Source organism: Pseudophryne corroboree, chromosome 2 (genome assembly GCF_028390025.1).
Source record: "Pseudophryne corroboree isolate aPseCor3 chromosome 2, aPseCor3.hap2, whole genome shotgun sequence".
In the NCBI taxonomy this organism is placed as follows: Eukaryota; Metazoa; Chordata; class Amphibia; order Anura; family Myobatrachidae; genus Pseudophryne; species Pseudophryne corroboree.
This window is the reverse complement of record NC_086445.1, coordinates 560005056-560149234: the sequence shown is the minus strand read 5'-3', so window position 1 is coordinate 560149234 and position 144179 is coordinate 560005056. Positions and strand designations below refer to the sequence as shown.

The following is a 144179-nucleotide window of genomic DNA, read 5'->3' as shown; positions in this document are numbered from 1 at the left end:
TGGACCTCGCCTTTATTAGGAGATCGTCCAAGTACGGGATAATTAAAACTCCCTTTTTTCGAAGGAGTATCATCATTTCCGCCATAACCTTGGTAAATACCCTCGGTGCCGTGGACAGTCCAAACGGCAGCGTCTGGAATTGGTAATGGCAATCCTGTACCACAAATCTGAGGTACTCCTGGTGAGGATTGTCTGAGGGAGCAATCGGCAAGGCAGATTTCTTGAACCGGTGGGGTGGAGACGCCTCGAATTCCAGTTTGTACCCCTGAGATACTATTTGAAGGATCCAGGGATCCACCTGTGAGCGAGCCCACTGATCGCTGAAATTTTAGAGGCGGCCCCCCACCGTACCTGGCTCCGCCTGTGGAGCCCCACCGTCATGCGGCGGACTTGGAAGAAGAAGCGGGGGAGGACTTTTGCTCCTGGGAACCTGCTGTTTGTTGCAGCCTTTTTCCCCTACCTCTGCCTCTGGACAGAAAAGACCCGCCTTTTCCACGCCTGTTTTTCTGGGTCCGAAAGGACTGAACCTGATAAAACGGCGCCTTCTTAGGCTGTGAGGGGACATGGGGTAAAAATGCTGACTTCCCAGACGTTGCTGTGGAAACTAGGTCCGAGAGACCATCCCCAAATAATTCCTCACCCTTATATGGCAAAACTTCCATGTGCCTTTTAGAATCTGCATCTCCTGTCCACTGGCGAGTCCATAAGCCTCTCCTAGCAGAAATGGACAATGCACTTACTTTTGATGCCAGTCGGCAGATTTCCCTCTGTGCATCTCTCATATATAAGACTGAGTCTTTGATATGGTCTATGGTTAGCAGGATCGTGTCTCTGTCTAATGTGTCAATATTTTCTGACAGTTTATCTGACCACGCAGCGGCAGCACTGCACATCCATGCTGACGCAATAGCTGGCCTAAGTATAATGCCTGAGTGCGTGTATACAGACTTCAGGATTGCCTCCTGCTTTCTATCAGCAGGTTCCTTGAGGGCGGCCGTATCCGGAGACGGTAGTGCCACCTTCTTAGACAAACGTGTGAGCGCTTTATCCACCCTAGGAGGTGTTTCCCAACGTGACCTATCCTCTGGCGGGAAAGGGAACGCCATTAGTACCTTCTTGGGAATTACCAATTTTTTATCAGGGAAAGCCCACGCTTCTTCACACACTTCATTTAATTCATCTGATGGGGGAAAAACTACGGGTAGTTTTTTCTCCCCAAACATAATACCCTTTTTAGTGGTACCTGTATTTATATCAGAAATGTGTAACACCTCTTTCATTGCCTCAATCATGCAGTGAATGGCCTTAGTGGGCATCAGGTTAGACTCATCGTCGTCGACACTGGTGTCAGTATCAGTGTCGACATCTGGGTCTGCGGTCTGAGGTAGCGGGCGTTTTAGAGCCCCTGATGACCTGTCAGACACCTGGACAGGCACGAGCTGAGAAGTCGGCTGTCCCACATTTGGCATGTCGTCAAATTTCTTATGTAAGGAGTCTATACGTGCACTCATTTCTTTCCATAAGCTCAACCACTCAGGTGTCTGCCCCGCAGGGGGTGACATCCCTTCTAAAGGCATCTGCTCCGTCTCCACATCATTATCCTCATCAAACATGTCGACACAGCCGTACCGACACACCGCACACACACAGGGAATGCTCCAACAGAGGACGGGACCCACAAAAGCCCTTTGGGGGGACAGAGTGAGAGTATGCCAGCACACACCAGAGCGCTACATAATGCTGGGACTAACTGAGTTATGTCCCCTATAGCTGCTTTTTTTATATAATTGTATACTGCGCCTAAATTTAGTGCCCCCCCTCTCTTTTTTACCCTTTTCTGTAGTGTAGACTGCAGGGGAGAGCCAGGGAGCTTCCTTCCAGCGGATCTGTGAAGGAGAAATGGCGCCAGTGTGCTGAGGGAGATAGCTCCGCCCCTTTTCCGCTGACTATTCTCCCGCTTTTTCCTATATTCTGGCAGGGGTATTTTCCACATATATAGCCTCTGGGGCTATATATTGTGGTATTTTTGCCAGCCAAGGTGTTATTATTGCTTCTCAGGGCGCCCCCCCCCAGCGCCCTGCACCCTCAGTGACCGGAGTGTGAAGTGTGTGTGAGGAGCAATGGCGCACAGCTGCAGTGCTGTGCGCTACCTTGGTGAAGACTGATGTCTTCTGCCGCCAATTTTCCGGACCTCTTCTTGCTTCTGGCTCTGTAAGGGGGACGGCGGCGCGGCTCCGGGACCGAACACCAAGGCTGGGCCTGCGGTCGATCCCTCTGGAGCTAATGGTGTCCAGTAGCCTAAGAAGCCCAAGCTGGCTGCAAGCAGGCAGGTTCGCTTCTTCTCCCGTTAGTCCCTCGCTGCAGTGAGCCTGTTGCCAGCTGGTCTCACTGAAAATAAAAAACCTAATTTCTATCTTTCTTTCTAAAGGCTCAGGAGAGCCCCTAGTGTGCATCCAACCTCGGCCGGGCACAAAATCTAACTGAGGCTTGGAGGAGGGTCATAGTGGGAGGAGCCAGTGCACACCAGGTAGTCATAAATCTTTCTAGAGTGCCCAGCCTCCTTCGGAGCCCGCTATTCCCCATGGTCCTTACGGAGTTCCCAGCATCCACTAGGACGTCAGAGAAAAGTCCGTATTTCGGAATATTCCGTATTTCGGAATATTTGGATATGGGATACTCAACCTGTATAACTGAAATGAAGAGTCATATCTTAATTGATAGGTGCTCTTACTAGGATTTTGCTTTGTTGTGAAAATACTTCAATTAAATGTAGTAGAAACAAAATGTACTGAAAATAATGGCAATCCTTCCAAACCTGCAAGAGTTATATAAACCTGAATATCCTGAAAACCTGCACCAGTGTCCCAACAGTGAACACCCTGAAAAACAGCACCAGTTGGCCGCACATACTTTCCGAGCACGCGCTGCCATACATTCCCTGCACCTCTGTGCCCTGCCAATGTCCTAGTGGAAACACTAAGTAATGTGTCACCGCTAACAATGGCCATTAAAAAAGAAGTCTCTAGAGATTAAGTTTATTTTATATTACACAGAAATCAAACCAACTGACAATTATGACCCAGCCTTTAAAAAATGTGAAATATAAAAAGATAATTTAGGCATGCAGCTCACACACACAAAAAAATAAATAAATATTCTATATATAAAATATTTTTATTTTTTTTGTGTGTGTGAGCTGCATGCCTAAATTATCTTTTTATATTTCACATACATATATATATATATATATAGCAAATGGTATTGGCAGCAGTGCCAGTGGTGCAAGTGGGCGGGTACGGGTGGGTACGGCGTACCCGTAAGAATTTAGCCGTGGGTATGCCGTACCCACACCGACGGGCCGCCGCTCCTCGCACCGCCGCTGATGTGAGGGAAGGAGAGCGCAGCCTGTGCCTCTCCTTCCCCTCAGTCTCCGGCGGGTGTCATAGTTTAATTCAGCGCCGATCCGTGAGCCAATCAGAGCTCGCGATGCGAGCTCTGATTGGCTCACGGATCGGCGCTGAATTAAACTGTGAGACACCCGCCGGAGACTGAGGGGAAGGAGAGGCACAGGCTGCGCTCTCCTTCCCTCACACAGGACGGCAGCGGCCAGCGGCAGCGGTGAGCAGGGGAGGGGGGAGGGAGGCATGTTATACCTGGCACTGGGGGATAACTGGCACTGGGGGGGGCATTTCTATCTGGCACTGGGGGATATCTGGCACTGGGGGGGCATTTCTATCTGGCACTGGGGGATATCTGGCACTGGGGGGCATATATACCTGGCACTGGGGGATATCTGGCACTGGGGGGGCATTTCTATCTGGCACTGGGGGATATCTGGCACTGGGGGGCATATATACCTGGCACTGGGGGATATCTGGCACTGGGGGGCATATATACCTGGCACTGGGGGATATCTGGCACAGGGGGGCATGTATACCTGGCACTGGGGGATATCTGGCACAGGGGGGCATGTATACCTGGCACTGGGGATATCTGGCACTGGGGGGGCATGTATACCTGGCACTGGGGGATATCTGGCACTGGGGGCATATCTGGCACTGTAGGGGCATTTGTGTATCTGGCACGGGGGGCAATGTATATCTGACACAGTGGGAGCATTTGTGTATCTGGCACTGTGGGGCAATGTGTATCTGGCACTGTGGGGCACTATATATCTGGCACTGTGGGGCAACGTGTATCTGACACTGCGAGGCAATGTATATCTGGCACTCTGGGGGCATTTCTGTATCTGGCACTGTGGGGCAATGTGTATCTGGCACTGTTAGTCAATGTGTATCTGGCACTGTGGGGCAACGTGTATCTGGCACTATTGGGGTCATACGTGTATCTGCCCCTCCCCCATATATGTATCACGCCCCCATTTCCATTGGCCACGCCCCATGTGGCATTTGGCCACACCCATTTTTTTTGCGCGCGCGCCTTCGGCGCGCGCACACAGTACCCGTAAGACATTTTTTCGACTTGCACCACTGGGCAGCACACGGTGAAATAACGACACAAGGAGTCATGATAAACTGCAATGTTTCGATGTGTATTGCATCGTCATCAGGCACAAACAACATTGTTTGTGCCTGATGACGATGTAATACACATCGAAACGTTGCAGTTTATCCTGACTCCTTGTGTCGTTATTTCACCGTGTGCTGCCGATACCATTTGCTGTTCATTTTGGACTCCTGGCTGGGGAGTTTCTACGGCTGGCACCGGGACCATCATTTACAAAAGGTGTGCTGCCCCACAGACTGTGTTATTTATATATATATATATATATATATATATATATATATAGACCATCATTTACAAAAGGTGTGCTGCCCCACAGACTGTGTTATATATATATATAAATAACACAGTCTGTGGGGCAGCACACCTTTTGTAAATGATGGTCCCGGTGCCAGCCGTAGAAACTCCCCAGCCAGGAGTCCAAAATGAACAGCAAATGGTATCGGCAGCACACGGTGAAATAACGACACAAGGAGTGTCAAAGTCGAAAAATATCGTTATTCTCATCGCCATGTACTAACCCAAATGCACATGCCCGCTGCTCGTGCACCCACTCCCCCGTGCGGTGCGTGTGCATCCCCTCAGGTTGCGTAAGGGACGCTCCCACGTCGCCTGCGCGTGGGGATGTGCAATTACGGTAGTTTGTGTGCAACTAGCGAGCGACTGGATCGCTACATATTTAACCAATATAATGTGTTTTGTAGATATTAATCCCCTTAATAATGTCTGCAAGTATGTTTAGTGTAAATGGTTCAGGGACCTGGGAGTTCCTCTTTTCACGATACAAAGGGTCTGACAAAGGTTGAACAGTGGTGTCTGGTACCTAACTGAAGAGTATTTTATTAGAAACAATCCGGTGCTGGTTAGGTAGAGATTAATCGTTCCTGCGTATAGTTATGTCTATGACTAGGTTATGGACATTTACTGTATTTGCGGTTCATTATCCATGCGGCGGGAATCTTGAAGATACCTCCCATCTGAGCAGTTTGAAATAGTCACAGCCCACCTGTTCAAATCCACCTATGACCTTTTGTCATAGTGCAGAGAGACATTCCGGTGTCCAATGAACAATGAGATTGTAGGGCCCATTGTATTGTACAGTATGTTGTGTATATAAAGACCCCCATAGCCAGACCAGCCTCACTTCTCTCCACAAGGTTTTCCCCGTGATGACTGAGAGCTAGTTTCCAGATAGCGCATGCGATTCATTCCCACGTGTGTAAGTTTTTCTCTGTGGCCATTTCGTTACTCTGTATGTATGCAATTGTTCTTTTGTAGCTAACCTATAAGTGTTTGCCATTTATCCTCTTTTTGTTTATTTGTATTTGCAATCGTTTGCTAGTGTTTGTATTTCTGCTTAGTTATTGTGTTTAGGTATTAATGTCAGGTCTGTAGTGTATGAACTGTATCTGTTTTCCCCTTTTTACGTACTAAATATCGTCAGTAAAGGTGTTGGAACCTTAGCAAGGAGTGTGTGTTTCACTAGTTAGTATAAAGGGTTGTTGAGCGTCTCAGTCGCTCAAACAGCTTTCATATCATAAAGGTTAATCAACGTTACATTGTGATAATATTACAGTACTAAGGTTTACAGTATAAGCATACCCTTTTAGTGTGTTGTTAAAAGGTTGTCTGTATGTAAGTCAGTGAGCGTCAGCGCCGCTCGTATCCCTCTCTCGCGGTACAGCTTCTGCTACGCTATTAGCGTATTTTTACGGTACTCGGGCCGCCTATAGCGTGCTCGATACCAAGCGTAAGCTGTGATCGAACGTGCCGCTCGTGCGTCTCGACCACGGCCTAGCGTCTGCTACGCTAAGTGCGTACTATTACGGCACCTCGTGCGCCTATTGCGTATGTTGTCTTTAATAAGTATATTGCTTAGGTTCAAGATATATAATTAGCTTTATCAATTGGGGGCTAGTCCGGTCCACCTCATATCCGCAGTCAGGCGAAGACACGCAGACTTTATCGATCAGCAAAGGGCGAATAGGTAGTATCTCGTAGTGCTGATCAGATGAGCGTCTGCGTCTGATTCTCTTGGTTTGTAGGGATGCTGGTGGAATCCGGAACCGGAAGGTAAGAACGGTAAGCTATTGTATTTTAAATCTGGTTTAAATTTCTGTACTGATACAAATTGCATACTTTTCATTTGTGTATTTTTCACATATCTCCTTCCTGTTTGCCATTTGCATTTGATAACGTGCTGAGAAAGATTTGTTGCTATTTTAGTTAAAAGTAAGATTAAATACTTAAAGGGAGTAATTGTAAGGCACATACATACCCTGGCCTAATTAAAGGTTGATACAGTGGAATACTGTGTGATGTGTAGTAAGCGATTATAGTTAAATATCGTTTACATTTATAGAAGCGTGTTACTTGTGTTACTGCGGACGTATCTAGGCTGTGTACACGTGTCTCTCACCGAGTGCGAGTCAAGCGTACGCGACGCAAAGGCCTACGCAAGTAGCGTGTATTACGCAACAAGCGTACGGATACGCCCGCTAAACACAAATCACACGATAACATTGTTTTAGTAAGGCGATACGGGTGCAACGCGATAATAGCACAAATTAATTTCAGTCTTCTAAAACTAGTTTAAAAAGATCCTTCTCTTGTTGCAACTCCTCTGGGATTAGCCTGTGTTACCTGAGTGAAAGAAAAAATCTTCTGTACAGAAAAGTCAAAGAGTATATGAGGTGAAAGATCGTGTGTATGCAAAAGTTTTTTTTTCTCTTTGGTGAACTTTAGAAGTCGAGTTCTTGTGAGGTACATCCGTGAAAGTGATAGCACGTGGTGGCTTGGGAGGCATCCCTTGTTAATATTGAAATAAGAGCATTAGAAGTACAGCAGACTAGGAAGTCTACTGTAGATACAGAACAGGAGGTCCAGGTACAGCAGACTAGGAAGTCCGCTAGAGATAGAGTCAAGAGGCACAACCCCGGGAGGGTTGGTGCAATACCCATATAGGCCATTACGCTCTGGCTGAAAGGAATTCGCAGCCGCAATTATCGATTCCGCTGGTCGTAAGGCGTATAAATAATAGTTATTTATACATAGTGCGACTGTACCGCACGTAAGTGTGTGCATTAGTTTGTTACCTTGATACCCACTAAGATTTACTGTGGGATCATAAACGCTACTTGTACATTCTAACGTGATTTGTGTAGGTTTTTTTATTTTAAGGGAGGTTCGCTGATCACTCAGGAATTCTCTAGCAACTGATATTTACTGGGAAGGGTAAGTGCTCTGCAGATCACACCCACACGTCCCAGTAAATAGAGGTTCAGGTTGCTTGGGCCCTGGGTTGAGTACGCCAGTGCTAAGGCAGCGTGTGGGCATATTGGTCGACGTGGGCGAGAGTGTGTGAAGGTACTCGGTAAACTTTCACCGTCGCCTTACCTCTGGGAACTTGTTTTTTTGTAAGGGTTCGCTGAGAAGGCAACGCCTGCAAATAATGGGGGCCAGTTGCTCAAGTAAGGGGCGATCAACCAAGGTTCAGGTTGATGATATTCCGCGCCCAACCGGGTCAGCGAGGTACATAATGTGTGAGAAATATGGATCACACGCAGAGGTATTATGCAATGAGTGGGAACAAGTTGATGCATGATGGGAAAAAGTTCCCACGAGTAGGCAGTTTTAGTCCTGAGGTGTTACAAAATTTAAGGAGAAGGATATGTCTAATTAAATCTGGCAAGCAGCGGATCAGACATTATGATTATTTACAATTATGGCAACAAGAAGGAGATATACAAAGAGGATTGGCTCAAGCGGCTGGTACAAATTCTATCAGGAAACTGATAGCCACCACACCCCCACCATACATAACAGGAGAGAAAATGGCTGCAGAGAATAGCACACTGGTATATGATAAACGTGCACTTAATAAATGTATAAATGTTAAGAGTAATGTAGACAATTGTATTGATACTAATACTAACACATGCAAGTTGTACCCTGTTTTAAACTTCCCTCAGGATTGCGAGCAGGAAGATGAACTTACCACAATATCGGCACTCTCTCTAGCAGCCACCATAGCAGAGACTACAGTGGGCACAGCCCAACCAGTAAGAGGAGTAGTAAAGGCCCCTAGTGGAGGGACAGGTGAGGTCGTGTCGGCAGGTAAGTACGGCACAATACACTACGCAGAAACAGTTACACCACATATTGTAGAATCAACCCAGAGGGATGTTATTGAACTTAATCCTGTCAGGGTAATTGCGGTCCCAAATGGGAAAACTGACGCTTCGGGAGTCACTCCCGTCAGAAACATTGCGATGCACTGCCCCTTTTCCCGGATAGAATTAAGAGCAATTATGTCTGAATTCCCTGATCCGAGGAAAGATCTAGTTGCATGTCAAAAGTTCATTAGAGAACTGGGTAACTCCTCAGAACCCAATAACAAAGATTGGCGAACGGTGTTGAGGGCATGTTTGCCCCCCAACATTGACTCTGTGAGATTTGTCACAGATTGTGGGTTAGATGAAGAAATGCCCCTCACTGATGAGTACAATCAGGAGAATGTAAGACGCATAAACCTGCAGTTAGGAGCATATTTCCCAGCTGTTGTCAAGTGGACCAACATTTTCTCCATAAGACAAAAGAAGGGAGAAATAGCTGCTGATTATTTCCATCGGGCACTGCAGGAAATGGCTAAGTATACAGGGATAGAAGACATTAAGACAAATGTGAATCATAGAGAAGTAGCAGTTTCTGTGTTAATGGATGGTTTAAAGGAAGTATTGAGGACGAGGGTACAGACCACCCAACCATGTTGGCGAGGTTTGTCGGTGGCTACTTTGAGAGAGGCCGCTATTGATCATGATCGGAACATCACGAAGCACAGGGAGTCACAGGGCGATAAGCTGATGGCAGTAAGCATACAAGCCCTTACAACAAGGCCACCTCAGCATAAGCCACAGACCCCTGTGGGTAAGTCAAATGTGGTAACTTGTTATTACTGTCACAAAGAGGGACATTTTGCACGAGACTGTAGATTGAAAAATACACAAAAATCATATCAAACCCCTAGGCAACGACATGACACACGAAATTGGGATCAAGGACCGCAGAGACGGAGTTATGAGCCACACGCAGGGGAAACAAGAAGGTATCCCCCAAGAAGAGACTGGCAAGTCTCTGACAATTCCCATTTACCCCCTCCACAGGTAATAGCTGCCAGCGCAATGCAGGGAGGTCACCACACACCATAGGGGTGGGGCCACACCTGTAGTTTGCAGCCAGTGAAATTGATTGCGAGCCTTGGAAGTGAACCCGAGGTCACAATTGATGTAGCTGGTAGATCTCTACCTTTCCTTGTAGATACGGGGGCGGCCAAGTCAGTGATAAATTCGACCGTGGGCATGAGAACCACTGGTAAAACAATTCCAGCCATGGGAGTAACAGGAGTAGTACAGCACTATCCTTTAAGCAAACCTGCAGAGATTACGATAGGGCCTTTGCATACCAAGCATTCTTTTCTGTTGGCTGCATCGGCTCCGACTAATCTACTTGGTAGAGATTTGCTTTGCAAAATGGGATGTGTCATATATTGTACTCCTGAAGGTGTGTTTTTAGATATACCTGAAAATCACGCTCAGGAAGTGCAGGATATGTTAGATACCCCACAAAGGTTAATGACGCATACTGCTGCTACAGATAGATGTCCGTCCAAGGTAGAGGAAATGATTTCCCAGATACCGGAATCACTTTGGACCAAGGATGGACAAGACACTGGATTGATGGCAAATGTAGCTCCTGTAGTAGTTCAAGTAAAAGATGGTAGGATAGCTCCAAAAATCCCACAATATCCTCTGAAGCCAGAGGTGGAGTTAGGAGTTTACCCTGTAATAGAACGCTTGCTACAACAGGGCATTCTGGTAAGGACGTCCAGCACTGCCAATAGTCCCATCTTCCCTGTTAAAAAGAGTGGGGGGAGGGGTTACAGACTAGTGCAGGATCTAAGGGGGATCAACAAAATAGTTGAGAGTCAATTCCCCGTAGTGCCAAATCCAGCTGTCATCCTTATGCAAATCCCTCCCACTGCCAAATTTTTCACTGTGATTGACCTCTGCTCCGCCTTCTTCTCGGTACCTCTGCACCCTGACAGTCAATACTTATTCGCATTCACATACAGAGGAGTTCAGTACACCTGGACTCGTTTACCACAAGGTTTCATTGACAGTCCAAGTATTTTCTCGCAGGCCTTGCATGATTGTTTACAGTCTTTTCAACCTGAGAGCGGATCAGTATTAATACAGTATGTAGATGACTTACTGCTGTGTTCTGATTCACTCGAATCGTCCTTGAGAGATACGAAACAGCTTCTGTTTCATCTTTCAGACACAGGACACAAGATTTCCAAAGATAAGTTACAATTATGCCAGACCAAGGTAAAATATTTGGGACACTGTCTAACACAAGGACTGAGACACCTCACCGCTGATAGAATTCAAGCAATTCATGACATGACTCTGCCACAAACCCAGCAACAGATTAGAACATTTTTAGGAATGTGTGGGTATTGCCGTAACTGGATCCCAGGGTTTTCCATACTAGCCCTACCTTTGCAGGAGATGGTCTCATCAAACAAACCAGATCGGATTTCGCACACAGACGAGTCTGAGATGGCATTTGAAAGACTTAAACAGTGCCTAACGCAGGCACCAGCATTAGGTATGCCAGATTATGGGAAACCCTTTGAGCTGTACGGAACAGAGAGTGCTGGGTGCGCGGCAGGTGTCTTAACCCAGAAGCATGGTGGTGCCAGCTGGCCGGTAGCCTACTATAGCGCTCAGCTAGACACGGTAGCGCGATCCCTCCCCACATGCTTGCGAAGTGTTGCAGCGATAGCATTGCTAGTAAGTAAAAGTGAAGATGTAGTGCTAGGACACAACCTGACCATCCATACACCTCATGCAGTATCAGCCTTACTGAATTCAGCCCAAACCAGACATGTCTCATCAGCACGGTTTACAAGGTGGGAATTAGCACTAATGGCCCCGGTAAACATCACCATAAGGAGATGCAGCGCATTAAATCCTGCAACATATCTCCCAGGTGTGCCTGGACAGGCACAAAGGGTGGGGGATGAGAGTGATGGCGAAGGAGGATTTAGTATAGACACTGACTCACATGATTGTATGGAATATTTGACCCAAAATTTCACGGCAAGGCCTGACATCAGTGACAACCCACTGGAAGATGTAGATTTTACTTTCTACACTGACGGTAGTTGTCACAGACAGACGGACTCGGGAGACTTGTGTCCTGGATATGCAGTTGTAGATGACCAAGGTATCATAGAAGCGGAACCGCTAGGCCCACCACACTCAGCACAAGTTGCTGAGCTGGTGGCCCTAACCAGAGCATGCGAATTGGCTAAAGCTAAAGCGGCCAATATCTACACGGATTCTAGGTATGCCTTTGGAGTAGTCCATGATTTCGGGGCCCTATGGCGCCTCAGAAATTTCATGACGGCAGCTGGCACACCCGTAGCGCATGCAGCCCACATCAAAAGACTCCTAACAGCGATACAGGAACCCGACAGAGTGGCTGTTATCAAGTGTAAAGCTCACACGTATAGCCAAGACCCGATATCACTTGGTAACAGCCGAGCAGACGAAGCTGCTAAATCAGCAGCCAGTACCCCCATACAGACAGACATCACACAACTGATGGTATTCAATACTGTCAACACACAGAAATTGTGTGAAATGCAACATTTGTGTTCACCACAAGAGAAGGCAGTCTGGAGGTCAAAAGGATATGGCCAGGGGTCCTCAGGACAGATGGACAGGGTAAGCCAGTGGCACCCAGAGCATACCTTCCAAGTCTAGCGGAAGCGGCACATGGGCTGACTCATCTAGGCAAAGAAGGGATGTGTAAGTTGGTAAGAGCTTATTGGTGCGCCCCAGGATTTTCTTCCCATGCGGGTAAAAGAGCAATGACATGTCTCACCTGCCTGAGGAAGAATATTGAAAAAGCAATACCAACAGAGCCATCCCATATCCCTCCTACAGATGGTCCTTTCCAGGTAATACAAATTGATTTCATACAATTACCACCTTGTAGAAATTTAAAGTATGTATTGGTCTGTATTGACGTGTTCTCAAATTGGGTTGAAGCATTTCCCGCGGCCACAAATACCGCTGTGTTTACTGCAAAGAAAATAGTGCAGTAATTTGTGTGCAGGTATGGTATCCCTAGAATCATTGAAAGTGATAGGGGTACCCATTTTACAGGTGACGTCTTTCAAGCAATGTGTAGGTTAATGGGAATTAATAGTAAGCTGCATACTCCGTACCGCCCCCAGGCGAGTGCGAAAGTGGAAAGAGTAAACAGCACTATTAAAAAAAGTTAAGCAAAGTGATGGCTGAAACAGGATTGTTATGGTCAGAAGCTTTGCCACTTGTACTATATAGCATCAGAACCACACCCAGGTCCCCTCTTAACCTGTCCCCCTTTGAAATTCTGTTTGGTCGACAACCCCATGTTATGATTAACCCCCAGGATGATTTGAAGTGTAACAATGAAGTAACCGTAAAATATTTGGTTAAGATGAGTAAGCAATTGAGGAATCAGAATGATAATCTAAAGTTGGTGATTCCTGGTCTGCCAGACAGTAATTGTCATGACATTGAACCTGGGGATTATGTAATGATACGGAATTTTCTACGCTCAGGTTGCCTTATTGACAGATGGGAAGGACCATATCAAGTCTTATTAACCAGCACAACAGCATTGAAGGTTGCCGAGAGGGAGACTTGGGTCCATTCGTCTCACTGTAAGAAGGTCGCTGACCCAGAGAGGTCCCGTGACAAAGAACAGACGGTAGAGGAAATTGTATCGTTAGAGTGTCTGTTTCAGGAAGGTTGAGACGGCACCTGAGCACTGAAAGCAATAAGATCGGAGGCGGTTGTCGAGCCAAGATTTCTTTTTTTCCCTTTTGTTATTTTCTCCAGTTCCCATCTCCCTCCTATTCTCCTTCCCCTTTCTTATTTCTCTCCTTTCCCTCCTCTAAGATGGACTTGCCCCAAGAGACTGTGTTCCGGATTTTCCTGTTGACCCTGTTGTTGACCAGAGCAGTCTGTTTCGGTGAGAGTACCATGGAAGTCGAGAAAGGATCTGGAATGGGTTCTGATGACCAGGATGGAGGCGTAGATTTCCAAGAGCAACACAATCACAGAGTAAAGGCGAGTATCAGAAAACGATCTGGTTTCATTGACAATAGAAGAAATTGTGAAGGATTGTTAGCTGAAAAGAACTGCATCTGTCGGCATTGTGACAGTATAGTCGAGGATGGGTGCATCAAGAAATGTCAGTCCGGTTTTAATATCCACATGGACCGGCATCCATTGAGTGACTATCACTCCTTAGTGGGTAAAGTGTTAAACCAGACAGACTGCTGGGTGTGCTCTCAAGTACCTCAAGGTCATAGCAAATCAGGACTAGTACCATTCCCTTTAACGACAGGAGAGGTACTTGAGTTAAGTGGTGGGAGGCCGGTGGACAAGAGGTTTAATATCTCTAGTCCTCCTAGTTTGAAGCTCCACCAATATCATGTAGATAGGTCCTTAGTATGCTTTAACATTTCCAATCCCCGAAAGCCGGGAAATTGGGAAGTGTCATGGAGTAATCAAATCATGACATTTTCACATAGAGCCGATAGAATGCCCATAGATTCAGAGCTTATACGCCAGATAGCCAACAGTGGAAAATATTTCCGGTATAGGTACACTCTAGGAAGTAGGACCATGCGAGTTGGAGAAGTATCACCAGGATACTGTGCACATATCGTACAACCAGATACGTGCACTAGACAGATGGGAGAATTAGGGTTAGGAGATTTCACATGGAAAGTTTGTAATATGGTTATGTCATACTCCGTCCCATATGTTCTCCCCGATGATGCATATTTCATATGCGGGAGGAAGGCGTATAAGTGGCTCGCCCCAAACTCAGAGGGATTGTGTTACATTGGAAAGGTACTGCCTGAAGTAATGACTGTATCCCATAACAAAATGAAAGACATTCACCGCGGTGCCCAAGCTCCTTATACTCACACTCATTACGAGCACGTTGTTAAAAGGCACCTGATAAGAGAGGACAGAGCATCCGGCCTCTGATCTGATCCATGAATCCACCGGGATTCAATTCCTACTCGCGTTAGATATCACTCGTACCGCCAGACGAGTGATAAACTTTAGGTATATAAATGCACTTGCGAACCTGATAGACAATATCACCGAAATGTATGACGACACGTTGAGGTATACTGGGAGAGAGCTACAAGCCTTCAAAACAGAGCTGGTTCAGCATAGGATGATTCTCAATTACCTCACAGCAATGACAGGCGGGTATTGTGTTACCCTAGCAACTCAGTATGGTGTAAAGTGCTGCACGTATATTACAAACAGCACTGAGGACCCGGCCGAGGTCATAGACCAAAAGATGGATGACATTTTGCAATTAAAGTGGGAGTTTCGAAGGAGGCATAATCTTACTCTCGCTGCTGTGGGTAATGAACTGACCAGCTGGGTGTCATGGTTGAACCCACGAAATTGGTTCTCTGGTTTAGGAGAATGGGCCCAAAGCATTATCATGGATGTAGGGAAATTTCTCTTGTGTATTCTGGGAGTCGTCATATTGATTGGTCTGATATTTAGATGCGTTCGGACTTTAATGAAGTGTAAACGTAGTACCAGAGTGAGGAGTCTGAGGAGCGAGGACACTGTAATACCAATTGGTTTAATTTACAACCCAACGATAGAGACAATGTTGTGATGAAAATGTGATTCCACGGTCCGTTTCTTTCACCCGTTTCTCCTTTGTTTTCCTCCAAGGTACAAGGACATCCACTTGGAAGAAGAATATGACAACCTCTTTTATACAGACCACTGATGAACTATGTCACAGACACCCAATACTTTTAGTGACTTTAACTATCTACTGGAAACCCAATACTTTAGAGACTGTAATTTTATGAACACTGGAAAAGCTTTTGTTCACCACTTACAGCAAAAGCACAGCGAGACATCAGACAACACGTACATCAGACAAGACATCAACAAGACCTCAATCGGCGACTGTATACTAAAACTCACATAGTTATATGACTGCATTTATAACGCTTGTTTCTTATCTTCATCTCTACAACCTCCAGGTAGTATCCCACATAGTCGACAGGTGATTCTCACATATTAGCATCCACATACTCTTCCCCCCTCATGTATCATCAACTAATGTGCACCCCATTTGTTGCAACCAAAAGCCGAAAAGAGCTCGGTAGAGTTTGACAGCCCATCCACAGACCCTTAATACGGGATAAGAAGGATTCAAATGTATACTTCGCAATACCTTGAAGCTTGCTTTAAAACACGTACGGCACGATGATACATGACCCCTCAGACATGGATTCATACACACATGCTTTACTATCTCAATAGGACATATCTTTCCCACCTTCTCCTCTCCTCCCTTTACCCAATCATAAAAAGGTATTTACATGATGACATATATTTTTCTGTTTGAATTGTTTAGGAAGTGGCAGTTATTGGTGACTGCCAAAGGGTGGACTGTCAAAGTCGAAAAATATCGTTATTCTCATCGCCATGTACTAACCCAAATGCACATGCCCGCTGCTCGTGCACCCACTCCCCCGTGCGGTGCGTGTGCATCCCCTCAGGTTGCGTAAGGGACGCTCCCACGTCGCCTGCGCGTGGGGATGTGCAATTACGGTAGTTTGTGTGCAACTAGCGAGCGACTCGATCGCTACATATTTAACCAATGTAATGTGTTTTGTAGATATTAATCCCCTTAATAATGTCTGCAAGTATGTTTAGTGTAAATGGTTCAGGGACCTGGGAGTTCCTCTTTTCACGATACAAAAGGTCTGACAAAGGTTGAACAGTGGTGTCTGGTACCTAACTGAAGAGTATTTTATTAGAAACAATCCGGTGCTGGTTAGGTAGAGATTAATCGCTCCTGCGTATAGTTATGTCTATGAGTAGGTTATGGACATTTACTGTATTTGCGGTTCATTATCCATGCGGCGGGAATCTTGAAGATACCTCCCATCTGAGCAGTTTGAAATAGTCACAGCCCACCTGTTCAAATCCACCTATGACCTTTTGTCATAGTGCAGAGAGACATTCCTGTGTCCAATGAACAATGAGATTGTAGGGCCCATTGTATTGTACAGTATGTTGTGTATATAAAGACCCCCATAGCCAGACCAGCCTCACTTCTCTCCACAAGGTTTTCCCCGTGATGACTGAGAGCTGGTTTCCAGATAGCGCATGCGATTCATTCCCACGTGTGTAAGTTTTTCTCTGTGGCCATTTCGTTACTCTGTATGTATGCAATTGTTCTTTTGTAGCTAACCTATAAGTGTTTGCCATTTATCCTCTTTCTGTTTATTATTGCAATCGTTTGCTAGTGTTTGTATTTCTGCTTAGTTATTGTGTTTAGGTATTAATGTCAGGTCTGTAGTGTATGAACTGTATCTGTTTTCCCCTTTTCTCTAACGTCCTAAGTGGATGCTGGGGACTCCGTAAGGACCATGGGGATTAGCGGCTCCGCTGGAGACTGGGCACAACTATAAAGAAAGCTTTTAGACTACTGGTGTGCACTGGCTCCTCCCACTAAGACCCTCCTCGAGACTTCAGTTAGATTCTTGTGCCCGGCTGAGCTGGATGCACACTAGGGGCTCTCCTGAGCACCTAGAAAGAAAGTATATTTAGGTTTTTTATTTTACAGTGAGATCTGCTGGCAACAGACTCACTGCAACGAGGGACTAAGGGGAGAAGAAGCGAACCTACCTAACAGGTGGTAGTTTGGGCTTCTTAGGCTACTGGACACCGTTAGCTCCAGAGGGATCGACCGCAGGACCCGACCTTGGTGTTCATTCCCGGAGCCGCGCCGCCGTCCCCCTTACAGAGCCAGAAGCAACGAAGAGGTCCGGAAAATCGGCGGCAGAAGACTTCGGTCTTCACTGCAGCTGTGCGCCATTGCTCCTCATGTACACCTCACACTTCGGTCACTGATGGGTGCAGGGCGCTGGGGGGGGGCGCCCTGAGGGCAATATATGACACCTTGGCTGGCAAATATACATCATATATAGTCCTAGAGGCTATATAGATGTAAAATTACCCCTGCCAGTATTCCAGAAAAAGCGGGAGAAAGTCCACCGAAAAGGGGGCAGGGCTTCTCTCTCAGCACACTGGCGCCATTTTTCCCTCATAGCTCCGCTGGAAGGAAGCTCCCTGGCTCTCCCCTGCAGTCTGAACGCTACAGAAGGGTAAAAAAGAGAGAGGGGGCACTAAATTTAGGCGCAGTATAGATAATATATATATCAGATATATATAAAAAAGCAGCTATAAGGGAAAACACTCATTGATAGTGGGATCCCAGTGTTATATAGCGCTCTGGTGTGTGCTGGCATACTCTCTCTGTCTCCCCAAAGGGCTTTGTGGGGTCCTGTCCTCTGTCAGAGCATTCCCTGTGTGTTTGCGGTGTGTCGGTATGGCTGTGTCGACATGTTTGATGAGGAGGCTTATGTGGAGGTGTAGCAGATGCCTGTAAATGTGATGTCACCCCCTGCGGGGTCGACACCTGAGTGGATGGTGCTGTGGAAGGAATTACGTGATAGTGTCGACTCCTTACATAAAAGGTTTGACGACATACCAAATGTGGGACAGCCGGCTTCTCAGCCTGTGTCTGCCCAGGCGTCTCAAAAGCCATCAGGGGCTCTAAAACGCCCGCTACCTCAGATGGTTGACACAGATGTCGACACGGATACTGACTCCAGTGTCGACGACGAGGAGACTAATGTAACTTCCAGTAGGGCCACACGTTACATGATTGAGGCAATGAAAAATGTGTTGCACATTTCTGATGTTACCCCCGGTACCACAAAAAAGGGTATAATGTTTGGAGAGAAAAAACTACCAGTAGCCTTTCCTCCATCTGAAGAGTTAAATGAAGTGTGTGAAGAAGCGTGGGCTTCCCCTGATAAAAAGCTGGTAATTTCTAAGAGGTTACTAATGGCGTACCCTTTCCCGCCAGAGGATAGGTCACGCTGGAAAACATCCCCTAGGATGGATAAAGCGCTCACACGCTTGTCAAAGAAGGTGGCACTACCGTCTCCGGATACGGCCGCCCTGAAGGAATCTGCTGATAGAAAGCAGGAGGCTATCCTGAAATCTATATACACACACACAGGTGTTCTATTGAGACCGGCTATAGCTTCGGCCTGGATGTGCAGTGCTGCTGCGTGGTCAGATTCCCTGTCAGAAAATATAGATACCCTAGACAGGGACACTATTTTGCTAAACGTAGAGCATATAAAAGACGCACTTTTATACATGAGGGATGCACAGAGGGATATTTGCCGGCTGGCATCCAAAATTAGTGCAATGTCCATTTCTGCCAGGAGAGGGTTATGGACTCGGCAGTGGACAGGTGATGCAGATTCCAAACGACACATGGAAGTTCTGCCTTATAAGGGTGAGGAATTGTTAGGGGATGGTCTCTCGGACCTCGTTTCCACAGCAACAGCTGGGAAGTCTACATTTTTACCCCATGTTCCCTCACAACCAAAGAAAGCACCGTATTATCAGGTACAGTCCTTTCGGCCCAATAGGGGCAAGCGGGTTAAAGGCGCGTCCTTTCTGCCCAGAGGCAGGGGAAAGAAGTTGCAGCATACAGCCAGTTCCCAGGAGCAAAAGTCCTCCCCCGCTTCCTCTAAGTCCACAGCATGACACTGGGGCTTCACAGGCGGAGCCAGGTACGGTGGGGGCCCGTCTCAAAAATTTCAGCAATCAGTGGGCTCGCTCACAGGTGGATCCCTGGATCCTTCAAGTAGTATCTCAGGGGTACAAGCTGGAATTCGAGACGTCTCCCCCCCGCCGTTTCCTCAAATCTGCCTTGCCAACCACTCCCTCAGGCAGGGAGGCAGTGTTACAGGCAATTCAAAAGCTGTATTCACAACAAGTGATAGTAAAGGTGCCCCTACTTCAACAAGGAAGGGGTTACTATTCCACAATGTTTGTGGTACCGAAACCGGACGGTTTGGTGAGACCCATTTTAAATTTGAAATCCTTGAACACATATATAAAAAAAATTCAAGTTCAAGATGGAATCGCTCAGGGCGGTTATTGCAAGCCTGGACGAGGGGGATTACATGGTATCGCTGGAGATCAAGGATGCCTACCTACATGTCCCCATTTACCATCCTCACCAGGAGTACCTCAGGTTTGTGGTACAAGATTGTCATTACCAATTCCAGACGTTGCCGTTCGGTCTCTCCACGGCTCCGAGGGTCTTTACCAAGGTAATGGCGGAAATGATGATACTCCTTCGAAAGAAGGGAGTTTTGATTATCCCGTACTTGGACGATCTCCTGATAAAGGCGAGGTCCAGAGAGCAGTTATTGGTAGGGGTAGCACTATCTCGGGAAGTGCTACAATAGCACGGCTGGATTCTAAACATTCCAAAGTCACAGCTGGTCCCTACGTCACGACTGCTGTTCCTAGGGATGGTTCTGGACACAGAACAGAGAAAAGTGTTTCTCCCGGAGGAAAAGGCCAAGGAGCTGTCATCTCTAGTCAGAGGCCTCCTAAAACCAAAACAGGTGTCGGTGCATCACTGCACGCGGATCCTGGGGAAAATGGTAGCTTCCTACGAAGCAATTCCATTCGGCAGGTTTCATGCAAGAACCTTTCAGTGGGACCTGTTGGACAAGTGGTCCGGATCGCATCTTCAGATGCATCGTCTGATAACCCTGTCTCCGAGGACAAGGGTGTCTCTGCTGTGGTGGCTGCAGAGTGCTCATCTTCTAGAGGGCCGCAGATTCAGCATACAGGACTGGGTCCTGGTGACCACGGATGCCAGCCTTCGAGGCTGGGGAGCAGTCACACAGGGAAGAAACTTCCAAGGACTATGGTCAAGTCAGGAGACTTCCCTGCACATAAATATTCTGGAACTAATGGCCATTTACAATGCCCTAAGTCAGGCAAAACCCCTGCTTCAAAACCAGCCGGTACTGATCCAGTCAGACAACATCACGGCGGTCGCCCATGTAAATCGACAGGGCGGCACGAGAAGCAGGACGGCGATGGCAGAAGCCACAAGGATTCTCCGATGGGCGGAAAATCACGTGTTTGCACTGTCAGCAGTGTTCCATCCGGGAGTGGACAACTGGGAAGCAGACTTCCTCAGCAGGCACGACCTCCACCCGGGAGAGTGGGGACTTCATCCAGAAGTCTTTTAAATGATTGTAAACCAGTGGGAAAAGCCACAGGTGGACATGATGGCGTCCTGCCTAAACAAAAAGCTAGAAAAATATTGCGCCAGGTCGAGAGACCCGCAGGCGATAGCTGTGGACGCTCTGGTAACACCGTGGGTGTACCAATCGGTTTATGTGTTCCCTCCTCTTCCTCTCATACCAAAGGTACTGAGGTTAATAAGGAGAAGAGGAGTAAGAACCATACTCCTTGTTCCGGATTGGCCAAGAAGAGCGTGGTATCCGGAACTTCAAGAAATGATGTCAGAAGACCCATGGCCTCTACCGCTCAGACAAGACCTGCTGCAGCAGGGGCCCTCTCTGTTCCAAGACTTACCGCGGCTGCGTTTGACGGCATGGCGGTTGAACACCGGATCCTGAAGGAAAAGGGCATTCCGGAGGAAGTCATTCCTACGCTGATTAAAGCTAGGAAAGAAGTAACCGCAAACCATTATCACCGCATATGGCGAAAATATGTTGCGTGGTGTGAGGCCAGGAAGGCCCCAACGGAAGAATTTCAGCTGGGCCGGTTCCTGCACTTCCTACAGTCAGGGGTGACTATGGGCCTTAATTGGGTTCCATTAAGGTCCAGATTTCAGCTCTATCGATTTTCTTCCAGAGAGAATTGGCTTCACTACCTGAAGTTCAGACTTTTGTTAAGGGAGTGCTGCATATTCAGCCCCCTTTTGTGCCTCCAGTGGCACCTTGGGATCTCAACGTGGTGTTGGATTTCCTAAAGTCACATTGGTTTGAGCCACTGAAAACCGTGGATTTGAAATATCTCACGTGGAAAGTGGTCATGTTGTTGGCCTTGGCCAGGCGTGTTTCAGAATTGGCGGCTTTGTCATGTAAAAGCCCTTATCTGATTTTCCATATGGATAGGGCAGAATTGAGGACTCGTCCCCAGTTTCTCCCCAAAGTGGTATCAGCTTTTCATCTGAACCAACCTATCGTGGTGCCTGCGGCTACAAATGACTTGGAGGCTTCCAAGTTGTTGGATGTAGTCAGGGCCCTAAAAATTTATGTTTCCAGGACAGCTGGAGTCAGAAAGACTGACTCGCTCTTTATCCTGTATGCGCCCAACAAGTTGGGTGCACCTGCTTCAAAGCAGACTATTGCTCGCTGGATCTGTAGTACGATTCAGCTTGCACATTCTGCGGCTGGACTGCCGCATCCTAAATCCGTAAAAGCCCATTCCACGAGGAAGGTGGGCTCTTCTTGGGCGGCTGCCCGAGGGGTCTCGGCTCTTCAACTTTGCCGAGCTGCTACTTGGTCGGGGTCAAACACGTTTGCTAAATTCTACAAATTTGACACCCTGGCTGAGGAGGACCTTGAGTTCTCTCATTCGGTGCTGCAGTCATCCGCACTCTCCCGCCCGTTTGGGAGCTTTGGTATAATCCCCATGGTCTTTACGGAGTCCCCAGCATCCACTTAGGACGTCAGAGAAAATAAGAATTTACTCACCGGTAATTCTATTTCTCATAGACCGTAGTGGATGCTGGGCGCCCATCCCAAGTGCGGATTGTCTGCAATACTTGTATATAGTTATTGCTTAACTTAAGGGTTATTGTTGAGCCATCTGTTGAGAGGCTTAGTTGTTATCATACTGTTAACTGGGTATTGTATCACGAGTTATACGGTGTGATTGGTGTGGCTGGTATGAGTCTTACCCGGGATTCAAAATCCTTCCTATTTGTGTCAGCTCTTCCGGGCACAGTATCCTAACTGAAGTCTGGAGGAGGGTCTTAATGGGAGGAGCCAGTGCACACCAGTAGTCTAAAAGCTTTCTTTATAGTTGTGCCCAGTCTCCTGCGGAGCCGCTAATCCCCATGGTCCTTATGGAGTCCCCAGCATCCACTACAGACTATGAGAAATAGAATTACCGGTGAGTAAATTCTTATTTTTACGTACTAAATATCGTCAGTAAAGGTGTTGGAACCTTAGCAAGGAGTGTGTGTTTCACTAGTTAGTATAAAGGGTTGTTGAGCGTCTCAGTCGCTCAAACAGCTTTCATATCATAAAGGTTAATCAACGTTACATTGTGATAATATTACAGTACTAAGGTTTACAGTATAAGCATACCCTTTTAGTGTGTTGTTAAAAGGTTGTCTGTGTGTAAATCAGTGAGCGTCAGCACCGCTCGTATCCCGCTCTCGCGGTACAGCGTCTGCTACGCTATTAGCGTATCTTTACGGTACTCGGGCCGCCTATAGCGTGCTCGATACCAAGCGTAAGCCGTGAGCGAACGTGCCGCTCGTGCGTCTCGACCACGGCCTAGCGTCTGCTACGTTAAGTGCGTACCATTACAGCACCTCGTGCGCCTATTGCGTATGTTGTCTTTAATAAGTATATTGCTTAGGTTCAAGATAATTAGCTTTATCAGGAGCCAGGATAAACTGCAACGTTTCGATGTGTATTACATCGTCATCAGGCACAAACAATGTTGTTTGTGCCTGATGACGATGTAATACACATCGAAACGTTGCAGTTTATCCTGACTCCTTGTGTCATTATTTCACCGTGTGCTGCCGATACCATTTGAGATATATATATATATATATATATAGATATATATATAGATATATACATATACACACATATATATAGATATATAGATATATATATATATATATATACACACACATACATATATATACATACATATATATACATATATACACACACACAGTAGATAAACTCCGGCACTCCAGTCCTCCCCCTCAGGGTGTACCTTGCTCAGGTGCCTTCCCCAGGGAACCAGTCCCTGACATGTGCAACTTGAAGAAATAAAAGGCGGCACTCAGTGGCTTTGAAATTAGTGTAAAAAGCTTATATTCGTAGTCACCTCACGAATATATGCTTTTTTCACTGATTTCAAAGCCTCTGAGTGCCGCCTTTTATTTCTTCAAGTTAGATAGATAGATATCTATCTCTATATATCTCTCATGCGTGGTCCGGCTCTCCCTGTAGTCAGTTTTACTGGCCCCGGTGCCCTCACAGCATCTGTAGATACAAGGACTTCAAAGTGCGGCACTCGCAGGCTCACAAATTCACGCTGTAGTCGCCATGTATAGTATGACTGTGGGCCTGCGAGGGCCGCACTTTGAAGTCCGTGTGTGTATGTGTATAATATTTTATATATTTATTTATATATTTTTATATATATATATATATATATATATATATATATATATATATATATATATATATATATATATATACACACACACACATATATATATATATACACACATACATATATATATATATATATATATATATATATATATATATATATATATATATACACACACACACACATATATATATATATATACATACACACACACACACAATGATATCAGGCGGCACTCACAGCATTGTAGATACTGATAAATAAACGGTCAGATAAATAAACGGTCAGACTTATGTCAATATGTGAATATTCACACGGAGTCTGACCGTTTATTTATCAGTATCTACAATGCTGTGAGTGCCGCCTGATATCATTGTATATTTGTTTTCATCACGGCTGTGAGGGCACCGGGCGCAGTATAATTGCTTATTGGAGTGCCGGACACTGTTTGTATATCTATCTATCTATATAGATAGATAGAGATAGATATATATATATCTATATCTATCTATCTCTAAATCTAACACATTGTCCTAAATTGGACGCATTCTGGTGAGCCAAAAATGCTTGTCTAGATCCTGTAGATTTGGTTGGAAAAATCACTCATGGTAGCATAATTATTAAGACCATGAAAGTCATCACAACTATTCTTTGGCAGTTAAATATGTTCTATGCAATTATGCTGAATACAGGTTGAGTATCCCTTATCCAAAATGCATGGGACCAGAGGTATTTTGGATATGGGATTTTTCCGTATTGGAATTGCATACCATAATGAGATATCATGGAGATGGGACCTAAGTCTAAGCACAGAATGCATTTATGTTTCATATACATCTAATACATACAGCCTGAAGGTCATTTTAGCGAATATTTTTAATAACTTTGTGCATTAAACAAAGTGTGTGTACATTCACACAATTCATTTAGGTTTCATATACACCTTACACACACAGCCTGAGGGTCTTAGAATACAATATTTTTAATAACTTTGTGTATTAAACAAAGTTTGTGTACATTGAGCCACCAGAAAACATAGGTTTCACTATCTCACTCTCACTCAAAAAATTCCGTATTTCAGAATATTCCGTATTTCGGAATATTTGGATATGGGATACTCAACCTGTATACGTCTTCACATCCATGAGCACCTGACAATTATCACAGCCAAACAAGCACTATTACTAAAGTGTATTTGTTTGGTACCATACTGAGCAAAATCACTTTGTGCGAATTGTAGATATCTGGGCTTTATTACTTCTATTTACAGTAAAATACATTTCAACATACCCATGGCACTGCTTATTCCACGCATACTGTACATACATACACAGGAATATCACAGTAAATAAAAATGCTTAAGTCCATAGCATTTACAACATGTTGTCTATAATACAAACATAAATGGAACACAGTACTATGTACAACTTGCCCCAGCCTATAACACAATGACTTAGAGATACAGCAGTTTAAGGCGCTACCCCTTGTTATCTTGTTTTGTAACAATGAATAATGGATTCTCTACAATAATCTGTCTAATGGTTCATGTATTTTGTATACTATTAAAAGTTTTCAGTATACATTTTTTTTATTTCATTCATTTAAGGTGTGCCTGCTGAATTTTTACTGTACAATTTTTTTTATTCCCATAGTAAACGCAACATGCCTACAGTATATGGGACACTGAACAAAAGTTACAGTATTTATAATTCCCCTTAGGCAGCATTAGTATAAAGAACTATAATTAAGCCAACGTTCTATATTGTAAGACACTTCTGAACATAACTTTTGTAATATATATACAGTATATAAAAGCATATACAAGAATTAAGGATTTTAAAAGACGTGTTTGATTAGTTTGAACAGCAACAATTCTTACAGAAATGCTGTTCAATTACACCTGAGGATTGGAAAAAATAACAATGCCACCAGTTTAACAAAATAACAAGAAATAAAACAAAAAAACAAACAAACGCTGTGTAGTCTTTCTTACAAGCGTATCCTGCCAGTAAAGGAATTGTTTTCAGGCCAGCAACATAGTACACCACATGGAAATGTAATACTGGTCCTTGTGACAAAGGGGTCAAGGGTCACCTTACTACACTGTTTAGACAAGTAGCTTGCTAGCTATCAGTACTCTCATCATCCTCATCTTCCACATCGTCGTCGTCGTCCCGATTCTTCTCAACTTCAGAAGTATCAGATGATTCATGGAGGACCACATATTCCCTGCTGCTGAAACCAAATTTCAGTACATCTTTTTCTTTCAGCTCATAGTACTTTTGTGGTTCAATTCGTTGGTTGTTTAGATACGTGCCATTACCAGACCCAAGGTCAATGATATAAGGTCTGACTCGCCTACCCAGTGTCCCATTGGGACGGGTAAATGGAACCATCCTAAAAAAAAAGCAAAACAAAATACATAAATACAAAAGGGCTTCTGCTAGTCAATACATTAGCCATATGAAACTGGGTTTCTTAACCCACTTAAAAATCATATTGCTTAAGTTTTCTTTATGGTTTCCTTATGACGTACTTAAGAAATTATTAATATTAATATTGTCTTTCTAGGTATGTATTTCTGTTTTCAGAATTCTATTCCATGAATACAACGGTTTCCTAATACTAAGAACAGCTGAGGCAATGAAATAAAACCTCAAACTACTCTGCCTTCTGATAGAAAAACACGTCTGAAAAGCACATAAAAAGATGAAGGAATGTATGAGCCAATGAATTGGTATCTAATGGTGCAAAAAGAGACGAAGCAAGCAGAATCTAATTTTTACTAAACCTGTGTACATTATACAAATTTTACAGCAATTGCTGACTAAAAGTGGTCATGATGCTATGTATAAAAGTTGCAGTGATTTACAGAATGAAAGCAATAAACATCCAATAATATGGTACATGATTTAAACCAAATTTCCCAATTGCAGATAGGTAAAAGACCAATTAGTTATGCAAGAAAGTTAGGAAAGCCTTTCATAGCATTAAATTCCAAACATTGGGGCAGATGTATTAACCTGGAGAAGGCATAAGGAAGTGATAAAGCAGTGAAATGCACCAGCCAATCAGCTCCAATACGTAAATTGACAGACAGGAGCTGACTGGCTGGTTTGTTTGTCACTTTGCACTTACCACTTCCTTATGCCGTCTCCAGGCTTAACACACCTGCCACAGTGACTGTTTGGACATACAAAAAAAGTAAAACAATATAGTTCACCAAGTAATATATTACTGTAACAGTGAAAAAAAAAAAACACAACAACAACAACAACAACAACAACAACAACAACTAAACTATATATATATATATATATATATATATATATATATATATACACACACACACACAAACACTAGTGTGTGTGTGTGTGTATATATTATACATATATATATATATATATATATCAATAACTTACCAACAGGCTCAAAGCTTTGACTGTTCCCAAGATGCACAGCGCCGCCTCCTCTATAACCCCGCCTCCCAGCACAGGAGCTCAGTTTCGTTAACCAGTCCAATGCAGTAGCAGGTACCAGAGACGACAATCGTTAGTAACCACAAACACCACACACTCACTACAGGAGAGGGTGTTAGCGGCTAATGCCATACCAACCCAAAGAAGCCAAGTGCGTCAGGGTGGGCGCCTTGTGGAGTCCAGTCTACATGGCAGATAGATTTAACAATGGTAAGTTCTTACCATAAATCTTGTTTTCTGCTGCGGGGTACACTGGGCTCCACAAGGATTAACATCGGGGATGTCCTAAAGCAGTTCCTTATGGGAGGGGATGCACTGCAGTGGGCACAAGAACCCGGCGTCCAAAGGAGGCATCCTGGGAGGCAGAAGTATCGAAGGCATAGAACCTTATGAACGTGTTCACTGAGGACCACGTAGCCGCCTTGCACAATTGTTCAAGGGTCGCACCACGGCGGGCCGCCCAAGAAGGTCCAACAGACTGAGTAGAATGGGCTTTGATGCTAGCAGGAGCTGGCAGACCAGTCTGTACATAAGCATGTGCAATCACCATTCTAATCCATCTGGCCAACGTCTGCTTGTTAGCAGGCCAGCCACGTTTGTGAAATCCAAACAGCACAAAGAGAGAATCACACTTCCTAACGGAGGGAGTTCTCTTCACAGAGATATGGAGAGCCCGTACCACATCCAAAGACCGCTCTTTGGAAGACAACTCAGGAGAACTAAAGGCCGGAACCACAATCTCCTGATTAAGGTGGAAGGAAGACCCCACCTTGGGTAGATAACCCGGACGTGTTCTAAAAACCGTCCGTCACAGTGAAAAATCAGATAGGGGGACTTACAGGATAAGGCACCCAAGTCCAAGACCCTTCTAGCTGACACGATAGCCAGCAAAAACAAAACCTTAAGGGAAAGCCACTTAAGGTCTGCAGATGCAAGAGGTTCAAACGGAGACTCTTGCAAGGCCTCCAGAACCACCAACAGATCCCAAGGGGCCACGGGTGGTACATAAGGAGGCTGAATCCGCAACACACCCTGAGTGAAAGTATGAACATCCGGTAGGGTAGCAATCTTTCTCTGAATCCAAACCAACAAGGTAGAAATGTGAACCTTGAGGGAGGCCCTGTTGTAGGAAGGCCAACAGTTTGACCGTACTAAACTTGAAAATGTCATGATTATGAGACCCGCACCAAAGTAAAGTAAGAATTCCAAACCCTATGGTAAATACGAGCAGAAGCCGGCTTACGGGCCTTCAACATAGTTTGAATGACCGCCTCAGAAAAACCCTTGGCCCTCAGGACAGAAGCTTCAAGAGCCACGCCGTCAAAACCAGACAGGCCAAGTCCTGGTAAACACAAGGGCCCTGAACGAGGAGGGCTAGTTGTTGTGAAAGTAGAAGGGGATGATCTAGCGAGAGGCACTGTAGATCGGAGAACCAGTGCCGTCTGGGCCACGCTGAAGCGATCAGAAGTAGGACTTCTCCTTTTTGCTTGCAATTCCTTATTACTCTGGGCAGGAGTGACACCGGAGCGAACACGTACGGCAGCCGAAAATTCCATGGAATTTTCAGAGCGTCCATGAACGCTGTTTGCGGATCCCTTGTCCTTGCTCCGAAGACCAGAACCTTGTGATTGTGTTGAGACGCCATCAGGTCCACATCTGGAAGGCCCTACTTGTCGACGAGAAGTTGAAAGACCTTCGGCGTGTACGTCCTGACGACTGAGTAAAGTCCGCTTCCCAGTTGAGGACCCCCGGAATGAACACTGTGGATATGGCCGGCAGATGGTTCCGCCTTGATGACTGATTGTACGCCACCATGGTGGTGTTGTCCGATTGTACTTAAACAGGTCTGTTCTGTATCAAATGCTGGGCCAGGTTCAGTGCATTGAACACCGCCCGCAGTTCCAGAATGTTTAATCGGGAGTAGAGACAACTCCTCGGTCCACCGACCCTGAAGGGAGTGTTGTTCCAACACCGCGCCCCAACCTCTCAGACTGGCATCAGTCGTCAGCAGGACCCAGTTGGATATCCAGAAGGTACAATCCCTTCTCAATCGATGGTCCTGAAGCCACCAGCTCAGTGACAGGCGGACCTCCGGAGACAAGGAGATCATTTTGAGATCTGATCCGGTGAGGCAGACCGTCCCACTTAGCAAGAATTAACTTCTGCAGAGGGAGAGAATGGAATTGAGCAAACTCCACCATGTCGAAAGCCGACACCATGAGACCTAGCACTGGCATTGCCGAATGTATCGACACTTGCAGACAAGATAGGAAGCATCGAATCCTGTCCTGAAGCTTCAGGACTTTCTCCTGAGACAAGAACAACCGCTGGTTGCGAGTGTCCAATAACACTCCCAGGTGCACTATGCTTCGAGCGGGAACCAGGGAAGATTTCTTCCAGTTGACAAGCCACCCGTGGGCTTTCATGAACTGGACAGTCAGATCTAGATGATGCAGGAGAATTTCTGGGAAATTTGCCAGGATCAACAAATCGTCCAGGTACGGCAGGATCCTGCCCCCTTGACGGCGGAGTACAGCCGTCATTACCGCCATTACTTTGGTGAAAACCCGCGGAGCCGTTGTCAAACCAAAAGGTAACGCCCGATATTGGTAATGAAGGTTGCCCACCGCAAACCTCAGGTACTGCTGTGACATTGCAATAGGAATATGCAGGTAGGCATCCTGTATGTCCAGGGAGACCATAGAGGTTCAAACGGAGACTCTTGCAAGGCTCCAAGGCCAGAACAATAGAGCGTAGAGTTTCCATACGAAACTTGGAGACCCTCACATACTTGTTCAAGGACTTTAGATTGAGAAAGGGCTGCGAGGACCAGTTCTGTTTCGGGACTAGAAACAGCGGTGAATAGTACCCCTTGCCTCTCTGAGCCAGAGGCACCTGTACTACCACTCCTGTGGTCAGGAAAGATTGTACTATTGAATGAAGAGTGTTTGCCTTCACCGGGTCCAAAGGGACATCTGTTAGTCAAAATCGATGAGGGGGACATTTCTTGAAGGATATGGCGTAACCTTGAGTGACGACTTCCCTTACCCAGGCATCTGAAGTGGTCTTCAACCATTCCTGGGCAAAACCTAGAAGCCGATCCCCCAGGGGGAGGCCCGCCCCGTCATGCGGCAGGTTTGTCAGTTTTTGAAGCAGGCTGACGGGCAGCCCAGGTTCGCTTTGGTCTGGGGCTTGGCAGGTTTGGAAGTACGAGCTTGTTGCGGGTACGCCTGACCTTTTGCTTTTCCTGGAGGACGAAAGGGCTGAGAGAAAGTACTTTTAGCCTTCTGTGCAGACAAGCTGTTTTAGCAGAGGCCAGGTCAGCCACAATCTTATTGAGGACTTCTCCAAAAAGAATGTCTCCCTTAAAAAGGAAGCACCTCCAGGGTTTTCTTAGAATCCATATCCACCGACCAGGATCTCAACCAAAGGATACGTCGCGCCAAGATGGACGTAGTGGCAGCCTTGGCCGCCAGCACCCCGGCATCGGAAGCCGCCTCCTTAAGGTAAAGAGAAGCCGTGGCAATATATGAGAGACATTGTCTGGCATGATCAGAAGCATTGGAAGGTAGCTCCGTCTCCAGCTCCTGAGCCCATGCTTCAACAGCTTCAGCAGCCCATGTCGCTGCAATGGTTGGTCTATGCACAGCCCCAGTTAGGGTGTAAATCGCTTCCAAACAACCCTCCACATGTCTATCCGTCGGTTCCTTCAGAGAGGTGACTGTAGTCACCGGCAGAGCTGAGGAAACTACCATGCCTGCAACATGAGAATCTACAGGCGGAGGAGTTTCACAATTTTTACATAGCTCTGCAGAGAAAGGATAGCGAGCTAACAGTCTCTTATGCGGTGTGAATTTTGTTCCCGGATTTTCCCAGGATTCCTGATGTATGTCAGCCAGTTGTTGAGAATGAGGTAAAACTTGTTTAACCACCTTCTTACGTTTAAATCTGTCCGGATTCTTAGAGACAGCCGCAGGCTCAGGTTCATCAGAGACTTGAAGAATGAGCCGGATAGCCTCAATCACATCAAGGACATCCACCAGTGACTTCCCTTCCCCATCAGAGAGTCAGTGTCTGTGGGGTCAGTATATGCACCATCCTCCCCAGATGGTGTGTCCGGAACAGCGGTGGATTGTGAGGAAGTAGCGGCCCGTTTAGAAGACGTCAGTCTTAGGTGGACGAGAGTGAGACTTATTTTTAGTCAGCGTTCGGTTCAAGTGCTGTAACTGAGATGAGATTTGATCTGCCCATGGCAGATTGACTGCAGGGACCATAGGAGTAGCAAGCTGAGTGAAATACACGAGATAGAAGCCACGCAGCAGCTACATGCACACACACATATAGTTACAAATGTACAATGTAGAAGTTATACCAAACAATAAAACTGCACTGGACTAGCAATACAAAGTAATACTCAGTGTAGATTATACATACCAAACATCTTTCTACACCTCACTTGCTATATGCTATGATTTTAGGCTTCAGGTGCTATTACAGGTTGAGTATCCCTTATCCAAAATCCCACATTTTTGGGTCCCCTACTGAGATAATGACATATATTATATATTATGTGTATATAAAGATATATTATATAATATATATATATATATATATATATATATATATATATATATATATATATATATATATATATATGTATGTATATGTGTCACTATCTCAGTAGGGGAACCAAAAATGTGTGATGTAATATATTTGTGTCTCAATCAAGTAGACTACAGTCATTTTATATATACATAATTTTTATATTATTTACTCGTTATACTGAAATAATGTATTCAATTAGTTATGTTCCCATTTGTTTTTCCTGGTGCTATTAACCTTGTTAATTTGCTTGAAAAAGACAAAATAGTACCACTGTGCTAAATTATAGTCTTGTGCTTATAAAACACACACATACACACATTTTATATATATACAGGTTGAGTATCCCTTATCCAAAATGCTTGGGACCAGATGTATTTTGGATATCGGATTTTTCCGTATTTTGGAATAATTGCATACCATAATGAGATATCATGGTGATGGGACCTAAATCTAAGCACAGAATGCATTTATGTTTCATATACACCTTATACACAGCCTGAAGGTAATTCTACCCAATATTTTTAATAACTTTGTGCATTAAACATAGTGTGTGTACATTCACACAATTCATTTATGTTTCATATACACCTTATACACACAGCCTGAAGGTCATTTATTACAATATATTTAATTACTTTGTGTATTAAACAAAGTTTGTGTACATTGAGCCATAAGAAAACAAAGGTTTCACTATCTCACTCAAAAAATTCCGTATTTCGGAATATTTGGATATGGGATACTCAACCTGTATAACAAAACACAGTAAATACTGGATGTATATCACAGGGTTTTTGTACCACACAACCCTGACTGTATGCACTCTTTCTTAACAAACACTGTCCACTGACAGGTAGAATACTTAAGTGTCATGTGAAATGAAGCGCTGACGAGCAGGCGACTTTACAGAGGAGGATTTGCCCAAGCAGTCCCAGGAACAGCGCAGCTCCATCTAATGGCGGCTGAGAGGGAGTGAAATGCAGCTCCAGGGCGGGAACATTTACCCAAATGGCGCCCTGGCTGGCTTCCCCACCGGGCTGCAATGAAATGGGTTTTAACAGAGACAAAAACCCCACCTGTGCCCTGGAGGCTAGTGGAGCGGCTGCCCCTTAGTGTCCACGCCAGCACGCGCGGCCGCACCAGATCGCGATTACAGCGGGCCAAAGAGACCCCTTAACCTCCCCTTTGAACGCGACCACGCGATCCAGGAGACAGCCTCTGCTGTAGTTACCCGGCAACCAGGGCGCGGAAGTATACAGCGCCACTGGAGGAGTGATGGAGCTGCAGCAGGGGATGTCTGACTGACATCTAACACTGCTGCAGCCCTTGGAAGTCTTCAATATTCTTTAAAAGCTTCTCTCAGTGCTGCTGGAGCAGCCCCCCTGTTATGTGCCTGCTTACTGCATGGCACCAACTACAAAACTGAGCTCCTGTGCACAGGGCGATATAGGAGGCGGCGCTATGCATCTCGGGAAGGTCAAAGCTTTGAGCCTGTTGGTGCCACAGCCCCCCTGTTGTATGCCTGCTAACTGCATGGCACCAACTTACAAACTGAAAAAAAATAATAATAATAATATATAAATAATAATAAATAAATATATATATATATATATATATATATATATATATATATATTTTTTTTTTTTTTTTTATTTAAAAAAAAAGTGTTTTATTCATAAGAAGGGTCATTCCATGCCAGGTCACCCAGGAATGACACCCACCGATTCAAATTTTCATGAAAAACTTTGTACACTTGATACTACCACAGAGCTACTAAACCATGTCAAATTGTTCCGCTCTAGGCCTCATAGTTTTTGAGATATAGGGGGCCAAAGTTTTGAAAAATTGCTGGGAAAGGCCATTCCTGATGCTCCATTTTTTCTGAGGTGTATCTGTAAAAAAAAATTCACATCTCAGTGCCTGATCCACGTATAACTTTGAAATTTTGACCCTTTGTTAATTGAAATATGAAGATTCTGGAAAAAAAAATGTTTTAGCTATCTTGCTTAACTCCGAGAGTTCATTATACATTTCTTTATGTCATACTTTTTTTTTGCACCAAAAAAATTAAGAGTGGGTTCAATTAGCATTATCAACCTAAAGCAGATAAGTTATGTCCCTTTTTTGTTTAAGTTGAACCTTAAAATATACTTTAAATGGCTATGAAAGAAAAATAATGGGATTTTTCCTGCAAGGTCCACAAGTTATCCACAGGATAACATTGGGGATACTAGGGATAGCTACAGCGAATTGGCACCAAACGATCAAAGCTTTTGGTTGTGCACAGTGTATGCTGCAGCCTGTCCGGTTCCACTCCAGCCGCTTCCTCTGTGTGCAAGTTCTTACCGTGTCCACCAGCTGTGAGGACCGAGCGCCGTGACCTCCAGATCCGGCGAGTCCTCCCGGGACATCCTTGACCGTTGGGTCCAATACCGCTAAGTATCCATGCAGTGCCAGCTTGAAAAATACTAGCAATTTGGTGGAGAAATTTTCGTGACAGCCTGGTCTGGTAATTCCATCTTCTGCATTGTCTGTGTGGTCACACTTTACGGATACTTGAACTGATATAGAGCTCTAATCTAAATTATCATGAAACCATTCTATGTTCACTAATTACTTGCGCACCTGGAGGACACAATTACAGCCTAAAGGCAGTTAAGAGGAATCCTGGATTGCTAATTAAGCTTTGGCCGGCAAAACCATCTGATATCTTTTGTTGTGGTTTACAATTGGAATTTGTCTTTGAACTTTTAAATAGAGTTATGTGCACTTTTATGAGCGTATTGAAGTGTCAGCTTATATAGATACTCAATTGAGTTTTTATTATGCTATATGTGTTTATAAACTGATTTTAAATCTACTAATTGAATTTTAAACCAGCGCTCCTTATCTTTGCTTCTAGTTTACCAAAGATATATATATTTATCTTATCTTGACATCCAGTTGTCTTATAGGAGCTGCGATTGGAAGCTATATATTACATGTATTGACAAAAGAAAAAAAATCATTTTTTTCGTGTTTATACAGGTAGTTGTATCTGTTCTTGTGCGCCTGATAAACTATTCAGATACACTCAAGTAACGTTGAGTGTATATTGAAAAGTAAAACTATATTTGTTAAAGCTTTCGGCCTCCCAGAATGCAACGGGCCCATCCCTATATCTCCGTCTCCTGGCTCAGGCAAAACTATGAGGCATAGAGCAGAAAAATTTGACATGGGTTACTAGCTCTGTGGTAATATCAAGTGTACAAAGTATCATGAAAATCTGAGTTGGTGGGTGTCATGCCTGGATGAACTGGCACGGAATGGCCCAAAATGTACTCAGCAACCCCTGACGTTTCAAAAATCATTGAATTTTTTTCTCACCGGTACTGTAGAACAGCATGTTGTTTGGAGCAAGATGGATGATCTATGGGTATATCAGCTATATGTCTTTGCCGGCCTAGGAGGTAGGCACTTTGCCTATGAATGTACATGACAGGGAGAGCCTCATCATTCTTGAAAGGATACAGACGCCAACGTCTCTTTGGCATGCGTGCTTCTGCTGGCTCACTGTACTTGATTACGACCCCCCTGAAAGTGTTTGTGTCTTCAAGCAATGCCCCAGAAAGTTCAAAGTTGGGCTTCTCTTTATTAACTTGCCCATTGTTATCCGTATTATCAGACTCTGGGTTTTCAGTCTCTGTTTCCTGCTCTTCTCTCTGGCGTCTTTCCCTCCTCCTGTCATTGTGGAATTCTCTTTCTGCTCTCTGCTCTCTTAAATGTGATTCTTCCCGATCTCTCTCTCTGTGCCTTGAGTGGCTGTTGTGGCCTCTGTTATCATCTTCTCTCTGTCTGTTCCTTCTGTGATCATCTTCCCATTTCTCCCTGGGCTGCCTGTCCTCATGTGTTCTGTTAGAGTGCTCTTTTTCCTTAGGAGACATTGAAATCCCAATAAATGAGCGGGACCTCAACATTAATATACATTAAAATAATCAGGTAACTTGTTATCTAAGCCCTCTTTTCGACACATTTCACTCGCAGCTCTCCCCTACTCAGCGACCATCTTTACCCGCTTTTTCTCCTGCTGATAAAGGCTCATCTCCATCTATGGCCACCAGCCCCTAGTAGTACGATGATCACTCCCTCACTACTTACATCTTAGCTGTATTATGCTTGAGAATTGTGGTGCTCTGTTACCTGTACTCTATTTCTGTTATTTATTTACTGTAATGCTATGTTTTGTCTCCCTGTACTGTCCTTTGTACGGCGCTGCGATACACTTGTGGCGCCTTATAAAATAACAACAACAACAACAACAACAACAGAATCCCTGGAATGACAGGTATAAGTCATCCACTCAACTAATACCTGTGTTCCATGCAACTCCATCCTCAACACCATAGAGTTATGGAGGGGAAAACTATGCTCTTCTAGTCACTGCACCATTCAGCACCCCCTCATTTTTCCTAGAAATAAAAATCCATAATTTCTCTACCCCACCACATGCATTTCGCACACCACTTCCCTGTCAATAGCAGCAGCAGTAAGGTTAACCTAATGACAAATGGAATTAATAATAATTATAATACCAAAGTTGTTTTTTATATATATTTTTTGCCAGTGTTGAAAAGAGGAGCACATCTTTTGTTAAGATTTATAATACCAAAGTTTCACAGAGGCAATGTAATCACTACATTATTGTGTTAAACAGAACATTACATGTCTACTTTATTTTTTGATAAACATTAACAAATGCAACATTAGCTTTTCAGTGATAGCTGAATAAAACAAGCCAAAAAAAAATAGGAATTTAATACCTACCAATAATTCCTTTTCTCGTAGTCCGTAGTGGATACTGGGGAATTAGATATTACCATGAGGGGAATTACAGATCTGGTCCACTGGACCCTGGCACTTTAAGAAATGAATAGTGTGTGCTGGCTCCTTCCCTCTATGCCCCTCCTAGCAGACCCAGTCTAGGAAACTGTGCCCGAGGAGACAGACATACTTTGAGAGAAGGATATAAACACATAAAGCGGTGAGGTAACGAACCAACACACAATAACAAAAATAGCAGAGCTAACCATAACAGAGGAAAGCAATGCTTACTATAGAAGGATAGCAACGCTAACCAAACAGGTAAAACAACAGCAAACCCAACCAAGAACACCAGATAAGCAGGAAAATGAAGCACAGAGGTCGGCGCCCAGTATCCACTACGGACTACGAGAAAGGGAATTACCTGTAGGTATTAAATTCCTATTTTCTCTAACGTCCTAGTGAATACTGGGGAATTAGATATTACCATGGGGACCTACCAAAGCTTCCAGAACGGGTGGGAGAGTGATGAGACCCCTGCAAACCACCTGACCAAACTGAAGGACATCTTTGGCCAAGGTGTTGAACCTGTAGAACTTAACAAACGTGTTCACACCAGACCAAGTTGCTGCACGGCACAACCGTAAGGCCGAGACGCCCCGGGCAGCCGCACAGGAAGAACCCCCGGACCTTGTGGAGTGGGCCTGAATTGAACTTGGCAGCGGGAGAGCAGCTGAAGTATAGGCTTGTTGGATAGTCAATTTGAGCCAACGAGCAATTGACTGCTTGGAGGCAGGACAACCAATCTTCATAGCATCATAAAGGATGAAAAGCGAGTCAGACTTCCTGTGACCTTTGATGTAAATTCTCAAAGCCCTCACAACGTCCAGGGACGTTGGAGCAACAGAAGTGTTGGCTATCGCAGGAACCAACAATAGGTTGTTTCACATGAAAGTCCGAGACCACTTTCGGCAAAAACTGCAGGCGAGTTCTGAGCTCTGCACTATCCTCATGGAACACAAAGTATGGGCTCTTACATGACAAGGACCCCAATTCCAACACTCGCCGAGCTGAAAGCAAGGCCAGTAACATAACAATTTTCCACGTTAGGTATTTTAAGTCAACCCTTTGTAAGGGTTCAAACCAATCTGATTGGAGAAAGGTCAATACCACATTGAGGCCCCATGGAGCAGTGGGAGGAAAAAAATAGGGATTTTTGTTTACTTACCGTAAAATCTCTTTCTCCGAGTCCATCTGGGGACGCTGCGCCGTTACTTGTGGGTTAGAGGTGTGTGGTAGTGGAGTTTGGCACAGAATCTATCAAAAAAGCTGCCTCCTCCCCCTTCTAACCCCTCCCATCTCCTTCCTGCTCAGCCATCACTCAGTTAACGTTTAGCCAAGCCAAAGGAGATAGACCCGAACAAAAAAACAACCAAATAAACCAGACAAAACTACGGAAGGGATCGCAGCGTCCCCCAGATGGACTCAGAGAAAGAGATTTTACAGTAAGTAAACAAAAATCCCTATTTCTCTGTCATCCACCTGGGGGACGCTGCGCCATTACTTGTGGGATTTCCCAAAGCAAGCTAATGAGAGGATAGAGACGTTGACGGCATAGCAGTCTGTAAAATATGACGCCCAACAGAGGCAGTCTCCAAACCAAAAGTATGAAAACGGTAAAACTTTGTGAAAGTATGGACTGACGACCAGGTCGCCGCCCTGCACAGCTGTTCAATAGATGCACCACCGCGAACAGCCCAAGATGCTCCAACTGCTCTAGTCGAATGAGCCCTAATTGAGTCAGGAACCGAAACATTTGACGACACGTAAGCCTGTCTGATGGCCGAAGTTACCCAACGGGCCACAGTGTTCTTGGAAGCCGACCAACCTCGTTTGGGAGCATCAATCAATACCAACAAGGTATACGTACGACGGAAAGACTCCGTGCGAGACAAATAAATACGTAAGGCCCGGACAACATCCAGGAGGGCCAAATAGGAATTCTCCCCAGGAGAAGACGACTGAGTAAAAGCTGGAAGGACAATGTCCTGATTTAAATGAAATGCTGAAACAACCTTTGGAAGGAAAGAAGGCTTAGTCCGCAGAACCACCCGTTTCTCATGAAACACTAACAAGGGTGGCCTGCAAGAAAGAGCCGCCAACTCAGACACTCGTCTAGCGGAAGCAATAGCCAAAAGAAAAACAACTTTTTGCGTTAGATAACGTAGTTCCACAGATTCCAAAGGCTCAAATGGAGATTTTTGAAGGGCCGTAAGGACCAAGTTTAAATCCCAGGGAGGAACAAAAGGTGGTTGAATTCGAAGTACTCCCTGAAGGAATGTTTGAACCTCTGGAATGATCACTAGTTTCTTTTGAAAAAGAACCGACAAAGCTGAAACCTGACCCTTCAGTGAAGAAAGCCTCAGGCCCTTATCGAGACCCTCCTGAAGGAAAGAGAGCAGGCGAGGAACCAAGCAATGTAAATACGCCATACCCTATGGTAAATGCCGGAAGTCACTGGCTTCCTAGCCCGAATCATCGTCTGTACAACAGAATGCGAAAGACCTTTTGCTTTTAAAATCTTGGATTCAAGAACCAAGCCGTCAAAGCCAGCCGACTTTAATCTGGGTGGCGACAAGGCCCTTGAAGAAGATCTGGTCGCAGGGGGAGACGAAAGGGGTCTCCGACGACCATGCTGCGCAGAAGAGTGTACCACTGTCGGCGCGGCCAATCTGGAGCCACCAGAATTATTGCAAGACCTTCTCGCCGAATGCGTTGAAGTAGACGTGGAAGCAGTGGAATCGGCGGAAACACGTAACCCAGTTGAAACTGCCACGGAGCTGTTAGAGCATCGATTAGAAATGCTTGAGGATCCTGAGTCCGCGAGCCGCAGTGAGGAAGTTTCTTGTTGAGTCGAGACGCCATTAGGTGTACGTCGGGCAGTCCCCAGCGGTCCACTAGAGAGAGAGAAACACTTCCTGGTGAAGTTCCCATTCTCCCGGATGAATCGTGACACGACTCAAAAAATCTGCTTCCCAGTTCTCGACTCCTGGAATGTGAATTGCGGATATTACGGGAACCCAACGTTCCGCCCACGTGAGAATCTGAGCGACTTCTCTCATTGCGGACCAGCTGCGAGTTCCTCACGGTTTGTTGATGTAAGCCACTGCCGTGGCATTGTCGGACTGCACACGAACCGGATGACCCTGTACCATGGTTTGAATCTGAAGGAGTGCGTACCGGATCGCCCTCAATTCCAGAATGTTGATCTGTAACTTTGACTCCTGACTGGTCCAGCGCTCCTGGAAGTGATGAGTCTGGAACACTGCTCCCCAACCGCTGAGACTTGCGTCCGTGGTGACCATCAACCAAGACCAAACCGTGAACGGTGCTCCTTTTCTCAAATTGTGACTGTGAAGCCACCAGTGAAGCGACTGACGAGTCTTTACCGACAAGCGGATCAACTGCAATTCGAGACGTGGATCCGGCCGAGCCCAACAGCTGAGAATCTGAGCCTGAAGAGGTCGGGCATGAAATCTGGCGTATGGGACTGCCTCGAAGGAGGACACCATCTTGCCCAACACCTGCATGCATCTGAGGACCGACACTACCGGTAAGTGTAACAGGGTCCGGATTCTGGACTGCAGATCCTGAATCTTGTCCGTAGGAAGAAACACCTTCTGGCTGTTGGTATCGAATAAAAGTCCCAGAAAAAACATTTTCTGGGAAGGAAGGAAGTAAAGACTACTTTGGAAAGTTGATTATCCACCCGAACGACTGCAGTGTCTGTCGTTAGACGCAGGTTCTGAGTGAGAATTTCCGCTGACGGGGCCACGACCAACAGATCGTCCAAGTATGGAGTGATGTTGACCCCTTGACAACGGAGAACCGCGACAACATGACCCATGACCTTTGTAAAAAACCGAGGAGCCGTAGAGAGACCAAAGGGAAGAGCCTGAAACTGAAAATGCCACGGCCCGACTGCAAATCTCAGAAGAGGTTGATGACCTATCCAAATCGAGACATGTAAGTAGGCGTCTTTTGTGTCTATTGAAGCCAAATATTCCCCTGGCTCCATGGCGGCGATAATTGAACGAATGGATTCCATCTTGAATTTTTGGGTTGAGAGATACGGGTTGAGGGCTATTAGATACAGAATGGGTCGGAACGAACCATCCGATTTTGACCACGAGAAAAAGACCCGAGTGAAAACCCCGACCCCTCTGAGGAGAGGGAACCGGAAGGATTACTCCATTTTGTAAGAGGGTTGCTGTTGCCTGAAGAAGAGCTTGACGTCTGGAGGGATCGTCTGGGAGAGGTGTGATGAATAGCCGGAATGGGGCTGTCTCTTCGAGATCCAACATATATCCTCTGGATATGACCCCCATTACCCACCGATCTGGTTTCGACAGGAGCCACATTTCCCTGAACTGAAGTAACCGAGCCCCAACCTTCATCGATTTCTCCAGAAGACCTGAAGCGTCATGCATCAGGCTTGTCGGCAGGCTTACTGGCCGGTCTGCGAGTAGCTTGAGATCCTCGACATCTGAATGCCCCTCTTCGTGGAAATCTGGAGAAAGCACGAAAGGACTGGAAACTACCTCTGCCCTGCGTACGAAAGGACCAAAACCTTGTAGGTTTCGGTTTGTGAGGAGCAGATGGAAGAAAGGGGCTCTTTCCTCCAGTAGTATCCGAAATAGTCTTCTTTAACTCCGACCCAAAAAGAAACTCCCCTTCAAAAGGAACTGCCGTCAAGGTCTGCATTGAGTCCGAATCAGCATTCCAAACCCTAAGCCAAAGAGACCGTCTTGCTGATACTGTCAAGGCAGAAACCAGAGACTGTAGCACAACAGAATCTAACAAGGCCTCACCTACATAAGTAAGCGCCTCCGAAATCTGTTCTGCTAATTGAATGGCTTCCGACGGATCGTCCGACTACATTCCAGATACGACCTGTGCTAGCCACGGCCTTAAGGACCCAGGCACCCGCCAGAACTGGACGGAGAGAGACACCTGATAAAGAAAACATAGATTTTAGTAATGCTTCTATTTTCCTATCGGTAGGGTCTTTTAAGGTCACGGACTGTACCGAAGGAATAACCGTAGCTTTTGCCAAATGTGAAATAGGAGCGTCTACTAATTTTGTATCTTCCTCCGTAAAAGGATATAGAAATTTTAATTTCTTAGGAGCCTGGAAACGAGAATCCGGTTTAAGCCAGGGTTCTTTTAAAATATCCGCAAAGTGAGAGTAAGAAGGGAAGGCAATAATCTGTCTCTTCTGTCGTTTGAAGAAGGGAGAGGAAGTCTCCGCCACTGCTGTATCCTGAATATTAAGAGTCTGACGAATGGCTTCTATTAGTAATCTAACACCTGAACTAGTAGATAGCTCCTCATCTTCCCAAGCCGAAACTTCGTCCCATTCAGGATCTTCCTCTAATGGAGATGTCAGAGAATCCAACTCCTCTCCCGGAAACGCTATAGCGGGTAACGGCTGTGGTCGTTTAGTAGCAGCGGAACTGTTGGCAGAATTAACAAACTTATTTAAAGAATGGGTTAAATCAGTAAGACACTTGCCCATATTTTGGGCCCACAGAGGCTCCACCTGAGTTTGAGCAGATTCAGCCTCCGACCTAGACTGACGCAAATCTGAAATGGCATCGACCATGTTCTTGACCCATGGGGGCATAGACTGATCTGTGGAACTTCCCTGCTGATCCGCCACTGATGCACCAGAGCACGAAGTACAGAGGGTACCTGCGTCAGCACTACCCTTAGCCAGCTTTGAGCCACACTGTGAACAGGAAAAATAAACTACTGAGGCCGTTTTGCCCTTTGTAGCCTTGTCCGGTTTACTGGCCATTCTTTATTCTAATTATGTTTAATATATAAAGGCAGTAAACATGTACTATAAATCCCTAAACAAGTGACCTAGCAGTTATCTCTAGTGTCCCCAAGAAGACTAACTGCTATCTCCCACTAGGGCTAGCCCACCATATACTTGCAGTTAGATGTGACTGTAATAAAACAAACCTTTCCCTGGAAACTAGCGCTCCGTGTGTGCTTGCACAGCGTCCCCCAGTCTGCAGCCGGATAAGATGGCGCCCCGGAGTCTTCAGGAAGCTGCCGAACAGTGCTCGCAGAGCAGGGCGGGAAGCCGTCCCTGTACAGCTGACATAACCGCCGCGGCTATTCACTGAGTAATTTCGGAAACCGGAAGTTCGGGCCTCCGCGCGCCGCTACACACAGCGGCTGTCGCGGCAGCTCTGTGCTGGCTCCAGGGAGTGTATAACACTCTCCCGGACCTTCCGCAAGTCCCCTCCTGATCAGTCACTCTCACTGCGGGGGGGGAGGGGGAAGGTGTCCGATTCGACGGGTGGCTGGCCGGCTGACAGGCTGGGGGGGTGGGTGTGAGTGAAGCCATAGAATGAGAAGAATCAACAGAGGGGACAGCCCAATACTGTCAGTGACAGATTGTGGCTGTCCTGTACCTTATTCCTGCCGTCCTGAATTGAATAAAGGCCCCAGTGACCAAAGTGTGGTGACCTCCAGCAGCAGCTCAGAGTGGGATGCTAAACCCACTCCAGTAGTACCCGTCACCTGTAAACAGGGACTAGGTACACCTGAGAATAAACTTTAAAAAAAAAAATCTAAGGAGAAAGAAAAAAACTGTGTCTGTACTCCACAGGCACAAAACTAAAACTGAGTGATGGCTGAGCAGGAAGGAGATGGGAGGAGTTAGAGGGGGGAGGAGGCAGCTTTTTTGATAGATTCTGTGCCAAACTCCACTACCACACACCTCTAACCCACAAGTAACGGCGCAGCGTCCCCCAGATGGATGACAGAGAAAAGGGTGCTTGAATGTGCAACACTCCCTTTAAAAAGGTCTGTACTTCAGGAAGTACCGCCAGTTGTTTCTTGAAGAACAAAGACGGCAGTTTTCAACTTTTTCAGGTCAGAAGATGTTCCGACCTATTCAGTCCCCAGCTTTTTTTTTATTCGACAAGTCAGGCAATTCGACTAGTCGAACAGTACATGAATCGGCGGTATAGCTGCCGATTCACGTGCTTCTGAGGGAAACTTTATTAAGGTTGAATTGAGATGGGCATTGAATAGCCCTTATCGGATCCATTCTGACAAATGCATGTCGGAATGGATCCAACCTCAATTGAATATACCCCATAGAGCCGAAATCTGAACCTTGATGGAGCCTAACTGTAGGTCCTTATCCACTCCTGCTTGCAGGAACAGAAGAAAATGGCAGAGACGAAATTCCACAGGAGGACTTTTTCTACATTCACACCAAGAAACATTTCTTCTAAATCCGGTGGTAATGTTTTGAGGAAACCGCCTTACAGGCCTGAACCATAGTGGCAACCACCTTGGAGGGAAGACCTTTCCTGGTTAAAATCTCCCTCTCAACTTCCAAGCCATCAAACGTAGCTGCTGTAAGTCTGGATAGACGAACGGTCCTTGTTGAAGAAGATCCTTGAGAAGAGGCAGAGGCCAGGGATCCTCCAACAACAGGGTCAGGAGGTCCGCATACCAGGCCCGTCGAGGCCAATCCGGAGAAGTGAGGATTACCTGGACTCTTTCCTTTTTGAGTCATTTGAGAACTCTTGGAATCAGAGGAATTGGAGGAAACAGGTAAACGAACTGGTAAGTCCATGGCGACGTCAGAGCATCCACCGCCACCACCCGCGGGTCCCTCGTTCTGGAGCAGTAACGACGGAGTTTCTTGTTGAGATGAGAAGCCATCAGATCTATCTGTGAACAACCCCACCGGCGAACAAGTTGTTGAAACAACTGAAGGTGGAGGCCCCATTTACCCGGATGGAGGTCATGCCTGCTTAGGAAGTCCGCTTCCCCGTTGTCCACTCCTGGAATGTGCACTGCGGAGATGGCCTTTGCATTGGCTTCCGCCCAGAGGAGTATTCTAGACACCTCTCGTATTGCGGCCCTGCTTCTGGTTCCTCCCTATCGGTTAATGTACGCTACTGCCGTGGCATTGTCCGACTGTACCTGGATGGCCTGATTCTGAAGAAGAGATGAGGCCTGTATTAGAGCATTGTAAATTGCCCTGAGTTCCAGGATGTTGATTGGAAGAGCAAATTCCTGAAAGGACCACGTCCCGTGGAACTGCGTTCCTCGAGTCACAGTCCCCCCCCAGAGGCTGGCATCTGTTGTCAACAGCGTCCATGACTGGGTGTTGAAACGCCGACCCTCCACCAGATGGGGAACTTGTTGCCACCATAGCAGGGATATCCATGCTTTCGGTGATAGGGTTATATGCTGATGCATGTACAGGTGAGATCCAGACCATTTGTCCAACAAATACAGTAGAAACGGTCGCATATGGAACCTGCCATACTGTATCGCCTCGTAGGAGGCCACCATCTTGCCCAGCAAGCGGATGCAAAGGTGAATTGAGACCCTGCAAGGTTTCAGCACCGTCCATTCCGGCTTCGAAACCACAGAGACTCGAGTACAAACCCTTTGTGTGCAGCTGAGGCAGCACTGGAAAAGTAAGTCCTGTAGAAAGCAGTTTTTTCACTGCCTGCTGTAAGTAAACCCTGGCTTCCTGTGAAGCTGGTAAGCCTGACCTGAAGAATCTCAGAGGAGGGAGTTCCTGGAATTCCAGCCAGTATCCTTTAGATATGAGGTCCCTCATCCAATGATCCCAGCAGGACTTTGCCTATATGTGGGTGAAGTGTTCAAGGCGAGCACCTACCTGAAAGTCACCTTGCTGCTGGGGCCAACCGTCACGCGGATGGCTTCGTGGAAGAAGATCCTGAATCCTGGTTCGCAGGTCCAGCAGCTGCTGGTTTATGGGACTTATAACAAGTTCATCTAGCAGCATTGGAGGCACCTCTGGCTTTGCCTATGAATCTGGCCACCCAAAAGGACTGCAGGGAGGGTCCATGATAGGGACGCCTAGCAGGAGGTGGGGCAGATGGCAGATATAAATTGATTTAAGAGTAGTTTCAATTTTGCGATCAGCTGGGTCTTTAAGGGAAACAGCCCCTGGTACATGTAAAACAATCTTACACGACAACATGGACACAGAAGTATCCACAGTTTCCCAGACTTTCCTATCCTCTGTAGGGAAAGAGAATTCATTTAATACCCTTTTGGGGTAATACATTTCTTAATAAAGAGAAGAGAGAAAAAGAAAAAGAGACCCTTGTTGGGAGCACATTTCTTGTCAGGATTTATCCATGCTGCCTTAGCCTGGGAATCTAATTCCTTAGAAACCAGGAAGGTAGCAAAGGACTTTGGTTTCACATTAAAAAACAGTTCCTCAGTGCGTTCTTCTACTCATCATGGATATTAAGTATCTCTCTAATGGCATAAATGAGAGCCTCAACACCCGGGGACAAGAAATTCTTGTCCACCTCAGCCTCTCCTTCATCAAACTCTGGTATTTCAGAGTCAGATTACAATAATTGTGGGAGTGCGTTTGTGAGAGACCAACAGGGAAGCCTGGGGTAGCCTGCCTGTGGTCTTCAGCAGTAACTATAAACGTGTCTATAGTTTGTTTCAGGGTCTGTCTTTCATGCTTAGCTGTGTCTAACTCTGAATTAATATTGGAAATCATAGCCTTAAATGATTCCATCCACTCATGTTCCTGCACATTACTAACTTGTGAAAGAATTGAGCATTGGGTACACATAAGAGACCCCTGTGAGGAAGGTGTAAACCTAGCCTTGCATAAAGAGCACACAGACTTATTTGCAGACATGCTTGAGTAGAAATTACACAGATTAGTATGAAAGCACAGTGCAGTATTCGTGAGATATGCACACTTAACCCAGACTACCCTGAATGGAGTGACAAAAAGATATGGGAACCAGCACACTACATCACAGACTGAGCAGCGCTCTGCTGGGTGTCCTTAATGTGTAATTTTGTACACAGCGATATAATCGCTGTTTATGAGCTTCCCCCCTCACTATAACCCCCGGGTAACAGTGGTGATTCAGTGCGTCTCAGAGGAGCTGTCCCTGCGTGCAGCCTGTATCAGCAGCAGCAGGAAATGGCGTCGTTTTACCTCTGTTCCCGCTATCCTGGCTATCTCCAGAAGTGTGAATACGAGTGCCTGCAACCCCCATTCAGCATGTTGCCAGTCTGGGTATCCAGTGGGCAACATGGCCCGGAGCCAGGTGAACACTGTCCCTTCATGCCGCCATCGTCACCAGGGACTTCGGCAACTGTTATGGGGTAGCGGTATGCTGCCGGCGTGGGCTCACAATCTGGGAGTGTGAGAAACATCACCTCAGGAGCTCAGTGTCCTGTCTGCTGGGATTACGAACCATTAACTCTAAGGAAGTTGGTTCGGTTACCCCCTTAAGTCCCACGACGCAGGCAGACTGGTTGCCAACCAGTGCTGCCTGAAAATAAACTAAAATAAATCTCTGAAGAAAACTCTGGAGAGCAACAGAATTCACCCGGCTCCTTGGGCACATTTTCTAAACTGAGTCTGCTAGGAGGGACATAGAGGGGAGGAGCCAGCACACACTATTAATTTCTTAAAATAAAGTGCCAGGCTCCAGTGAACCCGATCTATACCCCCATGGTAATATCTAATTCCCCAGTATCCACTAGATCGTTAGAGAAAAAATGGTTACTAAATTTTAGATTAATAAACATTACCTGCTTTATTTTTACAGGAAAGCGCTCTGGGCTTCTGCTTTCATTTCTATGTCTTTTGCTTCGTTTGACAGATGACTTTTGTTTTCCTGGTGACCTACAATTAAACAAAAGGCTTATTATATTAAAGTATAGTAGAGAACTAAATAAAAAAAAAATACTAGTTACATTATCAAAATATTAAGTTACAGTAAAATTATAAAAATACAATTCCATGTGCAATTGCAAGAGATAAGTATATAAAAAGTTACAGATCTAAAATAAAATTTTACTTACCGGTAAATCTATTTCTCGTAGTCTGTAGTGGATGCTGGGGACTCCGTAAGGACCATCGGGAATAGACGGGCTCCACAGGAGACAGGGCACTTTAAGAAAGAATTTGGATACTGGTGTGCTCTGGCTCCTCCCTCTATGTCCCTCCTCCAGACCTCAGTTAGAGAAACTGTGCCCGGAAGAGCTGACAGTACAAGGAAAGGATTTTGGAATCCAGGGCAAGACTCATACCAGTCACACCAATCACACCGTATAACTTGTGATAAACTTACCCAGTTAACAGTATGAACAACAACGGAGCATCAGATCAACCCTGATGCAATCATAACATAACCCTTATTTAAGCAATAACTATATACAAGTATTGCAGAAGAAGTCCGCACTTGGGACGGGCACCCAGCATCCACTACGGACTACGAGAAATAGATTTACCGGTAAGTAAAATCTTATTTTCTCTAACGTCCTAGTGGATGCTCGGGACTCCGTAAGGACCATGGGGATTATACCAAAGCTCCCAAACGGGCAGGAGAGTGCGGATGACTCTGCAGCACCGAATGAGCAAACACAAGGTCCTCCTCAGCCAGGGTATCAAACTTGTAGAACTTGCAAAAGTGTTCGAACCGGACCAAGTTGCCGCTCGGCAAAGCTGTAATGCCGAGACCCCTCGGGCAGCCGCCCAAGAAGAGCCCACCTTCCTTGTGGAGTGGGCTTTTACTGATTTTGGAAACTGCAATCCAGCCGCAGAATGAGCTTGCTGAATCGTGTTACAGATCCAGCGAGCAATAGTTTGCTTTGAAGCAGGAGCACCCAGCTTGTTGGGTGCATACAGGATAAACAGCGACTCAGTTTTCCTGACTCTAGCCGTTCTGGCTACATAAACCTTCAAAGCCCTGACCACATCTAGTAACTCGGAATCCTCCAAGTCACGAGTAGCCACAGGCACCACAATAGGTTGGTTCATATGAAAGGATGAAACCACTTTTAGCAGAAATTGTGGACGGGTCCGCAGTTCTGCCCTGTCCATATGGAAAACCAGATAGGGGCTTTTATGTGACAAAGCCGCTAATTCTGACACACGCCTAGCCGAAGCCAAGGCTAATAGCATGACCACCTTCCACGTGAGAAATTTTAACTCCACGGTTTTGAGTGGCTCAAACCAGTGTGACTTCAGGAGACTCAACACCACGTTAAGATCCCAAGGTGCCACTGGAGGCACAAAAGGAGGCTGAATATGCAGCACTCCCTTTACAAACGTCTGGACTTCAGGAAGAGAAGCCAGTTCTTTTTGAAAGAAAATGGATAGGGCCGAAATCTGGACCTTAATGGAACCCAATTTTAGGCCCAAAGTCACTCCCGACTGTAGGAAGCGAAGGAACCGGCCCAGCTGGAATTCCTCCGTAGGGGCCTTCCTGGCCTCACACCAAGCAACATATTTTCGCCATATACGGTGATAATGTTTAACCGTCACGTCCTTCCTAGCCTTTATCAGCGTAGGAATAACCTCATCCGGAATGCCTTTTTCTGCTAGGATCCGGCGTTCAACCGCCATGCCGTCAAACGCAGCAGCGGTAAGTCTTGGAACAGACAGGGCCCCTTTTGCAACAGGTCCTGTCTTAGAGGCAGAGGCCAAGGGTCCTCTGTGAGCATTTCTTGCAGCTCTGGATACCAAGTCCTTCTTGGCCAATCCGGAACAATGAGTATTGTTCTCACTCCTCTTTTTCTTATGATTCTCAGCACCTTGGGTATGAGAGGAAGGGGAGGAAATACATAAACCGACTGGAACACCCACGGTGTCACTAGTGCGTCTACAGCTATCGCCTGAGGGTCTCTTGACCTGGCGCAATACCTCTGTAGCTTTTTGTTGAGGCGGGATGCCATCATGTCCACCTGTGGCAGTTCCCACCGACTTACAATCTGCGCGAAGACTTCTTGATGAAGTCCCCACTCTCCCGGGTGGAGGTCGTGCCTGCAGAGTAAGTCTGCTTCCCAGTTGTCCACTCCCGGAATGAACACTGCTGACAGTGCTTTTACGTGATTCTCCGCCCAGCGAAGAATTCTGGCGGCTTCCGCCATCGCCACCCTGCTCCTTGTGCCGCCTTGGCGGTTTACATGAGCCACTGCGGTGATGTTGTCTGACTGAATCAGTACCGATTGGTCGCGAAGCAGGGTCTCCGCTTGACTTAGGGCGTTGTATATAGCCCTTAGTTCCAGGATATTGATGTGAAGGCAAGTCTCCTGACTTGACCACAGACCTTGAAAATTTCTTCCCTGTGTGACTGCCCCCCACCCTCGGAGGCTTGCATCTGTGGTCACCAGGACCCAGTCCTGAATGCCGAATCTGCGGCCCTCGAGAAGGTGAGCACTCTGCAGCCACCACAGAAGAGACACCCTGTCCCTGGGGGATAGGGTGATCAGCCGATGCATCTGAAGATGTGTTCCGGACCACTTGTCCAACAGATCCCATTGAAAGGTCCTCGCATGGAACCTGCCGAAGGGAATGGCCTCGTATGATGCCACTATCTTTCCCAGGACTCGCGTGCAGTGATGCACCGACACCTGTTTTGGTTTTAAGAGGTCTCTGACCAGTGTCATGAGTTCCTGAGCCTTCTCCGTCGGGAGAAAAACCTTCTTCTGGTCTGTGTCCAGAATCATGCCCAGGAAGGGCAGACGCGTCGTAGGAATCAGCTGCGACTTTGGAATATTCAGAATCCAGCCGTGCTGTTGTAACACTTCCCAAGAGCGTGCTACGCTGATCAGCAACTGCTCTCTGGACCTCGCCTTTATGAGGAGATCGTCCAAGTATGGGATAATTGTGACCCCTTGCTTTCGCAGGAGCACCATCATTTCCGCCATTACCTTGGTGAAAATTCTCGGTGCCGTGGAGAGACCAAACTGCAACGTCTGGAATTGGTAATGACAATCCTGTACCACAAATCTGAGGTACGCCTGATGAGGTGGATAAATGGGGACATGAAGGTATGCATCCTTTATGTCCAGAGACACCATAAAATCCCCCCCTTCCAGGCTTGCGATGACCGCTCTGAGCGATTCCATCTTGAACTTGAACCTTTTCAGGTATATGTTCAGGGATTTTAAATTCAATATGGGTCTGACCGAACCGTCCGGTTTCGGTACCACAAACATGGTCGAATAGTAACCCCTTCCCTGTTGAAGGAGGGGAACCTTTACCACCACCTGCTGAAGATACAATTTGTGAATTGCAGCTAACACTATTTTCCTCTCTAAGGGGGAAGCTGGCAGGGCCGATTTGAGGTAATGGTGAGGGGGCATCTCTTCAAATTCCAGCTTGTATCCCTGAGACACGATCTCTATAGCCCAGGGATCCACCTGGGAGTGAACCCACTTGTGGCTGAAATTTCGGAGACGCGCCCCCACCGGGCCTAGCTCCGCCTGTGGAGCCCCAGCGTCATGCGGTGGATTTAGTGGAAGCCGGGGAGGACTTCTGTTCCTGGGAACTAGCTGTATTGTGCAGGTTCTTTCCTCTACCCCTGCCTCTGGCAAGAAAGGACGCACCTCGGACTTTCTTGCCTTTTTGTGATCGAAAGGACTGCATTTGGTAATACGGTGCTTTCTTAGGTTGTGAGGGAACATATGGCAAAAAATTTGACTCTCCAGCCGTAGCTGTGGAGACCAGGTCTGAGAGACCGTCCCCAAACAACTCCTCACCCTTGTAAGGTAAAACCTCCATATGCCTTTTTGAGTCGGCATCGCCTGTCCATTGCAGAGTCCACAGGACCCATCTGGCAGAAATCGACATTGCATTTATTCTAGAGCCCAGTAGGCTAATGTCTCTTTGAGCATCCCTCATATATAGGACAGCATCTTTTATATGCCCCAGGGTTAGTAATATAGTATCCTTATCCAAGGTATCAAGTTCCTCAGATAAGGTATCTGTCCATGCTGCTACCGCACTAAACATCCAGGCCGACGCAATCGCCGGCCTTAGTAAGGTACCTGAATGAGTATAAATGGACTTCAGGATACCCTCCCGCTTTCTATCCGCAGCATCTTTTAGGGTGGCCGTATCCTGTGACGGCAGGGCTACCCTCTTGGATAAGCGTGTTAAAGCTTTGTCTACCCTAGGGGAGGATTCCCAGCGTAACCTGTCCGTTGGCGGGAAGGGATACGCCATAAGCATCCGTTTGGAAATCTGCAGTTTTCTATCTGGAGATTCTCAAGCCTTTTCACATAACTCATTTAACTCATGTGAAGGGGGAAAGGTCACCTCTTGCCGTTTTCCCCATACATATAAACCCTCTTGTCAGGGACTGGGGTTTCCTCTGCGATGGGCAACACATCTTTCATTGCTAAAATCATGTAACGGATGGCTTTAGCCATTTTAGGCTGTAACTTTGCATCATCACCATCGACACTGGAGTCGGAATCCGTGTCGATATCTGTGTCAACAATTTGGGATAGTGGGCGCTTCTGAGACCCTGACGGCCTCTGCGACATAGGATCAGGCATGGGCTGAGACCCCGGCTGTCCCAAGGCTTCAGCTTTAACCAACCTTTTATGCAAGGAAGTAACATTATCATTTAAAACCTTCCACATATCCATCCAATCGGGTGTCGGCGGCGACCCCACATTGGATTTGTTCCCGCTGTTTCCACATAGCCTTCCTCGTCAAACATATCGACACACCACACACACAGGGTATGCTCTATTTGAAGACAGTTCCCCCACAAGGCCTTTTGGAGAGACAGAGAGAGAGTATGCCAGCACACACCCCAGCGCTATATGTCCCAGGAATCACACAGTAACTTAGTGTTAACCCAGTAGCTGCTGTATATACTGTTTTTGCGCCAAATTTATGTGCCCCCCCCCCTCTTTTTACCCTCTTCTACCGTGATTCTGCAGGGGAAAGCCTGGGGAGCTTCCTCTCAGCGGAGCTGTGGAGAGAAAATGGCGCTGGCGAGTGCTGAGGAAGAAGCCCCGCCCCCTCAGCGGCGGGCTTCTGTCCCGCGTTTGTGTGTAAAATAATGGCGGGGGCTCATGCATATATACAGTGCCCAACTGTATATATGCTGCTTTTTGCCAAGAGGTTCCTAATTGCTGCCCAGGGCGCCCCCCCCCTGCGCCCTGCACCCTACAGTGACCGGAGTGTATGGGTTTAGTGTGGGAGCAATGGCGCACAGCTGCAGTGCTGTGCGCCACCTCATATGAAGACTGGAGTCTTCTGCCGCCGATTTCGAAGTCTTCTTGCTTCTGTCACCGGCTTCTGGCTCTGCGAGGGGGACGGCGGCGCGGCTTCGGGATCGGACGACCAAGGGTGCGATCCTGTGTACGATCCCTCTGGAGCTAATGGTGTCCAGTAGCCTAAGAAGCAGGACCTATCTTCAGAGAGTAGGGCTGCTTCTCTCCCCTCAGTCCCACGTAGCAGAGAGTCTGTTGCCAGCAGATCACTCTGAAAATAAAAAAACCTAACAAAATACTTTCTTTTTTAGCAAGCTCAGGAGAGCTCACTAAGTAGCACCCAGCTCGTCCGGGCACAGATTCAAACTGAGGTCTGGAGGAGGGACATAGAGGGAGGAGCCAGAGCACACCAGTATCCAAATTCTTTCTTAAAGTGCCCTGTCTCCTGCGGAGCCCGTCTATTCCCCATGGTCCTTACGGAGTCCCCAGCATCCACTAGGACGTTAGAGAAAAACTAATTAGGAATGGGATATATGTAAATGCATCGGGGTTGGATATACAACAAACTGATTTTGCATGCAGATCAATGATGGCGTAAGTAACTACACTTTGGCGTTTCTTCAGAATAAATAAGAATTTACTTACCGATAATTCTATTTCTCATAGTCCGTAGTGGATGCTGGGGACTCCGAAAGGACCATGGGGAATAGCGGCTCCGCAGGAGACTGGGCACAAAGTAAAAGCTTTAGGACTAGCTGGTGTGCACTGGCTCCTCCCCCTATGACCCTCCTCCAAGCCTCAGTTAGGATACTGTGCCCGGACGAGCGTACACAATAAGGAAGGATTTTGAATCCCGGGTAAGACTCATTACCAGCCACACCAATCACACCGTACAACTTGTGATCTGAACCCAGTTAACAGCATGATAACAGAAGGAGCCTCTGAAAAGATGGCTCACAACAACAATAACCCGATTTTTGTAACAATAACTATGTACAAGTAATGCAGACAATCCGCACTTGGGATGGGCGCCCAGCATCCACTACGGACTATGAGAAATAGAATTATCGGTAAGTAAATTCTTATTTTCTCTAACGTCCTAGTGGATGCTGGGGACTCCGAAAGGACCATGGGGATTATACCAAAGCTCCCAAACGGGCGGGAGAGTGCGGATGACTCTGCAGCACCGAATGAGAGAACTCCAGGTCCTCCTCAGCCAGGGTATCAAATTTGTAGAATTTAGCAAACGTGTTTGCCCCTGACCAAGTAGCTGCTCGGCAAAGTTGTAAAGCCGAGACCCCTCGGGCAGCCGCCCAAGATGAGCCCACTTTCCGTGTGGAATGGGCTTTTACAGATTTTGGCTGTGGCAGGCCTGCCACAGAATGTGCAAGCTGAATTGTACTACAAATCCAACGAGCAATCGTCTGCTTAGAAGCAGGAGCACCCAGCTTGTTGGGTGCATACAGGATAGACAGCGAGTCAGATTTTCTGACTCCAGCCGTCCTGGAAACATATATTTTCAGGGCCCTGACTACGTCCAGCAACTTGGAATCCTCCAAGTCCCTAGTAGCCGCAGGCACCACAATAAGTTGGTTTAAGTGAAATGCTGAAACCACCTTAGGGAGAAATTGAGGACGAGTCCTCAATTCTGCCCTGTCCGTATGAAAAATTAGGTAAGGGCTTTTATAGGATAAAGCCGCCAATTCTGATACACGCCTGGCTGAAGCCAGGGCTAACAGCATTACCACTTTCCAAGTGAGATATTTCAAGTCCACAGTGGTGAGTGGTTCAAACCAATGTGATTTTAGGAATCCCAACACTACATTGAGATCCCAAGGTGCCACTGGAGGCACAAAAGGAGGCTGTATATGCAGTACTCTCTTGACAAACGTCTGAACTTCAGGTACAGAAGCTAGTTCTTTTTGGAAGAATATCGACAGGGCCGAAATTTGAACCTTAATGGACCCTAATTTGAGGCCCATAGACAGTCCTGTTTGCAGGAAATGCAGGAATCGACCCAGTTGAAATTCCTCCGTAGGGGCCTTCCGGGCCTCGCACCACGCAACATATTTACGCCAAATACGGTGATAATGTTGTACGGTTACATCCTTCCTGGCTTTGATCAGGGTAGGGATGACTTCATCCGGAATGCCTTTTTTCTTCAGGATCCGGCGTTCAACCGCCATGCCGTCAAACGCAGCCGCGGTAAGTCTTGGAACAGACAGGGTCCTTGTTGGAGCAGGTCCCTTCTTAGAGGTAGAGGCCACGGACCCTCCGTGAGCATCTCTTGAAGTTCCGGTTACCAAGTCCTTCTTGGCCAATCCGGAGCCACGAATATAGTGCTTACTCCTCTCCATCTTATCAATCTCAGTACCTTGGGTATGAGAGGCAGAGGAGGGAACACATACACTGACTGGTACACCCACAGTGTTACCAGAGCGTCTACAGCTATTGCCTGAGGGTCCCTTGACCTGGCGCAATACCTGTCGAGTTTTTTCCCAACGGTTTATAATCATGTGGAAGACTTCTGGGTGAAGTCCCCACTCTCCCGGGTGGAGGTCGTGCTGAGGAAGTCTGCTTCCCAGTTGTCCACTCCCGGAATGAATACTGCTGACAGTGCTATCCCATGATTTTCCGCCCAGCGAAGAATCCTTGCAGCTTCTGTCATTGCCCTTCTGCTTCTTGTGCCACCCTGTCTGTTTACGTGGGTGACTGCCGTGATGTTGTCCGACTGGATCAACACCGGCTGTCCTTGAAGCAGAGGTCTTGCTAAGCTTAGAGCATTGTAAATGTCCCTTAGCTTCAGGATATTTATGTGAAGTGATGTCTCCAGGCTTGACCATAAGTCCTGGATATTCCTTCCCTGTGTGACTGCTCCCCAGCCTCGCAGGCTGGCATCCGTGGTTACCAGGACCCAGTCCTGAATGCCGAATCTGCGGCCCTCTAGAAGATGAGCACTCTGCAACCACCACAGGAGGGACACCCCTGTCCTTGGTGACAGGGTTATCCGCTGATGCATTTGAAGATGCGACCCGGACCATTTGTCCAGCAGGTCCCACTGGAAAGTTCTTGCGTGGAATCTGCCGAATGGGATTGCTTCGTAGGAAGCCACCATTTTACCCAGAACCCTTGTGCATTGATGCACTGAGACTTGGCTCGGTTTGAGGAGGTTCCTGACTAGCTCGGATAACTCCCTGGCTTTCTCCTCCGGGAGAAACACCTTTTTCTGGACTGTGTCCAGGATCATCCCTAGGAACAGAAGACACGTCGTCGGAACCAGCTGCGATTTTGGAATATTGAGAATCCAATCGTGCTGCCGCAACACTACCTGAGATAGTGCTACACCGACCTCCAACTGTTCCCTGGATCTTACCCTTATCAGGGAATCGTCCAAGTAAGGGATAACTAAAATTCCCTTCCTTCGAAGGAATATCATCATTTCGGCCATTACCTTGGTAAAGACCCGGGGTGCCGTGGACCATCCCTACGGCAGCGTCTGAACTGATAGTGACAGTTCTGTACCATAAACCTGAGGTACCCTTGGTGAGAAGGGTAAATTTTGACATGAAGGTAAGCATCCTTGATGTCCCGAGACATCATGTAGTCCCCTTCTTCCAGGTTCGCAATCACTGCTCTGAGTGACTCAATCTTGAATTTGAACCTCTGTATGTAAGTGTTCAAAGATTTTAGCATCGGTCTCACCGAGCCGTCTGGCTTCGGTACCACAATAGTGTGGAATAATACCCCGTTCCCTGTTGCAGGAGGGGTACCTTGATTATCACCTGCTGGGAATACAGCTTGTGAATGGCTTCCAAAACTGCCTCCCTGTCAGAGGGAGACGTCGGTAAAGTCGACTTTTGGAAACGGCGAGGGGGAGACGTCTCGAATTCCAATATGTACCCCTGAGATATTACCTGAAGGATCCAAGGGTCTACTTGCGAGTGAGCCCACTGCGCACTGAAATTCATTGAGAACGGGCCCCCACCGTGCCTGAGCTTGTAAAGCCCTAGCGTCATACTGAGGGCTTGGCAGAGGCGGGAAAGGGTTTCTGTTCCTGGGAACTGGCTGATCTCTGCAGCCTTTTTCCTCTCCCTCTGTCACGAGCAGAAAAGAGGAACCTTTTGTCCGCTTGCCAACAAAAGACTGCGCCTGATAATACTGCGTCTTATTTTGAGAGGCGACCTCGGGTACAAACGTGGATTTCCCAGCTGTTGCCGTGGCCACCAGGTCTAAAAGACCGACCCCAAATGCTTTCAAAGGCAATACTTCCAAATGCCGTTTGGAATCCGCATCACCTGACCATTTTACTGGTAGAATTGGACAACGCACTTATACTTGATGCCAGTCGGCAATTATTCCGCTGTGCATCATGCATATATAGAAATGCATCTTTTAAATGCTCTATAGGCAATAATATACTATCCTTATCTAGGATATCAATATTTCCAGTCAGGGAATCCGACCAAGCCAACCCAGCACTGCACCTCCAGGCTGAGGCGATAGCTGGTCGCAGTATAACACCAGTATGTGTGTAAATACCTTTTTTTGGATACCCTCCTGCTTTCTATCAGCAGGATCCCTAAGGGCGGCCATCTCATGAGAGGGTAGAGCCCTTGTTCTTACAAGCGTGTGAGCGCCTTATCCCCCCTAGGGGGTGTTTCCCAATGCATCCTAACCTCTGGCGGGAAAGGGTATGCAGCCAATACTTTTTAAGAAATTATTAATTGTTATCGGGGGGAAACCCACGCATCATCACACACCTCATTTTATTTCTCAGATTCAGGAAAACTACAGGTAGTTTTTCCCTCACCGAACATAATACCCCTTTTTTGGTGGTACTCGTATTATCAGAAATGTATAAAACATTTTCCATTGTCTCAATCATGTAACGTGTGGCCCTACTGGAAATCACGGTTGTCTCTTCACCGTCGACACAGGAGTCAGTATCCGTGTCGGCGTCTGTATCTGCCATCTGCCTGACGGCCTATGAGACGTCTGGACAGGCACAAGCTGAGTAGCCGGCTGTCTCATGTCAACCACTGGTTTTTTATATAGAGCTGACACTGTCACGTAATTTTCAACAGTACATCCACTCAGGTGTCGACCCCCTAGGGGGTGACATCACTGTTACAGACACTCTGCTCCGTCTCCACATCATTTTTCTCCTCATACATGTCGACACAAACGTACCGACACACAGCACACACACAGGGAATGCTCTGATAGAGGACTGGACCCACTTAGCCCCTTGGGGAGACAGAGGGAGAGTTTGCCAGCACACACCAGAGCGCTATATATGTATAGGGACAACCTTACAATAAGTGTCTATCCCTTATAGCTGCTTATATCTGTTATTTTGCCAAATAAGTGCCCCCCTCTCTTTTTTACACTGTTTCTGTAGTTGCAGGATGCAGGGGAGATTCTGGGAGCCTTCCTACCAGCGGAGCTGTGTGGGAAAAATGGCGCTGTGTGCTGAGGAGATAGGCCCCGCCCCCTTCACGGCGGGCTCTTCTCCCGCTTTTTTCTGGAAAACTGGCAGGGGTTAAATACATCCATATAGCCCAGGAGCTATATGTGATGTATTTTTTGCCAAATAAGGTAAATTCATTGCTTCCCAGGACGCCCCCCCCCAGCGTCCTGCATCCTCAGTGACCGGAGTGTGAAGTGTGCTGAGAGCAATGGCGCACAGCTGCAGTGCTGTGCGCTACCTTATGAAGACAGGAAAGTCTTCTGCCGCCGATTTATGGACCTCTTCTTGTTTCAGCATCTGTAAGGGGGCCGGCGGCGCGGCTCCGGGACCCATCCATGGCTGGGCCTGTGATCGTCCCTCTGGAGCTAATGTCCAGTAGCCTAAGAAACCCAATCCACTCTGCACGCAGGTGAGTTCGTTTCTCTCCCCTTAGTCCCTCGATGCAGTGAGCCTGTTGCCAGCAGGTCTCACTGAAAATAAAAAACCTATTTAAACTTTTACTCTAAGCAGCTCAGGAGAGCCACCTAGATTGCACCCTTCTCGTTCGGGCACAAAATCTTAACTGAGGCTTGGAGGAGGGTCATAGGGGGAGGAGCCAGTGCACACCAGCTAGTCCTAAAGCTTTTACTTTGTGCCCAGTCTCCTGCGGAGCCGCTATTCCCCATGGTCCTTTCGGAGTCCCCAGCATCCACTAGGACGTTAGAGAAATCCTGATTTCATGAGGTGTCTCCATGTATACCTACAACAGGACAGATTTATATCTGCAACCCAATACGCTACTGGCATGTATCTGCTAGAAGTTTTGCCAACCAAAGACATTTGATGCAAAGGCGTCCCTGCTGAATTGTTGTTTTGGGTTAGGTCTAAAACCAAGTTGGGGAAGGCTCCCCTGACGTCACTAGAGGAGAAGCCACGCCACCAGGGGTAGGAGGCACGGCCGAACAGGGTACCCGAATTATTCGCTCACCAAGGGAGTATTTGGTGGCATGGATAGTAGAAAAACTATCCCACTGGCCTAGCTCCTCCCCCTGACGTCAGAGGCCCTCTCTCCAACTTGATTCTAGCATTTACCTTGTTGTTTGCTTAACTTTTACAGATACAATATAGTTGATAATTGATGTTTTAGATTTTTTTCTAATTGAGTTCAAATACAGTCTCTCTTTAGCCGGTGCTGTGCGACTGCCCTCACACCGTGGTATAGGGGTGGCCGCTGTATGATATGAGGAGGCTGAGCGGTAATGTGAATGGCCTGAGAATATAACAGGACACACTGCACAGCGCTCAGGCCGCACTTACGTGCTCCGTTTACGGGATTGCGTTAATTCCTCTTCGCTACTTCCCGGGGTCGGACTCCGCCGCGCTCGGTGATGCCGGTCCGGGCTTATTCTCTCCTCCTTCACCCTAATGACCTCCGGGCTGTGCGGCCTCCTCTTCCTGTGTCTGCCCTCATCCCTGAGCCCGTTCATTGCCCTTTGAGCCGCCCTGGCTGATCGTGATGTCGCTGTCAAAGAGTAACCGCAGGAAGCGTCGCAGATCGTCCGGAGAAACTGTGTGAGCGCCGGAAGCTGCAAGGCATGCCGGGCGTCGGCGTTTCCGGTTGGCTGGGAGCAATTTCTGACTTTGTTGCTGTATACGGTCCAGGGCAGACTTGTTGCTCGCTCGCTCGCTCGCTGCGCTCACCTGACCGAGCACACGCACATGTGAGTATTACAGCGCAACGCAATGCGCGTTACTCACTTATGCATTAATTGTTCTTCCAGTGAGTAGCAATAAAGCTACGTGACGCGGGGTGATGACGTGTTTCTACGCGGCTTCCTCTTGCTGTACAGATTACAAAAGAGTAAGTGCTGGCAGCTGTCAGTGTCGCTACTTCATCTTATGATATGCGGCGTTGGGATTCCTTTTTTTTGTCTTTCTTTCTTAAGCTGCTTGTCTGTGTGCTGAAGTTTGTATATATGGGGTAATTCCAAGCTGATCGCAGCAGGAATTTTTTTAGCAGTTGGGCAAAACCATGGGGGTAATTCCAAGTTGATCGCAGCAGGATTTTTGATAGCAATTGGGCAAAACCATGTACACTGCAGGGGAGGCAGATATAACCTGTGCAGAAAGAGTTAGATTTGGGTGGGTTATATTATTTCTGTGCAGGGTAAATACTGGCTGCTTTATTTTGACACTGCAATTTAGATTGCAGATTGAACTCACCACACCCAAATCCAACTCTCTCTGCACATGTTATATCTGCCTCCCCTGCAGTGCACATGGTTTTGCCAAACTGCTAAAAAATGTCCTGCTGCGATCAACTTGGAATTACCCCCATAGTGTCTACCACAGGATTGGATTACTAAAAATAAAATAAAAATGTCCAGCCCATACATGCCTACTTTTGAAAACCAGAGTCAGGGAGATTATTACCGTAGGATGTGCTGCAAGTGCAGGAAGCATGTCGCACCGTCGAGGGGGCGTGTTATACTCTGCCCAAAGGGTGTGTCTAGTTTCACAAATGGGTGTGTCTATGTGCAAAACCTTGCTGTTGCAAGATATGTCTATATAACGTTAGTAACAATATATTTTGGGACATTTTGCAACTGACTGTTGGTATATCCATTTCTGTCTGCAAAACAGGGTTTCTTGTCTGCTATATTTATTCGCTGTAATTTTTCTTTTCACTCAGCACACTATACATGCGTAATGTGCCTATGCAATAAATTCCAAATGCAATTTGACCTTGTGTGAATTTATCTCTAAACATATAAGTAAATTATGATTATGGTGTATTACATGTTATTTTATTGTGAACACTGGCATACCCTCCAACATTTTACACATAAAAATATGTACAAATTCTAAAAAGGGGCGTGGCCACGGGTAAAAAAAACGCTACTTTTCCTATACTTTCAATGGAAGTTTAGAGAGCCAAAAATCGGTACAAACCATAAAAAAAAGGTACTGTACCTACCAAAAAGGTACATTTGGAGGGTATGTACTGGATATCTGCATCTTGTAGGCATTACCTACATTTATTGTATGTGCTGTTTTTCATACCATTGCAGCATTAACCAACTCATTACAGACACCAGATACTCTAATTCAACAAATGTGTTTTACTAAAGAAAGATTCTTACCCTAGATTTCCTTTGTGCAGAAGACCTTTCCCATAATGCACTGGGTTAACATCATAAACTATTCCAACATCATAAACTGTTTGGAATAGTAACCTGTGGCAAGTGGAGCAAGAGGCCTGAGCGTACAATGCAGCATAAATAAAATGGTGGGATGTAATAGAGTTCGAGATCGCCAGAGGTGCAGGATGGTGGACTTTTTTTTAAAGAGGCAATCACATACAAAGTATGGTTTGCCTCTTTAAAAAAAAAAAATACGAGATCGGCCTGCATCCCGCACCTACTGCGATCTCAGACTCCATTACATCCCACTGAAAATCACTTACAACCAGGGCTGCCATCAGAAATTGTGGGGCCCAGGACTAACAAAATAGGTATCCCCCCCCCCCCCCCCCCCAAAAAAAAAATAAAAAATAAAAAAAATAAACATAAATATATATTTAAAAAAGATAAAATAAAATTCCTATGCCCTCACAGTTTTGTCCCTATCACAATATTATGCCCCACACAGTAATTACCCAGTACCTATTCATTTTCAGGGGTTTTCCTCGTTGTCAGGCGGGCCTGCCTACAACAAATGGAGATTGGAGAAACTATTAAAATGCTGTTAGGTCAGAAGAGCATTTCCACCCTTGCCTCATCTAGGTCCTTTCCACAAAGGGAAAACAGGCACGACCCTAAGATTAGGGATAGCCATTGGTGTGCTCTCCATTGAAGGAGAAAATGAAAGAAACCATCGATGGTATGTAACTATGCAATGGTGTACCATTGATGGTTCAGAAAATCCCTCTGCACATGCATGGCACATCCGACGGCTGCTCAGCTGAGTGACTTCCTGCTCATCTGTGAAGAATATTGAGTGGGTGGGTCGTGGCAAGTCTGCCGACTGCCAATAGAACAAAAGCAGGGAGGCAGTCCTTGCCATCTCTGTAGACTCGCTCTGATCCTGTATATAAGGGAGCACGGGGGTTAGGCTAGACTATAGACTGACAGCTGAGTTCAGCCAGTGCCCAGCATCAAGTCAGCAAGGCGGGCCAGCCCCACCCCCATCCTGGAACACGTTGTAGTAGTCACTCACGGATGGTCACTTATATTAGAAGCTGCCAGATTCAGAGCTGTGGCGCAGGGCTGCTGTGTTACAGCCGATAGTTCTGGGCTGCAGTGCATGTCTGAGGGGAAAAATATATTTCTCTAACGTCCTAGTGGATGCTGGGACTCCGTCAGGACCATGGGGGATAGCGGGCTCCGCAGGAGACAGGGCACATCTAAATAAAGCTTTTAGGATCACATGGTGCGTACTGGCTCCTCCCCCTATGACCCTCCTCCAAGCCTCAGTTAGGTTTTTGTGCCCGTCCGAGAAGGGTGCAATCTAGGTGGCTCTCCTAAAGAGCTGCTTAGAAAAAGTTTTTTTAGGTTTAAACAGGGCTTAAAGTGGTACTGGAGAGGTGGGGGAACTCATCTCCCCCACGACCCCTCCCCCTATGCGCGCCGAAGGCGCGCACCGCAAAAGGGGTGTGGCCTCACAAGGAAGGGGCGTGGCCACTCAAAGTACCCCTAATTAAAAATAATGCTTCACAGTAGCACACTCTTATTCACATTGCCCGCCCAACATACTAGTGCCCTTTACACACACAATGCCCACAGCAGTGCCCTCCCCCTCCTAATTTTAGATTCGATTCACAATATAGCAGTATATGTTGAACAACCTTTGCTCACCTCTCTCTTGTTTCCTTTGTCTGTCACTCTCCTCATGTGTCCATATCTTCATTCTAGGTATCCCATACTCCCTATATGCTCTCCTTTGTGTCTAATCATCTGAATCTTTCTCTCCTTTTCTTACCCCCTACACCTCTCACTCCCTGTGCCTCACTCCCCCATCTCACCCCCTGCACCTCTCTCTCCCTGCGACCCTTTCAGCCTCTGCTTCTCTCTCACTCCCTGCTCCTCTCACTCCCCCATCTCACCCCCTGCTCCTCTCACTCCCCCATCTCACCCCCTGCTCCTCTCACTCCCCCATCTCACCCCCTGCTCCTCTCACTCTCCCATCTCACCCCCTGCTCTTCTCACTCCCCCAACTCACCCCCTGCTCTTCTCACTCCCCCAACTCACCCCCTGCTCCTCTCACTCCCCCAACTCACCACCTGCTCCTCTCACTCCCCCAACTCACCCCCTGCTCCTCTCACTCCCCCAACTCACCCCCTGCTCCTCTCACTCCCCCATCTCACCCCCTGCTCCTCTCACTCCCCCGTCTCACCCCCTGCTCCTCTCACTCCCCCGTCTCACCACCTGCTCCTCTCACTCCCCCAACTCACCACCTGCTCCTCTCACTCCCCCAACTCACCACCTGCTCCTCTCACTCCCCCAACTCACCACCTGCTCCTCTCACTCCCCCAACTCACAACCTGCATCTCTCACTCCCCCAACTCACTCCCTGCTCCTCTCACTCCCCCATCTCACCCCCTGCTCTTCTCACTCTCCTAACTCACCACCTGCTCCTCTCACTCCCCCAACTCACCACCTGCTTCTTTCACCCCCTCCCTGTCTCACCCCCTGCTTCTTTCACGCCCTCCCCCAACTCACCCCCTGCTTCTTTCTCACCCCCTGCATCCTGAAAGCCTGGACTCTGGAGCATTGGGTCTCCTGCATCAGTGGCTGTGGCCTGAATCATCAGGTCCTGGCTGTGGTGTAAAGCTGGCAGCGGCTGCCAGATAGTCCTGGCTCACAGACCGGCTGCTATTCAAAAGAAGCAAGGCTGCACTTTAAATCTGGCGCCAATTGTGCGCCATTCATAGCTCCCGGACCGCCAGCTAATGAGAAGCTGCCAGTCCCCGAGCCGTGATTGGTTCATGCCAGATTTTGAAATAGCTGCCCCTTCTTTTGATTGCCACTGGTCCAGAGGCACGGTACACAGTTGAGAACCACTGCCCTAGTCACTGCTGCCCCCAACACACACTTTATATTAGTTTTGTTTCATTTGTCAGCCAAGCAGATCCATAACCTGACCTAATACACCCCAATCCACCATTCCTTTATTAATACATCAGCAGCACCCACACTCCTCATTCATTAAAAACACCCAAAGCACCCACACCCTCATTCATTAATAAAATCCCCAGAGCACCCACACCCTCATTTCATTAATAACACCCCAAAGTACCCACACCCTCATTCATTAATAAAATCCTCAGAGCACCCACACCCTCATTCATTAATAACACCCCAAAGCACCCACACCCTCATTCATTAAAAACACCCCAGAGCACCCACACCCTCATTCATTAAAAACACCCCAGAGCACCCATACCCTCATTCATTAATAAAATCCCCAGAGCACCCAGACCCTCATTCATTAATAACACCCGAAAGCACTCATACCCTTATTCACTAATAACAACCCCAGAAATCTTCAATGAGTACTAACAACACCCCCCAAACCCCGCCCCCCCAAAAAAAACAACAACAACGATTTGAAAAAAAAAACCCTAAACCTCAGAATACTATTTAGAGACATGTGATATAAGTAGAACCCCCCCCCCCCCCCATACCTCCCTTCAGCATTCACTCACTGTACCCTGTGGGCTGCTGTGTGCACCTCCCACATCCAGAACAGAGTAGGTGCAGCTGCGTGTAAGGTAGGAGCTGTCTGTGTGCTCTTATCTCTGTGCTCGCTCCAAATCTGCACTGCGACGGCATTCTTTCCGCCTTGCAAGTCCAGCAGCAGCTCCTCTGCTGCTCCCTGTGCGGTGTGTGCGGCGCGCTGATGGGAATGAGGCAGACGTCGCTCCATGACGTCACCGCGTTTCATTCCCAGCTTGTCATAGGAGGAGGGAGGCGGGCCATGTCACTGTAGTGCCGCCCGCCTCCCTCATCTATTTAGACATGCAGCGCGGCTCATCTGCAGAATCTGTTCGGGTATAACCAGGGGAAGGTGGGCTGGCGGAGGCGGAACGGTTCCGCCTCCAGAAGGAGGTGACGGAACGCAGTTCCGCCCCGTTCCGGCCCACTTTAACCCCTGGGTTTAAATCTCAGTGAATCCTGCTGGCAACAGGATCACTGCATCGAGGGACTTAGGGGAGAGATTTCCAACTCACCTGCGTGCAGGATGGATTGGAGTCTTAGGCTACTGGACACTTAGCTCCAGAGGGAGTCGGAACACAGGTCCTCCTGGGGTTCGTCCCGGAGCCGCGCCGCCGATCCCCCTTACAGACGCTGAAGACGGAGGTCCGGAAAGCAGGCGGCAGAAGACTCCTCAGTCTTCATGAAGGTAGCGCACAGCACTGCAGCTGTGCGCCATTGTTGCTACACGTCTCACTGATTCAGTCACGGAGGGTGCAGGGCGCTGCTGGGGGCGCCCTGGGCAGCAATATTAAATACCTTTAGTGGCAAAATAAATACATCACATATAGCCATTAAGGCTATATGTATGTATTTAACCCAGGCCAGTTTTCTTAAAACCCGGGAGAAAAGCCCGCCGAAAAAGGGGCGGAGCTTATTCTCCTCAGCACTCAGCGCCATTTTCCTGCTCAGCTCCGCTGGTGAGGAAGGCTCCCAGGACTCTCCCCTGCACTGCACTACAGAAACAGGGTAACAAAGAGAAGGGGGGCATAATTTGGCGATATTGATATATTAAAAGCGCTTATATAAAAAACAACACCTTCTAGGGTTGTTTATATACATTTATAGCGCTTTTGGTGTGTGCTGGCAAACTCTCCCTCTGTCTCCCCAAAGGGCTAAGAGGGTCCTGTCTTCGATTAGAGCATTCCCTGTGTGGCTGCTGTGTGTCGGTACGTGTGTGTCGACATGTATGAGGACGATGTTGGTGTGGAGGCAGAGCAATTGCCGGTAATGGTGATGTCACCCCCTAGGGAGTCGACACCGGAATGGATGGCTTTAGTTATGGAATTACGTGATAATGTTAGCACATTACAAAAGTCAGTTGACGAAATGAGACGGCCGGAAAACCAGTTAGTACCGGCTCAGGCGTCTCAGACACCGTCAGGGGCTGTAAAACGTCCCTTACCTCAGTCAGTCGACACGGGTACCGACACAGATGAATCTAGTGTCGACGGTGAAGAAACAAACGTATTTTCCAATAGGGCCACACGTTATATGATCACGGCAATGAAGGAGGCTTTGCAGATCTCTGATACTGCTGGTACCTCAAAGAGGGGTATTATGTGGGGGGTGAAAAAACTACCTGTAGCTTTTCCAGAATCAGAGGAATTGAATGACGTGTGTGACGAAGCGTGGGTTAACCCAGATAGAAAACTGCTAATTTCCAAGAAGTTATTGGCATTATACCCTTTCCCACCAGAGGTTAGGGCGCGCTGGGAAACACCCCCTAGGGTGGATAAGGCGCTCACACGTTTATCAAAGCAAGTGGCGTTGCCGTCTCCTGATACGGCCGCCCTCAAGGATCCAGCAGATAGGAGGCTGGAAACTACACTGAAGAGTATATACACACATACTGGTGTTATACTGCGACCGGCAGTAGCCTCAGCCTGGATGTGCAGTGCTGGGGTAGTGTGGTTGGATTCTCTGACTGAAAATATTGATACCCTGGATAGGGACAGTATTTTATTGACTCTAGAGCAATTAAAGGATGCTTTTCTTTATATGTGAGATGCTCAGAGGGATATTTGTACTCTAGCATCAAGAGTAAGCGCGATGTCCATATCTGCCAGAAGAAGTTTATGGACGCGACAGTGGTCAGGTGATGCGGATTCCAAAAGGCATATGGAAGTATTGCCATATAAAGGAGAGGAATTTTTTGGGGTCGGTCTTTCGGACCTGGTGGCCACGGCAACTGCCGGCAAATCCACTTTTTTACCTCAGACCCCCTCCCAACAGAAAAAGACACCGTCTTTTCAGCCGCAGTCCTTTCGCTCCTATAAAAACAAGCGACCAAAAGGACAGTCTTATCTGCCGCGAGGCAGAGGAAAGGGTAAGAGAGGGCAGCAAGCAGCCCCTGCCCAGGACCAGAAGCCCGCCCCGGGTTCTACAAAGCCATCAGCATGACGCTGGGGCTTTACAAGCGGACTCAGGAGCGGTGGGGGGTCGACTCAAGATTTTCAGCAATCAGTGGGCTCGCTCACAAGTGGACCCGTGGATCCTGCAGATAATATCTCAGGGTTACATGTTGGAGTTCGAAAGGTCTCCCCCTCGCCGGTTCCTAAAGTCTGCTTTACCAACGTCTCCCTCAGAAAGGACGTCGGTTTTGGAAGCCATTCACAAGCTGTATTCTCAGCAGGTGATAGTCAAGGTACCCCTCCTACAACAGGGAAAGGGGTATTATTCCACACTATTTGTGGTACCGAAGCCGGACGGTTCGGTAAGACCTATTCTAAACCTGAAATCCTTGAACCTGTACATACAGAAATTCAAGTTCAAGATGGAGTCACTCAGAGCAGTGATAGCGAATCTGGAAGAAGGGGACTTCATGGTGTCCCTGGACATAAAAGATGCTTATCTGCATGTCCCAATTTACCCCTCACACCAAGGGTATCTCAGGTTCGTGATACAAGACTGTCATTATCAGTTTCAAACGCTGCCGTTTGGTTTGTCCACGGCCCCTCGGGTCTTTACCAAGGTAATGACCGAAATGATGGTTCTTCTACGAAGAAAAGGCGTATTAATTATCCCTTACTTGGACGATCTCCTGATAAGGGCAAAGTCCAGAGAACAGCTGGAAGTCGGTGTAGCACTATCCCAGGTAGTGCTTCAGCAACACGGGTGGATTCTGAATCTTCCAAAATCTCAATTGACCCCGACAACTCGTCTGCTGTTCCTGGGAATGATTCTGGACACGGTTCAGAAAAAGGTGTTTCTCCCGGAGGAGAAAGCAAGGGAGTTATCCGAACTTGTCAGGAACCTCCTAAAACCAGGAACTGTGTCAGTACATCAATGCACAAGAGTCCTGGGAAAGATGGTGGCTTCTTACGAAGCGATTCCATTCGGCAGATTCCATGCACGGACATTTCAGTGGGATCTGCTGGACAAATGGTCCGGATCGCATCTGCACATGCATCAGCGGATAACACTGTCACCAAGAACAAGGTTGTCTCTCCTGTGGTGGTTGCAGAGTGCCCATCTGTTAGAGGGCCGCAGATTCGGCATACAGGACTGGGTCCTGGTGACTACGGATGCCAGCCTACGAGGCTGGGGAGCAGTCACACAGGGAAGAAACTTCCAGGGCGTGTGGTCAAACCTGGAGACGTCCCTTCACATAAATATACTGGAGCTAAGAGCGATCTACAATGCTCTAAGCCTGGCAAAATCGCTGCTTCAGGGTCAGCCGGTGTTGATCCAGTCGGACAACATCACGGCAGTCGCCCACGTAAACCGACAAGGCGGCACGAGAAGCAGAAGAGCAATGACAGAAGCTGCAAGGATTCTGCGCTGGGCGGAGAATCATGTCATAGCACTGTCAGCAGTGTTCATCCCGGGAGTGGACAACTGGGAAGCAGACTTCCTCAGCAGACACGACCTTCACCCGGGAGAGTGGGGACTTCATCCAGAAGTCTTCCACATGATTGTGAACCGTTGGGAAAGACCAAAGGTGGACATGATGGCGTCTCGCCTCAACAAAAAATTGGACAGATATTGCGCCAGGTCAAGAGACCCTCAGGCAATAGCTGTGGACGCTCTGGTAACACCGTGGGTGTACCAGTCAGTGTATGTGTTCCCTCCTCTGCCTCTCATACCAAAGGTACTGAGAATTATACGGAAAAGAGGAGTAAGAACAATACTGGTGGCTCCGGACTGGCCAAGAAGAACTTGGTATCCGGAACTTCAAGAGATGCTCACGGAGGATCCATGGCCTCTACCTCTAAGAAGGGATCTGCTTCAGCAGGGACCTTGTATGTTCCAAGACTTACCGCGTCTGCGTTTGACGGCATGGCGGTTGAACGCCGGATTCTAAAAGAAAAGGGCATTCCAGAGGAAGTTATTCCTACCTTGATTAAGGCTAGAAAGGAAGTGACTGTACAACATTATCACCGCATTTGGCGAAAATATGTTGCGTGGTGTGAGGCCAAGAAGGCTCCAACGGAAGAATTTCAATTGGGTCGATTCTTACATTTCCTGCAAGCAGGATTGTCTATGGGCCTAAAATTGGGGTCCATTAAAGTTCAAATTTCGGCCTTATCAATCTTCTTCCAGAAGGAATTGGCATCAGTGCCTGAAGTACAAACTTTTGTCAAAGGTGTACTACATATACAACCCCCAATAGTGCCTCCAGTGGCACCGTGGGATTTGAACGTAGTTTTGAATTTTCTCAAATCTCATTGGTTTGAGCCTCTAAAATCGGTAGATTTAAAATACCTTACATGGAAGGTAACCATGCTATTGGCCCTGGCTTCAGCCAGGAGAGTTTCAGAGTTGGCGGCTTTATCATACAAAAGCCCATATCTGATTTTCCATTCGGACAGGGCAGAACTGCGGACACGTCCTCATTTTCTCCCTAAGGTGGTTTCGGCTTTTCACTTGAACCAGCCTATTGTGGTGCCTGCGGCTACTAGCGACTTGGAGGACTCCAAGTTACTGGACGTTGTCAGAGCATTAAAAATATATATTTCAAGGACAGCTGGAGTCAGAAAATCTGACTCGTTGTTTATATTGTATGCACCCAACAAGATGGGTGCTCCTGCGTCTAAACAGACAATTGCACGTTGGATCTGTAGCACAATCCAACTTGCACATTCTGTGGCAGGCCTGCCACAGCCTAAATCTGTAAAGGCCCACTCCACAAGGAAAGTGGGCTCATCTTGGGCGGCTGCCCGAGGGGTCTCGGCATTACAACTTTGCCGAGCAGCTACGTGGTCAGGGGAGAACACGTTTGTAAAATTTTACAAATTTGATACTCTGGCTAAGGAGGACCTGGAGTTCTCTCATTCGGTGCTGCAGAGTCATCCGCACTCTCCCGCCCGTTTGGGAGCTTTGGTATAATCCCCATGGTCCTGACGGAGTCCCCAGCATCCACTAGGACGTTAGAGAAAATAAGAATTTACTTACCGATAATTCTATTTCTCATAGTCCGTAGTGGATGCTGGGCGCCCATCCCAAGTGCGGATTGTCTGCAATACTTGTACATAGTTATTGTTACAAAGATCGGGTTATTACTATTGTTGTGAGCCATCTTTTCAGAGGCTACTTCGTTTTTTGTTATCATACTGTTAACTGGGTTCAGATCACAAGTTGTACGGTGTGATTGGTGTGGCTGGTATGAGTCTTACCCGGGATTCAAGATCCTTCCTTATTGTGTACGCTCGTCCGGGCACAGTACCTAACTGAGGCTTGGAGGAGGGTCATAGGGGGAGGAGCCAGTACGCACCATGTGATCCTAAAAGCTTTATTTAGATGTGCCCTGTCTCCTGCGGAGCCCGCTATCCCCCATGGTCCTGACGGAGTCCCAGCATCCACTACGGACTATGAGAAATAGAATTATCGGTAAGTAAATTCTTATTATTTCTCTGGCTGGGTCCACAGGATTATCCACAGGATAACATTGGGTTATTGTCGAGCGACAGCGAAAATGGCACCAACACGGTCACAAGCTTTCTGGCCTTCCAGGATGCATTGGGGCCTCCACTATATAGTCCCGCCCACTGACTCAGTCAGATCAGTTTTTTGCTTGGTGCGGCAGGAAACCGCATAGTCACAGGGCTGCTGTGAATAAAGCAGCCTAAAGCTTTTATTATTTTATTTTTTATAGACTTACTATATTGTTTTTTTTGAGCGACTTCTCTTAACAGCGTCTTAAACGCATATTAGAAAGAGTCGCTCCAACAACTCCCCACCGGGTCGCAACAAAGCTTACCTTCGGGTATCAGTGCTGTCTCGACGGGCGTCTGTGTCGGATGTTCTAGCAGGTCCAGCAGACGTAACCAGGCTGTGGCCGGAGCATGGGGAGACGGTGAGTCTATGGACTTCCTCTTACTAGAGGGGTCAGGACACAGCTGCACTGATTTGGTGGAGACTACAAACAGTGTGTTGATGCGCCGAACATCTCGAGTGTGACAGCACTACGCTCCGGGGATCATAGGCGCCAGGACTAGGTAGAGGCCGCGATCCTGGGAGTTTAAGTCAACGGGGGGATTCAGACGCTCTCCTGGCCGTCCCTCCTCCGAGTTCATGGCCAGTTCCCGCGTGTCTCTCGTTTCATGAACCGAATGACCTCACTTCCGGCTCAGACGCTACCACGAGGGTACTCGGTCGCAGCTTAGACGCTGCGGTTGAGTAGACTGGAGATAAAACCCGCCAGACCGAGTCGCAGGCCTTAGCGTCTGTATACACGTGGAAGTCGCTCAGCGTCCGTGTCCGTTGGTGAGCGTCCGTGTCCGTTATCAGTTACCAAGAGCGGCAGTGTACACCAGTAACGTCTGAATCCACTCAGCGTCTTACGAGCGTATTTGCTTGGATATGGAAGTGTGGTGAGTCTCCCTGTATCCCGCTCTCCGGAGGCAGGGTATACAGTACTAAAATTTCCTTCTACTTTTTAGTATGCATTGTTAATTTTTAGTACCTATTGCATATGAGTCCTGTATATTACTGTGTTTGTTTTCTGCATGTTATGTTGAAAAAAAGAGCCAGTTAAAACAGAAGTACAATTTTCCTACTTATGTATAAGTTGTTATGGAGGTTGTATTCTCATATGACAATGTCTAATGCTTTAACATGTGACTGACTGCTAGTATGTGTGCTGACTTTTCTGTGTAATGTCAGTCCTGTTCTGACCCTCAAATCAGGTGCACTGTGGTCAGATTGATCTCACCTCTATATACTGACATATAGGGTGTTTTTCAGTCACAAAATTGTGTAGTCAATAACAGATTATTACCATGTCTGTGAGCGGCAAAAGTGATGAGGATAATTTATCAAACACTCCTATAGCCCTAACATGCTTATCTTGTAAGTCAGGGGTAATTGATATGAATCAAATGGTCACTTATGAGGGTTTGTGTGCAAACTGTTTCGCTTTTCAGCGAAGTAAAAGACAGGAGTTGGTTCAACCACCAACAGAGCCACCATGGAATATGTTCGCAAAGACTCTATCTTCAATAGCGGACAAGTTAACTACAGTAGCACCACCTCAGGGGTTAGGTTACACTATGAACCCATACATGCAGCTCCCTTCCTACGGCTTGGTTCCAGTAGCCTCTACAAGCAACCAAGAGACAGTTAAGACTAAGACAGATACGTCTATGTGGCAGACTACACAAGATGATACATCGGACGATGAGACAATAGATTCGACTCCGTATGATGATCAGTCGCAGAGTTTTAGTTCAGATGATGTAGCTGAACTTATTAATGCTGTGAAAGCTGTTCTCTCGTTGGAAGAGCCAGCCAAGACAGTGTTAAAATCTAAAGCACCTGTATTTAAACAAACAAAATCAGTGAAAGCTGAATTCCCAGCGTCAGATGAGCTGACAGAAATGATGGATGAGTCTTGGACAGCGCCCAGTAAAAAGTATAAGATTCCTAAGAGATGGGATTCTTATTATCCATTTCCAGCTGTGGAGTGTTCGAAAAAGAGAAGTTCCTCCAAAAGTAGATGCACATGTTCTGCGACTCGTGCATAAATCTGCTTTACCACTGTCATCTACCTCACTAAATGATGTCACAGACAGAAGGGTAGATAGCCTTTTGAAAAATATTTTTTCTCTAGTAGGAGCAGTGGTAAGACCTGCTATGGCTTCGGCCTGGGTAGCAAAGGCAATGGGCGAATGGATAGAGGAACTAGAGAATAGCATCCCTTCTCCTACTAGGGAGCAAGAGGATCATTTTTGCCGTTTAAGACAATCTGCCCAGTATGTGGAAGAAGCAGCAATTGATGTAGGTACAGTTGCTTCTAAAGCTTCAGCCTTGACAGTAGTCGCTCGTCGAGCAATTTGGCTACGTACCTGGAAGGCAGATGCGGAATCCAAGAAAGAATTGGAAGCATTGCCTTTTGTGGGTAATATATTATTTGGAAAACCTTTATCGGATATCCTAGAATCAGAGGCTGAATCGAAAAAAGGTCAGATTTCCGGCTACCTATAACCCTAAGTCCAAGGGTTTAAAATTTCGCTCTTTTCTTTGGCAAAGCAAAGCGAAAGCAAAAGAGGAGCCTAAACAACCCCAGTTTAAATCCAGGGGTAGGAAGCAGTGGGATAGCAAAAAGCCAGCTTCCAAACCTGAACAGAAACCCTCAGCCTGAAGAGACGGGCCTCCGCCTGGAGGATTCCAGGGTTGGGGGCCGACTCCTTCAATTTGCACACATATGGCAACAGTCAACAGCAGATGCCTGGGTGCAGAAGGTAGTATCTCAGGGGTATGGGTTCCCATTCAGGAGGCAGCCTCCTCAAAGATTTTTTTGCACCAGCCCGTCTCGTATAGAGTCGAAGGCCAATGCCCTGCAAGAAGCAGTCCAAAAATTACTGCAGTCAGGTGTGATTGTCCCAGTACCTCCATCACAAAAGGGACAGGGGTATTACTCCAATCTATTTCTAATCATGAAACCAAATGGGTCATATCGACCAATTCTAAATCTGAAAATGTTGAACAAATACATATGGATCCCGAAGTTCCACATGGAGACGTTACGCTCCATAATGTTGGCTATGGAACCGGGAGATTACATGGTATCTCTGGATGTATGGGATGCTTACCTACATGTGCCTATAGCACTGTCACATCAGTGTTACCTCAGGTTTGCCATCCTCCAGGAACATTTCCAGTTCCAAGCTCTGCCTTTCGGGCTAGCTACAGCACCCAGGGTGTTTACCAAGATCATGGTGGTTATGGCAGCTTGTCTGCGCAAGCAGGGGATAAGAATATTCCCATACCTCGACGACCTGTTAATCTTGGCATAGTCGCAAGATTTACTGTTGAGCCATCTTCAACAGACGATAGTTTGTTTACAGAGACACGGGTGGCTCATAAATTGGGAGAAGTCGTCCCTGAATCCGTCACAGCGGATGGTTCATTTGGGGGCCATATTGGATTCAGACCTACTGAAAGTTCTCTTACCAGAGAAAAAGATAGTCAAGGTGCAGGTCATGGCTCAGGAAGCGTTGCAAGCCCAGACAATGTCAGTCCATGCAGCAATGCGACTGTTGGGTCTGATGGTATCAACCTTCGACATGGTGGAATATGCGCATTTCCACTCCAGACCATTGCAGCACCTTATTCTGACCAAATGGAATGGAAATCATCAGACGATAAAGAAACAGATGATAAAGATTCCAGTAAAGGTAAAGAGGTCTCTAGTGTGGTGGCAACAGACAGACCATTTAAACAAGGGGAGACCCTTTTGGATAAAAGAGTGGCAAGTCCTGACAACAGATGCCAGCTTGCAGGGCTGGGGGGCGGTACTCGGAAGCCTATGGTTCCAGGGAAAGTGGACCGCAAGGGAAAGTCGCCTGCCGATAAATCTGTTGGAGATAAGGGCCATTTACTTGGCTCTAGTCCAGGCAAAGAACAATCTACAAGGAAGACCAGTCCAGATCCGCTCAGACAATGCGACGGCAGTAGCATACCTCAATCATCAAGGAGGAACTCACAGCAAGAGTCTGATGGAGGAAGTAACTCCCATTCTAAAATGGGCAGAACTCCATCTCCCGGCATTGTCAGCAGTATTTGTCCCGGGTGTACTAAATTGGGAAGCGGATTTTCTCAGTTGGCACACCATTCAGGAAACCGAATGGGCACTACACCCAGAAGTGTTTCAGACACTGGTGAACAGATGGGGTCTACCGGAGATAGACCTTATGGCGTCTCGTCTAAACAACAAAGTTCCGAGGTACGGATCGAGAACAAGGGACCCAGGAGCGGTCCTGGTAGACGCACTGTCAGTAGAATGGAGGTTTCAGCTGGCGTATCTGTTCCCACCAATATCTCTGTTACCCAGAGTAGTGAGAAAGATAAAACAGGCAAAGGGAGCAATCATTCTAATAGCTCCAGCTTGGCCAAGAAGGCATTGGTACACAGATCTGTTGAGAATGTCCATGGAAGCACCAATACTGCTTCCTCAACGTCCAGATCTGCTAATGCAGGGTCCTTGTTGTCACAGTCATCTGGATCGCCTATCTTTGACGGCGTGGCTGTTGAAACCTCTATCCTAGAGGCTAAAGGATTTTCGAAACAAGTAATCCAAACTATGCTTAGAGCAAGAAAGCCTTCTTCGGCCCGTGTGTATCATAGAATATGGCAAGCCTATATTCACTGGTGTACTGGAAAATTTTTCAATCCGAGATCTTTTAAAGTAGCTAGGATTTTGGATTTCCTTCAGGCAGGATTGGATAAAGGGTTGAAAGCTGCTTCCTTGAGGGTTCAAGTCTCAGCGTTAACTGTATGGTTTCAGCAGAAGATTGCTGATTTACAGGATGTACGTACGTTTTTTCAAGGAGTAGTACATATTCAACTTCCATTTATTCCTCCTGCAGCTCCCTGGTATTTGAATTTAGTTCTTAATTTTCTCCAGGGTCCTCCGTTTGAACCACTTGAGAGAGCAGATCTTAAGTGGTTAACGGTTAAAGTTCTTTTTTTACTGGCAATGGCGTCAGCCAGAAGAGTGTCAGATGTGGGAGCATTATCATGTAAGTCTCCTTTCCTAAGTTTTTTTCCAGACAGAGCAGTTCTCAGAATGAGATCTAGCTATCTTCCAAAGGTGGTATCAAAGTTTCACCTGAATGAAGAAATTGTAGTCCCAGCTTTTCAGATATCGGGACTATCTGCGTGAGAAGCGTCGCTGGACGTGGTCCGGGCTTTAAGAATCTACATAGATCGTACTAGTGCCATCAGGAAAACAGATTCTCTCTTCATCCTCCATGGATTCCATAGGAGAGGTTGGCCTGCTAGTAAACAGACGCTGGCGAGATGGCTCCGAATGGTAATATCAGAAGCTTATTCTCATGCAGATCTCCCTATTCTGGCTGATGTCTCTGCACACTCTACACGTAAGGTAGGTCCTTCTTGGGCAGCACAGCAGGGTACTTCAGCAGAACAGATATGTAGGGCAGCCACATGGTCTTCCATAAACACATTCATTAGACATTATGCCTTGGATACTTTTGCCTCTCATGACGCAGACTTCGGGCGAAAGGTTCTCCTGTGCAATCAGGAGCGTCCCCACCACTAAAATGGCTTTGGGAATCGCAATGTTATCCGGCGGATAATCCTGTGGACCCAGCCAGAGAAATATACGTTATGGTAAGAACTTACCGTTGATAACGTGATTTCTCTTATGTCCACAGGTATCCACAGGGATCCCACCCTGACGCATCTGATTTGAGGATCTAGACCATCACTAAACCTCTTCCTTCTTGTATGGAAGGGTGTGCATGTGTGTTCTTATCGCCTGTACAGGTCTCTACCTAATGTTCCTGCCTAAAATCGCTGTGGAAAGAACTGATCTGACTGAGTCAGTGGGCGGGACTCTATAGTGGAGGCCCCAATGCATCCTGGGAGGCCAGAAAGCTCGTGACCGTGTTGGTGCCATTTTCGCTGTCGCTCGACAATATCCCAATGTTATCCTGTGGATACCTGTGGACATAAGAGAAATCACGTTATCAACGGTAAGTTCTTACCATAACGTATATATTTGGTCCACGGCTACAACTGATGGCAGTGAACTACCTGGTCCTCCGCCATAGATGTTAAAACTACCTGACATCGGTGTATGACTATTGATGATTTCTATTCATCGATAGTCGATGGCCATCCCTACCTGAGATTACACTGTGTAGCCAGATACCACTAATAAGGGGTTCATTCCGAGTTGATCGCTCGCTAGCAACTTTTTGTAGCGCTGCGAACAGATAGTCGCCGCCTATGGGGGAGTGTATTTTCGCTTTGCAAGTGTGCGAACGCCTTTGCAGCCGAGCGGTACAAAAACAGTTTGTGCAGTTTCTGAGTAGCTCTGGACTTACTCAGCCGCTTCGATCACTCCAGTCTTTTTGGTACCGGAATTGACGTCAGACACCCGCCCTGCAAACGCTTGGACACACCTAAGTTTTCCCAAACACTCTCAGAAAACGGTCAGTTGACACCCGTAACCGCCCTTTTTCTGTCAATCACCTTGCAATCGACTGTGCGAATGGATTCTTCGTTAAATTCATCGCCCAGCACTTATCCTCTTTGTATCCGTACGACGCGCCTGCGCATTGCGGTGCATGCGCAGATTTGCAGAGTTTTAACCTGATCGCAGCGCTGCAAAAAGTTGCTAGCGAACTATCAACTCGGAATGACCCCCAAGGTAAGCACATGTTAAATATGTGTGTGAGCTGTTATTACATACTGTATCGTGTGTATATATTTATTTATTTCTCTCTCTTATGTATATATATGTGTGTGTGTGTGTGTGTGTGTGTGTGTGTGTGTGTGTATATATATATATATATATATATATATATATATATATGTATGTACACTGCACCCCCATCCTCTTCCATTTGTGTGTGTATATATATATATATATATATATATATATATATATATATATAGCTAATGCTTCTCCTCCTCACCTCTGTGGTGCTGCTGACGCAGCTCCGTTAGGGACACACACTCACTACGTATACTGCACCCCCCACCATATACTGCTCCAGTATACACTGCACCCCCATCCTCTTCCATTTTCTGTACCCCCCACCATATACTGCCTCTGTATACACACTGCACCCCCATACTCCTCCATGTAGTGCCCAACTATATACAGGGCACCCCCCTCCTCCATATTCTGCTCCCACCATATACCGCATACTCTGCACCCCCACTCTTCCATTTACTATGCTGCAACCCCCAGTTACTTGCCATCCCGGGACTTGGCAATAAGTATCAGCAGTAACCAGGAAATGGGTGCAGGAACCACTAGATTGTCCAGCAGCACTCAGAGCGGAGGCACCGGGGACACGTGTGGCCACTTACCGGCAGGGGGAGAAGGTGAATCAGTCCAGCAGTAAGAGAAGAAACCCTGTATGGGGTGAGCAGTGCAGTGACCGGGAGGAGCAGGGGTTGGTGCTGGAGCTGTAGATGATGTGAGTGAGGAGGCAGGTAACCAGCTCTACACCCTGCGCAGGCCATGCCTAGACCCTTCCTGCCAACTGCTGGTGGCTACTTGTGTACTCTACCCCCAGACTGGAGGGCGCTGCGCTGGGACTGGTGAGCTTACATATGCCAGTACTGGTGTATATAGTGCAGCATTATTATAGCCTGACTTATTACAGATATATGTGTGTAAGTCTAATGCTACACACTCACACCTGACTCAAAGCAGCAGGACTTCCAAAAACCCGGCAGCACATGTGTGAGGAGTGAGTAGCGACCGCCACCCCCTATAATTCGGCCCTAGAGTCCATCAGGTTGGACAAGCTAGCAAGGGTACACTATATATATATATATATATATATATATATATATATATATATATATATACTACCATTCAAAAGTTTGGGGTCACCCAGATAATTTCATGTTTTCCATGGAAACTCACTTTTATTTATCAAATGAGTTGCAAAATTAATAGAAAATATAGTCAAGACATTGTCAAGGTTAGAAATATTGATTTTTATTTGAAATAATAATTTTGTCCTTCAAACTTTGCTTTCGTCAAAGAATGCTCCCTTTGCAGCAATTACAGCATTGCCGACCTTTGGCATTCTAGTTGCTAATTTGCTGAGGTAATCTGAAGAAATTTCACCCCACGCTTCCTGAATCACCTCCCACAAGTTGGATTGCCTTGATGGGCACTTCTTGCGTACCATACGGTCAAGCTGCTCCCACAACAGCTCAATGGGGTTGAGATCTGGTGACTGCGCTGACCACTCCATTACAGACAAAATACCATCTGCCTGCTTCTTGCATAATTTGGAGGTATGCTTGGGTCATTGTCCTGTTGTAGGAGGAAATTGGATCCAATCAAGCGCTGTCCACATGGTATGGCATGGCATTGCAAAATGGAGTGATAGCCTTCCTTATTCAAAATACTTTTTACCTTGTACAAATCTCCCCCTTTACCAGCACCAAAGCAGCCTCAGACCATCACCTTACGTCCACCATGATTGACAGATGGCTTCAGTCACTCTTCCAGCATCTTTTCACTTGTTCTGCGTCTCACAAATGTTCTTCTGTGTGATCCAAACACCTCAAACTTTGATTCGTCTGTCCATAACACTTTTTTTCCAATCTTCTTCTGTCCAATGTCTGTGTTCTTTTGTCCATATTAATCTTTTCCTTTTAATGGCCAGTCTCAGATATGGATTTTTCTTTGCCACTTTGCCTAGAAGGCCAGCATCCTGGAGTCACCTTTTCACTGTAGACGTTGACACTGGCGTTTTGCGGGTACCATTTAATGATGCTGCCAGTTGAGGACCTGTGAGATGTCTTTTTCTCAAACTAGAGACTCTAATGTACTTGTCTTCTTGCTCAGTTGTGCACCGGGGCCTCCCACTTCTCTTTCTACTCTGGTTAGAGCCTGTTTGTGCAGTCTGAAGGGAGTAGTACACACTGTTGTAGGAAATGTTCAGTTTCTTGGCAATTTCTCGCATGGAATAGTCAAGCTGCTCCCACAACAGCTCAATGGGGTTGAGATCTGGTGACTGCGCTGACAGAAATTGGATTCCTCACCGAAAATGGCGTCTGATGTCTTCATTGAAGCTAGTGTGACAGAAAAACATAAATACATGTAGCAGTTACTACAGGTTGAGCCTGATAAGGCCGGCGTGAATAGTGATATGCTACCAATGCAAAGTGTTTTGTGTAATGAACAGCAAACTGAAGTGCTTGAACATAGTAAGATGTTCCAGAAAGATGATGTCCATCAGCAGTAATTTGACAAAGAAGGGACTGAAGTTTCAAAACTGGGAAATGCCATAAAAGACTGGCTTGCAGAAGTGGGTGAAGTACCTTGCGGTGGCATTCAACTTCCCATTATAGCTAAAGGTGTGATGTCTTCCCAAAAATGGTACAGTTCCAGAAAAAAAGCTTTGGCTAAAGTTGGCCATAAAGGACTGAACAATACAGTGAGTCAAAGGTACAGGATAGTAGTCTACAGAGATATTGATGGCTTCCCAGGATGAGACTGTAGTCGCCATGTGAGGAGAGTGATGTGAATGTGACCAGGTCACACAATTTTGCAGAAGAAAGCAGAGCCTTACAGAAAGTTAATGTTGACAGTCTTGTGAAGAGTAATGTTTCTGTAGGTGAAACTATGCATTCCTGCATCTCGGATGGAACTTGCAGTGCAGCTAAATTTGTGAGGAAGTGAAGTTGTGTCACACTACAAAGTTTGAAGCAAGTAGACTAGCTAAGTCGAATTTCAAAATAAAGACATCTGTAGAGAGTAAACTTCAACTTGTGCTGATGGAACTTGTTGAAGTTATTCATCATCGTTTCAAGGGCCAAAAAGCAGATGCTCAAGAATACCTGAAAGATATGAGCCTTCGTGAAGTGGCAGATACCTATCAAAATCCTGAAATGACGATTGTGGGTCATTGGAATAAACATTCAGGCATGTTATATGGAGAAGAGAGTACAGAATCTGAGAATGGTAGTACCAGTGCGTCTTCTGACATAAAGCCAAGGTCTGAAGATTGTGATGCTGGTGGCACTCAGGATAATAGTGACTCTGTGGGGACGATTCAGTTGTTTATAGTGCCCAATCTGCCTTCTACAGTGACAGGAAATCTGGGGGGGTGATATGCAAAAACATATTTTTGTGACGATCACGCGCAGACAGCCTGGGTTTAGCCGCGTAAAATGTAAACCTGACCAAAGTGCTGGGCACGACTTGAAAAGTGCCATATGGGCACCCAAACAAATCACTTCTCGCTCATTTCAGCTCACCAGCACAGGGTGGCTGCGAGCTGAAATGCCGTCACAAGCAGCTGTTTGTGCCCGAACAGAGCAACAATTAAATTGCTCCGCCGGGCGCTATCTAGTGGCTGCCAACGCCTAAAACAATTGAATTCCTCCCTTTGAAAGAAGATGAGTTACCAGTGAAGTATGCCAATAGTCCGTACAGTGCTATAAGGCTGAAGGTTAAAAATGTTTCAAGGAGAAGTTGGCCACTGAGTGTGCCTTTAAGAGGTTTAAGCAGGATAAACCTTTATTCTCTTAAAAAGAAACAAAGAAGCTGTTCTTTGTCTGAACCAGAAGATTCTGAGGGAAAAAAACTTGCTGGATTTTGATGCAGTTGACAAGAATGGAGATGAAGAATGGTACTTTGGGACAAGGTACCTCAAACTCTTAGGCCCAACATAGTATCCAAGAATGAATCTCAAGTGCTTTATCTAGAAAGCAAGGAGTTCAAGTGTTACCATAAAGTGATGGAAAAAAAGGAAGAGATGCAGGTACTTGGATGATGAGACCATAGATTACAAGAGCCTGCATGATCTTGGATGCAGAGGATGGCCTCATGAGAAGAGTGAAGCGGGACTTCATCATGAGAATGCCTCGTCCCATGTTGCTTAACCCAGGGATTTTTGAGATGGGGAGGGGGCTGTATGGCAGTATCACCAAGGATGGCATTGACAAACATTCTAGTTAGTGTGTGGCTGGAGGGTCCACCCACACAAGGAACAAAAAGGAGGTGTGTCTACACCTAGAGGCTGCATTTTGCACAGAGCCCAGGTGAGGCTTGAGTAGTCAGGCAGTCCATGTTGGGATTGCTGTGAGAGTCCAGTTTGTCTGGAGGCTAGGAAGCCAGGGTTCATGCCTACAGGAGGTAGGGAGAACCCTAAAACTTTAAAAACTGTGAGTTACCTGAAAAGAATCATGCCAGACTGTGGGACTCTGCGACTGAGCTAATATATGTATCGTATCCTATAGATTGTAAGCTTTTAAGCAGGGCCTTCCTATCTATGACTGTCTGTTATTGCCCAGTCTTGGGTTTTCACTGTTATTTGCAATTGTTTTGTTTTATGTTATCACTGTGTCCAATTGTAAAGCGCAACGGAATTTGCTGTGTTATATAAGAAACTGTTAATAAATAAATAAATATGAAATATTGCTGGGAGAAAAATCAGGCCAATGAGACTGTCTGTGAGTAGGTTTGGCAGCCAAACCAGACTGGGCCTGTGATATACTCTACTTGAAGAGACATTGGGCCTAATCCGGATCTGACCACAGCAGCAAATTTGTTAGCTAATGGGCAAAGCCATGGCCCTCATTCCGAGTTGTTCGTTTGTTATTTTCCTTCGCATCAGTGCGATTTTCCGCTAACTGTGCATGCGCAATGTTCGCACTGCGGATGCGTCAAGTAAATTTGCTAAGAAGTTTGGTATTTTACTCACGGCATTACAAGGTTTTTTCTTCGTTCTGGTGATCGGAGTGTGATTGACAGGAAGTGGGTGTTTCTGGGCGGAAACTGACCGTTTTATGGGTGTGTGTGAAAAAACGCTGCCGTTTCTGGGAAAAACGCGGGAGTGGCTGGAGAAACGGGGGAGTGCCTGGGCGAACGCTGGGTGTGTTTGTGACGTCAAACCAGGAACGAAACTGACTGAACTGATCGCAGTGGCAGAGTAAGTCTCGAGCTACTCAGAAACTGCTAAGAAATTTCTATTCGCAATTTTGCGAATCTTTCGTTCGCAATTCTGCTAAGCTAAGATTCACTCCCAGAGGGCGGCGGCTTAGCGTGTGCACTGCTGCGAAAATCGGCTAGCGAGCGAACAACTCGGAATGAGGGCCCATCTGCACTGCAGGGGGGGCAGATATAACCTGTGCAGAGAGAGTTAAGGGCCCTACACACTGGCAGATAATACTGCACGATATGAACGTTCTCGTTCATTAATGAACGAGAACTCGTTCATATTGTGCAGTATGTAGGCACCAACAATTAACGATGCGCGGCCCGGCGCTCGTTAATCGTTGGTGCCCCATCGCTTATGCATGCAGGCCAATATGGACGAGATTTTCCATATTAGCATGCAGTGCTATGGAGCCGGGTGACGGGGGGAAGTGAAGAAACTTCACTTCCCCCGTCACCTCTCCCCCGCCACCGGGTCGGCTGTATCTGCCGTTGGGGAGCTCGGTGGCGGATCTACGAGTGTGTAGGGCCCATTAGACTTGGGTGTGGTGTGTTCAAACTGAAATCTAAATTGCAGTGTAAAAATAAAGCAGCCAGTATTTACCTTGCACAGAAACAATATAACCCACCCAAATCTAACTCTCTCTGCACATGTTATATCTGCCCCACATGTAGTGCACATGGTTTTGCCCATTAGCTAACAAATGTGCTGCTGCGATCAGATCTGAATTAGGCTCCTTGATTGCAGACTAGCTGCCTGAGAATAGTCAGGGGCAAAGCAGTGAGTCAGTGCCCTTAATGATGTTTAGGTTGTTTTTGTTTTGTTTCTGCTGACAGTAAAGCATTATTTATGTTATTCACCGATAAAACTGTGTGTGGAAACATCCCATCCATCTACTGAGCTAATTACCCAGTATCATTACCGTATAAATAGATATCATGTAATAAAATATTTGGATACAATTTAACCAAAATATTCTAATCATCTATTTCTTATTTTTTCATATTTCGCTTTATTTTAGAGATTCTTTGTTTTTTAAAATAGTAAATAATAAAGATTTTTTTTAAATCTTTAACATAAACTAGTGGAGTCTGCAGTGCACCACTTTACTGCACTTATTTGTTCTGTGTACTTTAATAAATACATAGTAAACTCTGATGATACCTGTGACGCAATGGCCATTACGCTCTCTGTACCGCCTACATTTGTTATATGGTGATTTACTGCCTTCTAATGTTAAACAATTGTGGGCGAAAGTCTAGAAGGCCAGGTCTACTGATTTCCCTGACTTTACCTCTTTTGATAGTTTATTATCAACAGTTGCAACCTTTATGCGTCTTTATACTCAAAGACATCATTTCTCACCAGAGAGTTAAAGCATTTGCCCAAACTGCCTAGTTCTGCAACCTTTATCCAAAATATATGGAAATGCACATTAATAAAAAAAGTTCTGGTACAATTAACGGGAGTGGTCTTCTCGTTCTCATGGGAACGGTTACTGTTAGTCAACCTCGAGGTTTGGGCACAGGTCTCTCTGCCTGAGAAATATGTTCTGTTTCTATTGGTAGTAATAACATTAGCTAGAAAATCGGTCCTAAAGGAATGTTTCTCTCTGAATCCTCCTTCACTTGCTTTGGTTAAATCTATATTTGAATTTTGAATGACATATTGCCCCTCTAAATATTTAAAAAGGTGTTGAAAAATTTCATAAAATAATGGGATAAATACTGTCTTTCTACTACGACTTCTGCGCAAATCATGAAAGTTTTTGTAAATACTTTGTGCTCCCTATTGCGCAACCTTAGTTGATATTCATGCAAAGTGCATATCTTGCTCTTTAACGTAAGAGTATTGTTGTCATCCATACAGAGCCTTACAGTATGTCTAACCACGGTCTTTCCCCACACCTTTCGGACAGATTCATTTTCTTCCCTGCTTTCTTTCTTTCTCTTGTGTTTCTATGTTTCTATTCTCTACTTTTCGAGAAAAACCTATAACTTTGGTGTTGTAAATTAGTATTTTATTTGTATTTTTTGTTAAGATTTTCTGCTAGATGAAATATATTTATACAGTGTCTGTTGGAATTAATTACCTGTATTTTGGTATTCGCTTTAGCATTTATATATCACTAAATTTTAACTATGTCTGTACTCACCATACCAATGAAAAATGTTAATAAAAAAATAAAAAAACTGACTAAATTAGGCTAAAGCTGTTTAATGAATGTCTCGCATGTAACTACTGCCCAATGAATATGTTGACAACACCCAAATGCAGCGTCCAAAAAATAACTGGTCATTTTACATATGGTATAATTACAAAGAAATCAGGCAGAATACTTAAACAGCAAAAAAATTAAATAAAAAAATGGAGTTGGAAAGCTATCTAATGTTTAGGCGTCTACCAATGCTAGGTTTATTGAACGTTATCTTAGTACATTACTACAATATATAAAAAAAATACCCAAACATGTTTGCAGATGGAGAAATGAGAGTACTTAAAATGTGTATGCACAGGTGAAAAAAAATCTAATAACCATTTTGTTTGAAAACCAATATATATGTGATTGATTTCACTACCTAGCAAACCTCCGATTTGGTCATCTTTCTTATGCATCTTATAACCAGTTAGTGCACCAGATATAGACACTGGTTTTTCTCTTCTAAGTGTTTTGTGTCTGTGGTAGCTTAACCTGTGACAAGAAACTTGACTGATTTTGATACATTATAATGACCTGAATACACAAAATATGTGCAGGTGACACAAACCTGTGCGATAGGTCATATATATCTCCTTTTAAGTATCATTGAACTACATACAATTAAAAAAACCCACAAAAAAAACAAGTTGTCGTATATTTTATCTTTTCTTGAATACTTAGATCTATTAAAGGAATCATTAGGATTCACCTGGTACATACTTCTTGGAATAATATATGTTTAAGACAGTTTCCCAAACTCCATCATTACAGTCCAGGTTTTAAGGATATCCATGCCATAATCAATTTGATTTAACCATCTGGACTGTAATGGAGTTTGTTAAACTCTGGGTTAAGACATTACTACTGTAGGAGTAGCCAATGTTTATTGTTGTGTTACACTTACAATATCTGTTACTGCTTTTATATGTAGGATAAAAAGGACTGAGATTCAGTTCTTTCCATTCCAGCATGTCGGAGGTTGCGGCACTTCTTTCTGCACAGCAGTCCCTTAGACAGTGCTTTGATGTTATAGAACAGCAGCAAGAGGAATGGAAACATGTCCTAATGGAGTGTGAGCCCTTAATAAGCACATTGAGTAACCTGGCTGAACAATTGCAGGCCTGCCAGAAAGTTACTTTCACACAGACTCCTCTCGGTGGTTTCACTGATCTACAGGATCGACTCCGTTATAAACTTGAGGCAGCTGTGGATCTCACCCTGGAAAAGCTAAATGATAACATGTAAGTTTGGACCTCCATAAAATTTTGAAGTATTTGTACATACGGCATTATATTTAGTGCGTATTTTATATAGTAACTGGTCATAGCAGTACATCATAGAAAGCTGTATTCCCAAGCCTTTGCTTTTTAATTCATGCTGAGGCTTCCAGTTCATGTTTTGGCACCAGTGAAATGTATTACTAGTTCCTACATGAACACCTATGACAAAGTAAAAACTTGTTAAACAAACAGTTGTTGCAATATATGACCTGTAAGCTGCATGCAGTAATTGTTGAACATATAGGGTGGGATATGTCAGTGGACCAGATTGCACAAATTGCACATATTTTTTTTGTGTTTTACTTGACAAATCTTCATTACCTAATCCATTACAGGCAAATCAACAAGTAACAATACAGGTAAACAAGGTCTAATATAACGCTATGCAAACAGGACGCTATTCTCAATATATGTACTCCCCCAAAAAATACACAAGTAAACGAAAGCATCAGTAACAATATTGATAAATAGCGCTCACTGATAGTCCACCAAAAATAAGTAAAAGATGGATAGAGAAGTCTCTCCTTCCTTTAGTCCTCTTATGGGGTATATTCAATAAGTGTTAGATCCATTCCGACATGCATTTGTCGTAATGGATCCGACAAGGGCTATTCAATGAATGGCCAAATCCAACTGTCGGATTTGGATTGTTCCCAGTGTCCTGCCCTGCTGTTGCTGCTTTCAGCGGCTGCCGGGTGCGCTGACAGCAGCAGCGAGGGAAGCTGACATCGGCAGGCGACGGGGGGAGCTGACAGCAGCGGCCGGCAGGGGGAGCTGGCGGTGGGGAGACATGTCTGCGGCGGCAGGCGCTGCCGGGAGTAAGGAGCCTGGTTGGGGGGACACCCTGCTCAATCCAACTTTTTTAAAGTCGTTTTGAGATTTTCGGAAAGTCGTATTGAGATTTTCGGAAAGGGGGCCAAAACCTCACGGATTTGGCCCCGTTTCCGACAGAAGCACGTAGATTGACGCCTATTCCGCCGATCCACGTGTTTTCCGACAAGTTCTTTTTTCTGGTTAAAATTACTCAAAAGAGAAGAGAAAAAAAACTTCATTGGGTACTAACCTAAACGCTAAGGCAGACTTTCCCAAACTTCACCATTACAAGCCAAGCACTAAGCATATTAATGCGTGAGTCCTGATTGTTAAATCAAATTACCTGAGGTGCTAATTAAGTTACATGTGCTCTAACATGGATGTCCTTAAAACCTGGACTATAATGACAGAGTTTGGGAAACTCTGCACTAAGGTGTTTAATTTACAATCTCTCACTCGTCCTAGTGGATGCTGGGGACTCCGTAAGGACCATGGGGAATAGCGGGCTCCGCAGGAGACTGGGCACTCTAAAGAAAGATTTAGTACTATCTGGTGTGCACTGGCTCCTCCCTCTATGCCCCTCCTCCAGACCTCAGTTAGAATCTGTGCCCGGACAGAACTGGGTGCTTTTAGTGAGCTCTCCTGAGTTTGCTAATAAGAAAGTATTTTAGTTAGGTTTTTTATTTTCAGAGAGCTTCTGCTGGCAACAGACTCTCTGCTACGAGGGACTGAGGGGAGAGAAGCAAACCTACTAACTGCGGCTAGGTTGCGCTTCTTAGGCTACTGGACACCATTAGCTCCAGAGGGATCGAACACAGGACCTGACCTTGTCGTCCGTTCCCGGAGCCGCGCCGCCGTCCCCCTCGCAGAGCCAGAAGCCAGCAGAAGCGGAGAAGACATCGAAATCGGCGGCAGAAGACTCCTGTCTTCACATGAGGTAGCGCACAGCACTGCAGCTGTGCGCCATTGCGCCCACACTAACCCACACACTCCGGTCACTGTAGGGTGCAGGGCGCAGGGGGGGGCGCCCTGGGCAGCAATTAGATACCTCCTGGCGAATGCTGCATATAAACAGTGGCACACTGTTATATGTATGAGCCCCCGCCATTTATTTTACTAAAAATCGCGGGACAGAAGCCCGCCATTGAGGGGGCGGGGCCTTCTTCCTCAGCACTCACCAGCGCCATTTTCCTTCCACAGCTCCGCTGAGAGGAAGCTCCCCAGGCTCTCCCCTGCAGAATCACGGTAGAAGGGTAAAAAGAGAGGGGGGGCACATAAATTTAGGCGCATAAATCATAATACAGCAGCTACTGGGTAAACACTAAATTACTGTGTAATCCCTGGGTTATATAGCGCTGGGGTGTGTGCTGGCAGACTCTCTCTCTGTCTCTCCAAGGTCTTGTGGGGGTCCTGTCCTCATTTAGAGCTTCCCCTGTGTGTGTGGTGTGTCGGTACGCGTGTGTCGACATGTTTGACGAAGAGGGCTATGTGGAGGCAGAGCAAGTGCAGTTGACTGACGTGTCGCCGCCGACGGTGCCGACACCTGATTGGATGGATATGTGGAAGGTGTTAAATGATAATGTAAACTCCTTACATAAAAGGTTGGATAAAGCTGATACCTCGGGACAGTCAGGGTCTCAACCCATGCCTGATCCTACAGCGCAGAGGCCCTCAGGGTCTCAAAAGCGCCCACTATCCAAAATGGTTGGCACAGATGTCGACACGGATTCTGACTCCAGTGTCGACGACGATGATGCAAAATTGCAACCAAAAATGACAAAAGCTATACGTTACATGATTATAGCGATGAAGGATATTTTACACATATCAGAGGTAAACCCTGTCCCTGACAAGAGGGTTTATATGTATGGGGAGAAAAAGCAAGAGGTGACTTTTCCCCCTTCACATGAGTTAAATGAGTTATGTGAAAGAGCGTGGGATTCCCCAGATAAGAAAGTCCTGATTTCCAAAAGGTTACTTATGGCGTACCCTTTCCCGCCAGAAGACAGGGTGCGCTGGGAATCCTCCCCTAGGGTAGATAAAGCTCTGACACGTTTATCTAAGAAGGTGGCCCTGCCGTCGCAGGATACGGCCACCCTAAAGGATCCTGCAGATAGAAAGCAGGAAAGTATCCTGAAATCTGTTTATACACATTCAGGGACTCTACTGAGGCCGGCAATTGCGTCGGCGTGGATGTGTAGTGCTGTAGCAGCGTGGACAGATAATCTGTCTGAGGAAATGGATACCTTAGACAGGGATACCATTATGCTGACCCTGGGGCATATAAAAGACACTGTCCTATATATGAGGGATGCCCAGAGGGACATTTGCCTACTGGGCTCTAGAATTAATGCAATGTCAGTTTCTGCCAGGAGGGTCCTGTGGACTCGGCAGTGGACAGGTGATGCCGACTCCAAAAAACACATGGAGGTGTTACCTTACAAGGGTGAGGAATTGTTTGGGGACGGTCTCTCGGGCCTGGTTTCCACAGCTAATGCTGGGAAGTCAAACTTTTTGCCATATATTCCCTCACAACCGAAGAAAGCACCGTATTACCAAATGCAGTCCTTTCGCGCACAAAGAAGCAAGAAGGTCAGAGGTGCTTCCTTTCTTGCTAGAGGCAGGGGCAGAGGAAAAAAGCTGCACCTTACAGCTAGTTCCCAGGAACAGAAGTCCTTCCCGGCTTCCACTAAATCCACCGCATGACGCTGGGGCTCCACGGGTGGAGCCAGGAGCGGTGGGGGCGCGTCTCCGAAATTTCAGCCACCAGTGGGTTCGCTCACAGGTGGATCCCTGGGCTATACAGATTGTGTCTCAGGGATACAAGCTGGAATTCGAGGTGATGCCCCCTCAACGTTACCTAAAATCGGCCCTGCCAGCTTCCCCCATAGAAAGGGAAGTAGTGGTAGCGGCAATTCACAAGCTATTTCTCCAGCAAGTGGTGGTAAAGGTTCCCCTTCTTCAACAGGGGACGGGATACTATTCCACAATGTTTGTGGTACCGAAACCGGAAGGTTCGGTCAGACATATATTAAATTTAAAGTCCCTGAACATTTATCTGAAAAGATTCAAGTTCAAATTGGAATCGCTCAGAGCGGTCATTGCAAGCCTGGAAGAGGGGGATTTTATGGTGTCTCTGGACATCAAGGATGCTTACTTGCATGTCCCCATTTATCCGCCTCATCAGAAGTACCTCAGATTTGTGGTACAGGACTGTCATTACCAATTCCAGACGTTGCCGTTTGGCCTGTCTACGGCACAGAGAATATTTACCAAGGTAATGGCAGAAATGATGGTGATCCTGAGAAAGCAAGGAGTCACAGTTATCCCATACTTGGACGATCTCCTCATAAAGGCGAGGTCGAGGGAGCAGTTGCAGATCAGCGTGGCGCACTCACAGGAAGTGTTGCAACAGCATGGCTGGATTCTGAATATCCCAAAGTCGCAGCTGATTCCTACGACGCGTCTGCCCTTTCTGGGCATGATTCTGGACACAGACCAGAAGAAGGTGTTTCTCCTGACGGAGAAGGCTCAAGAGCTTGTGACTCTAGTCAGAGACCTCTTAAAACCGAAACAGGTGTCGGTGCATCACTGCACGCGAGTCCTGGGAAAGATGGTGGCATCGTACGAAGCCATTCCCTTCGGCAGGTTACATGCGAGGATCTTTCAATGGGATCTGTTGGACAAATGGTCCGGATCGCATCTTCAGATGCATCGGCTGATCACCCTGTCCCCCAGGGCCAGGGTGTCTCTTCTGTGGTGGCTACAGAGTGCTCACCTTCTCGAGGGCCGCAGATTCGGCATACAGGACTGGGTCCTGGTGACCACGGATGCGAGCCTCCGAGGGTGGGGGGCAGTCACTCAGGGAAGAAACTTCCAAGGGTTGTGGTCAAGTCAGGAAACTTGTCTGCACATAAATATCCTGGAACTAAGGGCCATATTCAACGCCCTGAGTCAAGCGGAGCCCCTGCTTCGCAACAAACCGGTGCTGATTCAGTCAGACAACATCACCGCGGTGGCTCATGTAAACCGCCAGGGCGGCACAAGAAGCAGAGTCGCGATGGCGGAAGCCACCAGGATTCTTCGGTGGGCGGAGAATCACGTACAAGCACTTTCAGCAGTGTTCATTCCGGGAGTGGACAACTGGGAAGCAGACTTCCTCAGCAGACACGACCTCCACCCGGGAGAGTGGGGACTTCATCAAGAAGTCTTCATTCAGATTACGAATCGATTGGAACTGCCACAGGTAGACATGATGGCGTCCCGTCTCAACAAAAAACTAAAAAGGTATTGCGCCTGGTCAAGAGACCCTCAGGCGATAGCTGTGGACGCCCTGGTAACACTGTGGGTGTTCCAGTCGGTCTATGTGTTCCCTCCTCTTCCTCTCATACCCAAGGTACTGAGAATCGTAAGAAGAAGAGGAGTGAGAACAATACTCATTGTTCCGGATTGGCCAAGAAGACCTTGGTACCCGGAATTGCAAGAAATGCTCATAGAGGACCCATGGCCTCTGCCTCTCAGACAGGACCTGTTGCAACAGGGGCCCTGCCTGTTCCAAGACTTACCGCGGCTGCGTTTGACGGCATGGCGGTTGAACGCCGGATCCTAGCGGAAAAAGGCATTCCGGAGGAAGTTATTCCTACGCTGATAAAGGCTAGGAAGGACGTGACAGTAAAGCATTATCACCGCATATGGCGAAAATATGTTGCTTGGTGTGAGGCCAGGAAGGCCCCTACAGAGGAATTCCAACTGGGCAGATTTCTGCACTTTCTACAGTCTGGAGTGACTATGGGCTTGGAGTTGGGATCCATAAAGGTCCAGATTTCGGCCCTATCCATTTTCTTTCAAAAGGAACTGGCGTCTCTTCCTGAAGTTCAGACGTTTGTTAAGGGAGTGCTGCATATTCAGCCCCCTTTTGTGCCACCAGTGGCACCTTGGGATCTCAACGTGGTGTTAGGTTTCCTAAAATCCCACTGGTTTGAACCACTTAAGACCGTGGAGCTAAAGTATCTCACGTGGAAGGTAGTCATGCTATTGGCATTAGCCTCGGCTAGGCGTGTGTCAGAATTGGCGGCTTTGTCATGTAAAAGCCCCTGTCTGGTTTTTCATATGGACAGGGCAGAATTGCGGACTCGTCCCCAATTTCTGCCAAAGGTGGTGTCATCTTTTCATTTGAACCAACCTATTGTAGTGCCTGCGGCTACTCGTGACTTGGAGGATTCCAGGTTACTAGATGTAGTCAGGGCTTTGAAGATTTATGTAGCTTGAACGGCTGGAGTCCGGAAAACTGACTCGCTGTTTATCCTATATGCCCCCAACAAGTTGGGTGCTCCTGCTTCAAAGCAAACCGTTGCCCGCTGGATCTGTAACACGATTCAGCAGGCTCATTCTGCGGCTGGGTTGCCGCATCCAAAATCAGTGAAAGCCCATTCCACTAGGAAGGTGGGCTCTTCTTGGGCGGCTACCCGAGGGGTCTCGGCATTACAGCTTTGCCGAGCTGCTACTTGGTCGGGTTCAAACACATTTGCAAAATTCTACAAGTTTGATACCCTGGCTGAGGAGGACCTTGAGTTTGCCCATTCAGTGCTGCAGAGTCATCCGCACTCTCCCGCCCGTTTGGGAGCTTTGGTATAATCCCCATGGTCCTTACGGAGTCCCCAGCATCCACTAGGACGTCAGAGAAAATAAGATTTTACTTACCGGTAAATCTATTTCTCGTAGTCCGTAGTGGATGCTGGGCGCCCGTCTCAAGTGCGGACTTTCTGCAATACGTGTACATAGTTATTGCTTAATAATGGGTTATGTTATGTTGGCATCCATTGTTGATGCCCTGTTGTTGTTCATACTGTTGACTGGATAAGTGTATCACAAGTTGTACGGTGTGATTGGTGTGGCTGGTATGAGTCTTACCCGAGATTCCAAAATCCTTTCCTTATAATGTCTGCTCTTCCGGGCACAGTTTCCTTAACTGAGGTCTGGAGGAGGGGCATAGAGGGAGGAGCCAGTGCACACCAGATAGTACTAAATCTTTCTTTAGAGTGCCCAGTCTCCTGCGGAGCCCGCTATTCCCCATGGTCCTTACGGAGTCCCCAGCATCCACTACGGACTACGAGAAATAGATTTACCGGTAAGTAAAATCTTATTTTAATGGTTGCACTCATATAAAATAGAATTATACTTCAAGAAAAATGATTTCAGGTAAGTTGGCCACTTATCAGAAAAGAAGATAGTCATGTGTATCACAATTACTTCATTGAAACGGGAGTGTATTGCGTGACTGGCGCAATGGCGAAGCATACCTCTGCCGTTATCTTGGCAGTGGAATGCCGGCGGGGGGGAGGCAAGTGCAACAAGCCCCTTGCGGGCTCGCAGCACTTGCCACGCTGCAGGTTCGGGGGCGACCGCACATAGAGTGGGACTAGAACCCGTTGGTCGGAATGCCGACCATTCCGGAATACTGGAAGAGAGAGTGACCAGCAGTGCAGCGCGACCTGTTCAAACGTAATAGGGGATAGGCTTTTGCATCAGTTATTTCAAGATTTATTATTTCTGTCACTGGTTTTTGAAACATGAAAGCAAATATTTATGAAAGGTAATTTCTAGCTGAACTACCAAATACTCAGGGTGCAGTTAAGATGCCAGCTGTCAGGATCCCAGTAGTCGGAATGCCGACGCTGGAATCTGGATAACCCGCATCCCAACCGTAAGTATAGCGGGCGGGTTTGTGCCAGGGAGAGGAGGGTGTGTGTGTAAATTTAGGTGTCACCCAGGGGTGATTTTTATAACACAATGTAACTCTGTATATGAATTTTTATCCAATATTAGCCAAAGCGTACCCCACTCACTATGCGAATGATGTGGAGTAAACACATAAAGGTATCTTTAATCGATAAAGGATGGCGTCTCAAAAAAAACCCAATGAGCCAGTAATTTTAACTAGAGATTACCTGATCCTGACAAAAAGGAGTGTGGACAGCCAGCTTTTTTCTCCCATCCACGAAACACAGCTAAACTCTGGATCAGGTAATCTCTAGTTAAAATTACTGGCTCATTGGTTTTTTTGGATATATACCCCAGAGTTTTAGCATGGATGGTTTATGTTTTTAATTTTTGGGAATTTTATTGTGTTTACTGTCATATTGGAACTTTTCCCCTACTGTTTGGGGCTTTGTGCAATACATTTTTATGGTTTTTAAGAAAATCCAGCCTTTTTTCTTGAGCGGAATTTAAAAGTGAAAGAAACCTTGATGGGCTTTGCAAATCCCGCACAACACTGTGAGTAGGGTACGCATTCTATGTCCTTGAATACAAGTTTACAAAAGATACCTTGATGTGTATAGAAACTATTCCAATTGTGTGAGTGGGGTACGCTTATTTCCTAAATTACAAGATATTGAATCTAAGTACGTTATCCTATAGTCATTGTGTGACCCATATGTTTGTGAAAATTATACTACACATTGGGGATTGTTTTTTCTGTTTTGGGTATACGTGGATCAAAATAATCTGGGTTTGAGGACAAGTCCCGAATTTCACAAGAAAGATACCTTGATGAGCTTTACATCATCCATTACACTGTGAGTGGGATACGCCATCCTTTATCGGTTAAAGATACCTTTATGTGTTTACTCCACATCATTCGCATAGTGAGTGGGGTACGCTTTGGCTAATATTGGATAAAACGTCATATACAGAGTTACATTGTGTTATAAAAATCACGAGGAAAGAGTGGTTATGAAAATGATACTACACATTGGGGATTGTTTTCTCTGTTTTGGGTATACGTGGATTCAAAATCTGGGTTGGAGGACAAGTCCCAAATTCCACAAGAAAGATACCTTGATGAGCTTCATATCATCCATCACACTGTGAGTGGGGTACGCTATCCTTTATTGACTAAAGATACCTTTATGTGTTTAATCCACATCATTTTCATAGTGAGTGGGGTACGCTTTGGCTAATATTGGATAAAACGTCATATACAGAATCACATTGTGTTATAAAAATCATGAGGAAAATAACTTTATTCAAAACGGTGTTACACTATATATATTTTTTTTCTTTATTTCATGTATTACACCTTCTTGAATTGAACTCAAGTACACAGTCGACTGATGAGGACAATATTGAAACCTTCTGAATTGTGACTGTACTTCATTGTTTTTTGCATAATTGAATACAAGCGCCCAGGGTTGTATACCTTCCAAAAAACTTGGTGTATTTGTTTCATGTTGTTTTTCCTTGGGATTCTGTATTACAAATCAATATTATCACTTTAAAATGGCTTCTAGTTAAGGAGGGCCAACTGGAAGACCTCTAATTGAATTTCTGATTTGGTTTTCCTCTCATACACACCATCCACCTCCACCGCTTCACACAGCACTGGTTTCTAGTAGAGGCTGTGCGGAGAACCAAATAGCCTTGCATAATACAGCTTCATGGAATCATCTCCTTGGACTCCAACTTGAGCAGTAGCAAATCATTTCATTTCTCCTACTTCCTAGAGGATGCTGGGGACTCCGTAAGGACCATGGGGGTATAGACGGGATCCGCAGGAGACATGGCCACACTATAAGACTTTGAATGGGTGTGAACTGCCTCCTCCCTCTATGCCCCTCCTCCAGACCTCAGTTAGACTCTGTGCCCAGGAGTGACTGGACACACAGTAGGGGATCTCTACTGAGTTTCTCTGGAAAGACTTTATTGTTAGGTTTTTTATTTTCAGGGAGACCTGCTGGCTACAGGCTCCCTGCATTGTGGGACTGAGGATAGAGAAGTCAGACCTACTTCTTCTTAGTTCAAGGGCTCTGCTTCTTAGGCTACTGGACACCATTAGCTCAAGAGGGTTCGATCACTTGGTTCGCCTAGCTCATACTTGCCTACTCTCCCGGAATGGCCGGGAGGCTCCCGAAAATCGGGTGACCCTCCCGGCCCCACGGAAGAGCAGGCAAGACTCCCGATTCGCGGGGTCCCCCCTGCCCGTCCGCCCACTTAGTGTGTAAAGTGGGCGGTCCGGGCAGTCGATGACGCGATTCTTGCAGAATCGCGTCATCATAGCCACGCCCCCTGCAGTGTAATGCCGGTGACCGCGGCATTACAGAGCGGGGGCGTGGCTTAAAGGAGGCATCATTGTGGTCCCGCCCTTGCTCCGCCCCATCCCGCCTCCGGCCCACCCACTCCTCTTCATCACAGCCTCCCCTGCCCGCCCTCTGAGCCGACCTGGCTGCTCTCTCCCGCAGAGAGCAGCTAGAATGTCGGTAACTATGGCCTAGCTGCTTGTTCCCGGAGCCGCGCCGTCACCCCCCTCACAGAAGCCAGAAGAAAGAAGCCGGGTGAGTATTAGAAGAACAGAAGACTTCGGTGACGGCAGAAGACTTCAGTAACGGAGGTATCAGCGCAGCGGTCGCGCTGCGCTCCGTGCTCCCACACCCCAACGGCACTCACAGGGTGCAGGGCGCTGGGGGGGAGCGCCCTGGGCAGCATGTTACTGATGGTCTTTCCACTGGCACAAGATCGATATTCGGTGCCCGGGCACTGTGTACGATACCCCCGCCAGTATATGCATAGCAGCGGTCGCGCTACGCGCCATTGCTCCCACACACCAACGGCTTTCCAAGGGTGCTGGGGGGGGGGGCATGGGTGGCAATATTTACCTCAGATTAGGCTAGCTGGCAAAGTAGGTATACAGTGCATAGGCACTGTATACGGACCCCTGCCAGCATAAATATATATATATTTGTAACGGGGCTGAAGCGCGCCGAGAAGGGGCGGGGCTTAGCCCTCACAGCAGAGGTCAGTGCCATTTTCTCAATGTCCCCGCCAAGAGCAATGTACACAGTACAAACGAGGGGGGGCACAGTTTGTTAGTGCTTTATAGAGGAAATATAGCACTATTTTAGAAATGGTCATATAATCTTTGTGTTGTGCTTATATATCTGTGGGTTCCCTGTCAGATATACCCACTATAGCATTTTAAGTCCACGTATGTCGACACAACCGGCTGTGGAGATCACTGTCGGCATCGCCGGCGCCTGTGGGTACTTGATTAGGTTGATGCAGTATTAGCTGGTCAGTAGTTGTATGCTTATCAAAAGTAAACACTGTTTGGGAACCACAGTAGTAGGTGGGTGTCCCTGTCGGCACCAACTGTTATTACTGGTAAATTAACATGTGTAACTACCTCATACCTGTATATATATTTCTCTGACGTCCTAAGTGGATGCTGGGACTCCGTAAGGACCATGGGGATTAGCGGCTCCGCAGGAGACTGGGCACAACTAAAGAAAGCTTTAGGACTACCTGGTGTGCACTGGCTCCTCCCACTAAGACCCTCCTCCAGACCTCCGTTAAGATTTCTGCGCCCGGCTGAGCTGGATGCACACTAGGGGCTCTCCTGAGCTCCTAGAAAGAAAGTATATTTAGGTTTTTCATTTTACAGTGAGATCTGCTGGCAACAGACTCACTGCAACGAGGGACTAAGGGGAGAAGAAGCGAACCTACCTAACAGGTGGTAGTTTGGGCTTCTTAGGCTACTGGACACCATTGGCTCCAGAGGGATCGACCGCAGGACCCGACCTTGGTGTTAGTTCCCGGAGCCGCGCCGCCGTCCCCCTTACAGAGCCAGAAGCATGAAGAGTCCGGAAAATCGGCGGCAGAAGACTTCGGTCTTCACCAAGGTAGCGCACAGCACTGCAGCTGTGCGCCATTGCTCCTCATGTACACCTCACACTCCGGTCACTGATGGGTGCAGGGCGCTGGGGGGGGGGGGCGCCCTGAGACCTTGGCTGGCAAATAATCACAATATATAGCCCCAGAGGCTATATATGTGATAAATACCCCTGCCAGATTCCATAAAAAAGCGGGAGAAAAGTCAGCGAAAAAGGGGCGGAGCTATCTCCCTCAGCACACTGGCGCCATTTTCTCTTCACAGTGCAGCTGGAAGAAAGCTCCCCAGGCTCACCCCTGTAGTTTTTCAGGCTCAAAGGGTTAAAAAGAGAGGGGGGGCACTAAATTTAGGTGCAATATATGTATACAAGCAGCTATTGGGGGAAAAATCACTCAGTTATAGTGTTAATCCCTGCATTATATAGCGCTCTGGTGTGTGCTGGCATACTCTCTCTCTGTCTCCCCAATGGACTTTGTGGGGTCCTGTCCTCAGTCAGAGCATTCCCTGTGTGTGTGCGGTGTGTCGGTACGGCTGTGTCGACATGTTGGATGAGGAAGGTTACGTGAAGGTGGAGCAGAGGCCGATAAATGGGATGTCGCCCCCTGTGGGGCCAACACCAGAGTGGATGGATAGGTGGAAGGTATTAACCGACAATGTCAACTCCTTACATAAAAGGCTGGATGACGTAACAGCTGTGGGACAGCCGGCTTCTCAGCCCGCGCCTGCCCAGGCGTCTCAAAGGCCATCAGGGGCTCAGAAAAACGCCCGTTACCTCAGATGGCAGACACAGATGTCGACACGGAGTCTGACTCCAGTGTCGACGAGGTTGAGACATATACACAATCCACTAGGAACATCCGTTACATGATCTCGGCAATGAAAAATGTGTTACGCATTTCTGACATGAACCCAAGTACCACATAAAAGGGGTTTTATTTTTGGGGAGAAAAAGCAGCCAGTGTTTTGTTCCCCCATCAGATGAATGAATGAAGTGTGTAAAGAAGCGTGGGTTCCCCCGATAAGAAACTGGTAATTTCTAAAAAGTTACTGATGTCGTACCCTTTCCCGCCAGAGGATAGGTCACGTTGGGAGATATCCCTTAGGGTGGATAAGGCGCTCACACGTTTGTCAAAAAAGGTGGCACTGCCGTCTTAGGATACGGCCACCTTGAAGGAGCCTGCTGATAAAAAGCAGGAGGCTATCCTGAAGTCTGTATATACACACTCAGGTTATATACTGAGACCTGCAATTGTCTCAGCATAAATAGTGCTGCTGCAGCGTGGTCTGATACCGTGGCAGATAATATTAATACTCTAAGACAGGGATAATACTTTGCTAACTTAGAGCATATTAAAGACGTCGTCTTATATATAAAGGATGCACAGAGGGATATTTGCCGGCTGGCATCCAGAATTAATGCAATGTCCATTCTGCCAGGAGGGTATAAGAAACCCGGCAGTGAACAGGTGATGCTGCCTGTAAAAGGCACATGGAGATTCCGCCTTATAAGGGTGAGGAATTGTTTGGGGATGGTCTCTGGGACCTCGTATCCACAGCAACAGCTGGGAAGAAATTTTTTTTACCTCAGATTTCCTCACAGCCTAAGAAAGCACCGTATTTTCAGGTACAGTCCTTTCGGCTTCAGAAAAGCAAGCGGGTCAAAGGCGCTTCCTTTCTGCACAGAGACAAGGGAAGAAGGAAAAAGCTGCACCAGCAGCCAGTTCCCAGGATCAAAAATCTTCCCCCGCTTCCTCTGAGTCCACCGCATGACGCTGGGGCTCCACAGGTGGAGACAGGTGCGGTAGGGGCGCGTCTCGGGAACTTCAGGGACCAGTGGGCTTGCCCACAGGTGGATCCCTAGGTTCTGCAAATAGTATCACAGGGATACAGGCTGGAGTTCGAGGCGACTCCCCCTCGCCGTTGCCTCACATCAGCCTTGCCTGCTGCCTCGGAGAAAGGTAGTACTGGCGGCAATTCACAAGCTGTACTTCCAGCAGGTGAAATCAAGGTGCCCCTCCTTCAACAAGGCGGGGATTACTATTCCAAAATGTTGTGGTACCGAAACCAGACGGTTCGGTGAGACCCATTCTAAAATTGAAAGCCTTGAACACTTATATACGAAGGTTCAAGTTCATAATGGAATCGCTCAGGGCGATTATTGCAAGCCTGGAGAATTTCATGGTATCACTGGACATCAAGGATGCTTACCTGCATGTCCCTATTTACCCTCTTCACCAGGAGTACCTCAAAATTGTGGTACAGGATTGTCATTACCAATTCCAGACGTTGCCGTTGGTCTGTCCCCGGCACCGAGGGTATTTACCAAGGTAATGGCCGAAATAATTATCCCGTACTTGGACGATCTCCTTATAAAGGCGAGGTCCAGGGAGCAGTTGTTCGTCGGAGTAGCACTATCTCGGGAAGTGCTACAACAGCACGGCTGTTTTCTGAATATTCCAAAGTCGCAGCTGGTTCCTACGATGCGTCTACTGTTCCTGGGTATGGTTCTGGACACAGAACAGGATAAAAAGGTTTTCTCCTGGAGGAGAAGTCCAAGGAGTTGTCGTCTCTAGACAGAGACCTCCTAATACAGATACAGGTGTCGGTGCATCAATGCACGCGAGCCCTGGGAAAGATGGTAGCTTCTTACGAAGAAATTCCATTCGCCAGGTCCCATGCAAGGATCTTCCAGTGGGATCTGTGGGACAAGTGGTCCGGGTCGCATCTTCAGATGCATCGGCGGATAACCCTGTCTCCATGGGCCAGGGTGTCCCTGTTGTGGTGGCTGCAGAGTGCTCATCTTCTAGGGGGCCGCAGATTCGGCATACAGGACTGGGTCCTGGTGACCACGGATGCCAGCCTTCGAGGCTGGGGGGCAGTCACACAGGGAAGAAACTTCCAAGGCTATGGAAAAGTCAGGAGACTTACCTACACATAAATATTCTGGAACAAAGGGCCATTTACAATGCCCTAAGTCAGGCTAGACCCCTGCTTCAACACCGGCCGGTGCTGATCCAGTCAGACAACATCACGGCGGTCGCTCATGTAAACCGACAGGGCGGCACAAGAAGCAGGATGGCGATGGCAGAAGCCACAAGGATTCTCCGATGGGCGGAAAATCATGTGTTAGCACTGTCAGCAGTGTTCATTCCCGGAGTGGACAACTGAGAAGCAGACTTTCTCAGAAGACACGACCTCCACCCGGGAGAGTGGGGACTTCATCCAGAAGTCTTCCAAATGATTGTACACCGTTGGGAAAGGCCACAGGTGGACATAATGGCGTTCCGCCTCAACAAACAGCTACAAAGATATTGCGCCAGGTCAAGGGACCCTCAGGCGATAGCTGTGGACGCTCTGGTAACACCGTGGGTGTACCAGTCGGTGTATGTGTTCCCTTCTCTGCCTCTCTTACCCAGGGTAATGAGAATAATAAGAAGGAGAGGAGTAAGAACTATACTCATTGTTCCGGGTTGGCCAAAAAAGAGCTTGGTACCCAGAACTCCAAGAAATGATCTCAGAGGACCCATGGCCTCTGCCGCTCAGACAGGTCCTGCTGCAGCAGGGGGCCTGTCTGTTCCAAGACGTACCGCGGCTGCGTTTGACGGCCTGGCGGTTGAACGCCGGATCCTGAAGGAAAAGGGCATTCCGGAGGAAGTTATCCCTACGCTATTTAAAGCTAGGACAGAAGTGAACGCAAACCATTATCACCGCATATGGCGGAAATATATTGCGTGCTGTGAGGCCAGGAAGGCCCCAAAGGAGAAATTTCAGCTAGGTCGATTTCTGCACTTCCTACAGTCAGTGGTGACTATGGGCCTAAAATTGGGTTCCATTAGGGTCCAGATTTCGGCTCTATCGATTTTCTTCCAAAATAGAACTGGCTTCACTGCCTGAAGTTCAGACTTTTGTTAAGGGAGTGCTGCATAGTCAGCCCCCGTTTGTGCCTCAAGTGGCACCGTGGGATCTCAACGTGGTGTTGGATTTCCTGAAGTCGCATTGGGTTGAGCCACTTAAATCCGTGGAGCTACAATACCTCACGTGGAAAGTGGTCATGCTGTGGGCCTTGGCGTCGGCCAGGCTTGTATCAGAATTGGCGGCTTTGTCATACAAAAGCCCTTATCTGTATTTTATATGGCTAAGGCGGAATTGAGGACTCGTTCCCAATTCCTTCCTAAGGTGGTATCAGTTTTTCATGTGAACCAACCTGTTGTGGTGCCTGCGGCTACTTGGGACTTGGAGGATTCCAAGTTACTGGACGTAGTCAGGGCCCTGAAAAGTATATGTTTCCAGGACGGCTGGAGTCAGGAAAACTGACTCGCTATTTCTCCTGTATGCACCCAACAAGCTGGGTGCTCCTGCTTCTAAGCAGACTATTGCTCGCTGGATCTGTAGCACGATTCAACTTGCACATGCTGTGGCTGGACTGCCGCACCCTAAATCTGTAAAAGCCCATTCCACGAGGAAAGTGGGCTCTTCTTGGGCGGCTGCCCGAGGGGTCTCGGCTTTACAACTTTTGCCGAGCTGTTACTTGGTCGGGTTCAAACATTTTTGCAAGAGTCTACAAGTTTGATACCCTGGCTGAGGAAGACCTAGAGGTTGCTCATTCGGTGCTGCAGAGTCATCCGCACTCTCCCGCCCGTTTGGGAGCTTTGGTATAATCCCCATGGTCCTTACGGAGTCCCAGCATCCACTTAGGACGTCAGAGAAAATAAGATTTTACTCACCGGTAAATCTATTTCTCGTAGTCCGTAGTGGATGCTGGGCGCCCATCCCAAGTGCGGATTGTCTGCAATAATTGTTTATAGTTATTGCTTAACTAAAGGGTTATTGTTGAGCCATCTGTTGAGAGGCTCAGTTATATTTCATACTGTTAACTGGGTATAGTATCACAAATTATACGGTGTGGCTGGTATGAGTCTTACCCGGGATTCAAAATCCTTCCTTATTGTGTCAGCTCTTCCGGGCACAGTATCCTAACTGAGGTCTGGAGGAGGGTCTTAGTGGGAGGAGCCAGTGCACACCAGGTAGTCCTAAAGCTTTCTTTAGTTGTGCCCAGTCTCCTGCGGAGCCGCTAATCCCCATGGTCCTTACGGAGTCCCAGCATCCACTACGGACTACGAGAAATAGATTTACCGGTGAGTAAAATCTTATTTTATGTATATATGTATGGTATGTTTCCATGGGCCTGTAGCTCGAGCACAGACATGGTAGTATTTGTGGGGGAGTGTTATTAAAATTATTTAGGTATACTTCCCTCAGACCCCTCGGGGTTGCAAGCATGTTATTTTGCCTGATTACTACTCCCTGCTGTCGACGAATTCTAGGTTTTCTGTCGACCTTAATGTTTCCTGGTAGATCCACACCTGGGGCATTCAGTACATGGTCATACACATTCAGAACACATTAATGTCACTAGGGACCCGTAGGTTCCGGACAATCCGCTTATATTTATATTTAGGAGATGTGTGTAATTGTGTATTTCATTATGTATATTCATATTATGATTTATAATGAATGCTGAAGTAACAGTATTCCTTATTTTTTTTCATGTGCTGGTTGCTCTGTTGATAAAGCTCTAGGTCGACCGTGACGAGTTGGTCTCAGATCCTCTCAAGGTGTCCGAATGGTTATTCTTTTCCCGCCGCGGATAGAATACTGTGAAAGTCAACTCCTGGTCGACATGGGGCCCTGTCACAAAGGATCGCATACAGGAAGCTAAGTGACATTTTATTTCTATGCTTTGGGCTTATTTGCATTACATGTACATGAGGGAGTGTTTATATTCGGAAAGGCATCCGATAGAATTACCCTAAAAAGAGAGGGGATGTTCCTTATGTTGGTTCTTCTCTATAGCATTGCGGCAGGCTACAGTGCATATACAGGAGGTGTGGCCGGGGAAATGCTGAGGCTGACTCCGAGAGATACTGGAGTTCTTCCTGGGACGGTGTACCGCTATTTGGGGATGCCTCAGTTCAGTCAGTCTCGGCGGATACTGCTGGTAAATCTAACTTCGTGAGTTAGTCTCCTTCACAATGGTTGGTGATGCATTCTTTTGTGGGATGCAGTCGTTTTAACCGGTTCGATACCGTTCTTTTTTTCTTTTTCTGTGCAGACAGTGAAAAGGTAAGAGTTCTGCAGCCTTGTTACGTTCGCAGAAGCGGATGTCGTTTTCTGTTTCTACCACATCCACCACATGTCGCTGAAGTCTATCTGGCTGGAGCCCACTCTGGTGGGTACTCGTCTACTACTTTTTAGTCAGTCCTGGAATAGACTAGGACCCGCGAGTTGAGTATAGAATCCAAAGGGGGACATTCTGGCGTTACATATGTTTCCCCTCACTGATTTTTCTAATAGATCTTGCCGTTTCCCCTCTGGAAGGGGAGGTAGTACGCGACGCCATACCAGAGGTGCGTCAGGTTCAGGGAATTGTCCTGTTTAAAAAAAAAAACTTAAAAAAAAACTAAGAGGTTTAAATGCGTTGTTCTCCGCATTCAGATTACCTGGGTGGATATCCAGGATTGTCTTTGCCATTTCACCGGAGTGATGGCAGTGGGATGCTATTCTTTCAATAGTAAGAGCCATTGTTGTTCTGTACGGGGACACTCTCCTGATTAAGGCGAGGTCAAGACACAAGTGGGGCAAATAGTTGTTTTCTCTCTGACTGTTCTTCAACACAGGGGAAGGCTGTTATTCCCAACGACGCAGGCGTCGGAGGTGGGTATCAGAGTAGATACGGAACGGTTGAAGTTCTGTGTGTTCCTGTGGAAAGAGGTCGGAGGATCCGGCGTCGGATCAGATTTGCTGTGACAATCCTTCAATATGTTCCGTTGATGAAGAAGATCGGTGCGACCTAGGAGGCTTTTCGGTGTGCAGGTCAGATGCCAGAGTGGTTTTCACGGGGCCAGTTGGAAATGTGGTCCGGGTCTCATCTGCGCATGCGCCGGAATATAATCTTAATGGCCAGATTTTCGCTCCTGTGGTGTAGCCTCAGTCTCACCTCCTAGAGGGACGAAGGTTCGGAATCCAGGATGAGATCCTGGTGTCCATTCATGCAGACCTCCAAGACTGGGGAGCAGTCCGTGCAAGGGAAGTATTTCCAGAGGAAAGGGTCAAGCTGGGAAGCTTGTCTGTAATAAGCTTTCTTGAATTAAGAGCCATTTTCAATGAACATATGCTTCGTGATCTGCCCGTGTTAATTCTGTCGGACGACTTGACAGCAGTGGTGTAAGTAAGCCGCTAGGGCAGAACAAGGAGCAAAGCGGCAATGGCAGATGCCGAAAAAAGTTTTCCATGGAAAGACTGGTCAACGCTATATTAGCAGTCTTCGTTCCGGATGGGAACGACGGAGAAATAGATTCCTCTGCAGACGCGATCTCCATCAGGGAGAAATACGGTCGTCATCGAGAAGTTTTCACTGAAGCGACAAGTCTTTGAGGAGTGCTTCAATTGGACATGTTGGCGTCTCGCCTCAAGGAGAGATCTCAGAGATATTGTTCAAGGTCAGAGGACACTCAAGCTATAGCAGTGCACGTCCTCGGGACACCTTGGGTGTTTTCAGTTGGTGTATGTGTTCTCTCCGTTTTCACTATTCTGAAGGTGATAAACGTAAGAAGAACAAAGGTTCAGGTGATCCTCATTGTTCCGGTCTAAACGAGGAGGGCTTGGTATCCAGTTCTTTAGGATTTACTCATAGAAGATCCCTGGCCTCTTCCTCTACGTGAGGAACTGTTACAACAAGATCCGGGCGTCTATCAAAACTTACCGCTGCTGCGTTTGACGGCGTGGCGGTTGACCGCCATATCCTAGCCAGAAAGGGTATTCCCAGTGAAGTCATTTCCACACTTCTTCAGGCTAGAAAAGAAGTAACGGCAAAGCCTTACCACCGTGTTTGGAGTCAATAGGTGTCTTGGTGTGAATCCAAGAAGGCTACTACGGAAGATTTTCAGCTGGGTCGTTCTTCTCCATTCTTGCAAGCAGGTGTGGGTGCAGGCCTAAAGTTGGGCTCCATTTAAGTGCGGTTTTGGCCTTATAAAGTTTATTTCAAGAAAGAATTGGCAACTTTTCCGGAAGTTCGGACCTTCGTGAAAGGAGTACTGCACATCCAACCTCCATTTGTGCCCCCGTTGGCACCGTGGGACCTTGAAGTGGTGTTGCGTTTCTTGTGTCACCCTGTTTGGAACCTTTGTGGATGGTTGGGTTAAAAATTTCTCTTTTGGAAAGTAGTCATGCTATTGGCTTTAGCATCCGCAAGGCGGGTGTCCGAAGTAGCGGCTTGGTCTCACAAGAGCCCTGTTTGATCTTCCATGTGGATAGAGAGGAATTGAGAACTCGGATAATAGTTCTGCCAGATGTGTTTTCTGGGTTCCGCAGAAATCAGCATATTTTGATGCCGGTTGTTACTTAGGCATTAGCTGATTCAAGGTCTCTCGATGTAGTCAGGGCTTTGAATATTTAGGTTGCCAAATTGGCTCAGATTGGGGAAACAGAGGCTCTGTTTGTCCGGTATGCTCCCAGCATGTTTGGGGCGCCTGCGGCTATGCAGTCTGTTACACGCTGGATTTGTGATATGATTCGGCGTGCTCGTTCTACGGCTGGATTGTCGTTATCGAAGTCGGTGAAGACCCATTCTGCTAGGAAGATGGGCTCTTCTTGGGCGGATGCCCGAGGAGTCTCAGCGGTCCATCTTTGCCGAGTGGCTACTTGGTCGGGTTCAAACACTTTTGCTATGCTCTACAAGTTTGATACCCAGGCTGATGGGGACCTTTTGCTTGCTCAATCGGTGCTGCAGAGTCATCCGCATTCTCCCGCCCGGTCTGGAGCTTTGGTATAAACTCCATGGTCCTTACGGAGTCCCCAGCATCCTCTAAAACGTAGGAGAAAATAGGATTTTAATACCTACCGGTAAATCCTTTTCTCTTAGTCCGTAGAGGATGCTGGGCGCCCGTCCCAGTGCGTACTGTCTGCTGCAGTTATTGGTTATGGTTACACTCTTGTGTTGTTTCTTTTCTGTCAGGCTGTTGCTGACGTTGTGCATGCCTGGGCATGCGGTGTCTTTTATTATTGGTTGTGTTGACACACTGGTTGTGTTACATATTCTCTCAGCATGTGGCTGTGTATTTTTTCATGCCGTTGGCTGGTATTCTGTTGAATGCCACGTTTTGCGGTATGTTCGTGGTGTGAGCTGGTATGACACTCACCGTGTTTAAACAATAAATTCTTTCCTCGAAATGTCCGTCTCCTTGGGCACAGTTTTCTAACTGAGGTCTGGAGGAGGGGCATAGAGGGAGGAGCCAGTTCACACCCATTCAAAGTCTTATAGTGTGCCCATGTCTCCTGCGGATCCCGTCTATACCCCCATGGCCCTTACGGAGTCCCCAGCATCCTCTACGGACTAAGAGAAAAGGATTTACCGGTAGGTATTAAAATCCTATTTTTAACATGTACTGTAGGTTGTGGTACAGATATAATTACAATCCAAGACAAATAAAGACTTCAGGTAACCCTAGGCAAGTTACTGGCTCAGGGTCTCCACACCTTGTATCCATCCCCCCCCCCCTCCCAAACCACCTACCGCCCAAAAAAACTCTTTCTAGATGAACTATAGCAGTAGGCAAAGCTTAAAATGCAGTGTAATGAGGCCAGAGCATGGCAGTTTAAAATTAAAACTAAACCCATCAGTGTCAAACCTTTGCATGAAGGATCCATCAGAGAAGTGCAATGGCAAGGGTCCATGAAGTGGTGTGGCCACTCCATGTAGGATATAAAAGCACTAAGGTCAGGCAACATTTGGCCAACTACACAGTACACTGCCATCATGGACTGCCTGTGAAAGTTTAGCCTTGCGGTGAGAATGCAGATATGGCTCATACTGCATGAGTTCCACTTTGAGTATATTGTGTGGATGGCTTAATGACATTATATCCTATGGCCCTTCAGCTGTTTTGGAATTACAAGTTCTAGCTTCCCCCAGTGATTGCAAACTATGCGCTATTGCACGTTTTTACTTGCTACTGGAGATGAGGGACCCCATTTTAAAAAATGAGTCGGTCCCACAGGACGCGCTCTTACTGATCAGGTGTGAGAGACAGCTCCTCCAAACAGAAGCAGTATCAGCAGGCACCATCCTCACAGTGTAGAGCATGATTGGCCAGGTTAATTACAATGGCCACGCACCCTTCATCCGCGGCCCCCGGAAGTAGTGCCCGGCACAGAGGGAAACTGGCACTTGCTCCCCACACTGGGAACCGTGCATTCTCCGCTCCCGCTAAAAGCAGCCTCCAACTGGGGCTCTCCTTTAGGAGACCGTCTGGCTGACCTCTGTTGGCTCTTAGGCATAGGCGGATTCCCTCCGTAACACACAGCCACAAGCAGCCGCGCAGCACCAGACTCCTCCCCAGCCCCCCTCTCCTCAACCTTCTCTCAGCCTGTGCTTCAACCACCAGCAGCGCACATAGTACAGTATGGGAGGTATATTTGGAATGCACGTGCTGCAGTACAGAGCTTTTTAAAATGTGTGCGTGTGTGGGGGGGGGGGGGGGGTATGAAATGCTGCAGTAGGGAGATATGGTATGGGGGTGTATGGAATATAGGTGCTGCAGTAGGGAGCTATGGTATGGGGGTGTATGGAATAGAGGCACTGCAGTAGGGAGCTGTGGTATGGTATGGGGTTTATGGAATATAGGTGCTGCAGTAGAGAGATATGGTATGGGGTGTATGGAATATAGGTGCTGCTGTAGGGAGCTGTGGTTTGGTATGGGGGTGTAAAGAATGTAGGTGCTGCAGTAGGGAGCTGTATCATGGTATGCGGGTGTATAGGATATAGGTGCTGCAGTAGTGAGCTGTGCTATGGTATGGGGGTGTATGGAATATAGGTGCTGCAGTAGGGAGCTATGGTATGGGGTTGTATGCAATGCAGATGCTGCAGTAGGGCGCTGTGGGTGGTATGGAATGGGGTGTGTATGGAATGTAGGTGCTGCAGTAGGGAGCTGTGGTATGGTATAGTATGGGTGTGTATGGAATGTAGGTGCTGCAGTAGGGAGATGAGGGTGGTATGGTGTTGGGTGTGTATGGAATGTAGGTGCTGCTGTCGGGAGTTGTGGGTGGTATGGTATGGGGGTGTATGGAATATAGGTGCTGCAGTAGGGAGTTATGATATGTATGTGTATGGAATATAGGTGCTGCAGTAGGTAGCTGTGGTATGGTATAGTATGGGTGTATATGGAATGTAGGTGGTGCAGTAGGGAGCTGTGGTATGGTATAGTATGGGTGTATATGGAATGTAGGTGGTGCAGTAGGGAGCTGTGGTATGGTATAGTATGGGTGTATATGGAATGTAGGTGGTGCAGTAGGGAGCTGTGGTATGGTATAGTATGGGTGTATATGGAATGTAGGTGGTGCAGTAGGGAGCTGTGGTATGGTATAGTATGGGTGTATATGGAATGTAGGTGCTGCAGTAGGGAGCTGTGGTATGGTATAGTATGGGTGTATATGGAATGTAGGTGGTGCAGTAGGGAGCTGTGGTATGGTATAGTATGGGTGTATATGGAATGTAGGTGGTGCAGTAGGGAGCTGTGGTATGGTATAGTATGGGTGTATATGGAATGTAGGTGGTGCAGTAGGGAGCTGTGGTATGGTATAGTATGGGTGTATATGGAATGTAGGTGGTGCAGTAGGGAGCTGTGGTATGGTATAGTATGGGTGTATATGGAATGTAGGTGGTGCAGTAGGGAGCTGTGGTATGGTATAGTATGGGTGTATATGGAATGTAGGTGGAGCAGTAGGGAGCTGTGGTATGGTATAGTATGGGTGTATATGGAATGTAGGTGGAGCAGTAGGGAGCTGTGGTATGGTATAGTATGGGTGTATATGGAATGTAGGTGGTGCAGTAGGGAGCTGTGGTATGATATAGGGGGGTGTATGGAATGTACCGCACTGTCCCAACTGCTGCATACCCTCACCCTCATAATATGTAATGGGACCTAGAAACAGTAGCGTAGGACCCCAATTTTTTAAAGTAAGGGGTCCCTGGGATCTACAAACTTTTTTGCTCACCACAATCACTGTTCCCCCCTCTGGCAGTAGGACATGCTGTACTTTGTAGTTCAGCAATCTTGAAGAGCCAGAGGCACTGATAAAAGTAAAGAGTCAGAATGATGGCCACCTACCGTGCATCTTATATTCTAGCAGGTCTGCTTCTTTAGGATAGTAAAGGGGAGCACAGTCCATCCACGTGAGAAGCTTGCATTTTAATTGCTCAAAGTATACTAGAAAAAGATTTCTGTCAAAGAACTACATATAAAAAATTATTATTACTTTTTTTATGGCCAAGATCATTTGGATATTGCCTACATTTGTGCTATCAAGATGACCTTGGAACTTCATGCATTTATTTCTGGTACTGTATAAGCAAGAAATCTAGTTCAGTGGTATGGTATTCTGTTTTCATGAACAGGACTGTTAGAAATGTAATAGGCTGCAACTTGCAGGCATCAGTGAGTTTCTGGCGATTCTATCTAATGTTTTAAAGTGTCAATCCTCTTTCAGGTAATTAGTCACTATTACACTGAACACACATTGACATATTATAGGTTGATTTTTTTCAGTTGAAAGTTGTTTGTTTTGTTTCTTCACCCATAAATTGCTTTAAGTGTAGCTCTTCCACTCGTTTAAATTATAAAAATTATTATTTTTAATTTATGGCATTAATGTATATTGTACAATACTATGCAAAAGTTTTAGGCCGGTGTGGAAAAAATGCAGTGAAAGAATGCTTTCAAAAATAGAAGTATTAATAGTTTATTTTTTAATTAACAAAATGCAAAGTGAATGAACAGAAGAGAAATCTAAATCAAATCAATATTTGGTGTGACCACCCTTTGCCTTCAAAACAGCATAAATTCTTCTAGGAACACTTGCACACAGGTTTTAACATTTCCTTTATCATTGCAGGTGCACACTACAAAAAGTGAGGGACTCTGTGAGTCAGAAGGTGGGTTCTACCCTCTATGTTTATGAAGTGAATGCAGAGGTACTGAGTCTTGAGGCCTCTCTTCAGCGCACTTCTCTTAGCCCTTCTATAGCTGACATGCTAGAGTGGTTGCAAGACATAGAAAAATATTACAGAAACCAGTATCCTTTATAAAGAAGACTTGTTATTCAAGTTGCCTGCTTGCATTGTGTCTCCTGGAGCTAGTATAATAAGGTCACCCATACTGCTAGTATCCAATTGAAAAGCTATAGATGACTTTTACAAAGCTGCCAAAGCACTTGGTGGGACCAGATATCATGGCCAAATCTGGGTGTGTGACATCTTGGGGCTATAGTTATGCCGCCCTTGCACTCCTGGGCCCCCAATAGAGGCCGGGGTGCTTTGTTCCCTTCCCCCTCCGTGACCCTGGGCTCATGGGAACCATGGTTGATTTAATTTTTGTTAATCCAAACTTTACATGCTCTTTTAAATATATGGTGTACACTCACGCACACCATATATTTAAAAGAGCATGTAATGTTTGGATTAACAAAAATTAAATCAACCATGGTTCCCATGAAGCTCATTGAAGTTCTAAACACATTATCAGCTACTGGACAGAAACTCCTGTACAGCTTGGGTATACAGTATATTATACCTGGAAATGAGAATTTTAAGAACTGTTATATTATTATGCAAATTAAAATATTGATATGTTACATTTTTTTTTATTGAAATAACGTTCCTTAAATCGCTCTCATTAACCACCTAATAATAGAACTTTATTATGTGTTATTATCTCTTTGTAAATAATGTAATTAATATACTAAGGGTCTAATTCAGAGCAGATCGCAGCAGCAAATTTGTTAGCTACTGGGCACAATCATGGTGGTCATTCAGACCTGATCGCTCGCTAGCTGGTTTTTGCAGTCCTGCGTTCGCATAGTCGCCGCCCACCGGGGAGTATATTTTAGCTGTGCAAGTGTGCGATCGCATGTGCAGCCGAGCGGTACAAAAAACTTTGTGCAGTTTCTCAGTTGCCCAGAACTTACTCAGCCGCTGCGATCACTTCAGCCTGTCCGGGAATTGACGTCAGACACCCGCCCTGCAAACGCTTGGACACGCCTGCGTTTTTCCAACCACTCCCTGAAAACGGTCAGTTGCCACCCACAAACGCCTTCTTCCTGTCAATCTCCTTGCGAGTGGCTGTGCGAATGGATTCTTCGTAAAACCCATTGCACAGCAACGATCCGCTTTATACCTGTGCGACGCATCTGCGCATTGCGGTACATGCGCAGTTCTGACCTGATTGCAGCGCTGCAAAAAAAATGCTAGCAAACGATCAGGTCTGAATGACCCTCCATGTGCACTGCAGGTGGGGCAGATATAAGATTTGCAGAGAGAGTTAGATTTGGGTGGGTTATATTGTTTCTGTCCATGGTAAATACTGGCTGCTTTATTTCTACACTGCAATTTAGATTTCAGTTCGAACACACCCCACCCAAATCTAAATCTCTCTGCACATGTTATATCTGCCCATCTGCAGTGCACATGGTTTTGTCCAACTGATAACAAATTTGCTACTGCGATCAGGTCTTAATTACCCCCTAACAGAACTGATTCACTCATAGCTTTTCAGCAAATGAATATACTGTACAAGCCTTCACCACTTATTTTCATGCTGTTTCCCATCTAAACCAATAGCAATTGACTGGTGTATGGGGAAATACTTGTAATTGGCTGAGCATCAAAGCCTTGTCCAGGTGAATTCAGCTCATTGTCACTTATCACTGGGTGCTTCTAGTTCCATCATACATTAAACTGTTTTATTGTGCCCACAACTCTGGGCAAATCCCCATGTCTTTTGATTATTATTATTATTGTTATTATTATTATTAATTTATTTTCATTTGTGTGTGTATCTCAGCGGTTTCCACCCAGAAGAGGTGTCTGCTACACAGCCTGTCTAGGCTAGTGCTGCTTTCCACTTTAGTAGGGAACCCATGCCCATTATCAGAGGCGGGATTACCGCCAGTGCAACCAGTGCGTTGCACTGGGGCCCGCCACTGTCCAGGGGCCCAAAGCATGTAATGAGTCAAACTGACTCATTACATGCCGCTGTGTGCTGCGGGCAACCGCACACAGCCGCCCGGAGAGGAGAGGAGCGCAGCTGACACGAGGGGAAGGAGGTGGAGGAGGGAGCCGCAGCAGCGCCTCAACCAATAAAGCAGCGCTGCTGCCGCTCCCTCCTCCACCTCCCTCCTCCTTTACCTCGTGTCGGCTAGTAAGTAAGGTGGAACGCACAGGCCGGATGTGGCTGCGCTAGACCGGATTCCAGGCCCAGCCCAAGCAGGAAGTGGTGTGCAGCCTCCTCCCGGTTACTGGCAGCAGCAGGTAATGTCCTGTGTTATCGGCGCTGATCACATGTGCGGCTTCTTATCTCACTCATACTGTGTATCAGGGGCAGGGGACCTGTGGTACTACATAGCCCAGCATGCCCTGCCGCAGTGTTCTGGTTAGGGCATGCTGGGATGTGTAGTGCCACAGGCTGCCTCCCCCTGCTGTATATTTGGGGGGTTACAGGCATGTCAGGCAGTAAGTGCCTCCAGTGCTATAGCAGTGTCATTATACAGCATGGTCTGGGAGCTCAGGGGCCTATTTACTAAGCCTTGGTTGGAGATACAGTGCAAACCAATCAGCTCCTAACTGTCCCTCTGCTTCACTATAGGCTGTCTTCCGCCGCTGTGAAGCCCATCCCAGCATTCACAGCGGTGGAGAACAGCCTATGGTGAAGGACTGGGACAGCAGCAGCAGCACCTCCACCAATAACACAGTGCTGCTGCGGCTCCCTCCTCCTTCTCTCCTGCCCGGGAATCGTGATCTCTGCCAGAAGCTGCACCGAGGAGCCTGAGCCAGCGGAGAGAGTAAGTATAATCCTTCCTTCCTTCGAGGGGTCACAAGAGTGACCCCACTTAACCTCGCGGTCTACCGCAGACCGCAAAGTTCCCACCATTGGATACAATGGAGCGCCGCTGCGCTACATTGTATCTCGAGTGCGCTGCCTGACTGACAGTTCAGGCGCGCACAGCCAATCAGGAGAGTGCCATGACGTGGCGCTCCCTGATTGGCTGAAGGGACCCTCTTTGACAGCAGTCACAGGGGGTCCCGCCAGTCGGGGAAAGGGGTTCCATGTGTGTTCAGTGCGTGGTTCGGGTTCTTCGTTTTTTTTTTTTTTACCAAGTCCCTGGATTACAAACAAGAAGAGGACCGATCTACACAAAATGGTTTGTGAGTATAATTTTTATTTACAGGTACCCCTGGATTCTACTGGAGAAGAGGACCGACTGCTTCGTGTCAACATAGGTAAGTATGTGTGTATGTAGGAGTGCATGTATGTAATAAAGTTGTACTGTCACGGTGTGTGCGTTGTATTTTTTTGGGGGTATTTTTTTTGTAGTAGAACTACAGGTACCAGCGGGCCCATTTCCCCCCCGCATGCTGGTACTTGTGGTTCTCCAAGTACCAGCTTGCGGGGGAGGCTTGCTGGGACTTGTGGTTCTGCTACAAAAAACAATATTCTTTTTTTTGTCACAATCCGCCGCCCTTGGATGGGGGGACAGCCTCGGCCTTCACCCCTGGCCCTTGGTTGGCTGGAGGGGGGGGGGGCCTTGATTTAAGGGGTCCCCACTCCTCCAGGGTACCCCGGCCAGGGGTGACTAGTTGGGGATTTAATGCCACGGCCGCAGGGACCTATATAAAAGTGTCCCCCGGCTGTGGCATTATCTCTCTGACTAATGGAGCCCGGTGCTGGTGGAAAAAATACGGGGGACCCCTACGTCTTTTGTCCCCCGTATTTTTTGCACCAGGACCAGGCGCAGAGCCCGGTGCTGGTTGTTTAAATATGGGGGAACCACAGTCAATATTCCCCCCGTATTTTTACAACCAGGACCGGGCTCCACTAGTCAGGCTGGGTATGCTTAGGAGGGGGGATTTCAGGATTTTTAACACTTTCAACACCCCTTCCAACTGAAAAACATGCACTGATCTCTCCATATTATTGTAGTCCGTAAAAAAAAAAATATTCTTTTAAAAAATCGATTAAATAATACTTGTGGCTCCTAAATAGACAAACCAAGTAGATAATCCCTTCAAATATAAATAGATATGCTATTAGCAATCAAAAAAGCACCAAAAAATACATGTTTTTAAAAAAAATTATTAGATCACGAAAGAAAAATGAGGCGGAATGAAATTGCCGAAATGACTGTCGAAAAGCACTGTTGTCGAATCGACATTCTTCAATTGAATATACTTTTGTCGAAAAGCCGCATTTTTAACATTGCAGACATGTCGAATTGAAAAAATGTCGGATTGCAAAAAGTCGAAAATGAAATGGCAGGTTTTTTGTCGAAAAGTACTGTATTAAATTGTCGAATCAAATTCGACAGGTTTTTTGTGTCGAAAATGACCCGTTTTTCGACAATTTCGGCAATTTGACCGCATCTGAATATACCCCTAAGTCACTTTAAAAAGTAATTTATGTTTGGGGTTTTTTTTGTGGGGGCGATGGGGGGGGGGGGGGGGGGGGATTTGGTGTTTTGGATAAATTCTAACAAACTCACCCTTCATTATTTTGTGTATAATGATAGAAAAGTACAAGAAATCTAGAGCTTGGCTTTGCTATAGATTTTTTCCCACTATGTTTTGCATATTACAATTTGATACATGAAACATTTGTATTTTTAAAACAATTTCCTGAGCCTATAATAAGATACTTGCAGCGGAGGCTGCTTTTGCAGTTGCACAATGATTGTTTGACAGAAATGAAGAGTTTACCTCACTCTTGGGCAAAGTTGGAAGACAATTCATCGTCTAAGCAACAGTTTGTACAAGGTATCAAACAAACAACTTAACTGCACCAGAAAAGTTTTTTGCACTCTCAGCAGTTAAGCAATATGTCAGATTTGTACGAGACCTTGTGCCCGATGCAGGGTGAGCACTATGGGCCTAATGCAGAGTTGATTGCAGCAGCAAATTTGTTAGCAGTTGGGCAAACCATGTGCACTGCAGGTGGGGCAGATATAACATGTGCAGAGAGAATTACATTTGGTTGGGGTGTGTTCAAACTGAAATCTGAATTGCAGTGTAAAAATAAAGCAGCCAGTATTTATCCTGCACAGAAACAAAATAACCCACCCAAATCTAACTCTCTGCAAATGTTATATCTGCTACACCTGCAGTGCACATGGGGGGTCATTCTGACCCGATTGCACGCTGCAGTTTATTGCAGCGGCGCGATTGGGACAGAACTGCGCATGCGCCAGCGCCGCAGTGCGCCGGCACATGGCCGAAGGCCGTCACTGCACTACGATCGCCTCTGCCTGAGTGACAGGCAGAGGCGGTCGCTGGGCGGGGGGCGGAACGTTTGCCCGCCATTTCGTGGGCGCGGTCCCTCCAACACAGGCGTGGCCGGACTGTACGGGGGACGGGCCGCATCGGCTGCGTGATATCACACCCAGCCACAGTGATCGCGCTGAGCCCCCAAAAAAGTGGGTCCCACGGACCCCTCCCTTTTAAAAATTGGGGTCCTACCTGTCCTTTTCTGGGTCCCATCGGAATGAAGGTTCATATTAATCTTATTAATTATTCAAATATAAAAACAGACTTGATTTCGACACTACAAAAGTATTGCGAGGGGGAGGAGGGGGTGACAATGCTGCTGGGATGTGTAGCATACAGGACACTCTGCACCAGAGCTGTAACTAGACATTTCAGTGCTGTTTGAGAGAAAGTAAATTGGTGCTCCCCCACGCCATACTTTAAATCAAGGACAGTGCGCGCCTAAGGCGCGCACCAAATATTTAGGGATGTGGCTTCATGGGGAAAGAGCATGGCTACATAACAGTACCAATTCACATTACACCACACAGGTAGAGCACGTTACACACTTTGCACCACACACTTTGCACCGGGTACAGCACGTTACACACTTTGCACCGGGTACAGCACGTTACACACTTTGCACCGGGTACAGCACGTTACACACTTTGCACCGGGTACAGCACGTTACACACATTGCACCGGGTACAGCACGTTACACACATTGCGCCGGGTACAGCACGTTATACACATTGCGCCGGGTACAGCACGTTATACACATTGCACCAGGCAGAGCACGTTATACACATTGCACCAGGTAGAACACGTTTTACACATTGCGCCGGGTACAGCACGTTATACACATTGCACCAGGCAGAGCACGTTATACACATTGTACCAGGTAGAACACGTTATACACTTTGCGCCGGGTACAGCACGTTATACACATTGTACCAGGTAGAACACGTTATATACATTGCGCCGGGTGCAGCACGTTATACACATTGCGCCGGGTGCAGCACGTTATATATATTGCGCCAGGTACACGTTATATACATTGCACCAGGTACAGCACATTATATACATTGCGCCGGGTACACGTTATATACATTGCGCTGGGTACAGCATGTTATATACATTGCGCCGGGTACACATTATATACATTGCACCAGGTACAGCACGTTATATACATTGCGCCGGGTACAGCACGTTATATATATTGCGCCGGGTACAGCACGTTATATACATTGCGCCGGGTACACGTTATATACATTGCGCTGGGTACACGTTATATACATTGCGCTGGGTACACGTTATATACATTGCGCTGGGTACAGCACGTTATACACATTGCGCCAGGTAGAACACTTACAAGTTGCAGCCACCACCACAGACCCTCAGTCACCCCTACAGCAAGACCAACCACCACCAGCTTCACTCACTGGCCCCGCACTCTCACCCTGTGTCCGGAGCTGAGGAGAGGAGTACAGTCAGTCAGCTGCTGCGCTGTAAAAAGCTACAGTTTGCTCTGCAGCAGCTTTCCTAAAACTCCATGGCTACCCCCCTGCCGCGATCCCTGATTCTAAAGCCCCGAGTGCCTCACTGCGGCTGCATCTGAAGAAATAAACTATTGGTGCAGCAGCAGCATGGATCGGACTTGCGGGGGGTAGGTACTCAGAGCACACAACAACATTTCCCCTACGTGCGCCAGTGCCCCCAGCCACCTGCCGCTGCATCTTTCCCGGTCTTGATGCCTGCGAACCGCTTCTTCCGCTGACCGATGTGGCAGAGCTTCATGCCCGGCTGGAGATGACAGCCCCCAGCCACACACAGCGGGCTGGATGTTCCGGCCGGGTCCCGTACAGAGCAGAGAGGGGAAGGCGGGAGATCACGCTCTCCATGGTTTCCTCCCCTTCCTCTGCCATTGGAAAGTTAAAGTGACGGACAGCTTGGACAGCTCTGCTGATTGGTCAGAGCGCGTCCTGTGGGACCCTGCGTTTTTGTTTTTTTGAGTCACCGCTGTCAATTATCGGGTAAAATACGCGCTATAGCGCGTATTTGCGAACACTGTGCCACTGTGGGGAGTGACGAGTAGCTCCATGCCAGCACGCTAAAGCTGTGCTGGCCGGGAGCTACTCCTAAAGTGCAAAAGCATCGCCGCTGTGCAATACTATTGCGGGGGTGGGGGCGGCACTGACATGCGGGGCGGGATAGCCCTGTTCTGGGCGTTCCCCCGCATGTCTATGGACATGATCGTAGCCCTGCAAAATTTAGCAGGGCTACGATCAACTCGGAATGACCCCCCTGGTTTTGCCCAACTGCTAACAAATTTGCTGCTGCGATCAACTCTGAATTACCCCCTATGTCGGTTTGTGTTTCATAAATGGTGTGATCTCTTTCTGAACATGCAGATGCTCCCTAACAGATTTCAGCCACTTCTGCCTGCTTGTAACTAGATAGGTGGGGTGGGTATCATGAGAAATGAGAACAATTGAGATCACATGTAAGACTTTGAACAAGAGCCATATATGCCTGAGAAAGTCATATTATTTACAGGTGGTCAATGGCAGATTCAAATGCACTTATGATGGTAATGATGATGATAGTGGTGCTTTTGTCTGGATATTTTAACAATTTGTCTTTTTTCTCTAACGTCCTAGTGGATGCTGGGGACTCCGTCAGGACCATGGGGATTAGCGGCTCCGCAGGAGACAGGGCACAAAAATAAAGCTTTAGGATCAGGTGGTGTGCACTGGCTCCTCCCCCTATGACCCTCCTCCAAGCCTCAGTTAGGTTTTTGTGCCCGTCCGAGCAGGGTGCAATCTAGGTGGCTCTCCTAAAGAGCTGCTTAGAAAAAGTTTTTTAGGTTTTTTATTTTCAGTGAGTCCTGCTGGCAACAGGCTCACTGCATCGAGGGACTTAGGGGAGAGAAGTGAACTCACCTGCGTGCAGGATGGATTGGCTTCTTAGGCTACTGGACACCATTAGCTCCAGAGGGAGTCGGAACACAGGTCTCACCCTGGGGTTCGTCCCGGAGCCGCGCCGCCGACCCCCCTTGCAGATGCCGAAGATGGAAGAGGTCCAGAAGCAGGCGGCAGAAGACTTTTCAGTCTTCCTGAGGTAGCGCACAGCACTGCAGCTGTGCGCCATTGTTGTCAGCACACTTCACACAGCGGTCACGGAGGGTGCAGGGCGTTGGGGGGGCGCCCTGGGCAGCAATGTATAATACCTTTTTATGGCTAAAAATACATCACATATAGCCCTTGAGGCTATATGGATGTATTTAACCCCTGCCAGATCTCACAGACTCCGGAGAAGAGCCAGCCGAAATAGGGGGCGGGGCTTATTCTCCTCAGTACACAGCGCCATTTTCCTGCTCATCTCCGCTGTGAGGAAGGCTCCCAGGACTCTCCCCTGCACTGCACTACAGAAACAGGGTAAAACAGAGAGGGGGGGCACTTTTTTTTGGCGATATTACTATATTTAAGCTGCTATAAGGATACAACACTTATATAGGGTTGTTCCCATATATATTATAGCGCTTGGGTGTGTGCTGGCAAACTCTCCCTCTGTCTCCCCAAAGGGCTAGTGGGGTCCTGTCTTCAATAGAGCATTCCCTGTGTGTCTGCTGTGTGTCGGTACGTGTGTGTCGACATGTATGAGGACGATGTTGGTGTGGAGGCAGAGCAATTGCCGGTAATGGTGATGTCACCCCCTAGGGAGTCGACACCGGAATGGATGGCTTTGTTTATGGAATTACGTGATAATGTCAGCACATTACAAAAATCAGTTGACGACATGAGACGGCCGTCAAACCAGTTGGTACCTGCCCAGGCGTCTCAGACACCGTCAGGGGCTGTAAAACGCCCTTTACCTCAGTCGGTCGATACAGACCCAGACACGGACACTGAATCTAGTGTCGACGGTGAAGAAACAAACTTATTTTCCAATAGGGCCACACGTTATATGATCACGGCAATGAAGGAGACTTTGCATATCTCTGATACTACAAGTACCACAAAAAGGGGTATTATGTGGGGGGTGAAAAAACTACCTGTAGTTTTTCCTGAATCGGAGGAATTGAATGATGTATGTGATGAAGCGTGGGTTAACCCAGATAGAAAAGGGCTAATTTCTAAAAAGTTATTGGCATTATACCCTTTCCCGCCAGAGGTTAGGGCGCGCTGGGAAACACCCCCTAAGGTGGATAAGGCGCTCACACGCTTATCAAAACAAGTGGCGTTACCGTCTCCTGATACGGCCGCCCTCAAGGATCCAGCTGATAGGAGGCTGGAAACTACTCTAAAAAGTATATACACACATACTGGTGTTATACTGCGACCAGCCATCGCCTCAGCCTGGATGTGCAGTGCTGGAGTGGTCTGGTCGGATTCCCTGACTGAAAATATTGATACCCTGGATAGGGACAGTATTTTACAGACTTTAGAGCAATTAAAGGATGCTTTTCTTTATATGCGAGATGCTCAGAGGGATATTTGCACTCTGGCATCGAGAGTAAGTGCGATGTCCATATCTGCCAGAAGAAGTTTATGGACACGACAATGGTCAGGTGATGCGGATTCCAAACGGCATATGGAAGTATTGCCGTATAAAGGGGAGGAATTATTTGGCGTCGGTCTATCGGATTTGGTGGCCACGGCAACTGCCGGGAAATCCACCTTTTTACCTCAGACCCCCTCCCAACAGAAAAAGACACCGTCTTTTCAGCCGCAGTCCTTTCGGTCCTATAAGAACAAGCGGGCAAAAGGACAGTCATATCTGCCCCGAGGCAGAGGAAAGGGTAAGAGAGGGCAGCAAGCAGCTCCTTCCCAGGAACAGAAGCCCTCCGCGGGTTCTGCAAAGCCCTCAGCATGACGCTGGGGCTTTACAAGCGGACTCAGGAGCGGTGGGGGGTCGACTCAAGAATTTCAGCGCGCAGTGGGCTTGCTCACAGGTGGACCCCTGGATCCTGCAGGTAGTATCTCAGGGTTACAGGTTGGAATTCGAGAAGTCTCCCCCTCGCCGGTTCCTAAAGTCTGCTTTGCCAACGTCTCCCTCAGACAGGGCGACGGTATTGGAAGCCATTCACAAGCTGTTTTCTCAGCAGGTGATAGTCAAGGTACCCCTCCTACAACAGGGAAAGGGGTATTACTCCACGCTATTTGTGGTACCGAAGCCGGACGGCTCGGTAAGACCTATTCTAAATCTGAAATCTTTGAACCTGTACATACAAAAATTCAAGTTCAAGATGGAATCACTCAGAGCAGTGATAGCGAATCTGGAAGAAGGGGACTTTATGGTGTCCCTGGACATAAAAGATGCTTACCTGCATGTCCCAATTTGCCCTTCACATCAAGGGTACCTCAGGTTCGTGGTGCAAAACTGTCATTATCAGTTTCAGACGCTGCCGTTTGGATTGTCCACGGCACCTCGGGTCTTTACCAAGGTAATGGCCGAAATGATGATTCTTCTGCGAAGAAGAGGCGTATTAATTATCCCTTACTTGGACGATCTCCTGATAAGGGCAAGGTCCAGAGAACAGCTGGAGGACGGAGTAGCACTAACCCAAGTAGTGCTGCAACAACACGGGTGGATTCTGAATTTCCCAAAATCTCAGTTGACCCCGACAACACGTCTGCTGTTCCTGGGAATGATTCTGGACACGGTTCAGAAAAAGGTGTTTCTTCCGGAGGAGAAAGCCAAGGAGTTATCCGAACTTGTCAGGAACCTCCTAAAACCAGGAAAAGTGTCTGTGCATCAATGCACAAGAGTCCTGGGAAAGATGGTGGCTTCTTACGAAGCAATCCCATTCGGCAGACTCCACGCACGAACTTTTCAGTGGGATCTGCTGGACAAATGGTCCGGATCGCATCTGCAGATGCATCAGCGGATAACCTTATCGCCACGGACAAGGGTGTCTCTTCTGTGGTGGTTGCAGAGTGCTCATCTGTTAGAAGGCCGCAGATTCGGCATACAGGACTGGGTCCTGGTGACCACGGATGCCAGTCTGAGAGGCTGGGGAGCGGTCACACAGGGAAGAAACTTCCAGGGAGTATGGTCAAGCCTGGAGATGTCTCTTCACATAAATATACTGGAGCTAAGAGCGATTTACAATGCTCTAAGCCTGGCAAAACCCCTGCTTCAGGGTCAGCCGGTGTTGATCCAGTCGGACAACATCACGGCAGTCGCCCACGTAAACAGACAGGGCGGCACAAGAAGCAGGAGAGCAATGGCAGAAGCTGCAAGGATTCTTCGCTGGGCGGAAGATCATGTGATAGCACTGTCAGCAGTGTTCATTCCGGGAGTGGACAACTGGGAAGCAGACTTCCTCAGCAGACACGATCTACACCCGGGAGAGTGGGGACTTCATCCAGAAGTCTTCCACATGATTGTGAACCGTTGGGAAAAACCAAAGGTGGATATGATGGCGTCTCGCCTCAACAAAAAACTGGACAGGTATTGCGCCAGGTCAAGAGACCCTCAGGCAATAGCTGTGGACGCTCTGGTAACACCGTGGGTGTTCCAGTCAGTGTATGTGTTTCCTCCTCTGCCTCTCATACCCAAAGTACTGAGAATTATACGGCAAAGGGGAGTAAGAACGATACTCGTGGCTCCGGATTGGCCAAGAAGAACTTGGTACCCGGAACTTCAGGAGATGCTCACGGAAAATCCGTGGCCTCTACCTCTAAGACGGGACCTGATTCAGCAGGGACCGTGTCTATTCCAAGACTTACCGCGGCTGCGTTTGACGGCGTGGCGGTTGAACGCCGAATTCTAAGGGAAAAAGGCATTCCGGAAGAGGTCATTCCTACACTGGTTAAAGCCAGGAAGGAGGTGACTGTACAACATTATCACCACATTTGGAGAAAATATGTTGCGTGGTGCGAGGCCAGGAAGGCCCCCACGGAGGAATTTCAATTGGGTCGATTCCTACATTTCCTGCAAACAGGATTGTCTATGGGCCTCAAGTTGGGGTCCATTAAGGTTCAAATTTCGGCCCTGTCGATTTTCTTCCAGAAAGAATTGGCTTCAGTTCCAGAAGTCCAGACTTTTGTAAAAGGAGTACTACATATACAGCCCCCGGTTGTGCCCCCAGTGGCTCCGTGGGACCTTAATGTAGTTTTGGATTTTCTCAAATCCCATTGGTTTGAGCCACTCAAATCGGCGGATTTGAAATATCTTACATGGAAAGTAACCATGCTACTGGCCCTGGCTTCAGCCAGGAGAGTGTCAGAATTGGCGGCTTTATCGTATAAAAGCCCATATCTGATTTTCCATTCGGACAGGGCAGAACTGCGGACGCGTCCTCATTTTCTGCCTAAGGTGGTGTCAGCGTTTCACCTGAACCAGCCTATTGTGGTGCCTGCGGCTACTAGCGATTTGGAGGATTCCAAGTTGCTGGACGTTGTCAGGGCATTGAAAATATATATTTCAAGGACGGCTGGAGTCAGAAAATCTGACTCGCTGTTTATACTGTATGCACCCAACAAGCTGGGTGCTCCTGCTTCTAAGCAGACGATTGCTCGTTGGATTTGTAGCACAATTCAACTTGCACATTCTGTGGCAGGCCTGCCACAGCCTAAATCTGTCAAGGCCCATTCCACAAGGAAGGTGGTCTCATCCTGGGCGGCTGCCCGAGGGGTCTCGGCATTACAACTCTGCCGAGCAGCTACGTGGTCGGGGGAGAACACGTTTGTAAAATTCTACAAATTTGATACCCTGGCTAAAGAGGATCTGGAGTTCTCTCATTCGGTGCTGCAGAGTCATCCGCACTCTCCCGCCCGTTTGGGAGCTTTGGTATAATCCCCATGGTCCTGACGGAGTCCCCAGCATCCACTAGGACGTTAGAGAAAATAAGATTTTACTTACCGATAAATCTATTTCTCGTAGTCCGTAGTGGATGCTGGGCGCCCATCCCAAGTGCGGATTGTCTGCAATACTTGTACATAGTTATTGTTACAAAAAAAATCGGGTTGTTCTTGTTGTGAGCCGTCTGTTCAGAGGCTCCTACGTTGTCATACTGTTAACTGGGTTCAGATCACAAGTTGTACGGTGTGATTGGTGTGGCTGGTATGAGTCTTACCCGGGATTCAAAATCCTTCCTTATTGTGTACGCTCGTCCGGGCACAGTATCCTAACTGAGGCTTGGAGGAGGGTCATAGGGGGAGGAGCCAGTGCACACCACCTGATCCTAATGCTTTATTTTTGTGCCCTGCCTCCTGCGGAGCCGCTAATCCCCATGGTCCTGACGGAGTCCCCAGCATCCACTACGGACTACGAGAAATAGATTTATCGGTAAGTAAAATCTTATTTTTTTTTTGGGGGGGGGGGAGGGTTCCCATACTTGTCGATACTATATTAGAGACAATTTTATGTTTTATTGATGCCGAATAGTGAATATATATTTGTTCTTCGGGGTCCGTGGTCTCCACAGTGTTAATTCTTAGCCTTGGGTATGATCTGGTGGAGACCAGGACTTAGCACTGAACAATAAAGCTTTGTGAGGCTCCCAGGATGCAGTGGGCTTCTCTGCCTTCTTACCAAGCCCCCATGCTCAGGCACATCAGCTTTTTTCGGTGCCAGCATAGAGCTGGTCACACTGAACAGGGGCTGCACACTGCAGCCCAATCTTTTATTTTTTCTTTAACAATTTTAAATTTTTTAACTTTTTACTTAGCAATCAGCATCTGCCAGTCCAATAGGAAGCCAGCACTGATGCTCCAACACTCCCTATGGGCCGCGATGCCACAACTTGGTGTGTGATTTTGGCGGGACCCCCGGCACAATTCCTTCACTAGTAGTGCGAATCACTGGGGGGACAGGTAAGGTGGGTAACCCGCTATAGCCCAGTCCATTTACCGCTGGCCTTGGGAGAGGGCCAGCAGCACTGACGTGCTCCTGGACCATTAAGTGTGGCCGCACTAGACCACCAGGGCTGTAATGTACACTGGTGCTGGGGACACAGGCAGGCCAGGAGAACCAATCCAGAGCAGTCTTCCCACCCTGGGCTGCTCCTTCCTCATCCTCCTCCACAGAGAGACAGAGGGCAGCCATTATCTGTGCCCTGCAGGTCTCCAGGAGTGATGGGCAGAATATCCCTGTATACTGTACCTCTACCACATTGCAGGTTATACAAAGCGCTGCATCTTACCAAGCCTCTTCTACAGAGCAGGGTAGTTGATATCAGTGCCTATTGCAGTTATATTATTTATTCTGCATTGTATGTGACTTATTGCTAGTACTGCTGCATGTTTTCGGTCTCTCTGTCTGATATTGCTTTTGCTTTCTCTCTCTAAATAACCCTGTAAAACTGGTGTGTTAGGGGTTACGTTTGCCACACTGTTCTGTATAATGTAGTGTGTGCACCTTGTCACATACTTCTCCTGTTACACGCTGCACATTGCCATAATTGTGTATGTACACAGTAATTTTGCCATGTCTAACAAAGGTAAGACCAAGCAGTCAGGGACTTCTACAGTGGTAGTATGTAAAACCTCAGGAATTGTCACAGGATGGTTAGTGCACAACCTGTTTAGTGCCTCCCAGCACCTCAGTCCCTCCAGCACTTGTACAAGAACTCCCATGGGCATCTTTTCCCACATTTATAAAACAATATGCAAGTGTGCAACCAGCAGCAGCTGGAAAATGGGATGGTCAAGTCCCTAAAAAATAGACTGAAACAATAAATAGGTAAACCAGCGCTGGCTGTCAAGAATAATTATTCACAATAGGACGGTTTGTTTTCTTAAAATATAGATGCACAATTTATTACATACAATAAAAATAAAACATAAATAAAAATTAGGTTAAAAGAATTTACGTGTGCAATATTGCAAAAAGACCACCCCTCTGAATAATTCCTGTTAGAAATGTCCACTCATATTATTTGCTGTGGATAGTTCCAATACCTTGGCTAGGACATTTTTCCAATTCTCTACAGTCACTTGTGATACAGTATTTTTTACCGGATAGTGGATAGTGGTGTACAGGAGTCCCTTGTAGAAGTCTTAGCCTAGGAAGGTTCCATGCGTGGCTGGAGGGAATACCGTATAGACTGCTGTGCTGCTGATCTAATGCTGGAGCAAACGTCCAAATAGTGCCAAGGTGGTTGCAGAAGTTGAAATAATGGAAATGAGTGGTGATAATTCCAGGAAAGAGAGGTGGAATTTGGCTCAACGCGTTTCGCTGGTTATATCTCCACCGTCTTCATCAGGAGAATGAATTGTGAAGGGAGCTAGATGCTCCTTATATACCATTCTAAGTGGTATAGGTGGGAACACGTGTCAATTAACATACATGATAAAACAAACCATCCAGAAAACTATTACAACTAAGTTTCTAAGTGAGTCCTATAAAGTCAATTAAATGTTGTCATATCATTTTTAGAAAAAACGAGTGTTATAACTCTTTATTTCAGCTTTTTAAAAATGTGTTTATTTATTGCATTAATTGGTCACGTGACCGGGCTATCTTATAGTCCTATTGGTCCATAGTCTGATACTCTATTATGTTTGGAAGAGACGTGCGTTCCACTGCACTTCTCTTCCTGACTCTCAGACACACATCCCCTAACAGGTGACGCACGGCGGGCAGTGAGCAAATCGCAGACATTGGTCACGTGAACTTAGTCACGTGATCGGGTCCAGTGGCGCCCATCAACTCGAGTTCACCACGCGCCAGAGGGGCATTACCATGGGGATGCAGACATCTCTTTCACATGTTGTGTAGATCTTTGTACCATAGTGACGTCACATGCACCACATGGTCCCGACGTAGACCCGGAAGTATATATCTTTGGTTGTTCGTTGTAATGAGAACATAACAAACCAGTTGTATTAGTAAATAAATGGCACATATAGCGGTTTTGAATGTCCATCTCTAACAGAGGAGACTACTGATAGTAAATGTATTCAACCTGCACTATAAATTAGACAGTTATTTTTCACATTTTGATTATATCCATATAGTATATTCACCATTGAGCCCCGAAAGTCATCGTATAGGACCTGAGAGTAATTTAAGGGGCACAAGGTATGTAATGGTTACAGTAAATTGACATAAAACATACCAGGCCAAATACAGAAACAACATCACTTTTAGATAAATGTGTAACAGAGATATAGATCTCCAGTTTTTGTATATAAGCTCTATTATATCACATAGGGAAGATTACATATAGTCTACCCGAACACATCCGAAGAAATAAACAATATATATAAATAAATAAATAAATAAATGTATGGGCATTTATCCCCATGTATATATTTGTATGGATATATAGATCCATCAGTGCCCACATAGACGTGCGACTACCTATTATTCTATGGGGCTATTTTGCACATCTTTCAGGCAAATTAATTTTTTTATTTTTTTGATTGGTTCTTTATACATTTCTTTTAACCAAATGAAAAAAGGAAGGGGCAATGGGTTTTTCTCTAACATCAGGGGTACCGCCAGCGGGACCAAATGTGCGGGGCCCTTGACTTGTGTCCACCACCAATTCCCCAAATGGAACATAGGGAGAAAGAAAGGAGGAAGGGTACAGGTGAAATTGTTCAACTACCATCTGATAGTATTTTCATAGGATTAAGTTCAACTCAATACTTTCATTTAATCCATCTGGATGGAGGGAATTAACTTTTAACATCCAAAAGACCTCTCTACGACACAATCTGTTAAATCTGTCCGTCCCCCCCTCTCAGTAGGGGTTATGTGTTCCAGGCATGTTACAGAGAGACATGAGGGACCACCTCCGTGTCTCTCACCATAATGTCTGGATAGGCTATGTACTGGATACTTTTGTAGAATATTTTGACGGTGTTCCATAAAACGTGTATGTAATACCCTTGTAGTCCTACCAACATACCTTAACCCACATCCACATGTAACGAGATAGACTACAAATTTGCTGTCACAATTCATAAAGGATTTCAGTTGATAGGTATCATTAGATAGTGGCAGGTCCACATGTATGGTCTTAAGTTCCATGTGAAGACACATGGTACATCTGGACTTGCCGCATCTATGGAAACCCTGTGGTTTAGAGGTAAGCCAAGTTGTTCCTTCCAAAGATTTTTCCTCTTTAAGTTTTCTTAAGTGACTAGGTGCAAGCATGGTTTTGAGAGATCTGTTCTTTCTGTAGATTATCTGAGGTTTTGAAGGTAAAAGTCCTCCCAATATGTTATCTTGTTTCAGGACTCTAAAGTTTCGTCCAACAATATTCTTTATTTCCCTGGCACAGCTGTCTCATCACATTGTGTATTCTTCCTCTGTGTGATTTTTCTTTTTTTTGGAGTAGGTCGTGTCTGTTCATATTCACAACCTCTTCCAAGGACTTGTCCAATAAAGGACGGGGATAATCTCTTTGTTGCAGAGATTCGATGAGATCTTTGGCTTGTACCTTAAAGGTGCCTGAATCAGAACAATTTTGTCTAAGTCTCATTAACTGCCCTTTAGGTATGTTATTTTTCCATGGTGCATAGTGAGAGCTTTTGTAATGCAAATATGAATGAGTGTTTAATGTAATTAGATGTTATTATCTTATTATCCTTAATTTGAAGGGTCACATCCAGAAAGCCTATTCGATCCCTACTATGGGTGGAAGTGAAGGTTAAATTATATGCATTTAAATTGAGACTAGTGATAAAGGAAGTAGCAGAAGACAGATCCCCATCCCAAATGATGAATGGCCATAGAATACCAGGCCCGCCTCCCAGCCACCGCCCTACACATGGGTGTCGTCAAAATCGCTCATGTATAGATTGTTGTAGCTGGGGGCGAACCTGGTACCCATGGCCCATCCCAGTGGTTTGTAAATCATAGGTGTCCAAAAATAAAAAGTAATTGTGAGAGAATGAATAAAATACATTGTGAAATAAAATTATAAAATTCTGTTTGGTCCCTATCAAGATCATTCTCCCTCATAAGTCTCTTTGTGATCACTTCTAGCCCTATATCGTGAGGAATATTTGTGTACAATGCCTATACATCTAAAGTTAGAAATGCAAACGTATCTTTCCACTGTATATGTTGTATTTTGTTCAAAAAATCCATAGTGTCTCTTATATATGACTTTTTGATGACGGGACCAAAGGCTGAAGGAAAGTGTCTATGTAAAAGGAAAGATTGGAAGTAATGGAATTGATACCTGAAATAGTAGGACGACCGAGTGGTGAGGTGAGGGTTTTGTGAATTTTAGGAAGAAAATAAAATGTAGTGGTAGGGAAGTGAGGAAGTAGGAATCGGTGTTCCTCTCTGGATATGACCCCCCTAGTTCTGGCAGAATCCAATAGTGTCTTCAATTCTTGTAAAAATTAGGTCGTAGGGTCTTTCTTTAGGGGCAGATTTATTAAGCCTGGTGAAGTGTTAAAGCGAAAGGTGATAAAGTCCCAGCCAATCCGCTACTAACTACCATGCCACACGCTGGGTTTGAAAAATGACAGTTAGAAGCTGACTGTCTGGAACTTTATCTCCGTCCACTTTATCACTTCACCAGGCTTAATATATCTGCCCCTTAGTGTCATATAGGATTTGACATCCCCCTACTGTCTGAGAGCTTCGTCTATTTGCAATTTCTCTAACGTCCTAGTGAATGCTGGGGACTCCGTAAGGACCATGGGAATAGACGGGCTCCGCAGGAGACATGGGCACTTTAAGAAAGAATTTAGATTCTGGTGTGCTCTGGCTCCTCCCTCTATGTCCCTCCTCCAGACCTCAGTTTGAATCTGTGCCCGGACGAGCTGGGTGCTGTTTAGTGAGCTCTCCTGAGCTTGCTATAAGAAAGTATTTTGTTAGGTTTTTTTTATTTTCAGGGAGCTCTGCTGGCAACAGACTCCCTGCATCGTGGGACTGAGGGGAGAGAAGCAGCCCTACTCTCTGCAGATAGGTCCTGCTTCTTAGGCTACTGGACACCATTAGCTCCAGAGGGATCGTACACAGGATCTCACCCTTTGTCGTCCGATCCCGGAGCCGCGCCGCCGTCCCCCTCGCAGAGCCGGAAGACAGAAGCCGGGTGAACGAAGCAAGAAGACTTCAAAATCGGCGGCAGAAGACTCCAGTCTTCACTGAGGTAGCGCACAGCACTGCAGCTGTGCGCCATTGCTCCCACACTACACCCACATACTCCGGTCACTGTAAGGGTGCAGGGCGCGGGGGGGGGGGGGGGGGGCGCCCTGGGCAGCAATTAGAGACCTCTTTGGCAAAAGTTTGCATATATACAGTTGGGCACTGTATATATGTATGAGCCCCGCCAAAAATTGTATATGAAAGCGGGATAGAAGCCCGCCGTCGAGGGGGCGGGGCTTCTTCCTCAGCACTCACCAGCGCCATGTTTTTTCTCCACAGCTCCGTTGAGAGGAAGCTCCCCAGCCTCTCCCCTGCAGATACACGGTAGGAGAGGGTAAAAAGAGAGGGGGGGCACATAATTAGGCGCAAAAATCAATATAAACAGCAGCTACTGGGTTAACATTAAGTTACTGTGTTATTCCTGGGTTAATAGCGCTGGGGTGTGTGCTGGCATACTCTCTCTCTGTCTCTCCAAAGGGCCTTATGGGGGAATTGTCTTCAGATGAGCATTCCCTGAGTGTGTGGTGTGTCGGTACGTGTGTGTCGACATGTCTGAGGTAAAAGGCTCCCCTAAGGAGGAGATGGAGCAAATATGTGTGTGAGAGGGTGTCTCCGTCGACAACGCCAAAACCTGTTTGGATATGTGTAATTAAGTGCTAAGGTGAATTTATTGCACAAAAGATTAGAGAACAGACAGGGAATTTACCCATGTCTGTCCCTATGTCGCAGAGACCTTCAGAGTCTCTCAATGATCACTATCCAAAATAATAGACACTGATATCGACACGGAGTCTGACTCCAGTGTCGACTACGATAATACAAAGTTACAGCCAAAATGTCAGAAAAGTATTCAATATATGATTATTGTAATAAAAGATGATTTGCATATCACTGATGACTCATCTGTCCCTGACACAAGGGTACACATGTTTAAGGGGAAGAAAGCTGAGGTAAATTTCCCTCCTCTCATGATGAAAAAGAGCGGGAATCTCCAGACAAGAGACTGCAGTTTCCCACAAAGAATTCTCAGGGAGTATCCTTTCCCCACTAGGGCCAGGATACGATGGGAATCTTCCCCTAGAGTGTCACGTTTGCCCAAAAGGTAGCCCTGACGTAACAGCTATTCTCAGGGATCCTGCAGATAGCGTGCACATTCTGGTACACTACTCAGACCGGCGATTGTGTCGGCATGGGTTTATAGCGCTGTTGCAGCGTGGACAGGTACCTTATCAGCAGAGATTGAGACCCTAGTATGTATATATATGTATATATAGAGAGAGATATATTAAAGATGCTGTCTTAAGAGATAGATATATATATATATATATATATATATATATATATATATAAAACATGCCCAAAGAGACATGAGTCTACTGGGTCCTAGAGTCAAAGCTATGTCGATTTCTGATTGCTTGACGTGTCCTGTAGAATATGCAATGGACAGATGATGCCAACTTAAGAGGCATATGGAAGGCTGAGGATTGTGTGGAGGAGGGTTCTCGGACCTGGTCTCCACAGCTATAGCTGGTAATTCTGATATTTTGCCTTATATTCCTGCACAGCCTAGGAAAGCACGACATTATCAAATGCAGCCTTTCGAACAAAGAAACAAGAAAGTCCGAGGTGCGTCCTTTCTTGCCAGAGGCGGGGACAGAGGAAAGAAGCTGCACAACACAGCTAATTCCCAGGAACAGAAGTCCTCCCCGGCCTCTACAAAATCCACCGCATGTCGCTGGGGCTCCACAGGCGGAGCTAGGCCCGGTGGGGGCACGCCTTCGTAAGTTCAGCCACAAGTGGGTTCACTCCCTGTTAGATCCCTGGGCAATAGATATTGTGTCTCAGGGATACAAGCTGGACTTTGAGGAGATGCCCCCTCACCGACGGCCCTGCCGGCTTCCCCCCACGAGAAGGAAACAGTGTTAACTGCAATTCACAAATTGTATCTTCAACAGGTGGTGGTCAAGGTTCCCCTCCTTCAACAAGGAGGGGGTTATTATTCGACCATGTTGTAGTCCCGAAACCAGACGGTTCGGTCAGACCCATATTGATTTAAAATCCCTGAACATATACCTGAAAAGGTTCAAGTTCAAGATGGAATCGCTAAGAGCAAGCCTGAAAGGGGGAGATTTTATGGTGACTCTGGACATAAAGGATGCATACCTTCATGTCCCCATTTATCCACCTTATCAGGCGTACCTCAGAATTGTGGTACGGGATTGTCATTACCAATTTCAGACGTTGCCGTTTGGTCTCTCCACGGCCCCGAGAATATTCACTAAGGTAATGGCGGAAATGATGGTGCTTTTGCGGAAGCAAGGTGTCACTATTATCACGTACTTGGACGATCTCCTCATAAAAGCGAGATCAAGAGAGCAGTTGCTGAACAGCGTATCACTTTCTCTGGAAGTGTAACGGCAACACGGCTGGATTCTATATATTCCAAAGTCGCAGTTGGTTCCTACAGCTCATCTGCCTCTCCTAGGCATGATCCTAGACACAGACCAGAAAAGGGTTTATCTCCCGATAGAGAGAGCTCAGGAGCTCGTGACACTGGTCAGGAATCTATTAAAACCAAAACAGGTGTCAGTGCATCACTGTACTCGAGTCCTGGGAAGGATGGTGGCATCATACGAGGCCATTCCCTTCGGCAGGTTCCATGCGAGGACCTTCCAATGGGACTAACTGGACAAGTGGTCCGGATCACATCTTCAGATGCATCGGTTAATCACCCTATCCCCCAGGGCCAGGGTGTCTCTCCTGTGGTGGCGGCAGAGTGCTCACCTTCTCGAAAGTCGCAGATTCGGCATTCAGGACTGGGTCCTGGTGACCACGGATGCAAGCCTCCGAGGGTGGGGGGCAGTCACACAGGGGAAAAATTTCCAAGGGCTGTGGTCAAGTCAGGAGACTTGCCTTCACATCAACATCCTGGAACTAAGGGCCATATACAACGCCCTACGTCAAGCGGAGTCCCGGCTTCGCGACCAACCGGTTCTGATTCATTCCGACAACATCACCGCAGTGGCTCATGTAAACCGCCAAGGCGGCACAAGGAGCAGGGTGGCGATGTTAGAAGCCACCAGAATTCTTCGCTGGGCAGAGCATCACGTAAGCGCACTGTCAGCAGTGTTCATTCCGGGAGTGGACAACTGGGAAGCAGACTTCCTCAGCAGGCACGACCTCCACCCGGGAGAGTGGGGACTTCATCAAGAAGTCTTCACGCAGATTGCAAGTCGGTGGGAACTGCCACAGGTGGATATGATGGCATCCCGCCTCAACAAAAAGCTGCAGAGATTTTGCGCCAGGTCAAGAGACCCTCAGGCGATAGCTGTGGATGCACTGGTGACACTGTGGGTGTTCCCGTCGGTCTATGTATTTCCTCCTCTTCCTCTCATATCCAAGGTGCTGAGAATCATAAGGAAAAGAGGAGTGAGAACAATACTCATTGTTCCGGATTGGCCAAGAAGGACTTGGTATCCAGATCTGCAAGAAATGCTCACAGAGGACCCGTGGCCTCTGCCTCTAGGACAGGACTTGTGCAACAGGGGCCCTGTCTGTTCCAAGACTTACCGCGGCTGCGTTTGACGGCATGGCGTTTGAACGCCGGATCCTAGCAGAAAAAGGCATTCCGGATGAGGTCATTCCTACGCTGATAGAGGCTAGGAAGGATGTGACGGCTCAACATTATCACTGTATATGGGGAAAATATGTGGCTTGGTGTGAGGCCAGGAATGCCCCTACGGAGGAATTCCAGCTGGGCCTTTTCCTTCACTTCCTACAGTCGGGAGTGACTTTGGGCCTTAAATTGGGTTCCATTAAGGTTCAGATTTCGGCCTTATCCATTTTCTTTCAAAAAGAACTGGCTTCTCTGCCTGAAGTTCAGACGTTTGTAAAGGGAGTGCTGCATATTCAGCCCCCTTTTGTGCCTCCAGTGGCACCTTGGGATCTTAACGTGGTGTTGAGTTTCCTGAAATCACACTGGTTTGAACCACTCAAAACGGTGGAAGTAAAATATCTCACGTGGAAGGTGGTCATGCTATTAGCCTTGGCTTCGGCTAGGCGTGTGTCAGAATTGGCGGCTTTGTCACATAAAAGCCCTTATCTGGTTTTCCATGCGGATAGAGCAGAAATGCAGACCCGCCCACAATTTCTGCCGAAAGTGTTTTCATTCTTTCATATAAACCAAACTATTGTGGTGCCTGTGGCTACTACTGTCTTGGAGGATTCCGAGTCACTGGATGTAGTCGGGGCTTTGAAGGTTTATGTAGCCAGAACGGCTAAGGTCAGGAAAACAGAATCTTTGTTTATCCTGTATGCTTCCAACAAGCTTGGGGCGCCTGCTTCAAAGCAAACTATTGCTCGCTGGATCTGTAACACGATTCAGCAGGCTCATTCTGCGGCTGGGTTGCCGCTGCCTAAATCAGTTAAGGCCCATTCCACAAGGAAGGTGGGCTCTTCTTGGGCGGCTGCCCGAGGGGTCTCGGCATTACAGCTTTGCCGAGCGGCTACTTGGTCAGGTTCAAACACCTTTGCAAAGTTCTACAAGTTTGATACCCTGGCTGAGGAGGACCTTGTGTTTGCTCATTCGGTGCTGCAGAGTCATCCGCACTCTCCCGCCCGTTTGGGAGCTTTAGTATAATCCCCATGGTCCTTACGGAGTCCCCAGCATCCACTAGGACGTTAGAGAAAATAAGATTTTACTTACCGGTAAATCTATTTCTCGTAGTCCGTAGTGGATGCTGGGCGCCCGTCCTAAGTGCGGACTTCTTCTGCAATGCTTGTATATAGTTATTGCTTAAATAAGGGTTATGTTATAGTTGCATCAGAGTTTATCTGATGCTCTGTGATTGTTCATACTGTTAACTGGGTAAAGTTATCACAAGTTATACGGTGTGATTGGTGTGGCTGGTATGAGTCTTACCCTGGATTCCCAAAATCCTTTCCTTGTACTGTCAGCTCTTCCGGGCACAGTTTCTCAAACTGAGGTCTGGAGGAGGGACATAGAGGGAGGAGCCAGAGCACACCAGAATCTAAATTCTTTCTTAAAGTGCCCATGTCTCCTGCGGAGCCCGTCTATTCCCATGGTCCTTACGGAGTCCCCAGCATCCACTACGGACTACGAGAAATAGATTTACCGGTAAGTAAAATCTTATTATTGCACACGTAAATTCTTTTAACCTAATTTTTATTTATGTTTTATTTTTATTGTATGTAATAAATTGTGCATCTATATTTTAAGAAAACAGTCATATTGTGAATAATTATACTTGACAGCCAGCGCTGGTTTACCTATTATTGTTTCAATCTTTTCCAACATTGCTGACTAAGATTGCTGACCATATTGTTATTGTTATCACACCTGTGGCTTCCCCTAGAGGTGTACCACAACCACTGCAGCCTATGGATATACCAAAACCACTGCAGCTCTCAATGGCTCCCTCCTATGGGATTTCCACATTTATTACAGCATGTTTATCAGGTAGCTGCAGCCCCACCCGTCCCTACCACAGGGTTGGACTCATTTTGTAGATCTCTATATAGAGCTTGGCTGCTTCCTTGTCTGTTTTTCAAAACATGATGCAGGGTCAAGGTACATTGCCTGCACCTTCTACTTCTAAGCGGCCTTTGCCTTCCTCACAGTCTACACCCCTCTCTGATTCAGACAAATCATTAGTTACTGCAGAGCATGCTGAGGTTTCAGACGCTGAATCCCTCTCAGGGGATGAGGAGGCCCCACCTAAGTTTCATGTGGCAGCATTAATTAGGGCGGTGAAGTTGTCACTTTAGCTAGAGCATGCTGAAGCAGTCCCTGCTACTAAAGATCCTCTGCGTAAACGGCAGAAGGTAGTTTTAGAGGAGTTTCCTCACTCGGACCAATTCACAGAAGCCATGAGGAAGGCATGGAAAACTAAGAAATTTATGGTTCCAAAGAAGCTCAGCTCCTTTTTTTTCACTGCCATCCACCTACAGTGGATTCTCATGTGACACATTTAATTAAAAGTTCAATACTCTCTATCCCTATGGCATCTTCCCTTAGGGATTTGCCGGATAGGCTGTTGGATATGTGTCTCAAGTCAATGTACTCCCTCTCAGGAGCAATGGCTAGACTGGTTACTGCTACAGCCTGGGTGGCTAAGGCATAGGGACTTGAGCAGACAACCTTGAACAAAGTTTCACCTCTGATCCCACCAAGGACCAGTTGTCTCTGCTCAATAATTTCAGAGATGCAACCTATTACATTGGGGAGGCAGCTCTGGACATAGTCCTATTGTCCTCTAAGACTTCCACTGTTTCCATTGCAGCGTGCCGCATTGTGTGGCTCCTATCTTGGAAAGCAGATTCAGATGCAAAGAAGACCTTGGAAGCCTTGTCATACACAGGCGACTTCCTGTTTGGGTCGGAACTGGACAAAATTGTTGAGAAATTGGCTACCTCTAAGACCCCCGTGTCTGCCTTTTATCATCGTCAGTGCGACTTTGTCCTTTTGGTCATTTCGTTAGCTCGGCAGGGCCAAAGGTCAGACATTGGCAAGAGGGTCTCACATAGTCAAGACTTCCAAACCCAAGACCAAACAGGCTTGGGCTGCCAGACGTCCAACTAACAAAGCCAGAGGACAAACCCTCTGCCTGACGGGGTGGGCCTCCCCCTGGGAGACCCCAAGGTGGGAGGCCGACTACTTCAATTCGCCCACACATGGTGTTAAATCACCACCGACGCCTGGGCCCTAGAAGTGGTCTCTCACGAGTTCTCTTTCTTTCCTGAAGCGTCCCCTCCAGGCAGTATTTCCCTAGTACTCCATCACCAGACTCCAGCAAACTACAACCACTATCATACAATCCCTCCTACAGTCAGGGGGTCATCATCATTTCCACAATCTCAGCAGGGTCAGGGGTTCTAGTCTGCCCTCTTTGGTTCAGAAACCAAATAGATCATACCATCCAATTCTGAATCTGAAATTGCTGAACAAGTCCCCAGGTTCTGCATGGAAACTCTACGGTCCATTGTCCTGGCTATGCGACCTGGAGACTGTTTGGTCGCCCTAGATATTCAGAATGCGTACCTCCATGTACCTATTGCACCCTGTCATCAGCGATATCTTCACTTTGCTGTTCTGCAACAGCATGTCCAATTCCAGGCCCTTCCCTTCGAACTGTCTACAGCACCAGGGTGTTAGAGCAAACAGGGAATTCGGATGACCATCTCAAAGGCATACTCGCAGGCTGATATTCCTGTTCCACTTACAGTGATGGCCCATTCTACTCACACTGTGGGTCCTTCTTGGGCAGCACACCGTAGAGCGTCTGCTGAACAATTATGCAAGTTTGTTACATAGTCTTCTGCCCACACATTTCTTAGGTTTTATGCTTTTAATATGTTTGCCCCTCATGATGCAACCTTTGGCCGACAAAGTCCTCCTTTCTGCTTAGGAGCGTTCCCTACCTATAACAACTGCTTTGGGACATCCAAAGGTTAAGAATTAACACTGTGGAGACCATGGACTCAGAAGAAGAAAAGAAAGAGTTATGGTAAAACTTATCTTCGTTTAACTCTTTTTCTTCGAGGTCCATGGGATCCACAGGGCGTCCACCCCACGCTTTGAATGGGTTGCCTTACAGTGACCACTTCCCATCTCTTCCCTATGAGAGTGTGATTTTCAGTGTGTACGATACTTTCTTCTCTCCTTCTCTAGCTCCTGCTTTGGGCTTGTTAACTAAAACAGATGTGCCTGAGCATGGGGGCACGGTATGAAGGCAGAGAAGCCCACTGCATCCTGGGAGACTCACAAAGCTTTATTGTTCGGTGCCAGTCCTGGTTTCCACCAGGTCATACCCAAGGGTGAGAAATAACCCTGTGGATCCCGTGGACCTCGAAGATAAAGAGTTAATGAAGGTAAGTTTTAGTATAACTGTTTTTGGCAGCAAACATATAGTTAAAAACTTGTGTGTAAAGGTACGTGACGTATGGCTGGCATAAACTGGGTGCATATGCTGCTGATGCAGAGTATTAAGCTGGGTACGCACTAAGACGATATCGGCCCAATATGTAGTTTCTGACTTATCGGGCATATCTTTCAGTGTATATGCCGTTGCCTGTGGTCGCTAGCAGCGTCACCTGGTCTTACATAGTAAAATAGTTAATGATGTTGAAGACAAGTTGTTCGAGTTCAACCTTTATTTTTGATCCTCTACTATTCTCTATATAACCATAGGTTTACCCATAATGACTCAAGTGAAGACCGTTTTTTGTGTAGTTGACAACTAGAATGTATAGTTTTTCTAAAATACGTTAATTATAGATGCTATATCATTGGATATCTTTTTCAGTTAGAAATCTATCTAATCCATTTTTACATTTATTGACCGAGTCCCCCATTACTACCTTCTCTGGCAAATAATTCCAGATCCTTACTGCCCTTACTGTGATGAACCCACTCCTTCGCTGGGTAGGAAATTTCCTCTCCACTAACCTCAGAGGGCGTCCACGTGTCCTCTGTAGAGATCTCTCAATAAACAGATCTCCTGTTGGCTCCATGTATTGTCCCTTTATATATTTATAAATATAAACACGGCCAACCGGGCGATAATGCTAGCAGCGTAGTTCTAAGTAAATAAAGGATGGAACAATGGGGGTCATTCCGAGTTGTTCGCTCGTTATTTTTTTCTCGCAACGAAGCGATTAGTCGCTAATGCGCATGCGCAATGTCCGCAGTGCGACTGCGCCAAGTAAATTTGCTATGCAGTTTGGTATTTTACTCACGGCATTACGAGGTCTTTTCTTCGTTCTGGTGATCGTAATGTGATTGACAGGAAGTGGGTGTTTCTGGGCGGAAACAGGCCGTTTTATGGGTGTGTGCGAAAAAACGCTACCGTTTCTGGGAAAAACGCGGGAGTGGCTGGAGAAACGGAGGAGTGTCTGGGCGAACGCTGGGTGTGTTTGTGACGTCAAACCAGGAACGACACTGACTGAACTGATCGCAGTTGCCGAGTAAGTGTGGAGCTACTCAGAAACTGCTAAGAAGTGTCTATTCGCAATTTTGCTAATCTTTCGTTCGCAATTTTGATAAGCTAAGATTCACTCCCAGTAGGCGGCGGCTTAGCGTGTGCAAAGCTGCTAAAAGCAGCTTGCGAGCGAACAACTCGGAATGAGGGCCTATATGTCATCCGTCCTTCATTAACTTGTTCTGATATGTACTCAGGATCCGTTATGTCGGCCCATCTGGCTGACATATCTTTTGGATACACATTGCTCAGTGCCCAGCTTAAAACCTCTTGAAATGTGTGTTGCTCAGCATATGGGGTATAATACACTATTTATGCATGCCATCTTCATTTTTATGTAAACCGTAATTGCTCATTTTGCAATCAGCTGTGAGACCCTAAAAATGTAATACTCTAGCACAGTGGTTCCCAAACTTGGTCCTCAAGGACCCCCAACAGTTGATGTTTTCCAGATCACCTAGGAGGTACACAGGTGTATTCATAACTCACGGACATATTTTAAAAGAGCCACAGGTGGAGCTAATTATTTCACTTGTGATTCTGTGAGGAGACCTGGAAAAGGTGCACTGTCGGGGGTCCTGGAGGAAAATAGCTGGCACTTTGAAGTCAGACAAATTAGGATACCAATTAGAATAGTAAGATCCTAGTAGGGTCTTAATTATGGGATTCTCCGTTTTCTTTACTATTTGTGTAAACCTTTCTGTTTAGTTTTTTTATGATGACTAACTAAATGTTGACTGTTCTCTGTTCTGCTTTCACTTACAGATACATTGCTAAATGTATCATTTTTTCGTGAAGCCGCTTGATACAACTGACTTCCTTTCAACACTGTCTTAATTCGGGCAGTCACAGATTTCTTTTCAAACTCTTTGCTCTGTGGAAACAATGTGAAGTATTTTTACTCCTGGTAAATAAATACAGTTTCACAGATGCTGTTTGCCACTTCAATACAGACTTGAAAGGCTGGATATTTCTTAATTTTGGGGATTTTTAGCAGAAGACTTCTGGTCTATGTGTTTTTTACTTTCAGTGTGAAACGCAATATATGTTTTCTATTCATTAACTTGAAGAGACCAATACCTCAGTAAAAACATCTTCAATTGCCAATCACAAACTTCAAAAGCGAGAAGCAATTTGTTTCAAAATGTGTATGGAACAATATATGGGTGTAATAACGTTTTTCTGTTTTGAAAATTTCCCTTTATAAGTAAAGACTTTTGTTGTAAAAAAAATAAAAAATAAAGTATTTATTTACATAAAGAATTGTGTCCTGTAGTAATGCTTACAGTGAACTCTCCCTTCTTTCTATTGTTGGGCCTTCTGCTGCAAGGCAATGCCCAGTGTTGTAGAAGAGATGTAAAGTTGTATCTTGCTGATGGGATGTAGCCAAAAGGTTAACAACAATGTTGACAATCCTAATGTCAACACCACAGTGCAGAGATTTTCCACCTTTTACAACTCGCGGCACACTGAACAAGATTTAAATATTGCCAAGGCACACTCAAATATAATGGTGATGCATGGTGCAGTTGCATGTCCTAGGATGTCATGTCACAGCTTCTCCATAGGTAACGCCTGAGCCACATCTGAGAAAGCCAGAAAAGCCCAACACTGCCCGGGCCCAAAATTAGAACTGGCTCTGCAACCACTAAACCCACCAGTATTGATCGTTCCAGGGCCTCAGTAGCGGAAAAACACTGACGGGCCTGGCTCTGTTTCTATGGCGGCACACCTGGAGACTGCTCAGGGCACACTAGTGTGCCACGGCACAGTGGCTGAAAAACACTGCCATAATGTGTTAAAATGTCAATAGGCGTCTCACAATCTCGACAGGTGAAATGTTGACATTCTCAGAATGTTGACATTAGGGTAGGGGTTAGGGATAGCAGGGCTTACCTGAATGCTGGGGGATTGGAGGTTTGACATGGAAATTGCATATGAAGCCGTTGCAGCCATTGAGAGAAGGTAAGTCACCAAGGACAATGTGCCGACATTTTGTCACTGTCTACATGATGAATGTAGGCATTATGACTGTCCAGATATTATACCACACCCTGCACTGACTGCTAGAATGTGATATTATAGTTGAGTGCAGTGTTTATGGCGAAGCGTGTTTTTGGTGATTGTTACTGAACATGTAGCCAGTATATATACAGTAGGCTCAGAATCAAGGGCTTTAATGTTTCTTTACCAGCCACAGGGAATGACAATAGAGGAACTCAGAATGCTTATTGCCCATGGTTTTTGTTCCCGAGCAAGCCTTTCACAAACCTTAGAAATGGTTATTTTTGCAATTATCCGCTTACACACATCAAGCCTGCTCAGTATGCAATTTCCTGTGAGCAGTAAAACACACTTCATAGCAGTTTGACACACTTCATATCTGGAAAGAACAATGGAAACATGGGAAGGCTAATAAGGCTACCACATTATGAACCTGCAGGTACACCAACAAAACCTAGAGAGCACAGAGTGTAAATTATTTGATTCATTCATTTTGAAATACTAATTTATTAACTAAAAAAAAAAGTGCAGTCCAAATTATATGTTGCGACGGCACTCAGGTTACATAACATGATGGACATTAATTAAAACATGCATACTTTTGACTGATTTCTCCACGATTGTTGTTGGTTGTCATACTGACTTCATATTCAGGTGAGTTGTGATGTTTTTTCTTTTTTGCGATATCACAATATTATAATTATGCCAGTAGGATCCATTTTTTTCCAGAATAAATAAAGCTTGTTAGCAATGATATAGGGGGTTATTCAGTAAGGATTGCAAATTCAGCTTTTTAGCAGAATTTGAATCCTTTGAATCGCATGCATGCAGCCCACCCACTGTGATCACGCAGCAATTACAGCGTGATCACTGAAATTGTGGATGCCTCATGCTGGCGCAGCCTGACTGCCACAGCAGGAGACCCGCCGCCATTTTTTTAGTTCGGAGCAGCTGTGTGCGTTTCAGGAGTATTACAGGGGTAAAAGATAAATGTGCGAAAACTGTTACATGGATAAAAAACAGTGCTATAAAGTGCTAAGATAAGTGTTACATGGTGACGCCTTGAAGCAGCCAAGTCAAAGCAATTCAGGGGTCCCTATGCCCCAAAACCCACCCCACAACTGACATGCTATATACATGTACTGTATACAGATCTTGCCTATAATAGTGCAGTCAGCAAATGCAAGGATTCCTACTTAAAAACAATCAGGGCCAGGTTGGAGGGGAGCTATTCATGGTCCTCCTGGAAATCTGAAACCCCAGACCAGTACAGCGTCTATTTACACAAAACACCTCCTGCTGCATTAGCATATTTTAGGACAGCCGATGCGTACAAGGACACAATGTATTGTATATGCAGGTGGGAATATAAATGGATAAACTTCCCCACCTGCGTAATTGCTACTAAAAGGGGATATTAATGCCTTTTCGTGTAGTTCTCATTTTTACAAACCAATCTTACAGTAGTTACTGTATTACTGTATTTTACAACATCTTTTCTGAACAAAGAGACTGGCACCAGGGAAGATTTTTTTCTCTCCAGTTAATAGAATTAGTTTCCTCCTTGGGATTCTCATTCTCAATGCACTTACGGTTAATTTATAAACAATGCAATTAGTTAGACATCTAGAGACCCACAGCCCTTATCTTGGGTTGCATTATGATGACTTTCAGAAACTGTATACTACATTTCTTTAACATCCTAGAGGATGCTGGGGTTCCATTTAGTACCATGGGCTATAGACAGGTCCACTAGGAGCTATGGGCACTTTAAGAGTTTATTAGTGTGGGCTGGCTCCTCCCTCTATGCCCCTCCTACCAGACTCGGTTTAGAAAATGTGCCCGGAGGAGCCGGTCACAGCTAGGGGAGCTCCTAGGAGTTTTCTTAATTTTGTTGTTTACTAGAGTAAATTAGGTTACAGGAAGGCTGCTGACAACAGCCTTCCTGCTTCGTGGGACTTAGGGGAGGAGTAGGAACCAACTCTTGAAGTTAATGGTCCTCTACTCTGCTGACAGGACACTGAGCTCCTGAGGGTGCTGATCGCAAGCCCACGAGGCGACCGCTCACTCCCGCAGCACGGCCGCCACCCCCTAACAGAGCCAGAAGAAAGAAGAGTGGTGTGTACAGTAATTAGTTAGCGCCGGGCTTTTATCATAATAACTGCCTACTGGGGCGCTGTGTGGCTGGCTACTTATACTCTGTGACTCTCTGAAGGTACTCTGGGAGAAACTGTGTCTGACATTTTTGTGTGTGTGTGTGTGTGTGTGTGTGTGTGTGTGTGTGTGTGTGTGTAAGTGTGTATGTCTCATGTTTCCATGTCTAAGGACTCCGTGTCCTGTGCGGCAGAGTGTTTATCTTCTCCTGAAGAGTCTATCCCATGTACTCAGGACTGCAATGTACTTTCTCAGCATTCTGAATTAGAACCCCCATGGGTGGATTCTTTAAGGGGGAATGATATCCCAGATTTCAACAAGGATGTCACATACTGAGAAAGAAACACAGTTTTTGAGAAAATCTGTGGAGGGTTTGACATACTCAGCACCTGCTGCTGCATCTAAGACCCCCCCACATACCCACAAAAAAGTACACTTGCTCAGATAATGCAGGCTGACACTGATACCGACTCTGATACAGTGGACGTTGATGGGGATCTACGGGGGCGGGGGGGGGGGGGGGGGGATGCATCACTTGCTAAGGGGGTGCAACTAATGATTGAAGCCATTAGGGACATTTTACATATTTCTGAAAAGGTACCTGAGCAGGTAAAGGAATCTTATTTTACGGAAAGTAAGAAATCCTCACTTACCTTCCCGGCTT

The 144179-nt window shown here is 46.6% G+C and overlaps 2 protein-coding genes across 5 annotated transcripts; one reads left to right on the top strand and one right to left on the bottom strand.

The window, feature by feature from the left end:
- Positions 1-25173: 25173 nt before the first annotated feature.
- On the bottom strand, positions 25174-60195 carry SNIP1 (Smad nuclear interacting protein 1). 2 transcript variants are annotated; one of them, XM_063954349.1, is made up of 4 exons: positions 60105-60195; positions 47471-47564; positions 35387-35931; positions 25174-26336 (listed from the first exon to the last, which is right to left on the bottom strand). In XM_063954349.1, exons 1-4 carry the CDS (start codon positions 60110-60112, stop codon positions 26063-26065), a joined length of 921 nt encoding a protein of 306 aa, XP_063810419.1. In that variant the 5' UTR covers positions 60113-60195; the 3' UTR covers positions 25174-26062. The 2 variants fall into 2 exon arrangements, with proteins under 2 accessions (XP_063810419.1, XP_063810418.1); XM_063954348.1 differs by lacking the exon at positions 60105-60195 and adding an exon at positions 59664-59833.
- Positions 59970-140620, top strand: AIRIM (AFG2 interacting ribosome maturation factor). 3 transcript variants are annotated; one of them, XM_063954351.1, is made up of 5 exons: positions 59970-60067; positions 86121-86430; positions 110897-111076; positions 115687-115808; positions 140123-140620. In XM_063954351.1, exons 2-5 carry the CDS (start codon positions 86159-86161, stop codon positions 140161-140163), a joined length of 615 nt encoding a protein of 204 aa, XP_063810421.1. In that variant the 5' UTR covers positions 59970-60067; positions 86121-86158; the 3' UTR covers positions 140164-140620. The 3 variants fall into 3 exon arrangements, with proteins under 3 accessions (XP_063810421.1, XP_063810422.1, XP_063810420.1); XM_063954352.1 differs by lacking the exon at positions 59970-60067 and adding an exon at positions 60118-60207 and having other exon boundaries at positions 86158-86430; XM_063954350.1 differs by lacking the exon at positions 59970-60067 and adding an exon at positions 60120-60207.
- Positions 140621-144179: the final 3559 nt, after the last annotated feature.

Bases quoted from the DNA above. Each gene is read 5' to 3' on its own strand.
- SNIP1 (XM_063954348.1), bottom strand. From the start codon at position 59,833: ATGAACGGGCTCAGGGATGAGGGCAGACACAGGAAGAGGAGGCCGCAC. The intron at 35,932-47,470 runs GTAATGTTTATT...ATGTCTCCTAAG, and splicing joins TTCCTGTAAAAATAAAGCAG to GAAAAAGAGCACTCTAACAG. The intron at 26,337-35,386 runs GTGAGAAAAAAA...CTTTTTTTTTAG, and splicing joins CATGCTGTTCTACAGTACCG to GATGGTTCCATTTACCCGTC.
- AIRIM (XM_063954351.1), top strand. From the start codon at position 86,159: ATGTCGGAGGTTGCGGCACTTCTTTCTGCACAGCAGTCCCTTAGACAG. The intron at 86,431-110,896 runs GTAAGTTTGGAC...TTATCATTGCAG, and splicing joins GAAAAGCTAAATGATAACAT to GTGCACACTACAAAAAGTGA. The intron at 115,809-140,122 runs GTATCAAACAAA...TTTCACTTACAG, and splicing joins TAAGCAACAGTTTGTACAAG to ATACATTGCTAAATGTATCA.